Here is a 131750-nt window from a genome sequence, read left to right as displayed (position 1 = left end):
CACAGCTCCTCTCATCTGCATTTATGCAGCCATTTAAATGAAGAAGCCATTTTTCATTTCATTTCATTTCATTTCATTTCAATGAAAGAAGCCATTTAAATGTTTGAACACTTGCTTTTTTTGTACTAAAGCCTCCTGCAGAGTTGCTCATATTTGTGAGTTGTGAGCATTTTTACTTTAGTGCAAAAGCCTCTTCTGGCATAAGAGAGCACCTTTCTCTGAACTACAGCAAGAAGGAATGCATAAGCCGATGGGACAGGAAATCTTGGTTCCCTTGCATTGGCCATTATCATCTTTCTACCCTGTTAACTGAAATGTAAAAGCTAATGCAGGACGAAAATGTAACAGACCAAACACAAGTATTTTCCATCTGCTTTATTAGGCTGAGATAGTTTCACACTTTAAAAATCAGATACTGCAGGAAACCAGTGCAACATACTCTAAATGATAGGACACCCTCTGCTAAAACAGGTTTGAGGTAGATGGCATCTCTCAAATATAGCATTCCTGCTACCAGTGCCTCTTTAACCTGATACCATACACTCTTGTGCATTTCATCTTCCTTTTCATGACAGCTGGTGAAAACCCATGACAAATGATTATCTCTTGTCCCTGAGACATTTATCCAAAGAAACACATCATGCATTTCCGTAAGTACTTCTTTTTACATTACTATGTCCTAAGGAAGGTCTTTCTGCTTTGGAGATAAAGAATGTTCTGACCTTAAGGCTGGAAAAGGGCTTTGTGTTACCCTGACTGTGGGATGCTATCTGGGTCAGGGGCAATACTGGGAATCCTGGGATTCACAGCACAGGGAGGGAAGCGGAGGAGCATAATGCCCCTTGAATATCTCTGGAGAACCATCTATCTACTTTACCTTCAGTGTCTTTGGCCAAACAACAATGGGGAAAGTTCAGAAAAGAGAACTCAGAGATAGCTTAAAGCTTCAGAGAGCACAACTCTGCCACCTGGGAGATGATCACCCCACGGTCACAGACAGAAGGGGTCAGGGGGAGAACAACATAGCAGGGAGAGAGATGCAAGACGTAGAAGGTAAAGGGGGGAGGAGGGGGATAGTCCACCTCTTGTTGGATTGCTGCTTTCAGAGGTTGTACCACGTGTGACAAACACTCGCTAGCCAACAACACAGGCTCAGGAAAGGATCTTGGTGAAGTAATATTTTATTTGTGATTGCAATGGCGGGCATCTCGCAAACAGGAGAGCGCTTGTATATGCAATTTTCACACCTTCTATGCCCCGTTTCTCAATGCTCGCTCTCTTCCCTGGTTCCCCAGTGTCTGGGTACTGCACATTTGCACACCGTCTGATGCTGGTCACTAGTTTCATACAAATATTATCAACCTTTAATACTTCCCTTTGTTTTTCTTATCTTTTGCAACCTTCTTACAGTTTTTAATGGCTTTTCAGCCTTTTGGTCACATACACCCGGTTAGTGCTTTTCCTTTGAATATCAATCTAGTACTTGTTTCCCTCCGTACATTGTGCAATCCCAGGAAGCAGCATGTCTGGCACTTCCTGTGCTTATGTTACCAATCCTGATGCAAAAACATTTTTGTTCCTACAGAAGAGAGCTGAAAACAAGATTAATCCATTAGTGAAGACAAAAGATTAAAAACATCCACAGATGAGTACAATTTGTCTGTGCAGTGCTTCTTAATGTACCAAAAGACTAGGGAGATAGTACATTGAGTTCAAATTCATTACTTTGCTGTAGGGAAAAAAAATCATCCTGTGGTATGATATTATAATATTGCTCATTTTATACAATCATTTCATCCTTGCAAGGTGTAATGAAGAAATATCCTGACAGTATGAAGTCCACTTCAGTCAAAATACTGGGGGATCAATAGGAAATACATTACCCAGATCTCTCAGTCTTCTCTGTTTCCTTTTAAAAAGTTCAATGATTTCTTAAGGAAACAAGGTGGGATACCTGTCTCTGAGCCTCTTACCATCAGGATTTTTTTCTACTATTTTACTCATTGGCTAGTTTCATTCAGATTTGACAGAATGGTGAAGGTGTTGAAGATAATGCAGTTCCCATGAGCTTCATGGAAGCAGTCACCTGAGGGCAAATGAAATGGTTGCTATCACATGCCTGTTCTTAAAATGAGGTGAAGCACCTTCTGCACTATGAGACACGGAGAAGCCATGGAAGGGAGAATCAGAGACCTTATAAATACCTTATCAACACAAAGTCTCTCATTTTGTGTGTAAGACACAGAACTACAGAACATCTGACCTTATCAGTTCACAGAGCTCCATTTGCTTTCCTTGTTTGTCTGGCTGGCTTGTACAGTGACTAAAGTCTCTCCTGTAACAGCAGTCCTGAAAGTAATATATGGGGCAAGGGACACTGTGAAGCATCAGAGGCTATGGGTTTGAACACATGGGATGTCTGCTACAAGTTCCTGCCCAAATCTCAGGCTGGCGGCTGGGGCCGGCACCACCCCAGAGGTGCACCAGCCATGGGCAGGTAGCATGGGGAGGAGGATTGATAGTTATCCCAGGTGATTTGGCAGTGCTGGGAATAAAATCAGCCTCCCAACAGGAAGCAATGTAAGAACTCCTCAACAAGGGGAAAAAAAAAACAGCTTGCATATCATGCTCCATTGTAATGGGTAACTTTTGGCCCACCCCTCTGCTGGTGCTGTACCACATACATCTGAGATGTGGTATGAACGTGGGTGGGTGAACCCACAAAAGTGTGGGTGAACATACATGAACATGTGGGTTTTTAAAGTACCATCAAAGGCTATTGGTTGTCAGAGACCTTTATTTGCTTAACAGGTTTCTTCAGCTAAAGTAGATGGAGAAACATCCTATATGTTAGGAAGCATTCTCTAACTCTTTATTTAAAAGACCATGGGGATTATGTTATGAAGGAAATTTAACACTTGATTTCTCTTATTGAAGATATCTGAAATAAAAAAAAAGAAGAAAGATGACCTTTGTATCTGAATTGGATGGATGATGATATATTTGTAAAGTCATCCATTTTGGAAGGTTGCCTACTGGATTAATTGCCAGCCTTGTGATTAAAGTAGAGCCAAGCATATTTTGAGGGAGAAAAAAGATGAGCTCTCTCTCCCTAGTGATTAACTTCCATGGAAATGTATGGCTATCTGCCAGTCTCATTGGTTTTCTTATGGGTATCTAGTGGGAAAAGGATTAGACTCAATAGATGTTTATCGCAGCCTGAGGCTGATTGAATGTAGGAGGATCCTTGCAGCAAGTCTTCCCCCGCCAGTCACACAGTAATGGCTTCATGCGTTTGCATCATAAACCCTCACCAACTGAGTTTTTATTTTATTTTAAAGCCCAGCACCTCTTGCAGTGAGGAATGAATAATCTAGCTCACAGATTAGAAGCAGTCCTGTATGTTTTCAACAAACTCATTTTGACAACAGTGGCAGCACACCAAATTTAGCTCCAATAAACAGACTTCTATTTCCTATCTTGCCCTTGAAGAGCCTAAGAGAATTGCCAGATGCTTCCCCATGACTCTTCTAATTGCAGATTTGATGCCACGGGTACATCCCAGTGATGAAAGAAAGAGCACTGCTAACACTTAAAACCAGACATCCTCAACAAATGAAAATTACCACCACCTAAAACAACAAAATGCTCTCAGTAGTGCTCAGAAAGTTATTGCTAGACCCAACTAACCTCACAGACTGTATCTTAGTAGTTTACCATTCTTTATCTAGAAGCAAGCCCAATGAGATCTTTCTGAGGTACCCCTTACAGCCCTTACTACAATTACCCTGTAGAGATATTCATACTGCTAGGTCTATTTATGGTTTTCAGGAAATAAAAATGTCAGACTCTGTCCTGAATGACAAATACATTTGAGTCATTTGCAAACTGTACCAAACAGACCATGAAAGAAAAATAATTGTTGTCAACTATTGCTTCATTTTAAAATGCCTTTCCAGTGGAGGAATAAAGAGAAAAGGTTGTTATTGCAGGTCCTATTTGGTGCTGATAAGTTTCATGTGAAGACAACAGAGACTCAAATGACAGAATATTTGTATGACTTGGATGGAACTAAAATGTCTGTCAGGCTTTGCATCATCCATCATCCTTCTTGCTATCTGAAGAACAGCAGCAGCCAGAAGTCAGTCATATGATTGATGATAAATCTAGTGCAGGTAAACTTACAGGTGGTGCTAAGGTAAAGGCAAAAGCAAACGGTGAATATTTTGCTGCTTGGATTTAACCCTCCACTGGTCATTTATTTAGCCAGGAACAAAAACCATTACAGCCCCCATAACTTTTTTTATTAATCACATGAAATTTCGAGTTCCCATGTTTGTCCATTTCCTACAGTGACATTTCATGGTGTGGGAGCAACACCTGCAAAATCACAGCCTCAGAGCAACTCACTTCCCCTGGAGCTGTGCTAGGGGGATCACACAGATCACACCAATGTTTTTGGAAGGTCACATGGAGTGACTGAGCTGTTTGTGAGGTGCTCAGACGCAACAGCAGTTAGCAGCTATGATTAGCCCCCCTTCCCCCCCTTTTCCTCGCCACAAAGCTAAACAAAATGAACAATACCCACGCTTCCTATAGAGTCCATAAGGTGAGATGTGAGAAAAACAAATTTGTCTGCGTATCATGGTTGCTTTCACTAGGTGAGTGATGAGAAGCAACAAAACTATAACATTTCCATATTTAACGGGAGTGGAACATCTTCCAGTTCTGAAAAAAAACACAATCCTGTGCCATAAGAAACAAAGTATCTATGCTACATGATATACGCGCTGTTTCATCTTTTCTATCAGCTATCATGCATCCTTTGTACTGTGGTAAATCTAGAAAGCAATGTCTCATCCATTCATTTCTGCTTTGAACTTGTAAAACCTATTAGATCTTTCTGTTTTTAAAACAAGGTCAACCTTTTAAGAAGCCCATTTGTACCATGACAAATAATTCCATACATGCCTACGTTCACCACAGTTTTCTGCTGTGTGAGTCATCCTACTCCTATAACATTTGGAGTCAAAGAAGGGAGGAGCAATGGTAACAGAGTAAAACTTGCAGATTGTTTCAGATTTTTCAATTAAGATGTCAGTCCTTTCCAGATAATGTGGTTATTGCTAGGTACAGCTTAAGCATCAATCATGTATTCCATTATGCCACTTCTGCCTAAAATAAAAAGAACACAGAGACAGCTCTGCACAGGGAGAGCCTGATGCAGGCTCCCACTGAATACTTTACCTGGCACGGTGGTTAATTTCAGAGCAACTTCCACAGTCCAGGGATTTTTTCAGTATTATTTTTCACAGTATCATGATGGTATAACCCACCAATTCAAGGTAAATGATAACAAAAAGTGACAGTTCTTGTTGCATTTCTATCCCCTCCATTTTTTAATCCAGCTAAGGCACTAAATGGGCTGAAATTCCCAAGGTTGCAAATACTTCTGAAGCATGTGTGGGTCCAATAAATAACATAGCTAATGCAGCATGTGGGGCCTTTTCTGTGATACACACATTTGAACTGCCACAAATGCCAGTCAGAGATGCTAGGTGGAAGGGCTTCTGTGATCTTGCCCAGTCTGTCCTCCACTCTGTTACATTTGTCATTGCTGCCTATGCTATAGCTTAGATTACTGCAGTTACCAGTGAGTTACACAGACAATGAATTGCATTGCAAACACCATACCTAAGCTTAGAGAAAGAAATCAACAGATAGTACACATCTCTAGTGCTATATAAGCAAGAAACAAGCAGTGGTTAATTAAAATTGTAAGAATTATTTGTTTATCTAAATGCTCAGTTTTATTAGAAAAAAAGTAATTGAACACCATAGTAAAACCTAGTCCTTGCATCTAATTACTGACCAGCTAAAATATACATTTAAAAATTATGTTAATTACTCTCCTTTATTGTTGGTAATTATCAGCTATAAAGCAACATTTTATAGGGTCTGAGGACAGACAAATTTAGACTTATTACTGATTCCCTTCCCCCTTCCCCCCCCCCAGTATAAAAATCAAAAGATTTAGCACTCAAAAAAAAAGGGGGGTGGGGGGTGGGGAGCACCTTTCTCTTTCTGTTTAGGCCCAGGGTGATCATTCCTTGTTGAGAGGTTTTTACATTACAGCTTACAATATAATTTCTAGTGCTTTGTACACTCTGTGCAATGCTCAGGAATAGCCAGCGTGCGCCTCACCCTGCGCTGGGTCTCATTGCCCTGGGCTCTGCAGCACCTCTGTGCTTTACTGCTAATTGCAGTGCCCTGTCAGGCACAGCCCCAGCTCCACTGCAATCACAACTGGTTATTAGGCTATGTAGGTATTACCAGGCCTCTGAGCACTACAGCTAGGAACTGCCACCAGTAACAACAGGTTAGAAAGTATCATGTGTATCCTGTCTGTATTAGTTTTCAGTTCCACAGTCACTGTAAAGCAGCCACTGGACAGGCAGAGAATTGAAGACTGAATAGCTGCTGCCATAGATACTGCCTTAGAAGCCAGGCCATAGCCATTTTATTTGTGCAGAGAGAAAGAGAGATTGGAAAAGAGAAGTTCAAAGAAGTGTTGGATTGGACAACCACATATCAGGGTAACAAGCAAAACAGAATGGCAAGATTGGAGGAAAAATCACTGAAGAGTGAGTCCAAAGGACAAAGCTGCTGGGTCCCACAGCCTCTGTAAATCACAATGAACACTCTCACCAACATCAATTACAATGCTGTCTTCTTTTTAGCTTCCTGTATGTTTTCCTCTGTACTGCTTTTCTCCCTTTGTGCAGACAAGCTAAAAAACATAACCATTCTACTCTGGCGTGCTGGGCTCTTCCACTCCCCGGACTAATTATACCTTTCCCTCAGTGGAAATACATAGTGCTGTCCATCACAATTTGGGAAATGACATGAAATAAACACAGAGCGTGAAGTAAGCACTGAGCATTTGTTTGACAGATGTAAAAGATGTAGCTGCCCCTTTCCTGGGTGCCTTGCTTCATGCCCTGTAAGGCATCGTTCCCTGTCATTATCTCTGTTCCTCTCACTTGTGCCTGTGGAGACGACTGCTGCTTTCCCAGTCTGCTGCTCATGAACTCATCTGAGTAAAGACACCCTGTGGTGGAAACCTGGTGCAGGTTTCCTTATCTCTAAACCTCTGATGTATGCACCTCATTTTGAGAAGGGCACATTCCTGCAGCTCTAAAAGAAGCATACACTCTCTGGGAATTGATATCATGCTGTAATTTAGAACCAGGAGACAAGAGATGGAAAGGACTTAATTCTGAATAAGTGGAGGGACACTCAAACTCCCTGATGATCTGTCTGAGTTCTGTGCATGGATTGTGGGATCTGGATACATACAACTATCACATGAATATGATATACCAGTCCAGTTCCATTGGTAATTTGTTTTTCAAGGCACTGGAAGCCTCTGCTTCATGCCACCTTTCAAAAGTGGGACTGTACCTTAACATAGCCACACCAAAAAATAAAAATAAAAAAAAAAAAAATCAACAGCTCCATGAATGCCAGGAAAACCAAAAGTTATGGCATTTAGAGATGGAGAGCTCAGGATGCATTGTACTAGCATTGCAACTTACAAAGCTGAAGACTTCTGACAAAACTCAGAAGTATTAAAGAGCATATATTGAGGGGCAAGGAGTAGGCGAGTAGGCTAGGACAGATTATGGTCTTGTTCATGGGTTTAACATTTCGTTCTTCCAATGCCCCTGATGACTGCCAAGTGTTTACAGAAACCAAGATAAAACATCCTATTTTGTAAAACTGGAAAGGGCATGTTCCAGAAACAGATTGCTTCAGCCCAGGTGATGAAATAATCTATTGTTTGCATTGCTACCTCTTGCGTTGACTTTTTCCAAATACTATAATGAGACTTCAGAGATAGCTGCCATTGCATGCTCCCTTTTTCTGGGTCAGGTTTTATTTGGACAGAAGAAGTGGATTTAGTTAAACTCATGTTATCCCTGCAACTATTTGTTTTTACAGGATGATGTAATAGGCATCACATAATTTAGTGAGTACCTTTGGTGATGTTTTATTTCCTTTTTCTTTCCTCTATTATTATTTTTTATGGTTTAATTTAGAAGATAAACCTAAGCTGGAATCTTCGCAGACTTTGCCAGACTCATGCCTTTTACTATAGTTTGCACAGGTGGAAAATTAGCTGGCACATTAACCAGGGTGCTTCAGCACTCTTAAAGCTCTGACACAGCCAGAAACGTGAGTGCAGGACCAGCAGAGAGGCCTTCCCCCACTGCAACCTTCTTATTTCTACAATATAAACGTGCTGATAGTGAGACACTTGCAGCCTGCTTGTCCAGTGGTCCTTCTGTTCTGATTGGAACCAAGAGCAGATGTGGGTACTTGGAGCACAGCAAGTTTTGAAGAACAAGCTAGACAGGTGTTTTCCTGGGATACTTTGAAGGGCTGACTCTGCTTTTGAGCTGCTGGTGGTTTAGGTGACTTATGAAGAACCCTCCCGGACCTATTTTCCTATAACTTCTTGAAAGCAGACTTCATACATTGCTGTCTCAGTCAACCATGCTCATTTTAGCAAGCAAGATCAGCAAAGATTTAGCAAAGCAATTAGCAGAGATAGCCCAGGCACCCCAGTCAGCAAGAGAGACTACACCACTCCTCTGCGGAGACACTGTGCAGCTGGGACAGTTATCTGGTTATCTGTTTGCTCAGCACTCTGTGATCACTGCTCAGTGTGCTGCCAGGTAAGCCGACCACGTCCCTGTAGACAGACGCATAATGAGCACATCACTCCAACACACTCGTGTGGAGAATCACAGTGCAGTGCTGGATGGGTTTCTTCAATAAAATAGGTCATGTTCCTTCCCCACAGTCCTTACAATTCCCACTTCTCCTTTGAGTTTTTTCCTTTCACAGTCTGTCTCTAAGCAGCTGTCTGCTTACGACTTTTTCCCTTTTACCTACCAGTAAGGCTGCCATTCACGGCTTGCTTCCCATTTCTCTCATAAGCAACTTAGTTTCTTATTGTCAGTGGAACAATTCCCTGAGCTCACAGTCATTTCCTCCACAGCCCTCTCTTTTTATTAAAATAATAATAATAATTGAAACTGAAATGTATTTAAATAAATTTATATTTTTTAAAAAGTCACAGGGATGTCTTTCAGCTCCTTATGGGCTCTTTAAGGGCTAGGGAGGCTCCTTCTGGCACCCTGCAAAAGAGGCTGTGAAGTTTCTTCTTGCCTGGGCAGCATGCGGGAAGTCCTGAGACAGCCAGAGCTCACCCCACCACAGCTTATGCTACCAGCCATTTGGGACATCAGCATCTGGGAGCTTAGTGAAGAGGAAAACCAGCAGTTAACATGCAGAGTGTCTCCAAAGGCTCTCCCATAGAATAAGAAGACGTTGTGCCAGAACCCAGAACCCAGCTGCACTCAAGCTGGCTGCCCATGCCTCTGAGTCTCTCCTGCTTGTGTCCACTCCTCCTGCCCTTCAGACTGGTGCTTTTGTTTTCTGCACACAGTTTGTTCACAACTTGAACAAACCAGGTGGAAATGACCTTACCCTTGCTAGAAATAATGGAGATCTAGGATCACAGGGCAATTGCAGCATCTAGCAGAGGATGATACAGGACATGAAATTAAATAACAACTGGAGGCATAACAGAATGAGAATTCAATCGTTAGTTCAGGAAACCCATATAGGCAGGCCTTTTATTTTTTTTACAGTTCAGTAATAATCAGGCCAATCAGATACTGGGTAATGCCAGAGACACAAGGTAGGAAAGATAGGACAATGTCTGAAAAACCTGTGAGATGCTATGAGACTAAGCTTTAAACCTCATGTTTAATTACCTTATTGGGTATTACCCTATCCAATTGTCTTACACAGATCAAGATATCTTTATTAATAGTCATTGAAGTAATAAAACAGTTTTTGCACAGATGGCATTCCTCCAGCCTAGAACTTGTGCTTTCCAAATCTCTCAAGTCTGCTCTGTGAGGTTCATCTTTTTTTATAACCTATTCAGACAGAAAATACTGTCTCCCTATCTGCTTTTATCTTTTTATATCAGTCTATTTTTTTTTCACACATTTGTTTTCATTTTGTACTTAAAACATTTACTGATAATGTATCTTTTATCACAAGAATTTGCCATGCCCTGTCTGCATTGCATTGTTTTATTCTTGACCAAAATGTTTTATGTTTTATCCAGTCCTGTTCAAGTAATTCAAAAAGCACTTCTAGACTCTTTGGATTCCTTGAATTCTCCAGGTTTCCTGCTCATATGAAGGTTATACAGAACATGAGCACTAAAACAACATTTTTAGAATTTTATTCTTGCTCTTGTGAGTTGCAGATATGTTCCTTCCTTTTTTTTTTAGCGTGTATTAAGCTGGTTACTTTGTAAGCATAAGAATATGTATCATATAATTTATGTGATAAACAAATAATACATTTTGCAGGATTAACTGAATTAACAAAATCCATGAAAAAAAAAAAAATAATAAGGGGACTATACTTACTTTGGCATTGAGGGAGGAATCCTGACATAAACAAATATATTTGGGATAATGTGAAGAGAGACAGAACCATAGTACTTCTCAATATTTTGTGAGATGCTACAGAGAGGACTCAGAGTAACTCCTCTGGCAACTTTTCAAAGTTAATTGAGATTATTTAAGTAGACATTTTCAGACTCTGGTAGAAGTAGGCATAAAAATTAATGAACTCAAAGAATTCTAGTCAAACATATACACAAGAGACATGGTTAGCTACTAAGTTATGTAGGAAAATTGCAGATTTCAGATCTCATTTTAGAATTCTAAAGACAATGCAGAAAAGTAGGTTGTATACTTTAAAAAGGAGTCTGTTTTTTGACACTTTAAAAGCTGACACTGAGGACTTCAGAAAGACAAATGCTGTTGTGTCACAGACTGAACCAATTAACATATGTGATAATGTGACAGATACAATCTAGTTTCTAAGTTGGCAGTCAAGTGTGTCATGGTCAGCAAGAAGTTATGCCATACAGCATGTTTTCTCTCACTTAGTCACTTGGGGCACCCTCTTCCAAATTAAATTGTGATCCAGGGGGGAACACTTGAGACCCCTAAAATAATTACAATGATGAATGGAGGAGTGCATCAGGTCTCCTGCAGTATGGGAAAGTATGTGGACTAAGTTAGGAGAATTCACGCACACAGAGGTCTAGTAGCCATGGCTGTGCTTACGGGAAACGGGCAGAAGCACGGACAATTTACAAAGCCCAGTCTCTCTGGAGAACACATATGCTCTTATTTACAGTTAGTAAGTCTGATTGCCCTGGCAGAGACTAAGTCCTCATCTACATCTCTGTCCACAGCTCATTTTGTGTCCAGCCCGCGTGCATAAGCATAGAAATGAGTGGGAAAACATTTAGTTGTCTCATTCCCTGGGCTGCCACCAACCACCCCTGGGACACTTCTTGTCCCAGGGCAGGATCAGCAGCTATGCCTATGACCTACAAGACTGTTTCTCCAACTGCTCCTTAAACATCTATCTCCATCAAAAGAGAGAAGCTCTGAGCCTCCAGTCACTCTATCCCAATGCCTTCTTCACCTCATTTCTCCTCAGGCCCAGTCTGTACCTTTGCAAGCTCCCTTCTGCAGACTTACAACCCGTAAAGGCCCACCTCACACTGTCTTTTAAGGCTGACTGAGCCTATTTCTCCATATAGGCCAGGTTCCTCCAACTAATTCTCATTGCTATCCTTTTCCAGACACTCTTCAGCCATTTCCTGCTTCCTTTTGAAGTTTGGTGTCCGTGAGTAGTCCAGCTCCCCAGTCACATTGTAAAAAACTAACACCAGGCAGAGGGAAAGGATTTCTGACTGATTTACAGGTCTGATTTTCTCCCAGTGATGTTGTATTTTTTTCCTTTTTAATGCAGTGATGTCACATTGCATTATATTTGGCTTCTGATTTACTAATCCTTCAGTTTCTTGCAAGAACTGTTCCTTCCCTAGTTTTTCTGCAACCAGCATTGTTGATGATGCCTATATATAATCCTTCACTATTACTCAATTTTGATTTATTTTCTACAATCCAGCAAGCTGCATTTGGATTGCAGACCTATTTTTGATGGTGCTCATGGATCTTCCCAGACTTCAGTTTACCAATACCTTCCATGTGGCTATTACTGAACGACTAAAGGCAAGCTGACCAAAAGATCCTGCTGAATGTCACTTGACACCTTTTTCTGGCTTGATAATAGACCACTGAGAACAGCCCAGAAGCAGCTATCGAAACGATTTCACACTAATCCACAGAATTTTCATCAAACCCAGATTTTCTAGCACTTTTATAATAACATCCTGTCAAACAATGCTAGAAGTCTTATCAGTGTCAAAAATCTAACGTAATACCGTTTTCTTCCATAGTCACGGGGACTGCAAATACCCTTTTGCAGAAGAAAACTAAATTAGGCAGACACAATTTGCTCTTGACAAACTCCTACTCACCTCCTTGCTATATGCTGGGAGTTTGCAAACAACATTTTTTTTTTTTTCATTGTTCCTGAGTTTGCAGGCACAGAAGGCCTTTATATTTCTGTCTTGCTCAGCTGGCACTGTGTTTAACTGAAAGCCAGAAGGGTGTATGGTGATCTAAGACTTTCGATTGTCCCTTTTTGGGAAGCATCTGAAGATGCTTAAAGATCCTCTTAAGATTGGGGAAAACAGCAGGTTCCTGAATGTTACAAAGAAGTAGTTCTGCCATCTCTGGAACACAAGCCTGTGAAACTCCTTCCTACAGCTCTTTCCCATGTGTAACCAGTTAGGGATGCTGTAAACTGATATGAGCCGCAATTAAAGCCCATCCAGAACCTGAACATCAGTCTGGTTTCCTCCCTGGGTCGGTTTCTGGTTTTTAATAACAAGGTTCATGGGGCAGCTTGTCTCACAGGCCTGGCTTCTCTACCTATTTTTTTACACAGCCCAAAGGAAATTATCTCTACAGCTCTTCTCTCTGTCAGATTTGGTCAAAATATGACAGGAGCTCTGAATTTGTCAGAAAAATGCAGTGTTCCCCTTCTTTCCACAAGAAACAACATCAATAGTTTCCAGACAGAGCAGGCTGAGTGACAGAACAATGTATGAGCCAATCCACCAGGTGTTTGTGACACCTTGCCAACTACAAACATCAACCGAGTGTGTAATGTTCTGGAATTACAGCTACACTTTCACAACAGTTTCAAACTCAACAGTGGCTTATGGGGATCCACAAATGTTTCAGAGAAGGTTTTTCTGTGGAGCTGGATGAACTTTGGTAACAGGGAAGCAAGAAGGGAGAAGTAGGTAGAAAGAGAATTGTTTCCCTAAGTTGAGAGCACTATCTTCGGTAATGAATGCTGGAGATTTGCACTTTGTTCTCTCAGACGTACTCATTCAGGCACACTTTTCCAGATTTGTGTTAATACGGTCCACTCATTTTTAGATGTTTCTTGCTACTCATCCCAGTTGCAAGTGCTTGCAAGTGAATCAAGTACTTGTTCTACTCAGTGATTACTTTGCTTGGCAAACTGATTTTTTTTTTATTTTTTATTTTGCCATCTAATGCAGAGTTTCTCCTCCTCTAAACTGTTCTTACCTTTGTGAAAGAGAAGTTACCCTCACTATCGACCATCCTGCTTCGAAGTATTATATTGGCAGCTGCATTCCTCTCCACAAACATGATACATGAAAAGGCAAACAGCATTTGTTCTGAATACGATTTAATGTTGCAAAGTATTACATGCTTTCCACAAATATTCAGTATACAGACTTCAACTGAGATGGAAAACAAAACAAAATAAAACAACCCCTTATATACTATTTACTGTATTCTTAGTAACTGTGAATTGGGCAAGTGTTTGCCATTGCTTGAGAGCTAAACATCCTTTCTTAAATACTGTTAAAGCTTAATATTCAAGGAATGATGGATATCACACACCAATATACAGAACCTACATTATGCCCAACACATTACTGCATCCCACTAGTTAAACTAAAATACTAATTGAACCTTTCATCCAGGAACCCAATCGCTTCCCGCCAGCAATGGAAGAAAGAATTCCAGGATTTTAAAAGCTGAGGGTGCAGATACATCACTTCATACTCCAGTATAATATGGCTATTTGTGCGCTTCTCTATTCATCTGTATGATCAGGGCAGTGCACAAACCCTTAGTGTGCCAATCACATACTTCTTTGGGTACTGATGTTATCCTGAATTGGAGCCTTAGTCCAAAATATAATCTCTAAAGCTGAGAATCTGGTAAAAACTGCGTGTTTTTTTCTTTTTGGAAATAAAGGTGGCTTTTGCCAGAACATTTAAGTTAATATTAACTTAAGGTAAAGTGCAATAACTGTATCTAAAAATGCTGGACTGCTGTTACAAAAGAAAAACTCCTAATCAGTTCTACAGTGGAGTTCTGCACAACAGATAGAGATGTTTGTTAACAGAATCTCTCTGAACAATATGAAGGTTAGAGATCAGTCAGTAAATATGCAGGAGATGATTCTTGGCCTGTACCTGCATACATTCACTTCTGCAGGAGCTGAATGCACTGCTGCCATTTTTTAAGTTATAAAATCACTTATTTGTGAGCAGTAAGACTCTAAAGGGCAGAAAACAGCAGTTGTTAGGAGGTGGATTAGAACCCTTTAAGTCAGTTTTCCTTCAGATAAAATATTCAGTAGGAAGGCTCCAGTCATTTTGAACAGTACATACATCTGCAGTTACTAATTCCCCAAACAATACTGAAAATAACTTATTTATTGTAACATAATAATTTAATAAACAATATTGCAGAAATCTTACTCAAAGTAGGGCCATGTCAGGCAACCTTAACTGGGTTCCAGCCAGTAAGCCTATCTGTATAAGGTTCTCATCATAAGATTAATACCTGAGAAGTGTTTGAAACTGAGCATTTCATATTTATGGAGAGAGGAAGAAAAAAGGAAAAAAGCAGCTGTCTTTCAATGAGTAGCAACCATTACTGTGTGAATTGTTACAAAGTTTGTTTCATACAAAAAGTGTTCAAAAAACACATTTCTCCCAGACAAATCTACTAGCAAGTGGTATAAATTTTCATTGTTCCAGTGAAGTAAACAGATTTGACTGCTTTTGTGATCCATTAATCAATCTGAGAGTAGGCTACTTACCTGCTTTGAAGTTCTCAAGAAGTTATCTTTACTAACAACTTGGGTTTAAGTGTAATAGCATACACCTCAGAAAACATACACTTGTTTTCTGTGCATAAATTTGAATACAAAAGTTATCTGAAAGTTTTCACAATGCTTGAAAGGCTAATTAACCCCAAAGTTCTTGTTAAAAGCCATTTTCCTAAAGATGATACTGTATACAGTATGTTTTCACACTGAGGAAAAGTAAGTATAACATGAGACTTACTAGCAAAGCACAGAGGAAATATTATTTCCTGGTCTAGTACTCAAAAAAGAAATAGCACTTTACTAAAGATGTACATCCAAATCCTTAACCTGCTTACAGTTCTGGTATTTGGAGGAATGTAAGCAGACCCCATGTTCTCCAAGACTGCAGCTGTTACAGCTACAACTCCTAAAATTTGAAAAAAAAAAAAAAAACAAAACACACCTTCACTTTGCATCATTTTGTTATCAGACCTAGTGTTAATAGCTTGCAAGAACCATAGCAATTCCTGAACCTCAGTCTCAAAGTACAATATTAAAACTGGATCTAAACATCCCTTATCTTTACAAAACAAGCTGAAAACAAACAGAAAACCTGAATCTACTATTCCTTTGTAGGAATGCCAGACTGAATGTCGCATTTCATCGATTATTCAAATCTAATTTTTATCTTTGTTTTTAAGAAGTTATCTACATGTCCTGGTTTCAGGAAATTAACTCTGTCCTAACTGAAACCAGGATACTACGTTATCTACTTTTCCCTAAATATAACTAGCAGAGCACTGGACTATTGTTCATGTCACTTTGCAAAACTTTGGTGAGAAGTTAACTCTCAAATTAGACATAGAGCTAGGCACGTAGGAATCTTAATAATTTAACCACACTGTCTGTCAGTCCTTGCTGACCTGTGCTCTGATGGAAGTTAATCCTCACACTTCCGTGTGAGTTTCAATGACAAACTGAAGACCAAATGTGTCTGCAGAGGTAGAAAGGGATTTCCATAACATTCCTGTAAGAAGAAAATATGCAGTATACAAATGTCCACAGATCAGTGGAAATACAGAAACTTTAAAACCCCCTGAATTCCTGTTTAGTTTTAGGGACTGAATCTTCTGTCAGCTATTTTCAGTTTTACACTGCCTAACTGCACTGATCCAGATGCCCAGTGATAATCACTTTGCACAGGTCTCCTGCTGTACTTGGGGAAACAACCACATGCTCTGTGATTCAAGCTGATGCACACACACCCAGCCTCCCCATGTTACCCTCCTGGCTGGGAGGAACATGTGCTCTGAGCACACTCTTGTGGTCGTGTGCAAGTACATCCAAATGAGAGCTGAGAAGGACACAAAGATGGCATGTAGGCATCTTTGACAGACTTCTTTTACAAGGAAGGCCTCGAGCCAAGAGTTAACAAAAGTAAATCAAGCACCGGAAGTGACCTACTGCAGAAACATCATTTCTTGACCCTGATATTTGGAAATAACTTTCATCAAGTGAAATGCTACATTAAAAACAAAGTGCAAAATAGAGTCAACCAGAGAAGACCAGAAAGTTGTTACTTTAGTATTCAAGAGCCTCCACCTTCCTGCCGTCTCTCATCTCCAGAAAGAGGGGAAAGAACACACTTGCCATGTGTTTCTATGACACCTGGAAGTGCTGCATATCTGAAAAAGAGGATAAAATACAACCCTATTCACTTATCATTATTTAGATACTGTCTGTGCTGGAATGTAAGTTGAAAATCCATCCCATTCTGTGGCTAACTTCATGTGATTTTCACAGCTGACTTCTTGTGCGCGCAGAGGAGGGTGACGTAGGGAACGCCGATGAATGCCCATCTCTCACTGGGCCAGAACTTTATGACAGGGCCCTGCTCAGGGATCTCAGAGGCAGCGTCAAAGTAAGCGAAACAGACACAGCCGAGGTACGCCGCAAGGCAAATCAAAATGTGCCTGAAAATAGACACCCCCCCCAGAAAAAAAAGAAAAGTTCAGTAACATGAACAAAACTTCAGTAAAGCTATCAAACACATCATTATTCTTTAAAATCAGTCTGTCCTTCACCTTCTTCCCCAAATCCCCCATAGGGCTGTTGCATACCCTCTGCCTGCAGGCAAAGAATACAGAGAATAAGGAAAACTACAAAACCCTAGCTTATCCTCAGTCTAAACCGTCTGCAGCTTTTTGGTCTCTTTCCACCTTACAGAGTTGGCCACAAATGCTGAGATTCAGCACTTTGGATAAGAGACCACAATTTGCTGGATGATAAAAGAGAAAAGGCATCAAAGCCATTCACTGCTCCCACTTCATACCCAGCTGCTAACAGTGGATGTTTGAGCTTTTATAGTCTCTGCTCCAGCTGAGCAGTGCTGTAGGATTTTTAGCAACCCATACGGCAAGGAATTCAGTTGCAATTAATCAAGTTAGTGCCTGTAGAATCTGATCAGGCCGAAGAGCCTCCTAAATCTGCCACCCTGGATAGCGTGAGACTTGCTCCTGGCTTACAATTTTACCAGTAAATCTGTTTAGCGCTAACCAGAAATAGCCACCAGCAGCCTACGCACTCAGCACAGAATGGTGCAGTGGTGAGGACCTGTCACGTATGAATCAAACTGTGGAGTTTATGTGCAACGCTTACCATACACAATGTAAATAGGGGAAGTTAAACGAGGACCAGATCTCACAAAAAACTTTGTCACTGATCCAGCAGAAAAGTGCTAGCATCCACCAAAGACCTGAAAACAGACCCAGTTTGTACACACGCAGGTTTTCGCACCTGAGGAGAAAAATGCAAAGAAACTGTTGTAAAACAAAACAAAGTTTGCTTCATGCTGTTTGGCTGTATGCATTTCAGAAATGGGATTTATAAAGCCTCACACTCCTTTAAATGGCTCCACTAAAAATGTCCTGAAGAGAGTCACTATATTTGCAATAAATATGACTCTGATACAAGGCACTGGTGAGGTCACAAAAGAAACATTTTAATCAGTAGCTGTGTTTTGGGTGTTGTCTTAAATACTGGGCAAGTGGTGGGCAAACACTGAAGCATTCCCATACTAAGGAGATAACGTAAGAGAACAAGAGATTAGTTACACATTCTGTCTGGTAACAATCAGCCACTCAGCACAGTGCTCAGGTTTGTTCACATTCTGTTTCCCATTGAATTTTTACTATAAAAGATTGGCATTATAAAGGAACTGGATGAACTGTTGTTTTGTTTTGTTGTTGGTGTTTTTTTTTAATTGGTTTGTTGAATTTCCCCCCCCTACTATGCAGCAGTTCCAGAGAACTATGGAATAGGAACCTCTTCCCAGAGGACCCAAACAAGCATGCTTCATCAGGTGGTGCCAGCACCCACAACTCACACAGAATTCCTCACAGTGCCTAAGATGCAGTGCTCTCCTTCCACAAGAAACCACACCCGTTCACACAGAGGTACACTACAGAGACAAAGAGCACGGTCACTTGCTGTGGTCACACACAGCATGGCCTGCCGTTGATCATCACTAAATAAAACAGATGCAAGGCTACCTGCACAGCAGTATCTGTGTGGCAGGTCTACTCAAAAGCTCAGTTTTATTCCCCGATAAGATGCTTTGTTCTTTCCCATGTCTTGGAACTATCCTAAGAAATGCACAGCTTTGCTCAAAGAGTAAAATCAAAGCAGAAGAAAAAAGGTTATAAATATAATCCAGTTCCAGAATGCTATTGAAGTCAATAGTCTGATCTCTACCTACACTTGCTATTTTGAGGTTAGGCCTCTTGGTGCCACTAGATGCAGCTCTGCTGTTACTGAGATATATAATGCAAAGCTAGACTGGGATGTGATGAGCACTATGTGCTCAGCTTCCCTACCTTCTGCAAGAGCAAAGCTATGCTTTGGGTTTTTTTCCCATGCTTTTTGTTTGTTTGTTTGGTTGGTTTTAGTTAATTGTTAAACTCCCAGTGATTTTCCCAGGGATCTGTGATCCTTCCAGTGCTACTAGACAACTCATGCTTCAATGAACTCATGTCAGTGATGTATACAGTAAGCACTCCCAAACCTACTAATCGGATGACAGAGTAATTTGTCTAAAGTTACTTGTCTGAGCTATATATCAAGAGTCAAGCCAATCGGCCAGGCAGAATGATAAGGAAAATTCACTGGGGGTTAGAAGCCCCTGCCTTGTTCTACATCCTAACAGGAAAATAAGTCAATGCCAAGTGCCCCACAATCCCAACCTCTGTCCCAAGGTCCTCAGGAGGGGCTCCTCTAATCTGCACCTGTCTTCTTACACCTCTCCCAAAAAGTTATTGAGAATGTTTCCATGTTCTTCTCCCATGCTGATTTACCTCACATGGGAGATGAGCGAAGCCTGGCAAATTGATCCTATAAAGGAACACCTCACCTTGTGACACTCAGAAGCAATCAAAATGTGTACCTCTGGAGCAGTGGGTAGGAATATGCAAGCACTTCTTTATCCTGTGCAATGCCATGCTATTTATGGTCCCTGATCATCGTTATATGCAACTGTCCTTGACATATGAAAAATGCAGTCTTCTCATAGCACAGCACAGCACAAATCAAAATGCTCTTTGGTTCTTCTTTTTCCACACCAAATATTTGGCAGTCTGAAATCTGTTGTTCTAGTTTGATACATTCACAGAGTTTACAAGATTTTTCATTACATCCTTCCTCAGGTGTGAGATGCTCTCTTAATTACTTAGTATCAAGCAGCAACAAGGATACCGACAATGTCTCCTGCCTCTCTGTGGTGGAAAAGCAGAACTGCTGCCATGGCTTTGCTAACAGAGTCTAGCTAGGCATTCAGATAAATCAGAAACACACACAAAGTACTCTGTCCAGGAACACTTTGCAGCCAGTGCAGCAGTCTACATGGCTACGATGTATTGCAAGCTAAAAAAATTCTGCAGCTTCTCCCACAAATCTACTGGAAATTTTTCACTCTTGAAATGCTGTTTCAGTTGACATTTTAACAGGCATTAGGGATTAAGAAACTCCCAAGGGTGAGTGGGAGGCTCCTTTTTAGGTAGCGGATTAATAACAAAAAAGCTACCTGCTACTTAGTGATGTTGACAAACTAATTTTCTCCAGAGTCCTTTGCACAAGCTGGCTTTAAGGTCTGGCATTATTTATAGATGGCTTAAGAAGGTAATGACACATTCAAAATTATCGCAGCTCTTTATTTATTAGGATAAAAAAAAAAAAAAGCTTCAACTACTGTCTAAACTCTAATCTCCTCCAGAAATAGATATTACAATAGTTGTTTCCATGACAAAGACACCTACATGACTTCCACAAAAAAAAAAAAAAAAAAAAAAAAAGTATTTCACATAGCATATAAACCAAAGTGACTTCTTTCTTGGAACTGAATTTTGCTAACCATTTGACAAACAAAAAACACACCATTAGAGGAGACAGGGCTGGCCCACAATAGCTTCAAGATAGCTTGTGCTGTGTACTGTAAAAAAGGTATCTTTCTTCCTCCTCTGAAATAGTAGTTTTAATCTTTAAAGGCTATAAAGAGCAAGAAGAAAAGGATAAGGAGATTTTTGAGTTGCATATGAAGTTCCAGAGCACAGATACAAGAATTCTTCCTCTTATGAGGCAACCCAGTAAGAAATATACCCACAATCCGGCACAGTTTTATAAGTAAAATTATACTGGTTTACTAATCCTCCTGCCTTTCAAAAAGTAAAACTAGACTGCTACTCAGGGCAATTCTGCATTCTGACAGAGCAAAGGGTATGTGTACTGAGAAGCCTTTTGTGTGTATGTAGCCTTTCCTGGACTTGTCTGAAGGATATAAACAAACATATGCACTTGCATCCCATTTAAGATAAGAGGCTTGACCTCAAATAGACAGCTCCTTTAGTCAGTGACCATGCCTGCTAACATCTAAGTAGTTTGAATACCAAGAAGAGAGAACAAGTACCCTGCATGGTTCAAAGAGTTCAAGGTTGCAAAGAAAAAATGAAAGCTTATTGAAAGAAACTTTCCTATCACAAGATCAGGTATAGAACTGGTATAGACTGTAATGACAGGTCAGTACCACCATCAGGAATTGCAGTTTATTTTTACAGCTTTAAAACACCAGCAGGGTGTGCTGCAAAACACTATTCTGAGGGAAAAAAAAAAAAAAAAAAAGTCAATAACAATTAGCTGAGCACAGATTGTTAATCTGTGCAATACTGCTGGGTTTTCTGTGATCACCCATCATAGAGTCTTCAGCTCCTGCTGTAATCATACTTATGTGCTGAGGAAATGCATGTTAACAAGAAAACTGCAAAGCTACATACCTGCCACTGTTTTTACCACAGTGAAGAGAGGCATTGCAAACACTACCTGGACACTGGCAAGACACAAACCAGTCACTTCCTTTACTTCTATATAGACACTGACAGTGATCATTGAAAGAAGCACTGAAATGGAAACTGTCAGCTAGGGGTCTAAAAGTGCTGCTCATCCTGCTGTGCATAGATCTGTGACATGTTCCTACCCTAGCTCAGTCTAGAAGAAGCTAGACCACAAAAGCCTGCATTTTCGTTAGCCCCTTTCGCCTACGCAATGTGCGGTGTTCTCTGTTTTAACACAAACAGCTACTATTTAAATACCGGAGCCTCTTCAAACACTGGTGTACCCCAGGCATTTGCTATATGAGGGTCTGTGCTGGTGCACACTTCCAACAGCATTATCTTCCAAAGTCATGACATCCCCAACAAAACATACCAGCTCTTCTTCACACCAGTGCAGTTTCTGGATGTTAACAGCTTGATTTTGACACAGATATCTCCATTTACACCCTAATAAATGTTTTGAACTTTTAACTAATTTAACCTTCTAATTAAGGGAAAAAGATAACTTTGGGCAAGCTGTGACAATGAAGTAGGGTTCCTCCACACCTAGATATCTAGTAGGAGAATCAAATATGAGCAGACAGACTTCAAGGTAGGGTGAGCCTTCACTGCTCAAGATTCAGATGCCAGCTGAGCAACAACACCTTACTGTCTGCTCAGGGAGGTAGTTACACACCTGATGACGACCCACTAAATCACACTAATTTGATGATACTATGATCTCCGTTATTTGTTGGCTTGGACCTGCAAACAACAGGATCCACACCTGCTTTCTCCATGATCTCATCCCCTAAGAGAGCTCAATATTTTTCTATGAAACATATGAAGGGATTTTTTTTTGGACAGAAATAAGAATGAAGTGTTAGAATTTCCTTGGTTTTCAGGAGCAAGTGTGCATTTAACCACCTTTTGCTGTTTTGATCATCTCACATCCACAGTACTTTCAAGCAGGGTGTCAAACCTACTAGTTCTGCATTTAAGAGCACAATGCTCCATAGTTACAGCAGTCTCTCCTCACCAAGGATGAATGAGAGGCAGAAAATTCTCATTTGAAGACAAAGTGCTTTTGATTCACTGAAATTCTGTACCAGATTTACAACAGCCTAGAAAGATAACACCACAACAACATATTAGACCAAAACACCAACTTCAGCAATGAACAGAGGAAACTACTCTGAAGGTTCTTTTCCTTCTTTCCCAAAATAGCTTTCACAGACTAAGATCCACTGTAGTATGCCAGGATTCATATATGTAGCCCCCTACCATCTCTGGTAGTGGAGAATAGGAGAATCACAGGCATTTTACATAACTAATGTTATCTTTTTCTTCTGAGAAGGAGATGAGTCAATCCCTCTGGGTTTACAAGAATTTATCTCATTTAAATTTCTCAGAGAACAGCATGGCTGTTCTCAATCAAATGTATAATTATTTGCCTTTTACATTTAGAAATTCATCAAGAAACATCATAGGTATATTAAATCATCTCGATACACAATTGGCCATATGTCACTCTAGGTCCCTTTGGAATCATGAGTTCAGAAGGTTTCTTTGTGCCCATAATTCTCAAAAAAAAAACAGGTAAACTCCACACATTTTAATGACCTTCCACAAGTTCAGTGAGTTTCAACAACAGAGTCTCAAAAAGCAAGTACATGTAGCCATATGAATTCCCAGATATGATATGATCCAATAGCATTTAAATTATAATACACTAACCATTTCTCCTCTCAAGTTACTCAGGAGCTCACGCCTCAAAACCTGGACTGTAGCGAGGTCACATAGATTGCTCACTGACACAATCAGATCTTCTACTGCTCTGTCAGTGGTTTCCTGCTGCTTTCATCAAAATGAGATGCCTCCACTAGCATCTACTGACTTTCTTCTCCACAGCTAACTTCTGTGCTGTTTCCCAAGTTTCTCTGACAACAAAAATAGCTGCTGCTTAGCAAGCCATCTAACAAGAAAAGACTCAAGAACACTTCAAAAAACACATTACTAGCAGAGGCTTCCACTCTATGGGGAAGTAGTGGCAGCACAGGGAAAGGTGGGAAACAGGAAAAGTTCCCTGTTCTAACAAAAGCAGTTAGAATGTGGGCATTTTGTCCCACTCGTTTATTTCAATTAACATTTACAGATGCAGTGTGTAAGAGAATATCCCAAGTTGGAAGGGGCCTACAGGAATCATAAGGACCATCAAGTCCAACTCCTTGGTCCACACAGGACCACCCAAAAATCAGACCATATGTCTGAGCATCATCCAAATGCTTCATGAACTCCAACAGGCTCACCTGGAGACCTCCTCCGGGCCACCTTCCCGGAGAGCCTGACTAAGTGTCTGACCACCCTCTTTATGAGCAACCTTTTCCTAACACCCAGCCTGACCCTACCCTGTCCCAGCTCCATGACATGTCCTCAGGTCTTAAGACCAATTTCAGGTTCTTCTCAATTTGCATCCTGGTTTCATAATGACAGGTAGCTATCCTCTGCAACCTAGTGATTATGTTTATCTTTGTTGGTCTGACACTACCATATCATCTGTGTTAGAAAACAAAGTAGTGAAGACTCACAATAAGCTTTGAGAGCTGGCACATCTTCCATGCATGCTTGAGCCTCAAACCCTGTTCCCTCCACTACCCAGACTGTGATTATCGCACCCCTATGCAGACTTTATGGCAGAAAAGCTGTCACTGAAACAAAACTCTTGCCATGATTCCACAATAAATAAACAAATTCTGGTTAGAACAGGTCGCAGGAAGAGATATGCTGCAAGAAGACAGACAATATCTGACCCAGTATATTCACCTACGGAAAAAAAAAAAAAAAATCCTTGCCAAAAATGTCTGACCTGGCAGAGCAAGCTTATACCAGATCTCTGTGAGGGTGCTCTGCTCTCATAAGCACCGAAGCCAGATCTACTCTATAATCATGTGGTAGCCTAAGGACCTCTGAAGACAAAACTTTAGTCAGGAGAAAAATACTCACCTCTTCAGCTCAGCAATGAGCAAAGCTGTGCAGGGAACACCCAGAGTCATTAGTGAGATGTTGTTGATGGCAGGCTTAATGAAGGCAAGGCAGGTAGTAACTCCAGACAGGACACCCACAGCAGCTTTAAACCTGCTCCTGAAGAGTTTTGGTGTTTTTTTGGGGGGGAGGGTAGGGGTAGGGGAGAAAAAGTGTTTTTAATTCCAAGCTTTTAATTAGTAAAACTAGAAATCTTAGTATGACTCTAACAGTGTAACAAAACTTAAGTTTCTTTAGGTGTGTTCAGAAGGTGCAATGACTGTGCATACGGTGCACGTGGATCCTGCATTGGCTTGTGTACATACAGCGTTAATGATATAGATAAATCTTTTCCAGGCTAGTCTTCTGAAGCAGCCACGTACATGTATACACACACATGCACAAACAGAAACTCACATTAATCACTAGTTTCAAAACACTAAGGTCCCATTCCCATTTTCCTTCTCACGAAAGAAGACAAAAACAAGACAATTTCTGTACCAGCACTGTACTCAAAACAGTTTTGTGTTATCCTTCTTCATGCTTTCAACATTGATTTTTAGGATTGTTTTTTATTATTATTATTATTACTAATGTCCCAGCTTCTAGACCCAGGTTGCAGTCTGTTTGGTATATTCTTCGTATAAACAAAATCAGTTATGCCACGTATAGACAGCCTGACAACTTTGAAATTAAACATATATTAATTGTTTAAAATTCAAATTTGGAATTTAAACAACCCATTTCTAGACTGTGGCAGGACTATGGCAAGTAGAGGTTCATCATGCTGTCCCTGAACTACAGTCCCACAGCTGTATAAAACTAGTTGATGTTGAAGGATGGCTCTTCTCTTCTTAGGTCTAAGTTTCAAGTAGGGTCTCAGCATATTTGTGCAGCGCCATTCCCTGGTCACCAGTGTCATCACCCTCATGTTCACCAAGCTCATTACATGTACATTTGGCTTTAAAGATTTTATTTTTACTGGAAGGCAAAAAGTTACTTAAGTAGGAAGTTTTTATCTGGTGTAAGTGCCTTAATGACTGAGGACACCACAAATCAGTCATGGTAGATGGTAACACTTTCAACATTCAAAATCTGAGTGTGAAAAGGATGAAGAATGTAAAGACCACAACTGAGAACAAAGGGCAGGTGTAATTCTACAAGAATGTCAGGCAAAGCAAAACATATAAAAATACATATCACAGAATCACAGAATTGTCTAGATTGGAAGAGACTTCCAAGATCACCTAGTCCAACCCATGACCCAACACTAACCAGTCCTCCACTAAACCATATCCCTAAGCTCTACATCTAAATGTCTTTCAAAGACCTCCAGGGATGGTGACTCCACCACTTCCCTGGGCAGCCCATTCCAATGCTTAACAGCCCTCTTGGTAAAGAAGATCTTCTTAATATCCAACCTAAAACACCCCTGGCACAATTTTAACCCATTCCCCCTCGTCCTGTCACCAGGCACGTGGGAGAACAGACCAACCCCCACCTTGCTACAGCCTCCTTTAAGGTATCTGTAGAGTGTGATAAGGTCACCCTTGAGCCTCCTCCAGGCTGAACAATCCCAGCTCCCTCAGCCGCTCCTCGTAGGACTTGTTCTCCAGGCCCCTCACCAGCTTCGTCGCCCTTCTCTGGACTCGCTCGAGCACCTCCATGTCCTTCCTGTAGCGAGGGGCCCAAAACTGAACACAGTACTCCAGGTGCGGCCTCACCAGAGCCGACTACAGGGGGACGATCACCTCCCTAGCCCTGCTGGTCACACTGTTCCTGATACAAGCCAGGATGCCGTTGGCCTTCTTGGCCACCTGAGCACACTGCTGGCTCATATTCAGCCGACTATCCACCATCACTCCCAGGTCCTTCTCTGCCTGGCAGCTCTCCAACCACTCATCTCCCAGCCTGTAGCTCTGCTTGGGGTTGTTGCACCCCAGGTGTAGGACCCGGCACTTGGCCTTGTTGAACTTCATGCAGTTGACCTCAGCCCATCGGTGCAGCCTATCCAGATCCTCCTGCAGAGCTTTCCTACCCTCAAGCAGATCGACACACGCACCTAGCTTGGTGTCATCTGCAAACTTACTGAGGGTGCACTCGATGCCTTCGTCCAGATCATCGATGAAGATATTAAAGAGGACCGGCCCCAGTACCAAGCCCTGGGGGATGCCACCAGTGACCGGCCTCCAGCTGGGTTTGATTCCATTCACCACGACTCTTTGGGCCCGGCTATCCAGCCAGTTTTTAACCCAGCAAAGCGTACACCAGTCCAAGCCAAGAGCAGCCAGTTTCTTGAGGAGAACACTGTGGGGAACAGTGTCAAAGGCCTTACTGAACTCAAGGTAGACCACATCCACAGCCTTTCCCTCATCCACCCAGAGTATCACTTTGTCATAGAAGGGTCATTTTATCATAGAAGGAAATGCAGAGAAGGAAAATATATGTGCTTGTGTGTAAATCAGACCTGTTCTGGGTTAGGCTTTTTTGCCACCCAGTAAAATCCTTCCTCTGCACACTTCAGAAAGGAATCAAGACCTTAAAAAGTAACCTCCCCGACAGACTCTAGGGAGGAAGTATTCTGAGAAATTTAGGATGAGGGATATCCTTCACCTCATCTCAGTCTTTTTATGGATCTGTTATAACCTGGCAGATTATTATTTACAGTTTTACAACCAAGTTCAAAAGAAACAGGATTTCACCCTAGAAATGCTACTATTCCTTTTAAAAAGAATATAGCTTAACTTTGTGGGCAATTCTACAAATCTACTAAGTAAACTAGCAGAAGGTAGTGATAGATTACATACAAGAATTCCTTTAGGCTTTTGAGGAATAATTTACATGCAGTCTGAAAAAATATTCAAGAGACAGAACTGTCCTTTATTTGAAGTATTTGAAGTAAAAGATATTTTATCTATCTTATAACCCCAGTAAAACCCATTTACCTCTTAAGCTGCGGGGGTCCAGTAATAGCACTGTACACCATTAAAATAGCAATATGCAAAAGTGCTAAATTCACACTAACTTGACAAAAGCATTAGACCACAGTCTGTACACTGTAATTCAACATACACTTTTCTCAGTGCAAGTTATTTTAAAGAATAGTCAATACAGGCACCAACCTTCCCTACAGACCCCTGACCCCAGCAACTTCTAACTGGGTATATGTCAAGGAAAAAGAGAAGGGAAAGAAAAAAAAAAAAAAGAAAAAGACAACAATAGTATGAAAATGCTAGAGGTATAAGCCTTAGGCCTTAGCAGTTTTCAGAGAGCAAGAAATTGGTGATGTGATTCAAATGTCTCAGTTACCATTACCTCAATTACTTTATGCATAGAAAAGCAATAAATACAAAGGTTACAGCATACATTTTTGGGGGGAACAAATCTTAAGCAGATTCTTTAAACTGCCTATAAGGCTTTTTATTTTAACTCTGCAATAAAGAAAAATCCCCTTTGCAGCAACAAGAGACTTCTAAACAAACACCATGTGTAGCCTTTACTTAAAAACTACTTTTAATCACTGGCTTAAAACTTAAGATGAAAATTAAGCTGAATTCCATAGGTTTACTCATATGTACACTCTAGGCTAGATAAAAGGAAGAGAGAAAGCAGGTTTCTGTTACCTTATTTTAGCTGCAACAAACTAATAGTATAACAAACTAATCATATAAATGTGTCTTTCAAGAATTAACAAGAACAGGCACTTCCAGAGGCACTGAACTCCAGAATCTGAAGGTATATGGCATAAAATACACCACGAAGACTTGTAGACTCAGGACTTCCAAAGAATAAAATGCAATGTAAGCAACTGGAGGAAAGTTGCGTGAGAAAGATAGTGGCAGCAGTGGTAATGTTGGATGATCACTCACTGTCATTACACGCAGGTTTATGTGAAATGTTTCAAGAGATAGGAATGTGTACCACATCACATGATTACCTGTCATTCCGAAAAACTCTTGGTAGGTATCTCCTAGGGAACCACATGGCAAGAGCACACATCAGCACCCAGAGAATAGCCAGCTCATCCAGCATCTGGCCCAGGAAACTGAGGGTGGCATGAAAGTAAACAGACCCAATTCCTGAAAAAGTCAGGCAAAAATTACAATCAATAGTTAGTGTTTCATTACATAGAATGAAAGCTCACGATCAGGACTGCATAGCAAATGGTTGATACCATTTGGTCAAGAAAAGGAAAAGAAAAGTCACCAGCTTTCCTAGAAAAGCAATCCAAATCATGAGCATCTCATATTAATTAAAAAACAAACACATTACAGAAACAGAAGCTAAAGATGTCATATCCTGCTAGAAAAGTAAATGCAAAAAAAAAAAAAAAAAAAAGGTAGTAAAGTTAGATGCAAAAAAAAAAAAAAAAAAGAAAAATAATAAATTCAAATGCTTCTTCTGAATTTTCTCAATAGCACAAGAAAGGATAACACAAATGTGTAAAGCAGTATGTGATTATGTGATGACTTCTCTGTGATACAAGTTTACAGGTGGAAACTAGCTCACTTCCCCACAGGGCTTTGAGTATCCCTTTACAAGTTCCGAGTGTTTTTAGGATTGAAAAGGCCTAACAATTTCCCATCTACAAAATGGGTAAACCTTTGGGTCTACTATTAAAATCTCTTGATACACAGCAAAATCTCTTATCCTCTCCAGTTTTGCTGAGCACTCCCAGCAATCTTGTATTCAATAACATCAGAGGATGGAGGGTCAGTGCTGTTCTAGAGTAAGCCTGGATACAAGTAAAAGAAGTTGTTCAAAGGAAAGACCGGAAGGGAAAAGAACTAAGGTCAAAGAACCCTCCAACCTCAAACTGCAAGAAGTGTTTTCCTTTCAGAAACTACATGTGCTCTAACTTCAAGCAAGTACAAGCAAACTCCTCTGCAGACGTCAGTGCTTCTTTGTTTTGCAGCAACAATCATGCGCAAGCAGGAAAAACTAATTTCCTCTCAGTTCGTGCACACACAGACAAACAGAGACTAATCAACTTACCAACCACAACTAGCAGAGTCCATATTAAATATATTCCACTGTTGAAGCAGGTTGCATATTGACGGAATAAGCACATACATATGGGTGGTAAAACAAAAAACAACACGTTGCTTATCTGTGAAAATAAAAAGTACCACAAAGACAGAAAATTAGCAAACATTTAATATCTACAGACTAAGACATCCATAAAAATACCATCATCCAATGATGCCCCAACTCAACAAATTATGGCCCTCAGTTTCTGTCAAAGATTAAATGTTTTTTCAAAGCATCAATACACTTTGTTTAACTTTATTAAACTAATAATAGCATAAAAACCATAAGCAATGTCAAGTGTGGTTAGTCACATCTTTAAATCACCCTTCCAGTCTATTCCCTGAGCAATTTTAGTGAGAATATACACATACTTGGACTGTTGTAATTCATGAAGCCTACAACAGCAAACAGGGAAATCTAGCAAGTGAACTCTCCACTCAACAGTTGTCAAATTCAGCATGGAAAAAAGGGGGTAGTCAAGCTTTGTTGAAGTCAAGTCACTGAAAAATAGCTATGGTCTGGCAGGTCTGAAATACAAAGTTAAGCTAACAGAGTTAGAACCATTATTTTGTAGGGTGAAGAAAGCCTGAAGTTGTAAATGTTTTTACACTTCATTTTTTCCTCTTGGTTCTCTATTACATAAACAATCAAATACGACTGAAAAGAAGTTATAGGAAGGCAAAAAGGTAATTCAGACCACTGCTAAGTGTTTTTAAATTTAATACATAAGACTGGAACAAAGACATATTTCCTCTTGCTTACCAACAATATAAAGCACCATTCTTTAGCTAGAAAATGCTTTACCTGTGATTACCAGGAGCTGTCACTGCAGTATTATCTAGTTCTCTCAGTAAGGCACTGCCTGTGCTGAGGGCCAGCTATGGTCCGAGTTTAACCAAGCAGCCATAGAAGACTGCACTGCTGCTTCTCAATGGAACAAGGACAAGGGTGAGCTCCCGGACATTTTCCAATTTTTCCGGACATTTTCCCAGACATTTTCCAATTCAATTTTCCAGACATCTGTTGGGTAAGCAACTTGGCCAGGCACGCACAGTCCAAATGGTTCCTATAATGCACTGAAGATAATTTTCTGATGCAGGTGGTGGAGGAGCCAACGAGGAGGGGGGTGCTCCTGGACCTTGTCCTTACCAACAGGGATGGGCTTGTTAGGGATGTGAAGGTTGGGGGCAGCTTGGGATGCAGCGACCATGAGATGGTGGAGTTCAAGATAGAACTTGGTGGAAGAACTAAGGCTAAAAGCAGGATTGCTACCCTGGACTTCCGGAGAGCCAACTTCGACCTTTTCCAGGACCTGCTTGGGAGTATCTCATGGGATAGGTTGCTAGAAGGCAAGGGTGCTTGTGGGAGCTGGGCTACATTTAAACAGCATTTCTTCCAAGCTCAGGATCAGTGCATCCCTAAGAGTAGGAAATCGGGGAAGGGGGGCAGGAAACCTGCGTGGATGAGCAAGGAGCTCATCGATAAGATCAAAAGGAAGAGGAAGGTTTATCAAACGTGGAAAAAGGGCCTGTCCTCCCAAAAGGAGCATAGAAGTGTCAGGGCCTGCAGGGACACGACAAGGAAGGCTAAAGCCCACCTAGAGATGAGGCTTGCAAAAGAGATAAAAGATAGTAAGAAGGGTTTTTTTAAGTACGTAAACAGTAAAAGGAAGACTAGGGATAATGTGGGTCCCTTGCTGAATGAGGGGGGTGTCCTGGTAACAGGAGACGCTGAGAAGGCAGAGATACTGAACGCTTTCTTTGCTTCAGTCTTTGCTTCAAGGACTCCCCCCCAGGACTCCTTGACCCTGGAGGGAGGAGAAAGAGTCTGGGAAGTGGAGATCTCCCCCCTTGTTGACAAGAGAGTGGTCTGGGAGTGTCTGAGTGGGCTCAACGCACACAAATGCATGGGTCCTGATGGGATGCATCCACGTGTGCTAAGGGAGTTGGCAGAGGTGATTGTCAAACCACTCTCTATCATCTTTGAAAGGTCCTGGAGAAAAGGAGAGGTGCCTGAAGATTGTAAGATAGCCAATGTCACTCTGGTCTTCAAGAAGGGCAAGAAGGAGGATCCGGGAAACTACAGGCCAGTCAGTCTCACCTCTGTCCCTGGAAAGGTGTTGGAACTTGTTCTGGATGCCATCTCCAAGCAATTGGAAGAGAAGAAGGTTATGAGGAGCAGTCAGCATGGATTCACCAAGGGAAGCCGTGCTCAACCAACCTCGTTGCCTTCTATGATGGCATCACCAGCTGGGTAGATGAGGGGAGAGCAGTGGATGTCATCTACCTTGACTTTAGCAAGGCTTTCAATACTGTCTCTCATGACATCCTGATAGCAAAGCTGAGAAAGTGTGGGATAGAGGAGTGGACAGTAAGGTGGGTTGAGAACTGGCTGACTGGCCGAGCTCAGAGGGTGGTGATCGGCGGCGCAGAGTCCGGCTGGAGGCCTGTGACTAGCGGTGCTCCCCAGGGGTCAGTGCTGGGTCCAGTCTTGTTCAACATCTTCACTGATGACCTTGATGAGAGAATAGTGTGTGCCCTCAGCAAGTACGCCGATGACACAAAGCTGGGAGGAGTGGCTGACATGCCAGAAGGCTGTGCTGCCATTCAGCGAGACCTGGACCGGCTGGAGAGATGGGCAGGAAGAAACCAAATGAGGTTTAATAAGAGCAAGTGTAGAGTCCTGCACCTGGGAAGAAACAACCACATCTATCAGTACAGGCTGGGGGATGACCTGCTGGAGAGGAGCTCCAAGGAGAAGGACCTGGGGGTCCTGGTGGATGACAGGTTGACCATGAGCCAGCACTGTGCCCTCATGGCCAAGAGGGCGAATGGGATCCTGGCGTGCATTAAAAGGAGCGTGGCCAGCAGGTCAAGGGAGGTGATCCTCCCCCTCTACTCTGCCCTAGTCAGGCCTCATCTGAAGTACTGTGTCCAGTTCTGGGCTCCCCAGTACAAAAAAAAAAAAAAAAAAAAAGACAGGGATCTCCTGGAAAGAGTCCAGCAGAGGGCCACAAAGATGATACGGGCCCTGGAGCATCTTCCCTATGAGGAAAGGCTGAGAGACCTGGGTCTGTTCAGCCTGGAGAAGAGAAGACTGAGAGGGGATCTCATCAATGTGTATAAATACCTGAGGGGTGGGGGACAGAAGGATTTGGCCAACCTCTTTTCAGTGGTTTGCAGTGACAGGACAAGGAGTAATGGCCACAAAATGGAGCACAGGAAGTTCCACACCAACATGAGAAAGAACTTCTTCGCGGTGACAGTGACAGAGCACTGTAACAGGCTGCCCAGGGAGGTTGTGGAGTCTCCTTCTCTGGAGATATTTAAGGCCTGTCTGGATGTCTACCTAGGCAGCCTGCTCTGAGGAACCTGCTTTGGCAGGGGGGTTGGACCCAATGATCTTTCGAAGTCCTTTACAACCCCTTCAATTCTGTGATTCCCCAGCCTTGGTTTCCTCACAGTCGCCATGCCTATCCCAGGCACAAGACAATTATTGCCAGCAATATTCCCCTAAAATGGACACGTAAAACAACTCTGGGATAACGGCGCTCCTTTGGGACAGATCCCCTTTTCTCAAACACTTACAGACTTTTACTGACATTTACAAAAATCTAATGGAAAAGCATTCATGAATGGCATACAAAGAAGGCATTTGTTCATTCAGCTACTGTCCACCACTCAACACAGTCTCAGCCAGTGTGAGAGTAGAGGCTCCAATGATTAAGACCAACACGTCTCATTTAACATTTGTGAGACTCATCACATCATACTCCTAGCTGGCACTCAAAATGACAATAACTACAGGAGCAGTTTCTCAGCGCTGCCTACTTCATGCATCACACCTTCCCTCATACTAAAGACACCTCCTCACAGACAAGCTGCATTTCCTTCAAAATTCTTGGCTAGATTTCATTCAAGTGAAATATGAAATACTTAGAAACATCTATAGTGCTCAGTTTAGAGCTGAAATATCCTACATCTTCTCTATGTAAAATAAAGCTAGAGCAGCCGCTAGATAAACAGCAGGGAGAAATTTTCCTGTCAACAGAAACCACCATCTTGTTCTCTTGACATTTTAGCAAGATCACATCCACAGCAGCGTGTGTCCTAATGCTGCATGAAGTGCACAGGTAATTCCACTGCTACAAGCACCTGGTTGCCTGGCAGCTGGTTGCGAGGGCAAGAGAAGGGAGAGGATGGACAGAAAGAGGACAGAAAGATCGTGGCTGCTTTTGTAGACAGCAGGCATGAGGCCTGCCACAAAGAGGAGAAGCCACCATGCTCTCTCCAGGTGGGCCACCAGTCAGCCTGGGAAAACTCCAGCAACCACTGGGCTGCCCTTCTAAACCAGTGAAGGGAAAGGTGAAATCCTTCTGCCAGTTACCATCTCCTACAGCTTGTTTTGTCAGACAGGTCTCCTCACAGACCCACATATTTTCACAAGGGGCATTCACGCTGCTCAGCTTCGGACACCTGGCTTACTCTGCCTGCCTCTCCGACTTCTTTAGCCTGTGGTAAAAGCTGCCCACTGCTGCAGGGAAGGCCAGAGCCCTACCAATTTCTTTCAAGCCCTTTCACAAACTGTCCTCTGATGAATACTCTCTCCTTTTCCGACAGCTGAAGAAGCAGGAAACCAGCCTCACAAACCAGATGGGAAAAAGCCATCGGGGCACGGACTGATGAGCAGCGCCACAGACTGATGAGCACCTCCCCAGCAGCAATAAGAGGACTCCTCTGATGGAAATCCTTCAGCCACCAAGGTGGCAATTTCTGCCTGCATAGTTCATACATTAAAGTGAACAAATTGACAGGTGGGAGGCACCTGGCAATGCCAGAGTGCAGGACACAGAATATCCCTGAGGAGACAAGGTGAAGAGCAAAGAGTTATTTATAGAGAAATGTTCTAAGGCAGATTTTAAGAGGCAGATGAATCTGCTTAAGTCACATAAAACCTACATGTTCAACTGATCAGGCTTAGTCAAAGCACCTTCTATTCGCATAAAAACTACCCGTCTTTGTGCAGCAGAGACCTACAGCAACATCTGGAATACAGTCATAGACCACAATTGTAGTGTTTTACCTGCTTTTACAAGCACGAAGTGGGAGGGCTCTCCTTACCCCCTAAAAAGTAGGAAACACGTACAATGACTGGTAGTAGGGACGATGTAACACGAGCAAGTCCTCTGGGGACCTCAGAGTGCTCTATACATTTTCTGTTTTTAGCCACAGTTAAGTCAATGAGAGGTATCAATGGGGTGAAAAGAATAAAATAAATAAATAGATAGTTACAAACTAAGGAGTGTGGAAGAAACACTTTTCGTTTCTACAGCTCAAACTGACCGGTGAAATAAATCAGATTAGGTAATCACAACATATAAAAGTTAGGCTCGAAAGTCCTTATTCTGCCTAGAAACAAGATAAAGGAAATATGACTACTTGCCACACCTGTAACAACGCAGGTTTATATCACTGAGTAGATAACAAAGGAATGCTTCTGCCCTGCAGCAATGCTCTTCTGGCAATGAACTCCTCCTGTTCATGCTAAAGTAGTGCCTGCAAATCCAAGACCCCGACAACCTGGAATTTGGCCATGATTTATACTCTTTACAGAGGCCACCACAAATATTTCCTATCATTGTAAAAGCCGAAATAATTCTGGAACTGAAATTCTTTCCTATTAAGTTTACAAAAAAAAAAAAAAAAAAAAAAAAAAGAAAACACATGATACTCATGTCTCTCTTTCATCCAATAGCTTAGTTCTGTTTCTTATATTCTATACATAGTAACTTCCTCAAGTTATATTCAAATCAGAGCTCTGGAACACTTCCAAAATACATAGCTTAAGTTTTCTTAGATGCAAGTTCAGAACCAAATAGGTCAACATCAGAACTGACCTGCTGGTTTTCATTCCCTGGTATCAGCTCAGCTCCCTACAAGAACCACAATCCTAGATATAATACAACCATTAACACCATCCTTCCCAAGCAAGTGAGGCACTTATCTCTGGTTTCAGAAAGTATTTTGCATATGAAATTTCTGACCTAACACATGATTGGCCTGTATGATATGATAATCTAAAATAATTTGATTATTTGATAACCTAAGAACAGGAATACTCCAATTTCCTTTGGGATCTGCACAGGGCAGCAATTCAAAATTACAGTTCTGGAAAAAGGGCAAGTAGCCCATCAATAAAAGTCCATCCTCTGGCTTTACACAATTCTGGGCCTTTAGTTTTAATTTCCAGCTATCTACTTGTATGAAAGGAATATAGGACACAGGCCATAGACGGAACGCCAGAGCCCAGCTCAGATCTTGACCACATAACTTTGCTCACATCTGGCCACAGTCCTGACTCGTGATGTTTTCCGCAGTCCTACCAAAGATTAAGTATTATTTACTATTTGGTAAGACTCACAGCCAGCAGCCGCGTCATTCAGCCACTAAGGCAACGTGTAGCACGACCTCTCTGCGAGAAGGAAGCAAAAACAAAGCAACTCTGCAGTGAGATTAGAGGCTTTACATCTTCAGCTTCTCAAGAGCATGCCACTCACAAATGCTGGAAGGCTGCTGTAGTAAAAAAAATTCCTCCAGAACACAAGAATGCTCTTGCATTCCTAAGACAGTCCAGTATTTTTTTGAAAAAACATGTATCTCCTTTCTAGTAGGGAACAGAAGAGGAATAAAAACACTGGCAATTCTCTCTTAAAATGGAAATTTGGCAAGAAATGTGTATAAAATGCACAACTGAATGCAACAAACTGAACTGCAAAGTATGAGCTTCAGTGTTAACAGAATAATGTTACATTTTTCAGGTGTTTAAAAGTAAAACAATACCTTTTTTTTTTAATTTTTATTTTTTTGCAATACCCCCACAAGCAGTAAGTTCTTTTAAGCACATGGAGGCAGTTGTTCATGTTTTAGAGTAGGGTTACATTTCATCACGATTTTTTTTTTTCCTAAAATTAATAAAAAGAAAAAGCTGGTCTTCCTATAACAACTCTTTTGCATTATGAAATATCTCATGGTCTCTTCACTTAGAGTGTGTAACATAAAATCCCATCACACTAATGTATGTTTTCAAAAATTGGTATGATCAATTTGTACAAAACCTCCGAACAGCTATTCTCCCACTGATTTAATCCTGGTGAGCACTTTAATTTGCTTTTTAACTACATCATGTTAAATTTATGCAAAATGTTAAGACTGGGACACAGAAGAATAATTAAAATGATCTTTCTAAATACATTTCAGATAAGCTGTTCCAGTCCTGTGCTTACTTGTATACTGTGTGAGACCACAACTACAACTCTGACCTTAGCTGTGCCAATTTAAAATGCAGATTAGCAAGGTTTTAATCTACAGCTTGAAGACACAGATACCAGATTCAGGTCTGCGGTGGAGTCCATCCTGAAACTTAAAAAGGTTTTGAATCAGAACTGAGGCATCTCAGAAGGAATAACATTCAGCCTCCCTTTTTTGGTGCCTGTCAGAGCAGGAGAAATCTTCCCTACTGCCCTGTCAGCATCTGTCTTTTTAGGATGCTGTCACACAAGCCCATCAATACACTATGAATCCAACAGCCTTAATGTTCAGAATCTGCAAAGACAGAAGTCACATGATAACTTCACTACTGAAGAAAGGTGAAATACATCTACCCTCAACACAGCCTCTCTTCCACACCCCTTTGGTGTACAGCAAGCTGGTTTGTACATAGCTGCTTCAATACCAGGGGCAAACTTTTCAGTATGTGTCTCAGTGCTAATCTGTCTGGAAGCTCACTTATTCACCTGGACGTGCCTGCAGCTCCTAGCATTTTGCAAGCTTCTTTGCCACAGCTAATCAGCTCCGCACAGTCAGAAGGATATCCATCCCCCTGCATAGCCGGCTCCGAAATGCGTCACTTTCTTCAAGAAACTTCTTGTTTACCCTGACCTTTTTCCTCCCTTTGTTTTTGGTTCTTGCATGGTGACATCAAGAAACAAAGAAAGCAGGCAGTTTCCCCCCACACCCTCCAACCCCTCCAGCAGCACAGACCAGACGCCATCGGTGACGGTGGCACCGAAGTATGAGAAGCAACAACAGGTTAGCGCTGTGCACCGTGGGCAGGGCAGTCACTTGCTCTGAACACACACACACACACACACAGCACTCCCCATGAGCCGCACTCCAGGCATCTTTTTCTTTCCTTCGCTGTAGCGCAGCGCTACCATCTGATGCACGTGGCCAGGGAAACAGCTTGAAAGGGAAGGAGAGCTGAGACAAAGATGAGATTTGGAAAAAAAATAAAATAAAATAAAATAAATCAAAGGCTGTTGTGATATAAAACACGGACAAAGCAGCTGCTGCCCCAGCTCTCTGTTTGTGCGCCCACCCGCCACCACAGCACAGCAACCCCGGAGCAGCCGTGCCGGGAGGTCACTCGCAGGGCTCCCTCCTGTTGATCGGCCCTTCACGGGCAGACAGGCTGCCAGAAAGCCGGGTGCATGATCTCACTGCCTGGCGGAGCCGCCTGCCAAACTCCCGGGTACACAAACAAGGCGCACCCCCCTCCAGGATGCTGGCCGCCGGGCAGCCCGGCTCTGCTGCGGCTGGCAGCTCCCGGGCTGGCAGGAGGGGGCTCGGGGGTGCACGGCGGCTCGTTAGAAGCAGCGCTAATTACCCCACCGCCCCCGACCCGCCACTGCCCAGCGACCCACACCCGTGCAAAGGCCGGCACCCGGGGTGTGTGACCGGGGTGTGAGGCGGTCCCGCACGCTGCCCCCCGGCCCCCTCGCACCGTGTTGTAGAACTCGGCGATGGCGGGCACGATGGTGTAGTTGTCCTCGCACCAGTCCACCTCCGAGCTGCCGGCCCGCAGCTGGTCCCACCACAGCAGCGTGCCCATGGCTCCCCGCCGCGGCACGGCACGGCACGGCGAGGCGGCTGCTGCTGCTCTTCCTCCTCCTGCTGCTGCTGCTGCTTTATCGCCTCCTCCTGCTGCTCTATCGCCGCCCCCTCCTGCTTTATCGCCGCCTCCTCCTCCTTCTCCTCTCGCCCCGCGGCCTTTTGGGGCCGGCGGCGCCCCGGGCTTGCGTGAGGCTTGGCCGGGGCCGTGCTGCCTGCCCCCGCAGCCGGCTCCTCTGTGCAGCCCGCCCGGCCGCCTTCCTGCCTGCCCTCACCCCTCCTTCCTTCGTCTGCACTGAAAATGGGTTCCAAAGCAGCTGGCAGCTCCTCGTCTTCCCCTGTGCTGTGTTCACTCTGCACAGGTACTGACTTTTACACGGTCTACAGACAGGTGTACTGGAGAGGCAGCCAGCTGGGTGCGCATTTCATCCTCCGTGAAACATAAAGGCTTAGATATAAAAGCTCAGATTATATTTTTACTTCACTAATTGCCTTCTTGAGAAAGGTCACTTCCAGGTAACCTGCCTTCTTTCCTTACACAGGAGGTGAGACACCTCATACACACACACACACAGAGGTGGCTGATGGAGGCACGCTTCCAGCCAGCTGTCTGTCCGTCCCCCTGTTCACCCAGCAGTTTTGGACATAACAGCAGAAGAGATCAATCAAGCTTCTGCTACCAGCTGCTGCCATCGAAAGCCCGGAGTTTCACCATGCAAGAGCTCCCGGAACCAGGGCAACATTTACCAAGAGTTCTGCAAGGTTGTCATTCGAGGAAAGTTTACCTGATTGGAAGCTACTTGATTTGTAGAAACACAGAAACACCTGCTCTTCTCCTCCGGAGCTGTGAAACAACACAAGTGCAAACAGTAGTGCCACTTTGTGCTTCAACAATGTCAACTGTTGCCACGTTCAGTTCTAGCATGGATGTTGTGGTGGTTTAACCCGGCCGGCAGCTCAACACCACACAGCCGTTCACTCACCCTCCTTCTCTGGGATGGGGGAGAGAAATGGGAAAGTGAAGCCTGTGAGTTGAGATAAAGACAGTTTAATAAGACAGGAAAATAATAATAATAGTGATGATAGTACTAAGAATAATAATGCGTACAAACAAGTGATGCACAATGCAATTGCTCACCACCCATTGACTGATGCCCAGCCTATCCCTGAGCAGCTGGCCCTCCCACCCCGGCTAGCCACCCCTGTGTATTGTTCAGCATGACCCCAGATGGTATGGAATACCCCTTTGGCCAGTTTGGGTCAGCTGTGCTGGGTCTGTCCCCTCCCAGCTCGTGCTGCACTCCCAGCCTGCACACTGGCAGGACAGAGCAAGGAGCTGAAACATCCTTGGCTTGGTGTAACCACTGCTCTGCAACAATTAAAACATCGGGGTGTTATCAGCACTCTTCTCATCCTAATCCAAACGTAGCATCCTACTAGGAGGAAAATTAACTCTGTCCTAACTGAAACCAGGACAGTTGTTTAGCCTGGAGTCTCTACGACTCCATTGTTTGTCTTTAAGTGAAAGAGGCATTTTTCTTTCTTCAAGTAAAACTGGAGGGAACAGCCATACTAAAGAGTCAGCGCAGAGCTTTTGAGCAAGTTCGCGCAAAATTTAACCCCGAACCCCCCCCCACATAATCCTACGACACAGACACAGGCAGGGTTTTCCTCTGGCCATTTATTAGCACACTCGCACAGCGTGTGAGGGGAGCTGGGGGCCGGCCTCTCCTGGCAGGTAACTGGTGGTAAGGACTGGGGAATGGCCTCGGGCTGGGCCAGGGCAGGCTCAGGCTGGCAACGGGAGACTTTTCTGTCGCCCATATTGGCCCCGGCCCAGTACCACCGAGCGCGGGTCCGCCAAGAGGGACAGGCAGGGCCGGAAGCCGCCTCCTCCGCTGCCAGCTCCTCTTTGCCCCGCCCCCTTGCGGGCAAACCGCCGCTCGCCATTGGCTCCCCGCCACGGCGCGGGGCGCTCTCGCGAGGCTTGGCGGGTTATGTGCGGGCGGCGGGCGGAAGTGCGGCCTTTTCTGTCGGCGTCGCGGCGAGGGCAGGATGAAGGCAAGGCCGCGCGGCGGGGGCGGGCGGGCCCGCGCGGGGTCCGCGCCGCAAACGGGCCCTGCGCCTGCTGGCGGGGCGCGGGCACCCCCCGGGGGGGCGCGGGGCGCTGCGGGGGGCTGCGGGGGGCCGGATGGCGGCGGATCCCCGGCAGGGCCGCCATGGGGACGGCCGCCGCCATGGGGGCAGGCTGGCGGCTGGGCCTGCGGCTGGGGGCCGGCAGGGAGCCGGGGGGGGGGGGGAGCTTGTGTGAAGGGCTGAGCTTCTGTGCAACGCGCGTTGTGAGGGCTTGAAGCTGACCGGCGCTCGCTGTTTGTCCGGTTAGCTCAACATCTCCTTCCCAGCCACCGGCTGCCAGAAGCTGATCGAAGTGGACGATGAGCGCAAGCTGAGGACGTTCTATGAGAAGCGGATGGCCACCGAGGTCGCGGCTGATTCTCTTGGTGAGGAGTGGAAGGTAAGGATCCGAAGGGCGTGCCAGCCACAGCCAAGCTGCTTAAGGTACAAAGCCATTTCCAGGGTGTAGCTGTAGCATTTTAGGGTATTTGCATGGTGCTGGTTTGAAAGCTTCTCTTAAAGTACATACTGAATGCATTCTTCTTAATAAGTTAATTTCTGCTGGTGCTGTCTCCTCAGAAAAGAAAATAAAAGCTGTTTTTCTCATTTTACATGTGTATTAATAACCCAGACTTTTATGTTGAATGCATATTTCTGGTTCGTGATGTTATAGGCTTTGGTTAGGCTTAACGTTAAGGAGAAGAAAATACAAGGATGGATACCATTTAGTTTGATGGATCATGCACAAAATTTGTAATGGTTAAGAATTTTATTTTTGGGTACGCGTTTTTAAGAGAAGTAGAGTAAATGTAGATCATATCTTTGCGTGCTGTGTTTCATGTCTGTGTTAAACAAAAATCTTGAACTGTTGGCGTGGTGTTGCTTCAAGAAGCTCTTCATGTCTGCAGTAGTAGTGACTTCTGAACCACTGGCACAGCAGCTGTTCCAGACAGTGTGTTGTGATCTCTCCATGTCTGGGAGTAATAGAGATACGAGCAACTAAAATGTGTGTTTCTGTTTTCTCAGGGCTATGTTGTCCGAATCAGCGGTGGCAATGACAAGCAAGGCTTCCCCATGAAGCAAGGTGTCCTCACTCATGGACGTGTCCGCCTTCTGCTCAGCAAGGGCCACTCCTGCTACCGCCCCAGGAGAACTGGAGAAAGAAAACGCAAATCTGTCCGGGGCTGCATTGTTGATGCCAACTTGAGCGTTCTGAACTTGGTCATTGTGAAAAAGGGTAAGAGCCTGGGTGAAGCAGTCAAAATGTAGAAATAGGCACCAGGGAAGAGCCTGTTTGCCAGAGTTCTGCAGAATGGGAACCTCACAGTCTTAGAGTGAAAATGTATCTTGAAATCCCTCTTGAGTGTTATATTGTAACTTGAAAACTGGTCACTGGTTTCTGAAATGTTTTCATTGCTGCCAGTGGTACCATTGCATTAAATCATCAAAGCGTAGTCAGGGTTGTCGATACTGGCAGGTGTACCCCAAGGATTACCTAGTATTTGTTTTTTATGTATTTTAAATTCAGGACTGTTGATGAATTGAACAGGTGGTTAATAGATGCAGGATTTTTTACCATGTTTAAACTCATTCTCTCAAAGGTGAAAAGGATATTCCTGGGCTGACAGACACAACTGTGCCTCGTCGTCTTGGTCCCAAGAGGGCTAGCAGAATCCGCAAGCTGTTCAATCTCTCTAAGGAGGATGATGTCCGCCAGTATGTTGTGAGGAAACCTCTGAACAAGGAGGGTAAGAACTGAGACTTCCTAACTTTTGCCTTGCTTTCAGGTACTTTTCAGCAGAGAGGTGTCAAGTTTTCTGCATTTGTGGATGAGAAGTTGACATTAATGTGTTTTCCACTTTTCCATCCTCCATTTCACTCTCAATCTCTTGGCACGATTTATTTTTAAATATTTTATATACTCTGATGTTATTGGTGGTTCTAAGAAAATTTGAAAAATAATTTTAATAGAGTGAGGATAAATCAGGGATAGAATGATAGAATGTTTTTGAAATGTTTCGTAGATTCATAGGACCATCAAGGTTGGAAAAGACCTCCAAGATCACCTGGTCCAACTATCCCCCTACCACCAGTATCACCCGCTAAACCATGCCCCTAAGCTCCACGTCCAGCCTTTCCTTGAACACCCCCAGGGACAGTGATGCCACCACCTCTCTGGTCAACCTGTTCCAATGCCTAACAGCTCCTTCTGAGAAGAAATGTCTCCTCATTTCCAACCTGAACCTCCTCTGGCACAACTTGAGGCCATTCCCTCTAGTCCTATCACTAGTTACTTGTGCGAAGAAGCTGAACCCTTGACTTCCTTTCAGGTAGTTGTAGGGAGGAATGAGGTCTCCCCTGAGCCTCCTGTTCTCCAGACTGAAAGATTCATATCAGGTGGACATAGAAAACAAAATATAGAGCAGGTATTGGTAACACTTTTCCCCCATGCTTTTATGACAGCCTGCAAAACGAGCTGTTCTTGGGAGGTCAGTGTTCTGCTGTCTATCTGTCTCTTCTTGCAGTGTTTAATGTCTGGTGCTGTTGCATTTGATCAAAACATGAATGGTGAGGATTTTTAGAAAGAAAGACTGCGGTGAAGTGCAGGCACTAAGTGAAGTTACTGGGTAAAAGGCTGCGAAGCGAATTTTTTTCCATCATAGGAACCATACTGTCTGCTAAAGAACGCAGTCCTGGTCAACTGGTGCAGACAGTTGCTTGTCACTTGAGTAGTGAAATTATACAGATGTTTGCATTCCTGTTTGATTGTTACGGAGTTGTGGATTTGTTTTCTGGGGATGAAACTTGAAAGTCTACGTAGAACTCTGAAGAGCTTTTTAAATCTGAAAATGCAGTAGCTTGGTCTGAAAGCTAAGTGATGGCTTTCCACATTCATTAAATATTTTAGGACTATGGGAAATGATTTAAGACAGACTTGCTGAGAAGCAAGGAATTTTCACAGAACTGGAGGGAGTTAAAAATGCATTGCAGTTGTGTAGCATTAACAAAACACAGTTTTAATGTCTGACAGTAACTGAATCACTTCTTGAAAAACCTGTTCCTGCTGAACCCTGTTTAAGTATGTAGTATGCTAAGTTAAGTTCCGCTTGCTGTTATGGTGATGTTCTCTTTCAAAGTAGTTAGGGGAGGAGGCTTAAGGTCTCTTTGGAAGAAATTTTGTCATTTCTGCCTTTCTACTGAAAGACCTCAGTGTGGCCTTTCAATATTTAAAGGGGGAATATAAAAAGGATGAGTAAATACTATTTTTATTTTTTTTTCAGACATATGGGGTAATGGTTTTGAACTAAAAGAGAGGGGAGATGTAGGCTAGATGGTAGGAGTAAATTCTTCATTGTGAGGGTGGTGAGGCACTGGCACAGGCTGCCCAGAGCAGCTGTGGATGCCCCATTCCTGGAGGTGAGGTGCTCAAGGCCAGGCTGGATGGGGCTTTGGGCAGCCTGGTCTGGTGGGAGGTGTCCCTGCAGGGGGGTGGAACTGGGTGGGCTTTGGGGTTCCGTCCAACTGGATGATCTTTGGGTTCCAACCTGGGCCATTCTGTGATTCTACTGACTCATAAGTCTATTCTAGGCAAGAAACCCAGGACCAAGGCTCCTAAGATCCAGCGACTGGTGACTCCCCGAGTTCTGCAACATAAGCGCAGACGTATTGCGCTGAAGAAGCAGCGCACTCAGAAGAACAAGGAGGAAGCAGCAGAATACGCCAAGCTCTTGGCAAAGAGGATGAAGGTACGTGCACCCCTCGTAACATGGCTGTTCAGAGTATCTTGCACTCTAGAAACAAAGGGATTTGATAAACCTGACTGTACACCTAAAATGGTACTGTAGTTAGTTGATTCTGACTAGCAATACCTGAATGTGAGCGTTCATTTTTGCCAGTCCTGGAAGAGTTGAATTAATAGGTCTGGTCTGTTTGTGAGAGCTGATTTTGAAGAAAGTAATGGACAGTTACAGCCTGTGACAATGATAACATTTTTGTGGTAGCAATTTTAGTTTAATTCTAGGTTAACTAGGGTGTGCGAGCGTGTGAATGATGGTGTAGAGGAATTGCATCCAGTAGCTGGCCTGGATGGAAGGTAACTGGAAGGTAACTTGGCAAGAAGTTGTCTTGAACCTAAAGCAGCAGTGACTGCAGAAGCAATACTGTTACAATGTTCAGCATGGTACTCCAATGTTTTGAGACTCGTGGACTGTAATGGAATGTAGACAGAACTTCTGTATGTTCTGAGCTTGCATCAGTATTTTTTTCACTGCAGTTTTGGACACTGATGATCTGGATTGGTCAGAGATGTGTGTCTCTGTGGGTTTGGGTACTGGTAGCATTTCTTTGGTCTGGGAAGAAGGGAAGCTGGATTCTGCTTTAATGAGTGAAGGACTAAGAGCTTGATAGCATCTGACACAAGATTGCTCATTTCATGCTGTTTTGCTTTTCAGGAGGCCAAGGAAAAGCGCCAGGAGCAGATTGCTAAGAGGCGCCGGCTTTCTTCATTGAGAGCTTCTACATCTAAGTCTGAGTCAAGTCAGAAGTAAAGATGTATGTGAAAGTAAAATAAACCCTTTTTGTGGTTGAATTTAACTGAGAGTCATGTGCGTGTTGTTCCCAGCTTTATCTTAGAAGGAAGAGCAGCCCAGACTAACTGCATCACCCAGACCTAAATGGATCCACAATCCTTGGTCTTGAATCTGTTCTCTTGAGAACTTGCAATGCATGTTCATGCTTTTTGTGAGAAGTTCCAGTTTGTAGTAACTGTACATACATCCTGATTCTTAGAAGCAGAATTTACCTGCAACAGCAAAATCTTGTATTGTGGTTATGTAGTGGTTTAATATTTTTTCGGTCTTAAGTACAGGACAGTGTTTCCAGATGAGGAAGGAACACACTTGGCTTGGTACTGAGCATGTGATGGTAAAAATCTAAAGTCTTGGGGATTCATAGAGTTAAGTGCAAGTATTTTGCCATTGTGCTTTTGAAGTTAATACTGAATACAGAGAATGAGTAAGCGGTCTACTAAAATGTTTGCTGTAGCAGTTTCACTCAAGGATAAATGCTAATAACTTGCATGTATTTAGAACCCGTTTTGTGGAGATTTATTAGGCTGGTGGGAATTCTATGATTTAGGAATATATAAAGTATTGGCGATGGATTAAGCTGTGTCTAAATAGATTCTTAGGTGCTCTTAAAATAGTAATCAGGATCCACCCCAGTTCTTTGTTCAGATAAGTTTGTGCTTCTATTGCCAATACAGAAGTTAAGAAACTTTAATTTTCTTGTGTGCGTAGCGAGGATATTTAAGCTAGGACTTCACCTGACTGGAAACAATTTTTGAATATCTTGAATGTGGAATCTGAACTCTGTGAAATGGGAGTTGCTGATCTTGGATGAGGGTAAAATTTGCAATGAAACAGGTGCATGTGGCTGAAGTCTCAGACGAAGAAAATTGCACAAAGCAGTGAATCCCAGCTGCCAGTCAAACTTCTATGACAGCTTGACTGCTCAGGTGGAAGAATTGTATGGACTATAATTCATTTGTAATTGGAAAAATGTAAGTAGAAAGTGCAAAGTAAATTGGGTTAACAATAGTATTTAAAGCACAAGTTAAATAAGAATGTTGGCTAGTTTCATAAAGTGAAGTATCTAGATTTTAGCATTTTACATAAAAACCAAGCTCATAATTACAGTGTGTGTTTTTTTTTATGGAGGCCATGTTGGAAGGGTCACTTACTTCTTGGTCTTCCAAACCAGAGCAGCTGGTGCCAAAGTTGTGTTACTGGCTGAAAAAAGGTGGTGGGATGCTGGCTGTCTTTGTCAAACTGTCCTTGAGAACGCATAGCCCTGTCAGAGCCAGGAAATTCAATTCTTGTAATGCAGAAGCAGAGGCATTGTTATTTAGGCCATCAACAGCTCAGAGGTTAATGAGATACAGAACGCTGTCTGCGTGCACTTGACAGCTTTGCCACAGTAGGATCTGCACTAAAACTCTGCAAGGCCAGCTGCTGTGGGGGTCTTCTAACATCATAGTATGGAGGAGGGGATCCAGTGCACCCTCAGTAAGTTTGCAGACAACACCAAGCTAGGTGCGTGTGTCAATCTGCTCGAGGGTAGGAAAGCTCTGCAGGAGGATCTGGATAGGCTGCACCGATGGGCTGAGGTCAACTGCATGAAGTTCAACAAGGCCAAGTGCCGGGTCCTACACCTGGGGCGCAATGACCCCAAGCAGAGCTATAGGCTGGGAGAGGAATGGTTGGAGAGCTGCCAGGCAGAGAAGGACCTGGGAGTGATGGTGGACAGTCGGCTGAATATGAGCCAGCAGTGTGCTCAGGTGGCCAAGAAGGCCAACGGCATCCTGGCTTGTATCAGGAACAGTGTGACCAGCAGGGCTAGGGAGGTGATCGTCCCCCTGTAGTTGGCTCTGGTGAGGCCGCACCTCGAGTACTGTGTTCAGTTTTGGGCCCCTCGCTACAAGAAGGACATGGAGGTGCTTGAGCGGGTGCAGAGAAGGGCGACGAAGCTGGTGAGGGGCCTGGAGAACAAGTCCTAAGAGTGAGCGGCTGAGGGAGCTGGGCTTGTTCAGCCTGGAGAAGAGGAGGCTCAGGGGCGACCTTATTGCTTTCTGTAAGTACACTAAAGGAGGCTGTAGCAAGGTGGGGATTGGACTATTCTCCCACGTGCCTGGCAAAAGGATGAGGGGGAATGGGTTAAAGTTGTGCCAGGGGAGGTTTAGGTTGGATATTAAGAAGAGCTTCTTTACCAAGAGGGCTGTTAGGCATTGGAACAGGCTGCCCAGGGAAGTGGTGGAGTCACCATCCCTGGAGGTCTTCAAAAGACGTTTAGATGTAGAGCTTAGGGATATGGTTTAGTGGGGACTGTTAGTGTTAGGTCAGGGGTTGGACTAGGTGATCTTGGAAGTCTCTTCCAACCTAGAAATTCTGTGATTTCCACAAGCCACTTCTGTTATACAGCTATTTCTTCAAACAGAAAGGTCTTTAGGGGTCTAGTATTATTTTTACTAGGAGATTAGTGAAGTAATTGCCATAGAGGAGGGAGTCTGAAAGATCCTCAATTGTGAAAGAAGGCCTGAAGCACTTGGCCAGTCAACTGGCAATTTCTACTGCTTAAATTTCATTTCCACCTGAAATGTATTTACTTTCATTTTGAACCTAACCCCACAACTATGATTTGAGGCAGGAGGTGCACCAGCATCTCTTGCAATCTGCAAGAGTCCATCACTGTGAAAGCACAACTCTACTTCCTCTACTGCAAAGTCACTGAAACAAAAACAGAATTCCCAGCAGGTGTTAAGCGACATACAGCTGCACACTTGCTCCCACCCACCTGGTCAGGGATGGATGCTTCTCCTGGCCAGCAGAGAGCAGCAGCTCTATCAATAGGAAGCCAGGATCCTTGACTTCCCTTCAGACAAGGTTTCTGCCTGTGGTGGTTTTACTGTGCTAGGCAGTTAAACACAACTGGTCTCTCACTCCTCATCCTTAGATGAGGAGGGGAAGAAGTAAAAGTAAAGAATGACTCACTGGTTGAGATAAGGATAATTTAACTAAAGGGAAAATAATTACTGAAGAAAGATTATTATTAACTAAACAATTTAAAGGGGGAAAAAAAGGAAAGGGAAAAATAAACAAAACAAATGAAGGCTATGTGGAGGTGCAGAGGAAAGAAATTACTCTCTACTTCCCACAAATGAGCGATGATTGACCACATCCTTGAAGCAAGGCCTCAACGCACGTAGCCGGTGTTCGGGAGGAGGACTGACGTTTTCACAAGAAGAGCCCACCCCTCCCCTCTTCTTCCTGTTTCCACCTTTTATTGCTGAGTGTGACATCACATGGTACGGAATATCCCTTTGGTTGGTTTAGGTCAGCTGCCCTGGTGATGTTTCTCTTCTCACTTTTTGCCCACCCCCTAGGAGAGTTAAAGAGAGATGCTGTGCCAGCACCGCTCCGTGGCAGACACAACACTGGTGTGATAACACTGCTGTTCCAGCTACAAGTGCAGAGCACAGCACTGTGTGGACTGCTGCAGGGAATGTTAACATCCCAGCCAAACCCAGTACGCTGCTTCCAGCAGCCCGTTTTTCATTTTTTTCTGCCTTTATTGGTCTTGCTATGTGTGTATGGCTCACTTGTTGTGCCTTGGAGCCATCCTCTCTCATGAATGAAATCTGCCCAGGACCGTCCTGTTTTTTGTCTTCCCTCTGCCCCGCCTCGACTGCTCCAGCTCTTTCCCACCATTACAAATTTACTGAGATACTCTGCAAAACAATTCAATGAGGCAGTTGAAAGTCTCTGGTTTTGCCCAACTACAAGCTGAATTTGCATTTAAGATTAAATTCTATCAAGCAGGTACGGTCCAATGGTAAAAGAAGCTGAACAAGTGAAATTTCACAAAGGATTTGTACATACTTTATTTTGTGAAATACAATAAAAAATGTTTATTCCTCTAGAATATCTATACAAAATTCAGAATATGCAGAGTGCCCTTTTAATCTCAAGCAACATTTGTCACATGTACAAAACATTATAGAAACACTCATTAATCAAAGCACAGTAAATGGATGCCATTTTTCAACAACTCAAAACAGCCTCTAAACCAGTGCAAATTTTATTGCATTATAGAAAATTCCCCAACTCCATAAATTCATAATTTATTCACACCACATCCTCTCATCCTCATGACAGTTTATTTTAAACTCCTAGGAGGAGTTTAATGTGCTTCTATAAACATCAAACAATCCCTTTAATTTGCACCACTGATTGATGCAGACTGAAAAAAAGGTAAAACAATCCTTTTCTTTCACCATATGCACAATGATATACAGCAGAGTAGGAAACAGAACTACAGTCCAATTCAAAAGTTGAGTTTTAAGATTTAGAAGTTACAAGGGTGTTTCATTTATTTCTTTTAAAGGTCTATGAAGAAAAGCTGAAACATAGAAGGCACTGTGAAGTTTTTATTAGTTAAAAGAAGAAAAAAAAAGGTATAGTTCTGCAAGGTGTCCAGCTTACCATTTAATGAAATAAAGTTACCTGCACTGAAGTAACTTCGAAAAGAGAATGAGTGGATTCTTCAGTTACTTGTATTTAATAATTTGTTTAAAAAATATAATTTCTATGATCTAATTTAATATACACTTTGAAAATGTGCACCTATGTTGCAGTTATTCAAGGGAAGCAGTAAATTCAAAGGAAGGTGTATTATTCTAACTGCAGCAATACAAAAAGCCATTAATTCACAGTTACAGTGGAATAAAAGTACTCATTAACATAAGTGCAATGTAGCTTGAGCTTAACCGATGTGAAATTCCACTAGTACTAAGACAAAGTTGTTTGCAAAACAAACTGAGTTTAAAACACACATGCTGATTTCAATACTTTCTATCAAACTTCTGTTTTCTAAGCTTGAATTATATAGAATGTGAAGACAAGATATGACTATAAGTAACATACAGATGTTTCTATTAACATGTGAAAGCTGGTACCTTTTACTGTGCCAATACTGCAGCCATATCAGTCCTCTATGCACACCGGGGTTTCAAAGTTATTATAGGTTGGCAATGTGCCAGAATATATTCACAATAAAAAATCTTTCAGAATCCTGATTTTAAAACCTTAAAGACTCCTATTTCTTTGTTGTTTTAATTCTTAAAAAAAAAAAAAAAGGCAGTTTGACACGCAAGTTGTATCTAGCTTTCATAGCTAGGGGAAAGGTGCAAGATAATATCTTCTCAGCACGACTAACGAATCGAATGTTCTTAGGGCAACAATTCAAGGAAGCTTCTCTGTGATATTAGTTATTCCAATACAAACTTTCTGACTTCTTGGGCTTACTTGAAAGTTCATTAAGAGTTTGCTCCCACATATGTACACAGTTTGGTTTGTACCCTTATTTTGTGCAAACATCACAGGTTTTGAATGGAATATTGATCTATGACCATTTTCTTCAAGTTTATAAAACATGTTCAAAAACCCAGCTTCTCCTTGAGCGCTAGCTGCTAAGTATCTGTCAGACTATACAGAATATTTAGAGGCAAGGATGCTACTTTTTCTGCTTCAATTAAGAGGAAAACAGAATCAAGACCAAGTTTATCCACCTCCCTCCTCCCCAGTACCCTTGTCCAACTCATTTATGCATTATGGATTCAAATAACCAAGATTTGGATTACCAGGAACAGGAACATTTGTAGGCAACTAAATTATTCCTACAAAGCCCAAGTAGTTTATGCTGTTACTAACTGCAGATAACAATGTCTTAGGCCTTTACTGTCCCATGTTCAGAAAGACAGGTGTTTGAAATGAACTCATACGAAGCTTTTGGAGACTTTTCCCCTCTTTAGTTTTAAACAGATTCTAGAGTGTATGGGTATTGAGCCACGATAAGCACTTTTCTTCAGCACGACTGTAGTGCTTTTAGAATTTGAATTAGAGAAGTCTGCATCTCACAAATCTATCTAGGAACACCTGCAGCCTCCACCTGGTTGTAGGAGACCTAATAGTCAGACAGAGGAACAGGAACTGCCACCATGCACTTGCAAGGAGAGAAAGCAACTTAACAAGTAAACAGTTGATTCCCATTCCTTTCAAATTTTTGTGAACGTGTCTTGTTTGTGGTGTTTTGCTTTCTTAAAAAGAATCTCCTTATCATCTGAAAGATAACTAAATATTTTCAGAGTTCTCCTTTTTAATTTTAATTATGGATTTCACTTGAGAGCCAGCTGAGTAACAGGCTATTGAAAACTATGCATTAGCAATCAAAATTAAAAATATTAAGTGCTCACCTTTGCCTTTACGTCTATATTAAAAGAGTTAGTATCAGTAGGCATTTAATGATTTCAAATAATTCCATGCAGAACTTCTACCACTCTAAAACTGAGTTACATACAACAGGAATAGAAACTAATTTGTAGTGTTCAGAAACATCAATACACAGGAGCAAATCAAAGCAAGTTCAGCCATCTCCAAAGATGACCTGAAATCATGCAGGCATCCTTTTTCCTCAGGTAATATTGTTTTCTTTCCTAGTTTCCGTATGTATGTACTGTAAAGCCTGACATTTAGCACTAGATGTAGTAGACACACTCTACCCTGACTGTTTCTACTATACTATTTCCCAATTAATCAGTATTTTCATCACCAAGTAAGAAGGTTGTTTTAAAATTAAGCTTTATTACTATTATTTATTTCTGTATTACTTACCATGGTGTAAAAACAGTCTGAATATCACCAGTTATGTAGAACAGGACTTACTGGACATATTTTTCTTTTTAATGAGCTGGGAGAATTAAGGATCACTAAAACTTCATTCCTTGTAAGTTGAGTCACAATCATATGGTTGTTTATCCATTCAATACTCAAAATTATTCGTGTATGGCTGTACATTTAATGTCAGTATACAGTTTTAGAGTGAAATTTGCCCCTTTTTCTATGTAGAGGAATTAAATAGGAAGAATGCTTCAGAGAAACATTTTGTTTAAAAGGATGTAACTGTGCATGTAAATTATATAAAAGGAGAAAAAGATTAAGTATGAAGAATCAGGCTCAACTCTTCCATTGTGATATAGGTCTGATATCAGCAAGCAACTGTTCATAAACCCCAAAGAATAAAGAACAAAAAAAGAAGTCATTGTGTTCTTCACTTTTAATTGTTGAGACAGCACAATATTTTCATCAGGAAAGAATCTGTCCAGGCAATATCCCCAGTATTAACTTAGGATCAGCACTTTTAGACAAATGCAAGGAATCAGTCTATTATGCAAACATATTTTGTCACAAATAGTGCAAATCCTTTGTTTCATTGTTATAAAAAAATGCTTTTGATGTTTTAGCTGGAAGTGGTTTCAGACAGATTTTCATCCCTCATCATTTTCAAGAATAAAAATCTTTAAGAAAGGCTAGTATGAAGTAAATACATTCATACTCAGATGGGATTATAGTTTGAGCTATGCTCCTTTACCATGCTACCAATCTTTCTCTTCTTTCTCCAAGAATCATTCCATTAGAAAAGCCACTCAGTTAAATTTCAGCAAAAACAAAAAATGGAATAAATCTTGTCATATTTCTCAAGTAACAGAAACATTTAAACTGTAGACCCATGTCCAGGCTCTTCTTGCCAAGGATACGATTACTGTTGTACACTAAATATGTGAGGTGAGAAAGCATCTAGTTTACAAGATGCAAGCTAACGATGGATTTATCATCTCTTCAGATCATTCATTCAAGCACTTCATTTGTGTGAAGTCACACCTTGACGACCACAATTATAAATACGTTTTAATTGAAATATTAAATTTGGACTAATCAGTGCAAAACAATTAACCCACAGGCTAGCATGAAATCATGGGGGAGGGCAATAAAGAGATCAAGGAAAATACATTTTCAAAGCATACATGCATACAGTATAGAGCATAATGTTTTCAGACAGCATCTGTTTGACAAACTTTCTCTGAATACTAATGTCTAAGTTTCCTGTGTAACTTGTAGAAAGCCATTCATTTCCAAGCAGCTAATTGGAGAAACCTATAATTCTCTTGCAGAAAACATCAGTATGTTCACAGGATCTTCAATTTGTCAGGATAGAGTATATAGGAAATATGAATGCAAGTTTCTAGATTTTATGACTATAGACATACATTACGAAAAAGTGAAGTCAAAGATCATTTTGAATACTGAGTGGGACAAGGATCAGGACAATGGTAGAAATTTTAGGTGCTGTGATCTGAAAAAGGCAACTTCATTGCAATTTCCAAAACAAGGACTCAAATATTTACATTCATACATATATACTGCACAACAATGCAAAAGGTCATTTTAAAGAAGTACTGAAGTACCGAAAGAACCTAAGCATTATGCAGCAGGAAAGGTCTTTCACATTAAAATACACAAATATTGAAGGCCCTTAAGAAAGTCACCAACTATAGGCTCCTGTTTAATTATTGCCTTTCTGAACAGCTTGAGATTCTGGGGAAAGATTTGAGGAAAGAAAAGAACAAATACATGCAGGAAAGAAATTGCAGATAAATCACTGAAACCAACTCACCCTATTAATATATTTTAAAAACATTTTAAAATCCTTTACACTCTCTCATGAGATGAAAGACAAGGTTATATGCTGTAGATCAATGAAATCACTGACAAATTGCTCAGTTATCACCTTCTAGGATTCAAAAGTATATGTATATGTATATATATATATATCCCCATACTCCTGGTTTGTTCACCTACTTTTGTCTTGCAGAAGTTTAGTTCTGTGCTTCCCTCTTTTTTATATAAAAGGTGCTCCAAAGTACTTCCTACAATACTCAACTCTGCTGCTTGGTGGAGCATCTATTTTCTGCATCTTTTCAAGATCATCCTTTGGTAGATTTTTATGTGCAAGTCTGTATTCACTATCAAAGACCTCTGAAATAGAAAGAGCATTGTTGAAGTCATTTAAGAAACCATGTACAGAGAACAATACTGTTACTACTAAAATGCTTTTGGTCATTTTTATATAATAAAAAAATGATTATCTCAAGTTAACTGAACTAGGTACTCATTTGTTTTGCTTTTTTTCCCCCCAAAAATACCACCTCTCAGAAAACTCGAAAAGCATTTTCAGGCTGTAATGTCAAAAAGCATTGCAGTGGAGGCCCAAACTGCACTGTGTGGCTCCAGAATATTTCCTATCAGATGCCACAAGGGAAGGGAGTCTCCCTTGTTTGCATAGTGCTAAATAAATGCTAGAGTAGGGGTCAGCAGGAAACATTGGCAAGCAGGTGTCTAGAAGACACAGAACAACACTACAGGGTACGTGGGTCAGAGAAGATAGGCAAGAGTGGGAGCAAGTTTTCAGACATAAGGCAAAGCTTTAAGGTAATAACCTTTGTTTAAAATAATTACTTATTTTATTCAAAGTGGAAATTAACATCCCCATCTGGACTAGATTTTCAGAAAAGGAACACCTATGACAGCAAGGACCTTTTCTCTAAAAATGCAGTAATTGAACAGTTACTCATCGATCAAATGCTGAATTTCTTCACTAGTTTTCATACAAAGTGTACACATATTTTGTACACATACCACATTATTATTGTTATTATTATTACTACTACTACTACTTACCGATGTCAATGTTCTCTCTTCCAAGAGACACCAGAGAGAGGAAAAGGATTTCTCTGTAAAAACTCCTAGGAAATATTGTGAAGGATAAATCAGTGGAAAAATAACTATTCACAGTTTAGAAAGTCACTGTTCAAGAAGTTAATCTTCCATTATGCTCTTTCTGTAACTGTACTGTTATCTTGCTTGTGGAGAAAGCAATTGATCTACATGATCAGTAGCTTAAAGTTTTTTCATGCCTGAATATTTTCCGTAACATGGGAAGTTATATTAACCACAACTCCTAGCAGTTACAATGCCTATAAAATCTCCCTGCCAAATACACCACAGAAAGCCTCCAGAAAAACAAGAAACGTAAAATACAGCACTAGTTATTTATTAACTAATTCCTGTCTGAGGATTAAGGACAGAGAACAGGCTTATTTCAGAGATCAGCCATACTTTGTTATTTGTTTCAGAAAGCCATGATCTATCTCAGAACTGGTACTACTAAATAAATGGATATTAAACCTTTCCTTGTGGAACTGATAAAGATTCTTCTTTACGCAGATTAGTTCTTTTGTTTGTTTGTTTTTAGTACTTACAAACCACAGGAGCAAAGATTAACTTTACATGATTGACTCTTGAACAAACCTTGCATCTACAGTAATTTACTCCAGACTACATGCTTTTGCATGAAAACCTTTTTGAATTACCGTGCAGATTGCAAGATGTACAGCATTATTTACAAATCTCAACTTTGCTTGTGGATCCACTTTTATTAGCTAGTACTCCAGATTGGTATAATTTCCATAGCTGTATTTAGGTTGTTTGGAGAATATTCCAGGTACTGCAACAGGATGCTGTGCACTTGGACTTAATCTTCTAGGTGTGGAAACAACACCCAAGTCTATGTAATCAGTACCCATGGTTTGTTTGTTTATTTGTTTTCTTTTTCTCTTTTTAATTAATTTTAAAATGCTCACTTTGATTAAATAATCATATTTATCCATTTGATTTGGATGAATTTTGCATCTGGCAACAGAATACATTTTTTTTGTAAACATGGGGAGTAACAAATATTTACAAATAAACACAGCATTTGGTAGACGCAGAAGATACTGAATATTCCTCAGAAATCCTTATGGAATTATCATTTTGAAGTGATTATGGTCTGATCTTACTTAACTTTGAGTGGGAAGCAAGAAAAAAGATAGTCCCTTTACCTTTGTCGTTTCACATCTGGCTTAACATTCTGTAGAAGGAGGTGGATTGGTTTAACAACATTGTTGTGTTGAATGCTTAGTTTGATGTTCTCCAATAAAGTGTTCACTGCCTGCTGATCTTCTGCCACTGTGGACAGTCTCTTTTCAGAAGAATCTGGTAAACGTAGAATGGTAGATTTTCAAATTAGCAAGCACAAATTCACTTCAAAAATGAAATATATATAGAACCTCTATTCAATCTACAGAAATGTGTTACCTTTGTCCGCTTTCCTTCACTACAGAAGAGACAGAACGCATCAAGTATTCCCATATAACAGAGAAGTACAAGAGACTGAAGAGACTCTAGCTTTGGATGTTACCTGTCATAGTTATTAGCTCAAATAAAAAAAAACTGTACTTAGCCTTCTTAGAATGAACTTTTTATTTATTTATATGCAAAGTAGAAAAGAAAAAGCAAACACTTGCTTTTCAAACATTTCTTATCAAAGCCTTTCCTGAAAGACACTTGCAAATTCATTGATGATAACTTTGGGTTACACATTGAAATAAAGTACAGTTGCACCAAATGAGAAAGAAAGTGATCAAGTCATTTACCATCATGATTTGTTGTTCGCATTCCTAGTTCTAGAATAATACTATTATTTTTTAGAAAATGGCTCATGAAGATATAAATTCCATTTACTGGCAAAAAAAAAAGCTACAGATTAGGCAGTAAGCACATGATGCGTAAATGAAATGTAGACTTAGCCAGGAGCCTAACCATGTTGACTTGAGAGTTTCATAAAATTGTCATTCATTATGGTTTTCCAAATACTTTCTGTAGAGCTGCTCTGCAATACTACTGCAGTTTTTTTTTCCCCCAGCACAACATTTAAAACAGGCCTATGTATATAAATGCATGTATTTATGCATTTTCAAGTCTAAGTGCTTTGGGTCAGCTTTTCATATATTATACTCAAATTAATATGCTTCTATAGAAGTTGAGGAAAATACATCTTATTCTGTGCTCTTGAGTAATTTTCTGATCGGCCTGCTTAGTTTTAGGACACTTTGGACAACCCGTTTTTAATTCCTTAGAGCAAGAGCTAACTTTTAGCCTGGACTTTAAAAGTCAAAATGCAGACAGAGAAATTAGGTCAAAGGTTGTTTTGTTTTGTTTTGTTTTTTTCCCATTCGTGTGTTTTGTTTTTGTTTTTGTTTTTTTTTTTAACCGATAGAAGTAAAGGTATCTTAAAGTTCTCAGGAGTTCTCAGAACCAGTCTGCCACATGATGCTTTTTCATCCTTCCAAACCAAACTACACTAGGCAAAGGCTTTCTTGGATATTATTTTATGACAGCCAAGTAGGCTGTCAAATGTACTTATTAATTGGACTTGCAACCTTTCATTCATTTATAAAAGTACAAGGTACTCTTCTGTAGTACAGTCTTTTTCTTTCTGTCTGTACAGATACATTCAGGTATTGCAGTGAACAATCAAACTGAGTGAAGATTTTTTTTTAAACAACGAATCTAGAACAAATGCTTCCATCCTGTTTGTAAGCATATGGCATATAAAGAACAGGTTACGTATCTTTTCACACAGTTCGGGAAAATATCATAACAAATAATTGGACGTTGAAACAATGTTAAGTACCTAAGAGACTGTAGATGCTTCACACACTAAAAAGCTTTCCAGCTAGGTGGGTGGTATACCTTCAGACACTACAAAAAAGCAGTTTCTTTCTATAAGCTCTTTACTCTGTTTACTCATATCATTTATTTTACTTACTGAGATTTCTCCAAGATATATACAGAGGCTCCCCAGGCTCTTGGTGGAGGTTGATGTTGTCCCACAGAAGTTGTATGTATACTAGCTTGCTATCTTGAGCGAGAGATGTCAAAGGAAGCTAAAAACATGAGGAAAGACAAAAAGTTTTAAGAACATACGTGCACACTTATTGCTCAAAAAACTGTTCTTATGCTCATTTTGCAAACAAAAAAATAGATTTACTTCACTTATATGGAATAAAACAAATAAGAACAACTGATGTCTGCATTTTCAGGAGCAGAGTCACATACATTGCAACATTTAACAGCCTCTTCCAGTCTAGCTTGACATATGAAGATTGCTCAGTTTTCTATGTGTATCTGCAAAAAGTATTTGGTTATGTATCCTGAACTACTTTTTGTGAACTAAACATATTTCTCATTTTGTACTACTTATTACAGTCTTAGATTTGAGTGAGTCTTGATATGCGTAAATATGTGCTCATCTGTCCAGCAGTTAAAACAGAAACTGTATTTTCATACTAATATGAACCATTATTTCCATCATAAAACATCTGTCACTCAAAACAATAGCTCAATTTTTACAAAATATTTAAAAAAATATAAAATTAAGTGCCACTGGAATCACTAATACAATAAGAATCAGTGGACAAGTATAATAAGCCAGTAGTGTATGAATTTAAAGTAGTAATCACAATTTCATGTCCCATCTTGTGATTTTCTCTGCTAATGCATTTTATATTTCCATATGCTTTAGATTTTATCAGTATTAGTGTTCAGCCACATTTCTTAGAAAATTCTATGGCACACTCCACAGTAGGTTTTTTTTTTTAATACGTATTAGTTTTGTAAGTTTATAAGCAGACAGCAAATTATTTATCACGTGAGACAAATACAAATAGTCAAGGAATTTGGCATTTACATACACAATTCGTATAGGTATATGAAAAACATCTGTTCCTTAAAATAGGGAAGACAAAATATTGAAAAGATAGCATTAATTATTTTATTCTATTTATATAGCAGTGAAACTCACTGAAGTGTGAATAGCAGAAAAGAACAAAGAATCTTGCCCAAGAACTTGAAAATTTTATGTACCAAATTATGGCAGTCCACAACATGTATTACAATACGTTGTAATCTGTTAAATCTCCACAAACATATCTTGTTTCCTTCAATGAATCTACTCTGGCTTTTTTTTTTTTCTTTTTAAAAAAAAATTAAATATTTTAAATTTAAAATTTAAAATATTTTAAATATTTTAAATATAAAATTTTAAATAAATTTTAAATAAATTACTAGCAGATAAGCTTGTTTTCCAAAAAGAATCTTGAAAGATAGAGAGTGAAAACATCACTCATTCTAGTCAAGCTATTCTTTTTTTTTTCTTTTTAAAAGAAATTTCTTTTTAAAAGAAAAAAAAAAAAGAATAGCTTGACTAGAATGAGTGATGTTTTCACTCTCTATCTTTCAAGATTCTTTTTGGAAAACAAGCTTATCTGCTAGTAATATATTAAAAAAGACAGTAACACATAATTTATTTAATCCCAGCTACTCAGAAGGCACTTACCTATTTATTTATTTATTTTTAACTAAACCCTCAAATTTAGAAGTGAACATATTACAGTAAACTAACAAAAAATGTCACTAACCTGCACTCCATCATTACAATGTTCAGATGTTAGAATGAGTCCAGGTAAGTTGCTAGGTAGGTCCAACCGTCGGAAATACCAAACTAGGTTCCAGAAAATTATGGGATGCTGATTAATGAATTTGGATGTATGGATTACTTGCTCTCCCTCATTTTCCAATAGTGATTCAAGCTCCTTACGCAGTACCAAAGGGCTCAAGTAGGGTACAGATACAGGGAGAGGGTTAGGTCTTTTTATTAAAGGATCCTAAAAAAAAAATACATTGAATATTATATAGTATTAATATATGATATATAATATATATAATATAAAATATAACATTAATCTATGGTATATGGTATTAATATATAATATTGAATAATTTCCAAAATCAAATAATTTTTCTTGAAAATGCCCCATTGCACTATCTGTTTGAAATTTGGAAGAAGCCTCTGGAAATACTGAATACACATTAATTTTAACAGCATCAGTAGCTTTGACTGCTGAGGTGTTTCTTAACTTTACAGAACAATCACTTAAGCTCACCTAACACTGTCTTAGGTGAAAAAGAGAAAAAGAAAATGCAACTTGTCCCTGACTACACAGTTTGAAGCTACCTAACCCTGTACTAAGCCAGTGGCAATAGATACAGCAAAAAAGCATCCAATTACATTATCTATGAACTGAATCACACATACATGATATTTTGAGAGAGTCTCTTGCGAATAAAAAGCTCTACGAAAAACGAGGACCTCCGTTTTACTTGCACGAATAACACAATATTCTCAATATGTCCTCTTACTTTCTCCCATCCAACCCAGCAGGTAAACCTTTTAGAATATAGATGAGAACTAGAAGTAAACATGTGAAAAAGGAACAACCTTTCACTCATTGGACCAGTCTGTTGTCTGCACTATTTGGTGTTTAGCCTGCTGTAGAACTTGCGTTATTTTTAAAACAAACTTCCAATTTAGAAAAAGACAAAGAATAGCTCAGTTCTGCCACAGAGAATGCTTAAGATTAAGCAGCTATGTTTGTACCACGTACTAAAGAAGCAGACCTTGGAACTCTTTTAGACAAAAGTAAGCCAGAAGACACCAAGATATCTTTGTTATAAGTATCTGAAAATTAGGCTTGACCATTTCTGTCCCCAGAATATTGGACAAAGCCAGTAGAAGAACTTTATTCATTGTAAGTTCATTGTATTCAATATTTTGCTGTCAACTGAGTGTACAAACTTACCACAACTTCTTGCAAACTATTTGGAAGACTAACTGTTGAAATGCCATGAGATGGTCTCTGGGAAAGATCAATGTTCTGCAGTGGACCTCCAACACTGTGGCTCCGAGTTAAAGACACTCCCCTTTTTGGTGGATTACTGGTAGATGTCTTCATTGTTCTGGGATCTTTGCTCTGTTCTTCAGCCACATCACTATTTGGATTTTAGAAAAGAATATGCTAATATGAAACTATTCAGCATTCCTTCAGCAACAGGAAGGAAGCAGACAACAGCTGCCAAATAACAACACCAAAGCAGATTTCTCTATCAACAATGAATAGTATTTGCTCAGTTAGCTCCACAGTTTAGGGAAAACAAAACGCCTTTCAGATCAACATGGCCCTCACACCAAAAAAAGCAGCTTAGTGTACTAAGGTTACTAAGACTTCCGTCTGAAAAATCTGCAGGAATATATATAGGCACCATTTCTCTGCTACAGCCTGTGCTTAGAAAAATACCTATGTAGATTTTGTTAACAGACAAATATCATCCTGTTTTGACTGTGTTTACTTCATTCTTTCCTTCATGTTTATTTTCTCTGAATGTTACTAACAGAGCAAAGATGCTATAGGGTCTCCTGGATTGCTTGAAGTTAGTCTGTTTTTTTTGTTTAAAAATAAATAAATAGATAGATAGATATACAATATATATCTATATAAATATATCTATATATGACACCAGAGTTAAGATGTTAACATATGGCAAGTTTACCTTTCACTTAAGAGCATTAAAATTTAGAGCATTAAAATTAATTGAAGTTTTAATAGCCTAACAAAGGCCTTACCTAGAGATACTCAAGACTTCCACACTGAACAACGATGAAAAGAACCTATTCCAAGAAAATGTCAGCAAGTCCCAGCAAAAGCTTCACAATTCACGGCAGCAATATTTCAGTTCCTTTCCAACAAAACACCTTCTCCTCAATGCTTCTTTCCTTAAACTGTTCCAAAATACATGCTGTTTTTCTGAATTTTAGTTCTTTATCAATATTATTTGCCATAGAACTTGCACAATTCAAGTGTTGATCGCTCCAAAGGCTGTCTCTCAGAGACAAGTGTTGCAACAAATGTACTTATTTTCCCTATTATGCAGTGTCTTGTGTTAGATTCTAAACACAAAAGGAGGAGGAGTAATGCTGGAATTTCTGCATGTCTTTTAAAGGTGAAGGTGTTCTAACAGCACCGAGTAGAAGTTTTACCTATTAATAGCAGGCTGATACGAAAATTCAAGATCTTTATTTCTGCAGATAGTTCTATCCTTAAAATGTACTCACAGGAAATGTACTCAACTTACATGAAATTGATAATAGCATGATTACATGGGAAAAAAAATAAGCAAGGAAACAGACAATCATCAAGTTACAATTGGATTTCTCCAACATATTTAGTGCTTAAGCCAACCATCACTCTAGACTAGAGCAGAAGTATTAAAACTGTTGATACATTTCTGACAGAATTAACAATCCTGTTTTACCTACCTCTGCTCAGCTGCAGGGCTGGTTTCTTCAGCTATGGCATGGCTGGACTCTGGGTGATCAGAAAAACTGATCAAGTCAGCAACAGCTGGACTGGACAACAATTTCTGTTCCAGAGGATCCGTGGTTAATGGAGTATTACCACTCTGTAAACTATCTCCTGAGGTACTTTGCTTCAGGAAAAAGCTAAGTTACAACATGAATGGGAGAGGAGGGGAAATAGGTTAAGATGTAAGCATAGATCCAATTAAGTTAGTATTTTCCACAGTTACTTTCAAAAAGCAGAAAAAAAATAAAGAAACACAGCATTTAAAAGATTGAAAACAGAACACAAACTTCATCATATTCTCTCCATGACAACCTACGTAGGGACAGTAAATGAACACATACAGAGATTGGTTCCACAAAATAAGAATGCCTGCTTTGGAGGTATGTAGTTACAAGGGAACTTAGATTGTAATAGCTCCCATCAGTAACAATATATCAATATTAATATTGTAACATAGAGACTAAAAACTATTACTGACACAAAAACCAGGAACATAACTTGTTTTGCAAGTTTTTTGTTTGTTTGTTTTTACTTAAGTACACACACTACTGATGTTCTGTTTCAGCATTAAAGAAACAAAGAGAAAACAGACTTAATACCTTCTGTGCAGTAATGCTTAAAGAAAATACAAAAAGAGTGGTAAGAAAATGCAACCACTGTTGTCTTTTGGCTCTTTTATTATGAAACTCAACAGTTTACCTAATTTATAATTTCCTTCAGTGCAATCACAAGTGTTGCACAGTTACAATTTTAAGAACATCCAGACAAAAATACTGTGAGATATAGCTAAGAATACAGAAAAGACTGTACTGCTGTGAAATTGTTGAAAGAATACAACCATGTACAAATGCAAAGGTTGAGAAAGAAGATCTGTAAAACACACTAACCTTGCAGAGCCACGTAGGTCTTTAAATTCAACATTAAGTAAAGGTAGGAAGGTACTTTTACAAAAAGGACAGGTAGTGTTCAAGTTTGAATCATCTGGTGTCCATCCAGCCATGATTTCTTCATCATAAACCAAAGCACCACAAGCTCTACATTGAGAGCAGCTTGACATCAATACCTAAAAACAGCAAACAATGAATGCTATCAGTCTTGTTTTAGGATTCCTTTAAAACTGGCTTTATCGGCTTAATATCTACAGGAGTTTAAAAGGTTAAGTATCAGAATGCCAGTCTGGTGATGTGAATTTATCACTGCTTACTCATCATACTCAAGAGTTACCTTTTGCTCATAACCTTCACTGTGAAAGGCTAACACTAATCTTTTTTGGTTAGATGTTCTGAAAGCTGAAAGAAGTGTTACAGAAATTGTTTGAGTAAATAACTGTCTACTTTTCTGCAAAAGAAGTTAAAAAGAAAGCTTTATAGTGGAAAAGAGGGAAAGATAGTTCTTACCTAGTAAAAGTCTCATTACTAAACTAGCTTAAGAACTAGAGAAATGGCACTCTGAAAAAATACTGTAGTAGCTGAGAAATGGTTTATTATCTATCTTTCAACTTTCTTTTACTTTATTGTTTCATTTTCATAGGAAAAAATAAAAAGCACCACAAAAACCACAATGACAATGTTTTAGACCAACAGCAACATTGCTTTTACAATCCAGTATCCCTTATGTAAGGTAGTGCAGAAGTTCGGGGTGTTATCAGCACTCTTCTCATCCTAAGCCAAAACACAGCATTCCACCAGCTACTAGGAAGAAAATTAATTCTGTTCTAACTGAAACCAGGACACAAGTCTAAATCTGACAATCAAACATAAAATAAAATGACATGGGACATAACAAAAATAACACTACTGAAAGTGATTAAAGCAAATTAAGTAACCATCCCCTATGTTTTGTTTGTTATTGTTTTTTTTTGTTTTTTTTTTTTTTTTCAAAGTTTGAAAGCATTTGCAAGCAACAACTGAAATAGAGTCATTATTCTAACACCGAGTACTGTGCTTGACTGCTTTTTCATAGCAGCCTTTATGGTACTGTTTTAGATTGGTGAGCAACACAATGTTTTTAATGCAACAACATTTTAGCTGTTGCTGACCAGTGCTCACACAACACCAAGGCCTTCCCCCCACCTTAACTCTGCCACCCCAGCAAGCAGGCTGGAGACGGGGAAGAGGTTGGGAGGGGACAGAGCAGAAGACTTTCCATCCTGTATAATGTCATGCTCACCAAAGAAAACTGGGCGGGATGGGGTGGGTAGTTTTTCCAGGCAGCTGTAGCCTAGCAAGTGCTGGTCTGCTGGTGGTGAGTAACTGAGTTTGTATCACTTGCTTTTTGTTTTATTTTTCTTTTTTCCTCTCCTCTATTCATTTAAGAAATAATATTACTTATTAAATTATCTTCATCTTGACCCTCAAGCTTTTTTTCTTGCCTCTGCCCTTCCATTTCTCCCCTCTAGCCTGGTAAGGTGGAATGAGTGAATGACAGGGTGGGGAACTTATCTAGTATGTGGGGGTCAATCTACCAAGTTATCTAGTAACAATATATGATTTTCCAAAGGGGGAAAAAAAAACTTGAAAGGAGAAAAAACTTGTTTTCTCCTCAGCTTCTACTGCACTTTAAGTTTTAAGTTTTTCCTGAATTGGCTCATCTCTCTGAGACACATAAAAACATTTGAAATGCTCTTTTTCTTTACAGCTACTGTCACACCTTCAGATAAAAGTATCAAGCCTCTCTACAGCAGAAAAATGCAAAAGTTTTATTATGGAAAATCAAACTACAGCCCAACTAAACATAGTTACTCCATGCAGACAAATCAAGTAATTATATCTTTCACTTATGAATTTATTAATCTTACCTCCATTGCATAGTTCTGGAAAATGCTGGATAAACTAGTATTATGAGAAGAGCTGAGCTCTGACTTCTCAGAATCTGGAACTTTCGTACTTCTTGGGAATGAAGCTTCACCTGTACAGAAAAGAGTAGTTTGAGTCTTCATTCAAGGAAAGAACATTCCAAAAGAAAAGCAAAATAGCAGATTTTTTAATTTTTTTTTTTAAATCAAGACAAAGCAGTAACAGATCTCAAGAGACATATGTAGCTATTTAAATTCATTGATATTACATAATGTAAAGATATCATTTTTGTGATTAATATTCTAAATCTATTTTTGTCTAAAGAATGCAACAGACCGGTAAAAGTGAATAAAATCTGAAAACACAAAGAAAGAACAAAGAACAGCAAAGAGCAGTAAGATTGCTCAATATATATACACTCAAGAAAAGCTGTTCAATATTTCTTAAGTTATGTATCCATATGTACATAACAAACAAAAATAACACTGACAGAGACACACAGTACCACATATACCATTACTGTGATTAAGTATTCTCTGGCTTATGTTGACATAAAATAAACAACCTATCTTTGGTAAGTCTGGTATTAACGGTTACGAGTTTCACACAGGAGAAGGGGAAAAACAGTTTGAATACCAGAAGGAAATGGTTGGATTCTGTTTCAGGAAGCAAAACTATCAACATTACTTCTTCTGACAATCACAGTTAAACTTTCATTTTCAAACTCACTGACAGAGTCCTCCTGTCATGAAGAAAGTTCTTTTGCTTCTTCATGATAGTTCTATCATTAGAGTGCTACAAAGACAGTTAAACCAAACCGCAAGCTGTCCTGCAACACATTTTCCTCAAATTACGGATCAAATTTGACTGGAAATGATAGATCTGCTTCAACCAGTTTTAGTGCTGGGAACATAGATGGCGGTTTGGCATATATTCAGCATTTGTTTACCTTTATCAATTCAAATCAAGTATGCATCCAGTAACTCCTATTCCACATTAATGTGGATGTGCTGTTTTTGGAGTTTTGGTTCTACCTCCATTACTAGGCAACTATTTGCAGTTCTTGAACACAGAGGAAGTATTTTACAGTTCAATGCCTGTAGTTTTTATCAACTTTTTATACATTGAAAGAATAGATGCATTAGCTATTTGCTACTGCAAGAGAAAAAAGTACTTATAAAATACAAATAAAAATAAAGTAATTTCACATTATCACGCCTTCCACTGTATTAAATATATTTTTCAGACATAACAATTTTACCTGTTTGTTACATTATAAACTAAAAACAAAGGTAAAAAAATCTCACCTGCACTGTAATGCTGTCTTCCTGCATCTCCACTGCTGCTGCTGCTGCCAAGACTAGTAGTGCTTTGTGCAAGCTCATTCGCAATTAGTCCTGGGACTCCAGATCTTGATGACAGATTATCCCCTAAAATATTATCTTCAAAACCAGCAGGGAAGTTAAAGTCTGGTCGACTGTTTTCTTCCTTTAACACAAGAAGAAAAATAGCATTTTTTTTTGTTTAGTACTTCTAGATCTATTGTTTTACTTCCATCTTTACTCTAAAAATTAAATAATTAAAGTAGCAGATTAAGACAAAATCTTGATGTAAAGATTTTTTTTTTTTTTTTATTATTATTTTTTTTTACATATAAGATACATTTAGGCAATCCCCCCTGAAAGAGCAGATATTGGACAAAACAGAAGGATATTGGAAAAATATCCTTGACAGTTAGAATACTCAGCTGATGATCAAATTCAGAGACAAATATATTTTCTTCATAACAGGAGAAACAAGGGAATTATGCATAAATTGTGATATGGAAGACTGGCACTTCACAAAAGAAGAGGAATTATCAGGAAAAGAAAAAAGGTCTGAGTTCAATTCTGAGGAAAGATCTTAAGATAGAAATGAAATATACCAGTAGATCCAACAGTGACACAGTCACTAAGACACACAGGAAGCTATAAAATAAAACAATAAAGATATTAAAAAAAAACAGGAAGTTGTGGATATGGGTAAGAAAGAAAAAATAAATAAATAAAAGTTAAAAATAAATTAAGGGGATTATGATGTGCCCTTAACAAAAATTCTAAGGAACAGATCAATATAACAAAGATACTCAGGAAAACCTAGCTCATGGGAAAAAAAAAAAAAGTACACCAGTTGAGTTTTCATTGTCATAGGCCAAAAAAGTAAAGAAAAATCTTTTCTACATTTAATAGAAAAGATAGTAACATCAGTTACATCTGTTTAAAGTAGAAATAAAGCTGAACAGCTGTTTCCTCTCTTCTCATCTCTTATGGAGATAGGGAAAAGAGGAAGAATTTGAAAAAGGAAACAAGAAGCTGTCTAAACAGCCTGAAGAGAGAAGACAAATGCTTAGAGAGCAAAACACCAGATAAAGGGGTTTATCAGATCAAAACAGACACATCAGATTTAATCAGATTAAAACACACACACGCACACACCAAGCGCGCTTACATAGGAACTGCAACATTTTCTTTCCAAATACCTGAAGACCAGATCCAGAACTCATGCTGTCCTTTACTTCTTTCAGCTTTAATACTATTTAGGAAGTAGCACTCTAACTTTGTCTACCTTAATTTTTCATACTGAAAAATACTTGCCTCATCATCTGAGTAGTTATACACCGAAGTTACAACTCCCCACATCTTACTGGCCACATTAGCAGCCTGTTTCATGCCTGATTTCAGAACATCCATTTTTGGTCCAGACAGTATATTGTCTAACTTCAGATTGGATAAAGTCGTTACAACTGATCCTAAGGAGCCATGTGGAGAAGAACGACCCAGTCCTGTCAAAGATGAAGAGCGCTCCTTTTGAACCCGTGGATGCATTTGTTGTTTTGGTCGCCCAGTAAATGTCTTGGATCTGGAGACAGAAGGACTTCTGCGATTTTCATAGGACTCAGACGATGGTGGTATGGAATCCAAAGGCAGGCTTGACCTCCGCTCCTGGGAGTGACCAGGTGTACCAGGAGCTTCTACTTCCCTAGCTGGCTTGTGCAGTTCCATGCTGGGAAACTTACTGCCTAGCGGGTTCTTGAGATTCATATAGCTTTCTATTTCATCTGCCAAATTGCGTGCTGCAACTGGTGACACCAGCTTTTCCTCTGGTTCAGGGAGTCTTGGTTGGATGCTGTCAGTAGCCAGCAAAGATAAAGGATCCAAGCCTACTTCAACATCTTCCCTTTCGACAGGCTTAACCACTCCATAAAAGCTATTCCTTTTAGGAGTTGCATCTTTGGATTCTGTTTTCTGTTTTTTGGACTCAGCTAACTGTTCAGTGTTCACTTCTTCCACACTGGATGCATTTTCATCTCTTCCGTTCTCAAAATGCTCCTGCCCTTCCCCAGGTTCTTCCAGCACTGGTGAAGTTCTGTGCTCTAATTCCCAATCACTATCAGTCACACGACTCCAAGAGCCACCTTTGCCAGACACCTGCTGGTCAACAGCACTATCAAAACTGTGGGATTTATTCATATGACAAGGTGAAGTTTTGGCTCCAGACAAAGCTGCTGTTAAAATCTTGGCATCTGCTCCCATCATTATCGCTATTTCTCTCGAATGCAAGTCCAAGCTCCCTTTTTTCAGCAGCATTCCTGCCCTGCTTTCACTGCTGAAACTGCAGCTTCTCTCTGAAAACAGCTTCTGCCTCTTCTGTCCTTTTTCACTTATTTTCTTTGTAGAAACATCACCAAAGACTACATCTTCAATTGAATCCTGAGTTATGAATAGCGGGCTTGAAGCAGTTTCTAGAAGAGAAAAGGCATTACATATGGTATACGTAGCCATCAAGACTGTTTCTTTCCTGAAGTTATGTGGCCTCCTTATCACTGAGAAGACTGGGGGTGCCACAAATCTCAAAGTATCAATTAAAAAGTTTAACACTGATACTATTAAGTTATTTTACTGGCTGCAAAGGCATTCAGCAGATGAAAAATCCTCTACTCTTTTTGACTCTCTGAATGAAAAGTTTTCTGGCTTCTACCTCCCTTCCACATGCCACCTCAGAGCAGAAAGTAGGTACTACATCCATGAATGAAGAGAAATTATAATTAAAGATATACTTTATTTTTTTCTCTCTCCCAGAACTACGTTCACAGATGTATACATCAAACTTCATAGTTCATTCAGGTTCTGAATATAAGTATCCTGTGTGTGCACGACACAGAAGCATACTTTTGCTTATGACATATACATATGTGAAAGAACATAATATCTTACATATACTGAATTTAACTAATCCAGTAAATGTTCCCATTTACCCAGGGCAATATATGCCTAGAAAGCTGTGTTACCCAGGCAAAAAGGCTGACCTTAATTATCTCTGTAAGGAGGGTATTTCTATGAGGATGCCAACAGAGGACCAGATGCACCATATCCACTGCTTGAGAATGCTTGAATCTGATATTGATGCTGCTTCTTGACAACTCATTAGTTTTCATAATGGTCAGAAAGGTTCTGAGTAAGTTCTTGTCTGAGACTTACTGCTCTGCTATCAAACTACATGCCAACTGCCCTCTTAAAAGTCTCTGCTGTTTTGTCACTAATCACTGAAGCTGAACTACATTACCTTAGTTAAGGACAGGCACAAAGGTAGGGAAAAAAAAAATGTGCCCCAATATTTGGATCTCATATATCCTTGTCTTCCTCATCATAAAGATCCAGAGATGTAAATAAATTTTATATGTCACAAAGAAGATGTGTACTGTTCCCAGATTATACATTGGCAGCAAGCGCCACTGGATATATAATAGAATCATAGCCATACATGACTTGTCCAAGATCAGTGAGGTTTAGGTGACCAAAAGTCAAGAGTAGAGACCCTAATTCTCCTGTTTTTCTGGTATATTACCAAAATACACTCAGTATGGTACAAGAAAAATCTTGATTTCAATCTACTCAACCGTAATAATTTTCAACCTTAGAGTCCACAGGTACTTTTTAAGGCACCTAAAAACAATAATAGTGGGAAAAAAAGATAATGGTGGAAAGCAAATGTTTTGTAAGACATTTGCACCTCTTTTTTTTCCCATTAAATAGAATCTAAGAGGTTAAAAACATTAAGCTCAAGACTTCAAGAAGATCTTCTTCACCCAGTGACTCACCACCACTGTTTTTCCTTCCACTGCTATCAAAAATGCCAGATGGAACTTTGACGATGCTGTTACCCCAGGAAGGTGTGTCTGTTGGACTATGAGTCTCTATATTCAGCTGTTTATTTTCATCAGATTCCTGAATGCAAACCTCTAAAATTAAGAAAATGTGAACTTCAGTTAATTTAACTAAATAACTATATTTACACTGTTATTGAAAACAAATAATCAAGCACTGTTCCCTTACACAGTTACAATCTAAAGAATCAATCCTACCAGGTACCTCCAGCATTTCCTGGAAGTAGTATCTCGTGAGATGACAATAGGTGGTATTACAGAGAAAGCGTGTAGCTATTCACAAGGTTATGGCATGTGCCAGCTTCATCCTTTGGTATATTTTTAGCTAACCGAAGTAGAGCAGTGACAGCAGTTCTCAGTTTTGTTTTGTTTTGTGCAGGGCTATTTGTTTAATGATAATATCAGAGGCCCTAATAACAACGATATGAAATAGACTCAGTAATGAAAAACAAAATACAGAAGAACTAAGGACAAAATCTGAAAAGAAGACAGGAGATGATCATATTTCCTACAGTGGGGATGAGCTTGTAGGAGTAAGTAGTGCCTCTTATTAGGCTAACTGGTAGAGCTTTAAAAATGTTCATGTGTTTAAATATAAAAATTAGACAAATGGAATATAAAATACTGTATGTCCTAGCGCATCTCCAATTTTTTGATCTATATGAAGTTGGTCAAACAAAATACTATTTTTATGTAGATATATTCCACTGTTATTATCTAGTATACAGTAGAAGTCCAGCAGATTCTATCATGCTGAATTTTGACCTTGACAACATTATGAATTCAATGCATTAGTTATTTATGGTAGTCTAATGGATGAAGTAAATTTATTTTACAAGTCTTCGTCAATATAAACATGAATACTTAACCTTCTATTAGCTCTTCAGCTTTAGAAGAAATGTCTGTCTCCATTTGTGTTTCAGTTGCAAGAAGACTATCTCCGTCATCCTTTAAAAGTTCATCCTTGGATCCATAGCCCTGGTCTGACTGACCACCTGTTCAAAAGGAATGCAAACACTTGCCTCCAACTTCCTTTCTAAATTTGTTGTTTTTCAGTAAGAAAGTAAGTTATTTGCACTGAAATTCATTCTTTCATTCTGTTTTGCCACAAAAGTTCAGGGTAAGAATCACCAAAATGTCTCATCTGTGTACAGATCTACTTGGTGATGTTGACAGCAGAGACAAATAGAGTTTTCAATGCATATTTTCTTTTAAAATTTACATTATATTATTGTGATATTACAAGTGTTATCCCCCCCGAATAGTACAGTGACTAACTAATTTTCCTGCAGTGTGTCTCCCTTCATTCCTTTCCCCTTTCAGTAACATCAAATATTTCATTGCTGTGCAAGGTAAATTCTAAAATGATCTACAAAAGTTACACATGTACAACAGTAATTAAGTCAGCTTCTAACAATGAATACATCCATGAAAACTATTCTGCTATAAATTGTGCTATGTCTTTGTGCCAAAGTACAAACTATAGAATGTAACAGAAAAAAAGCAAAAACATGTATTTTAAAAGAGGTGTTCCTCCATGACAGCATTTACACTTGATATCTATAACTCATTCTTTGAAAAAGTAAATTTTTTTTTCAAAAAAATCTACTAAAGAAACAATCAAAAACCACTCTTTTTTGTTAACTTTTATCATAAGTGATGCTGTACATGCAAAAATACACAAATACTATAAGGGACATATCCCACAGCAGCATGTTAAAACATGCCTCAGCTTACCTATTACAACACCTGACAGTATTTAAAAAGATCGAAGTATATGTTACTGAGTATTATATGAAAGGTATTAGAAGGCTCCATAAAACTTGAAAGACAGACGTTATTTATCTAAAGTACATATTATCACTTATTTTTTTTTTTTTTTTTTTTTTTACCAATGCAGAGCAAACAGACTTTTTAATTTAATTTTTCTAAGTGGTCATCAATAAACAAATTTGTCTACTGTGTAAGATAACCTTTCATACACATAATTCACTCTGACATTCTTTGGTCCTTATTTTCTCCCTATCATCAATTCAGTGATGTTAGTCTCTGTGGTTTGCACTGAAGTGAAAATATCCTATCAATAAATGGGCAAATTACCTGCAGAAGTAATATTCAAGGGTAGAATTAAATCACACGTGCATCCAAGGCTTCACACCATATAAAGTCTGCACCCCACACCATGATAGTCAAGGACAAAGTGCAGCACCCGAGAGACAGCAAAGAACAAAAAGCAGAGCAACAAAGAGCAGAAAGAAGGAAAGTTCAGTAATCTAGGCAGGCATATCAGATGAAGAACAGGAATCAGACTCAAAGTTATCTTTAAAGGAGGACTTGAGATATTAAATATCATGAAGAATGTGCAAGAACCATTTGTACAGTAAGTATTGAGGTAAACAGAAAGGAAGCTTAGTTGAGACTGTGCATAGGTAATATGTAATCAGTACTAAGGCAGACACTAAGAACGATGAGTTTTGTATTGCCATCTCAAGTAGTTAACTTTCTGTGCACTCATTTCACTCCAGTTTGGCCTAGAAGAGTGCATGCCACATTCAGTTTTTCCCCAGCTTATCAACTGTCTTTCCATATGTACAGGGTGTCTTATGTGTGGTTCTGATCATTTTTGTATTCATTCTCAAATCAGGAAAACACTGGTGAGAAGCCTGAATATGGCTTTTAGAAGCACGGTTTACTATGACCAAACGTAACATACTAATTCTAGAAATGCAAATTAGACCATCCTGGATCAAAAGATGATCAACAAAGAGCAACATTTCAAAACATTACCTTCTAATCACCTCAGCAACTTTCACTCTTTTCCTTTAACACTGATGAAGATTTTACTCAGACTATTCATTTATACGAATAAATAATAATACGCAGAAATCAAAGACTTATGTCAGAGGCTTTATACCTTTTATAACAACTAGCACAAAAAGTAAAGTTCATGAGACCACAGCAAGACATTTAGCTTAAGAGTACTTCTGCTACTGTTCACTCTAAATTATAGAAGCCGCATGAACTGTGGTAAAGCAGAGACTGTATTTCTTCACATAGATCAACTCCATGCTTCATTCTCTACAGCCTCAGGAGGGGAACATGGTGGCAGTGGAGGGGAAATCAACAGGAAAACAGAAAATTTTTGCCTTTTGGGGGATTGTTAGTAGTGAAACCCAGCAGAATCTAGTACCTGTGCTAGAGTGATTATCATTGGAATCAAGCCTGACTAAGTCACTGACGAAGAGAGTGTGCTCCCCACTGTTAGCATCATTAGAACTATCCACGCTACCATGGCTCACCATGTCCCCATCACTTCCACCCGTGGTATTCCGCAGAGCTAAAGACATGAATGAGAGCTGGTTAGTAAGAGAGGATTTAAAATTTCAGGTTTTCAAATACATCTAGCCTCTTCAGACAACAGTAAATACTTTTGCTTGCACATATAAAATGAGAATATGGAATTATAGCAACAGAACTTAGACAACTCATTCTTCAGCGTAGGAAAAGACATTGTAAGACAAACAGTCTCAGCATCAAGCATCAAGTTGACTATTATCAATTTATATACATTTAAGAAGGGTTTTCTACTTGTAAAAGCCAGAATGTTAGGTGCAGTCCTTCAGAAAGCAAATCATGCTCTTGTTCAGCAGAAAAATTCATTTCACCTAACTTATTACCTGATATCACAGGTACTCGTGGGCTCTGCGTTGCTTTCTTTAGGCACTGCCTAAATTGTGCTGTGCCGCGAACTACATTTCGTACCTTTGTCCACAGAAATATGCCACTGCGGTTACTGCTAGGCCAAGGAGACTCTAAGACTGCCTACAGAGAGAGACATTGCAATAACAACAACACAGTAACAAATTTACACTAAGAAACACAGTACAGTGAGAAGCTTCTCTTTCCATACTCAAAGGACATTTCCTGCCAACACTGTGAAGAAGGACAAGTATTAGAGTTTTAGCTGTTCCCTTTTATCCTACAGCTGTGGATACACTGGCTGAGTGGCAACTGACTATGCATCAAGTTTTCCTTAATTAAACAAGATGGATCTTATTCATCTGATTAGTGTATGGTAGGAACAAAAGACCATAGTAGAGACTCTTCTCCAATTACTTTTCATACTTTACTATGAATTTCCATTAGAAAATTACAGAAACATGGAAGCAAGGAAAGCATGAGGCAGCTACTTCAACTAACCTAATCCCAACCTTCATCACTCATGGATGCTGCTACCTTAAAGGATACAACTAGGAAGAGATGGCTGTGACATGAAAGTAACTAGACAGGTTCCAAACCTTGGAAAGGAAACACTATAAATGTATTTCAACAGAATTGTCGGTTAGACAAACAGCACAGGAATGTAAAAGTAAAAAATGTAAAACCATACACTGTAGATCAAGTCAAGTGTAAACTTGTCTTAACTGCTGGCTTGCCCAACAGAAACAGCAAATTCAACTGAAGAGCTGTAACGAACAGTCTTCAAATCATGCTATAGAATAAAGGGAATAAAAAGGCAAGTGAGACATTGGTTCAGTATCTTTTGCCAAAATTTCTTTTACCTTATTGTAATAGCCGTAAGTGATAGCATTTGGCTGTATTCCAGCATTTTTCATTTCAAAGAGGACTCTCACGGCCTGAACAGGCTGACCCCACAGTCCACAGAGTTGCATCACAACTCTGTAGCACACCTGACAAGATACAAAAGTCCATAGATTAACAGATGACAAGGATTTTGAAACTGTTTAAGCTCTTCCCAAACTTCACACAAAAGGGAAAGCCATATGAAAGCAGCTACTCAACCAACAGCCAGAAGAGGGAGCAAAAATTCAACAGGAAACTACACAAGCTGAAATAACACCAGGAGTCACACACAAGTGCTTATTTTTTTTCCCCACTTGGCTTTTCTGTTTGCGAAATAAAGGAGGGAAGGAAACACCCACGCAAAAAAGTGGGATAACTTGCTTCTTTGTGTTTGCGTATACTACTGCAAGAATGGAATGCTGCACACAAATCCATTATCCCTTCACTTCAGTATGACTGCAGAGCATTAATTCAAAGCACATTTTAAAAACAGAGATATTCAAGAACTGCCTTCTGGAAGAAGTCTGGGAGAAGATGAGCAACACTAAGCTGGATTACATGAGTAAGCTGATACTATGTCAATGATAAGAAAAAAAAAAAAAAAGAAATATTTCTAGTTTTCTTAGTTGGGCAGACTTTTGTAAGACCATTTTGATGTAGCTTTAAAACAGGTCAGACTGTGAGAATGCTTAACCTGCTGTTGGTGGTGAAACACACTATATTTGCACTTTGTCTTCTGCTCTGTGTTCACAGTAATGATATTTTATTCAGACTTGCCTCATCTAGTGGTTCCACGTCAGTTTTCCTCATTTTAATTAGAACATCATATGCCTGCTGCAGTGCTTTGACCTTGGGATGTGCAACTCTGATGTAGGCTGGCAGACAAATAAACCATAAGCTGTAACTGTGACTGTAGAGACATTTAGCCCACTGTGGGGGGCTTACATAATACTTCTTGGCTAACTTATGGGCTGTTTTTATTTCCTGTAAGGGTGAAAAAAAAACAAAGATGACAAAGGTGAACAACCAGAGCCTAGAAAACATTACTAACTCAGATACTAAGCTATTAAAAGTAGGCATTTAATAACAATGAACAAACACTAAACTGCCATTCTATTCTTAGCACCCTCTTTTGAAGGTTCTCCACAAACAAAAAATAGCACCTGAATTATGCCTTCCCCCCCATTTTAAGCATTCATTTTAATTTCATTTTGTTTTATACCATGGCCTGAAGTTTAATGACTAGTTTGACGGTAAACTTTTATCTCAGATGCTAATCTTTTGCTTTCCATTTCTTTTCCTGGCAAGTTTTGCTTCTCAATAGTTACACATAGACTTAGTTTCCAACAAAGTAATTTGTAGTATAAATATGCAGCAGTAATTTTTATCAAAGCAGCTTAATATCTTTCAGTATTCACATGGTGATTATGGTAAGACTTATCTGACCTGTTTTGTCCTCTTTGCCATGAGTGCTGGACTATTTGAAATGCTGCTTCCAGCTGGGTGTCTGCTGAAGGAGAGCTTCAGTTCCTGAGGCCTGTCAAAGAGCTTGAAATCTAGTCGTGGAAAGTTTTTGTAGCTACATAGATATATATATATAAAAAAAAAAAAAGTAGGGAAAAGCTTTTTATGTATCTGCTGAAAGCCTTACAAAGACAACTTGCATGCAAATAACTGATAAACAGGAAAATAAAGGAACCAGGGGATTTATATGTATGTTTATAACATGATCCTTTTAGTCCTGTTCACAAAGATATCACAAAAAAGAAGCAGCCTTGGACATTAAATCCCAGTAGACCATGGATATAAGAACCAGACCACTATCCACACCACATAGGTCTGGGAAGCACTGATGATAATTACTAACAACAACAGCTGGAAACAGACTTCTTTGCCTCCAAGAAAGAGCAAGAAAAACATAACCACAGTGTGTGCAACTCCACACTTCCTGCATAGGGCTGAAAAACACTGAATGGAAGAAGTCTGAAAAGTGGAAAGGGTGTTTTTCTCTTTTGGTTCATGAGTTGCAGATCAATAGTACTGGGCAAATCCATTACCCACCCCCTGTCATTCCTACCCTGGAACAAAGACAGTTCCTACAAAATCCACATAAATGGCTCAAGGAAAGATAGACATTAAATACACGTAGCAAAGCATTACTACAAAGTTGGCAAGTAGTTACTAAAAACTACAACCAAAAGCTACTTGCCCTCAAACATGCCCACACAAAATACTTCCAGGCCTTCAGAAACTTACCGGAGTCCAGGCAGATCACATCTTTTTAAAGATGTCCTTACCATTTATTAAGGTGAGTCTTGTGCCAAGCTGAAATATCTGCCCCGCTCAACATCATAAGAGTTCTAATACTCCAGTTTCTCTACGTTAGTTGATTGAACTGTACCTGTATTTTGGTGCTCGGTCTTGTCCATCATCAGGGGGAGGTTCTGGTGGCATTATAAACACTGTGTGTTCACTTTTTTGTGACTCATCAAGCTCAATCAACCGTGCATCTTCAAAAGAATCTGCGTCAACCTGAAAGGAGAGTTTGTAATCTGAGTCCTGAGTTTAGCTTTGGGATAAAATGTACATTTTAATATTAATTATATTAAAGTATATGTAAAAATACACTGTTTCTGTTCTTGATTTTATACATTATGTGTAAGCACAATATATAAAATGTATCATATTTGTTATCAATGCTCAAATATCAGTTCTACAGCCCTGTCTCTTCACTTTTATTACACAGTAAATTATCTCTGAACATACTGAGGGTCAAAATACCTTGTCTCCTTTTTCTGTTCCTTTATCTGGAAAGAGCTAGGAAAAGAGAAAAAAAATCAGAGTTTATTCTCAATGGAAAAAGATCCTAAATAATTCTATTACAGCCATGTGTTTTACTGAAATATTAAATGAGTAATACCAAGTATTCACACTACTCTGGAAGCACTTTCATTTTCAAATACCTTGCTGAAAGCAAGAAGTTATCAGAATGCTTTCAATCTGTTGACACTATGGACTAAATACAAAACCTTAAATCTATTAAAGAAGCTTTAACTTAGCTTAATTGAAATAAACTGTTTTTTGCATATATTTTCACTATGACAATTTAAGTATGCAACACATTAATAACTTGCAATTACTGTAAGTTATCAACATTACTAAACAGAGCATAGTCTAGACACATACTGTAGATGCACACCCCCTACTTGGCATAGAGAAAAATAAAGGCAAGGATACTTTGAAACTTTTTTTTTTTTTGCCATCTGCTTTAAGTGGTATTTTGATTGGAAACAATACTGAATCAACAAGTTATTTGCACAGCTTAGTGCAAAAATCAATGTTCTGTCCAGAAGGGATCATATATATGCACATAAAAAGTATATAAAAACCGCTAGCTCTGAAATTTTATCTTGTGAACCTGTCATTTTTAAGATGAAGTCATAAACCTAATAACCTATGTAGCCTAGAAACATGCTGAAGACTTGGCTTCAAAAAAACCATGAATGGGTTACAGCAATCTTTCTCATATAAAATACATGCAATGAAATGAAGTCTTATCTTTGTAAATCAGTTTTGACCACAAGTCTGAGCACTAGGCATATTTTTATGTTTAAAGTTTATCATGTGAAGTTTGTCATGTGAAAAAGAACACCACAGATGGCAGTGGTAGATAAGTCTAAATTAGAGTGAGGCAGATTACTGTTTAAAAAGGAAGATATAAACGACATTGTGTTAAAGTGTCATGAACTGGTACTTTTCACATTCTCTTACAGCTTGACATCCTGCAGGGCTTTAATTACAGACTCCTGTATTAACACAGAAAACTATGACCATGCAAGAAGACAAAGGAAGAAAATAATTCAGCAATAATAACCAAAAATTCCAGTCTCTCACACTTGTTACAGAGGGTAGCTGCCTTTACAAGTAAAAGGCAGGACAATAAAAAAAAAAAAAGAAGCATATAATTTAATTTAGTATGTTTTTCACCTTTTCTATGCAGTCATCAAAAAATGCCAAGCCAGTATCCTTGTCACTCACAAAACTGCACTCTTCAATAAAGCTGCTGAATATCTGCGTTTTGGTGAGATGCGTGTAGAACTTCGTATAGGCACGGTCTCTACTTTTTAAAAATCCTGGTTAGAAAAAGAAACACAGAAGTAAATAGTTAAAAGTTCCATAAGAAACTATACTGTAAAAGTGTTAACATAAAACATTTACAGTGCTAATATATAAAACATTGGCTTTATTAGTAAAAACAACTACTTATCACTTGCATTCAGAAGATTAAAATAAACTTGTTTATGTAAGATTTCTTCCACATAGTTAACAATACATGGCATGCAATCATCCCCATGTTATCACAATCTGTTTGCTGATTTGTTGACTTATTATGGACAAAAAAGGAGAATGTGACCTCATTCATTAAATGCAGAAGCATTTACATTTTAGACAATAATAAAAAAAATCCCCTTCCACTATTCTAGAAGTAAACATTTATGATTTTTCAAGTGTTTAAATAAGAATCCCATCTCAAATCTCTCTTCTAGATAATTTAAAACAAAACAAGAAAAAAAACACAAAATACCCTCCCACACACACATATGCACAAAAAAAAAAAAGAAAGAAAAAAGCAAACAAACAATCAAACAGACAAGACAAGCCACCAGTGACATTCTATCTGGCATTCAACTGATGAACAGATATGAAAAAGTCAAAGTGATATGGTAAGTGATAAAGTGAAAAAAAATAAGATGACCTTTACCAACTACTGTTTTGTTATGTTTCTGAACTCTGCCCAGTACTCTTTTATTTTCCCATTTATATCAAAAACATTATTTTGCTCTTCATCAATGGGCTTCTGCCATTTTTGCTCCATACAAATTGAGAAATATTCTTTAATTCCCAAGAAGTGCCCTTACAGAATGTGCCACGAGAAGAAGGCATCCCCCTACTGAAAGACAATTTTTCTAATATCAGAGTTGTTACAAAATGGGATTCTATTCGTGTGTATCAATATTCTAATCAACTTCAAACAGCTTGATTTTATATAACTGCAATTCCAAATATTGCCAAGAGTTGCACCAAAGGAAAATTTGGGTTAACTCCAATACGATCAGCAATTTATTTCTCTCAACCTCACCTTGATGATCAAACAACGAATCAGCAGCAGTTGCTTTATTTGAAGGTGCCTGAGTGATTGGTTTGAGGAACGTTCTGTAACCCTTTAAAATAGATGCCATGAAACGTAGAAAAGCTTCCTGGATCTCCATCTCAAGTTCTGTCATCTTCTTCTGCCAGGAGAAATCTGCCTCGATAGGAGTCATCTCCACTGCTGAGCCTTCTGGTGCTTTCTTGTGAACTAGCAAACAGCAATATACACAATCCTGTATTAAAATGCAGCATAGTTGAATAGACAACATTTGCAAGATATTGAATATGATTTTTTTTTCTTTTTTATTTCCCGTATTTAGAAATTACCAACACTGTAAATAAGTTCTCTTCTTGTCCTGTTATTACTTTCCAATTGATCTGGCCCATATAAAAAGTAGTTATTTCAGGAGTTGCTTATGTGTTTTTCTAACTTATCAAGGCTTCTGTGACCTGAGAAAACGAGCATTACCTTAATTTAGATTTTGCTATCACATTCCCAGCTAAACTCTGTCTTTCAGTAACAAGTCAACACAAAGGATTCTGTTTTCCCTGTTCTGCTGATTACTTAAGATTGCACATCGAGGAAAAAAATGTGCTTTAAATTATTTTTCCAGTGACAATTTTAACATTTTTGTATACCAAAGGATGGAAAGAAGCAGATCACATAGTTTATTCTTGGACTTAGAAAACAACAACAACAAAAAAACTAGCAGGTACTGCTTCACCTTTGAACACAGTTACAGATTTTTATTATAATATAAATGTAAATAGTAATATAAAATAATACTGTTGAAATGGGAATTCAGTCTGCAGCATTTACACATTAAGTAGAGTATCATGCCCTGCTGATAAAACCAAAAACAAAACAAAAGTTGAGGTTTTCTAACAGTAAAGGCAATCTGGAAAAAAAAAAAAAAAAAAAAAAAAAAAAAAAGAGGAAAGAAAGAAAGGAAATTAAGGCAAGAAAGCCCAACTCCTAATTAATACATTTTCTGTTTTCATAGTTTACCAACGTTTTTTTTTTTAATATCTGTTGTATACCCATGAAGCTATCATTGTCTCCTTTATAAATACACAACTGAACATACTCTGAACAAGATTGTCTTAAAGATCCTGTCTACAGATAGATAGAAGATATACCTGCAGAATAATTTAGTTACAACTCTGTTCTTACCTTTCCAAGCCATTAGTATGATGGTCAGTTTTTCCTCTTCCTTTTGAAAAAAATACTTTCAACATTTTGCTACTGGATTTTTTTTTGTAGGAAAGTCAGTACCTGAGATATTCAACTATATCTGCACAATACCTGGAGTATTGTGCAGTATCTTACTCAAACACTTATTTCCTTTATTATTTTTGATCAGAACAGTGAACATTGTTTATGCTGAGACCCAAATGTGTTTCTGTTGAATCTTTGTTTAAATATAACTTAATCATTACTAAAGGCTGAAAATTCCCCACTTTGAGGAAGTGACAACAAAGAAAAAAAGTCTAAAAAGATTTACACCACGTTACCAAGAAGTCCTTACATTTATACACTACTTATAAATTATAAGACCTGTAGATGTGTATCAGAAAATTTAGTAGTTTTCTTCTAATATTTACTTTCCCTGCTTTAGGCAGTTTCTGTTCTTATCCCTTCCCATTTATTTTAGATATTTCACCTGCTGCCAGCTGTGGGTGCAGTTTCTTTAAGGTGCTGAGCAGACTTTTACATGGCTTCTTAGGAAACTGCTTCCAGTTTGTGCTCTTCTTATCATCTGATCTAAAACACAGGGGAGGATAAAAGGATATATAAAATACAGACCATATAGAAAAGAATAGCTTCCATTGGCCTAAGTTAATTCATTTTCAGAAAAAGGAAATCATTTTGAAAAGAAACCTTGTCACTGTCCCTATTTGTCAGAAATAATAAATATAATAAAATGGAGTGACATTAACTCAGCACTTCATTCCCTCAGAAAAGAGCAGTATAAATTGACTTATGGGTAGTTTTCTCCATTCTGGAAGGAGGATCTATATTGAGATCTGATTTAGAGTTTTTGGTTGAAGTTTCACATTGCTGAGTTTCTTCTCAGAATCTATACCAGTCTCACTAATATAATCTGAACACATTAATCTGTATATGGTTATTAGTTTAGACTATTGTAAACTTGCTGTTCTGCTACTGACACAAATAAAGGCTGTTTGCCACTACCACATGAAGTTAAATTCCTGTAAAATGCTGGAAGACCAGTCAAGTAGCTCTATGCTCATAAGCTTTATAGTCACTGTCACATGTCTATGACAATTAAGTTCCCAATTTCAGCTTCAATCAAAGGCTGCCAGGAATTAGGAAGATTGGAAATTCAGTTTACAATTTGGAAATTATGTGGTTGATTAAATAATGGGATAAATTGGTCTGAAGGTATGCTCATCTTTGTCAGAGGAACAAGGGATACAATGCCAGACCCCATTTAACAGATGAATATAGAGACAGAAGGGAGAGTCACAAGAACTCCTAAGCTCGTCGTGGGAGAAAGAAAGTGGAACAGAATTTCCCTAATAAGGTGTAGAGCAAACTTTGATGCCACAAGACCTAACCAGTTATTACTATTTCCGCTGATGCTGTCACTGTGACATTGCACTTAGCATCAGTAGAACTGTTTGCTCAGTTGGCACAGACACATAGCTTCCTTAAGGAGGAAGTATACATTAAATGTATTAAAAATAAAATTAATTAATGAATTAAAAAATAAAAATAAAAATGCATGGTTGCAGATATCATCTCCTTTTTTTCCCACCACAAAAGCATGCCTACAAACAATATAAGCAGTACTGTTCCAAAAATGCAAGAAAAAAAAAAACTATTATATATAAGAAAAAAAAAAAAAAAACACCTCTCAAATTTGCACCCAAAAAGGCTACTTTCCTTAATGAGCTTTTGATGTTAGTTTCACAGAGATGGTTGAAAACATCCAAGAAAAGACTTTAAGGAAGATGCTGAATGAATAAAAGACATTCAGTAGTTTTCGCAGTAAATGAAGTTTTAGTCTATCATAAGGAAGATACCAGCAAATTTGGCCTAGAAAGATGCCAGTCAGGCAGATTGATGTACTAGAAAACACTGATTTTTTCAGATGTTATTCTTCTACTATGCAGAAATATTTTACCTACATGCAGTTTACCTACATATCTCCAAAATGGAGAAATATCCTCATTTCCAGGTTAAAAAAAAAAATACCTCCAAGTTTTATAATGCAGGTACCAACATCTCTCATTTACTTGAAGTCAAATGTTGAAGATGTTCAATTCCTCTTAAAGTCAAGTAAATAGCATAGATTAAATATGTCCAAAATGGACAGCAAAAGACAAAAAGATCAGTTAGCCACTGAAACAGAAAAGGACTTAAAAGACACTAAAGGAAAAGGTGCCAGAATCTTTTCAGTTGTAGACAGATAAGACATCAGCCACTGGTAGATTTTTAGTTCAGTAACTAGTAGCCAACTTTATCTTTCTATGACTCATTCCAACAGAATCTTTACTGTCTCCTTTCTCCGCTAAATCTACTGCCTTACTCCAATTCTTTTTTTTTTTTTTTTTTTTCCAACCCAGACATCAATTTCCATTCTTCTTATGAAAAAAAAAGACATTTTTCATTGCAAAAGGTATCTTCACATAAAGTTATCTTCCTTACATTTCTTTCACACATAATTATTCGTTTGATGGCACAACACTTTACATACAATGATGAAAATGTTTTTTGCGATGTTTTTATTGGGGACCCAGGAGAAGAAAAAAGGCAAATAAAAAATATGAATACAATCTACTCTGTTGTTTACTCTTTTCTTTGATGCTACTAATCACACAATACATTTCAATAACTTAAAGGAAGCATTTGATTCAGTAAGGCATCATAGGAAGGGTCCTTTTTACGCAATGAAAAGCATGAAAGCTTTCAAGTGACCCATAGATCAAATGACTAATTTTGATTCGAGTTAGTGAAAATGAAATCAAGAGTTAAAGTGACACGAGATGATTTAAGACTATATTTTCACACAGAAGAGACACGCATTATTCAGTGATGTTCACCCTCAGATAGCTTACATCCCTCTTTCTACTTTTGATCTAATTACTCTAAATGGAAAAGAATTTATAAATTTAATAAATCATTTTAAAATCAGGTATTTACAATCCCATTTAGATTTATCACAGAAGAAATTCATTCTAGATTAGCCTCTCCTATAGAAGTTGTAAAGAAACTCTTCATGCAACACTTTATTTAAGACAAGCATTCAAAACATAATTAAATGAAAATATTTTAAAACAAATATAGGCAATACAAAAAGTTTTGCTTGACTGATCTCACTGAGAAGTCAGCTCCTGTAACTTAATAAATTATTTTTATTTCATTACACTAACAAAAATGTCCTGAATTCAAGACAGCTTCAAAAGCTTCATGAAGGGTCCTGAAACTCTCATGTTCAAACCCAATATTCAATGAACACAGGCAAATCAAATCCTCAAGTGGTGAAGCAAGGTGAAAATGCATAAAATGGTGGCACAATAAAAATAAACTGTTCTTCCTCTATTCTAGCTTGTGTCCCATTTCCTAAATAAGCAGTATGAGAAGTGAAGGAAAAAGAAAACAAACACACATTATCATTTCAAGCAACATCTGCAGCACATTATTTATTTTTTAATTTTATTGGCAACCCCCAAATGCTGACCCTTGACTTAGTGATTTTCAAGTCTCTATAAAGCATTAGAAGCGAGATAAAGAACAGAGGACAGGCAGAAACAAAACCATATTTGACAAAACAGTTTTTAAATAAAGTTTGCTCTCTCTCACGTAGTTCAGCAATTTCTCCATCTACAGATAGATATAAAAACCCCATAGAACTTACATGTACACCATGTTTGTGTCTAAGTCAATGCACACAATGTCCTGTGGTGGATCATACAGATCAAAATACCGTGAATCAACTCCAACAATAAATGGAACAGGTGCACTGAGTACGGTGGCCAGAGACAAAGGACATAGGGGGATATATGGACATTGCCACTGAAATGGAAATATCATCTGAAGGAAAAATGAAATGAAACCAATTCATTAAAACAGGACAACAGACCTTGTACAGCATAAAACAGGTAAGTTTGTTACATGCAGCAAGTTGAAATTAAATTGCTAGAAACCCTGTTACACTGTCAAAAAAGAGTCTTCAACTTTGATCACTTGTTTACAGGACATTTCTTACTTATCTATGCAAAAGCATTGATCACTTCAACAATTATAGTAATTAGACATGCTAGAGCGATTTAACTAAACGCAATTGCTAGGAAAAAAATGATCATTTAATGCAATCATTTTAACTTATAAAAGCCTCATAGTAATTATGGAGTTTCCAACATTTTCCCTTGCTGCTGTACAGAACACCTTGTACTTACAGCTACTACAGCTTCAGCAACTCCTGTCAATACAGCTGGTCTAAGAGAATGAAGGAGGATCTTGCCTTCTAACAATACAAAGAGTAGCAGGGTGGCACAGTTTTCTGGTCCAAGATTCATGAGTAGAGTACTGAAGTCTGCTCCACTAAGGGGTAAATGGAAAGGAGAGAGGGGGAAAGAATGTTACAGGATTTAAACATTAAAAGCGAGAGCGAGGCACTACTAAATTTCTAAGAGCTGTTTGGACCTACAAGTTGAATAATTTTTAGATATTTTATGTGTGGTAATAGTAGTATTTAATAGCTAGCACTTCAGTGTGAGACTTGTACTGCAACACAAAAATGTAAATTCAAAAGTACTGTTACAGAAACATATGCCTTAAAATGCTACTGTGTGGTTTATGGCTCTCTCACTTACGCACAAGCAGCTTGTCTTCCTAACAGTAACACAGACCTAACTAGTTATCACCTAATCCAAGCACAAAAAAACACTACTAGTTTCATAGGATGTTACCTCAAGCAAGAATAATGAATTACAGTATCTATTTTATCTTAGTATCACTATTTTAAATTCTAGTACTAGTCAAGTAGAAAATAAATAAATAAATTCAGCATTCTCATAGCAACATGCATTTAGTTTCTACAGTTTAATCTCCATTTCATTTCTTTGGAAACCATACAGATATTTAGGAATTTTAATGACGTCTGTAAAAGTAGAAGAGGGGTGTAAAATCTGTCCTTATAATGCTAATTACATGTTACTTTGCAGTTTGATGGCTAGCTGCAATTTTTCCCTTAAGTGGCTGAGCAACAGCTGAGATTTAAACATTGGATCCTTTTGCATATACAATATTATATATGATAACATTTAAGGGAAAACAATGTAAAGAAGGGTGTTTTTTTTTTTTTAATTAAAAGCAAAACCAAAGCAAACAAACAAAAAGTCATGTCATATTCATAAGGAACTCTAGCCTTGTAGGTGTTATCCAAAGAGACTGCATCAAGCCTCATTCACAAATATTTTAAGTTACAATTTTGGATTTTCAAAGTGTTTGTGCACTTGGGCATTTATTGATTTCACATAACTGCTTAACATAAATGTCTCCCTTGGAACCAAAAAGGGAGAAACAGCTCAAGATAACAAGAAATCTATCTATGGTATTTTTAAAAAAGTCTTTACTGTTTATATTCTAAAGATGGAAGATACTTAAATACATGTATTATTTTCCTTACAGCCTCCTTTCTTCAGGATAATCAATAATACCATTCTTTTATAAGGGACAAGTCTATGTCATAAAAACAACACTGTCTAATATTTCAAATACATATTGTGCTGTTTATAAAATCTAATAATATTGAAATAGCGTTTGGCTTTCTTCTATGCTTCATTTCTATTTGTTTTGGGATGTCTCAATTACAATGCGTTTAAAACATTGATAATGATACCTTAGTGGTAGTGGTGTAGAAACTGGCTGAGACAATATTAACGCATCATGGGCAGAAAGCTGAAACACAAAATAATTCATGATTGGCAAGAACAATTCCAAAGTTAGTGAAGTAAAATATTCCAGTGTAACTACATATCCATAATATAATAAAATGCCTGGCAGACAGAGTCACAATGTCATGAAAGAAATGTGAATCAAAAAGGTTTGGAGCTTTTGTTCACTAAGTCAACAGAGCTTGTATTAGTCACCAAAATAATTCTCAGAAGTTACAAGAAACTGTTTATGACTCATTGTTGAACATGTAGCTACTGCTAGGTGATTAAGCAGAGATCACAAGAGACTGCCCCAGGGGACTAACATATGAACCACAGTAGTGGACAAGTGAAAGAACGGTAGAAAACAAACAACCCCCAGTGGCACAGAGCAAATGACGTCCATAAAATGAAAGACCAATATAAGGCAGAAATTTCAAAAATGCAAGTAGGATGCTGCTGCAGTCTGTACCACACAAAATCTGAAATAGCTTCCTTTGCTAGGTTAACCCGGGTTTATATCCATGTAAGAGAAGGCTCATCTCCTCCCATCTCCCTTCCAGCAGCTGGATATTCAAAGCTGAGTAAAAAAACTAATAGAAGAATCCAGGCTTTCAAAGGCAAAAAGGAGTATTATGATAACTAAAAACGAAAGTACATGTTTTGCCTACCTGCACAAGAATTCTTGGCCTTTGTGGTGAAGGGAAAGGTATATTGTGCATAAAATGGGATATGTGCCTGAACAGAAGATAAGATGTTAGAAAACCAGCACTGAGAACAAACAAGGACTGAAAACAAAGTCACATTTTGGGATTTGTACATCCCATATGTTACAGAAGTACAGTTACAATTTATTTACTGTTTTGATAAGTTTAGGAGCCTGTTTACACAAGCTGAAAGAAAGAAGCCTCACTCGCTCACATTTCATGAGTGAAAATTAATAGTGGCAGCTTCATATATGCATGGAAAAGGTAAGAACACACTGGCCATGTAGGCAAATCATGTAAAAATCTCTGGTAGACAATCTTCATGTTACACGATTTCTCATCAGGCTTAGCTAGGAGAAAGTATACTTAGCTACCAGAAGTCCAATGCAATTTTGAAGATAACAAGTTTTCAGTGAATGTTTATGTTTTTTTTTTGAATCCCTTACAATGAAAAGTATCCTCTATAAAGTTCATATTTTTATACATACATATATATGGGGCAGGGAAGCCAGGAAGGGAAAGGAATGAGGAAGCAGAAGGTAGAAGAAGGTAGAGGGAGTGAAACAGAATTCATCTGCAGTTGTTGCAGTGCTTCAATATGGACACATATGCACTGCTAATGAAAAGAGTCCTTGTGCTTACATTTAATAATCTAAAACACAGGACTGCAAGCACTGGCATGTCTCTTACAGCTCAACCATTTTCTGTGTCTAACAAGTTTAAAAGGAAGTTACACAGGCTTGAAAAATTTTAACAGAAGAGCAATGGTAAAAATCTGCAAAAGCTACTCTTATTAAACAGAAGAAACTACAACTTCTCTCAGTGCAATCAGTAACGATATAAGCTGCACAGGGCAACCAAGATAATGGTGGAAATACAGTACTTATGGAAGTGTGACATATATATATCAGATGACCACTTGAGCTGATATAACCATCTTTACACATTAGCTTGAAAGATGTTTTACGTACTTTTCAATGGGAAGAGGATGAGGTCCAGAGACAGACAGTTTGTAGATGAACATCAGGAATTTTCGAAATGCTTCAAAGAAAGGCCAATGTGAGAGAAGGCAGATACATTTATTAGAATTGATGGACTTGGAAGTAACCACTTTCCTCTCTACAGCTGTCAAGAGACCCAGCTGCAATTGTTGCTTTTCTGTTAGCAGCTCCTGGGGATAAGGCTCATAAAACTGAATAGCAGCACCATAAACCTAAAAAATGAAGAAACACAACTGAGCAGACTTGGTATTTAACAGAAGTTTGGGTTACAGTTTTTGAACTATCCATAAGTCATTGGTGTTTGCACACATAGTACAGTGGTTTTCTTAGTAGCTTGTGAAAACTATTTTTCATTTATCTAACATACACTAAGCACCCTTATAAAGGAAATATTAAATATTTTGGACTCTTGTGCCTCTCTTCCTTTTTGTAATGGCACATTACTCAAAGTATTTGTACTCAGTAAAATGAAAGGGAACGAACCAAACTGCATTCCATAACAAAACCCTACCTATTAACTGTTACTGGTCAAAAAATCACCTCACAAGATGACTGTATGCCGTAACATTCTCTTATCTTTACCACATTAAACAATGAAAAATATTTTAGCTTTGACTCTATTTTAATCAAACTAAACAGGGACCAATCATTTCTAATATTCTTTTATTATTTGCACAAGTTTCCTAACTGACTGAATTATTCTAGCAAGTTCAGCAAAAGGTGAGCAGGGAGAGGTGGGTACCAGTGCATATGTTATTTCTGTGCAAAATACTGGCAGCTACTGTATTCACCCTTGTAAATGAAGTATTAGTACCTTGGAACAACACTTTTTCTTGTTTGGCCATAGAGAAGTATATAAACTTCTCTGATGGGGGACTGAGCCTGAGCAAAAGTTAAGCTGTCATCGTTAACGGGGCCAAACTATTGTTTATTAGTCACAGACAGCTAACCACATATTACAGTCACTTACTCCCTTTTGTAGTTCACATACTGTGCACAGTTGGCAAGTTGAATCAACAGCTGAGAGACCAACCTCCGAAAAGCACTCCCTTCTTTTACCAGGTAGTGCTAATCCCGTAGTCTTTGTCTGCATATAGCAGACACTAACTTCTTACACGTGGGCCGAGTCATGCAGCACATTTTTGTTGCCTGTGGGTGCTGCTGGGCTCTGTACAGATTCCACAGACTTTTGGTGTTTTAAGTTTGTAAGTTTATGTGAATTCAGACAGCATCACTAGTTGCAGGAGATCACCAGTTCTTGACCACCTTTCACATACTGCCTCTCAGCTAGTAGTTTTCTGTTCTTCTGTTGTTTTCTGGTACCATCTTCCTGCTCATACACACAGATACCTGCATAGCCCATTCAAACAAATTCACATGGAACCAGCTTTTGATGTAATCATGGGAAAAGCACAACTACTACAACATTTCTAACACATGGTAAGTGAACATCACCTTCACATGTAGGCTACATTTCTGTTGCTGGGAAGTTTTCTTGAAAGAACAGAGGAAATCCATCCCTTGTGATTTTAGGTTTCCTAAGCATATAGTTCTGCATATATGGTTCTAAACAGCACAAACTCTTCCATCTATTTCCTGTTTTGGTTTACCTCTGTCTCATAAGAACGCTTAAGACATACAAATTTAGAAGTGAAATATTTAACAATTTCTTTAGTACTATTTGTCAAATACAGAAGAGATGTTGCCTATTTTATCTCCTTATCAGACATCTAAAGTAAAAGCAAAAAACAGTCACAATGTGCAGCCATACCTTTTCTGCAGAAGAACAGGTCAGTACAAATGTTGAGAACACTGGTAGTGGATATTTGGTTTGAGGGTCCCAGCATTCAATAGTAGCTCCCATAGGAAGGCAGAAGAGAGGTACAGATTCTGACAATGGGAATGACTCATAGTTCTCTTGAGGGTATCTGAAAATTAAGCCTTTGTTATGGGAGAAGGAAAAGTTAGTGAATTTGCTTCAGAAGCCCTAAATAATGTAAGCTATATATTTTCCACAATATAGAGATATATCTGTTGCTTATCTGGACTTAATAACTTAAGATTGCATCCACAGAAGAAGAAAGTCTCTCACTTAACAGTGAGACTAAATCATCCACATAACAATAATTTAGAAATTGTACGTGAATACTGAATACTGCCTTTCAATAACAGGTCAATTACAAGTACATAGTAAAAGCTTATTACTGAAGATTTTGACTTTAAATCAGTCAGGAATTACTTGTGGTATTTTAAATGTGCATTGAAACAGATTTTATTACAAAGAAATTCCTATGAAGAAAGAGCTAATTATCTATTGGGATAGTGGTACAAGTATCTCCACTGAAAATAGGATGAATTAGATCTGTATTTTCTGCTGAGTTAATGTGTTCAGTCTTAACAAATTGTTACTCCATTTTCAGAAGTATATCTAAGTCTTGCTTGTAGAAAATGAGTCCACAAGCATCAGTTTACTTCTACTGTTCATCCAACTTTTTAAATGGTACACTGACTGTTATTCTATGTGTTTCACTTCTACTTAATAGCTTACTCTGTTGTGTTTAATGCTCAGCAGAAACTCTTTTGGAAGTTTTTCTTTATTTCCAGAGGAAAAAAAATCTGTGGCAATGCATTAAAAATGTTTAAAACTACAGAAAATCTTTATTTTCCTTTAAGTCTCTCTCATTTATTGTTCAGAGTATTTTCACTCTCCCTTAGTAAGAAAGGAGTGAATAGGTTTGGAGCTGAACAAATTGAAATTTCCAATTAAAGATATTGCATTAACTGTGAGGCATGAAAGGAAATATGAATAACGTTGATGGGAATTTTCAATTACTCTTCCTTCTTCACCACCAACACAAGACACAAACTATGAAATCATTTGTTACATCTGAAACACTTGCTAGACTTTTCATTTAAACTCCTAAGCCACCTATCCTGTCATGATACACACTGAGTTAATACAATGCAATGCTGTTTCTATTAAGCTTTTTTTTTTTTTCCTGGAAAAAAGCGATGAGAGCAAATGAATTAGAGGAGTTGATTTCAATTGACATGGTCTAGGAAAAGAATTTTGACAGACTATGCTCAGCTTTTAAAATTTTTATTTTAATTCAAGGAGGTATCCGAATCTTTACGTTAACATACTTAGACGGTTTGCTTCTAAAATTACTTACCAGCTTTATACGCTATGGAGTTAGAAGCTGGCACAGACTTCTTATAACAAAGGTATACACTGGAACCCCACTGAAAGACACAAATTTCATCTTGGAGCAAACAAAGACAACAGCAGGCACCACAGAAACCAAGTATAAGTATTTAAATATACTCCCACTTACAAATGGAGCAGAAATTTAAATAAAAAGTGTTACAGAATAAAATTACTGTTTGGCTGCTGAGTGTGTTTAACTCAAGGAATGTAGAAGTCACCCTTTCCACATTCTTAGAGATTATAGATTTACATAAAATAATCATACCACCACACTATTCTTTGATTTATTTCCACGTAAGTATAGAGAAAAGTGAAGCAGATTGTTTGCAGCTTTCACATGCCACATTTTCTCGGTTATATAAAATCAGACACTTACAGGAACCTCATCATTGGTAGTGAAATTCTAAACACCTCCAGTGTTCAATTAATTAATTCATTCATTCACTGGAAGCCTTTAATATACTTTCATAAACTATTTGCATAGTTTTTGTGCAGTTTGCCTACCGTTTGAAAAAATCATATACTTCAGCCTGAGAAAACCAAACACAAACCAGACTAAATACAAGCAAACATTTTAAAAAAAAAAGATAAGCAGTAATTATCATTCTTACAAATCTTTGTAACATGGTCTTAATAATAACAAAGAAAAATAAATTTTGTTTCATCCTATGAGTATTAGCATCACCAAACAAACAAAAATCCTAGAGAGTACCCAGACATGAATATGCAAACTGAAGTATTAATCTCTCCTTAAGAAAATTCCTAGTACAACAGGAAAAAAAAAATCAGTGTAACACATAATACAAAACTGAAGTCACAAGGTATATAGAATGAAACAATTATGATGCAGCCAGAGAACACCATCTTAACAGTGCTAGGAAAAGTTCAAAGTGCTCCTCCTGTTTGTTTTCTTTTGTTGTTGTTTGTTTGTAATTTTTAAAAAAGGTAAAAATATTTAACATTTAAATACTCACCATGCCACAATTTAAATTCTTATCAACTTTGCAGAATGTATGAGGAGGGGTTTCTCCTTTGCTGGTAACAATAACACAGATATCTGTCACTGCCAATGAATTTTGAGGTCGTATTGGAGGAGCCCTTCGATATGTGATAAAGATCCTCTGAGAAGACGTTGAACTATTGTTAACATTAGCACAGCGACCATAAGGAGTAGCCTGAATCACCTCACAGCCTGAAATGATACGTTCCTTGCCTTCATACAGAACTCTGCAGACAGGAAGGAAGCAAAATATTACACACATTCAAGTACATATGAAATTAATTAAGCAAATGTACAGAAATAGTCCACTCAGTGGCAATTACCTAGCACAACAGATCTGAGTATTTCTTATAAATTATTTCCATCACTTCAAAAAAAATTAAAAAGGCAATAACAATAATAATAAAATTAAAAATTACAACAATATATGCAAGTCTGCTTCCCACATCAGTTTCTGGAGGGAAAAGGAAAACCAGTAAGGATTTATGTTCATAGTTTGGCTAACATTTCTTAGTCTACAACAAAAAATAAATAAATAAAAAACAGACACACAAAAATAACTTTTTGGACTACAGAAAAGGAAGAAATAACAACTACAGTTATTCCTGTATTCCTAGAAACCAGAATACATGATACATGCCCATACTGCAACATTTACATGTTATCTGGATTGTTTTGGCCAGAGCACTAGCTTAGATCTCTGTATTTGAGGGATGGGGCATCCACAGGTTCTCTGGGCAACCTGTGCTCACCACCCTCACAGTGAAGAATTTTTTCCTAACATCTAATTTAAATCTCCCCTCTTTTACTTTAAAGCCATTACCCCTTGTCCTATCATGTTTAAAAAAAACTTTTTTAGCTTATACAGATCCAGCAATTCCAGAATTTTCAAAGTAATATACCACAAAGCTTTTTGAAACCCCTTGAAGATTACTGACCATCTTTAAACTAGAATATAAATACATGATTCCACAGAACAAACATGTATCTTGATAAACAAAACAAAGAAAAAGAAACAAAGCCATGTGCAGCTGTCAGGCCTCCTTCATTCAGGTGTCTACTATGTAATCTCTTCACATCACTGCCTCACACTAATGACAAGTGGAGACTGATCTGTTAATACCCCATGTCAGATTCAGTTAAAACACATTAAATCTAAATAAAACTGAATTACAACCTCAATAATTTAAAGCTATTCCAGAACCATTTGTAAGCTGACAGCTTTTAAGAAGGAACATCATATTAATTAGACAATTCCAGCAGTTGAGTTTAAAAGGTTTACAAGTACTCTCAGAGAGATGTTTAAAGACTGTAGAGTTTCATTTGCGCAAATACTTCTAAAAGCTAAAGGGCTGACCGGTTTTAAAGGCTGCAACAGTTCAATCACCTCCTCTCAAAAGCAAGAAAAAAAAAAAAAAGCAGCCCTCATCGCTACACATACACCAACACAAGTATTAAAAATGTACCATTTCCTGACCTCACACATAGTAGGGAGTTTAAAAAAAAAAAAAAACAAACCCAATACCCATGGATCATTCAAAATAACCAATGTTTTTAATGATTCAGATCAAAACATTCAGACTGACACATGAAATACTTAACATGACACCCTATACATACAAATCCTCAGTATGAGAATAAGTTTGCTTCTACTTGTTTCAGCTTCCCAGTGTCTGCCTTCAGATTAATTAGTACTGATCAGGATAAGGTTTGTTTCCTGCTTCAGCTTTTGTCCTCATCTTCAGTGCACCTTACTTACTACTTCTTTCTATCAACTTCTATTCTACAACATATTCTATCAGTAAAGTTCCAGTCCAAGCAAAATATCACCTACAGTTTCCTCTAGACGTTACGTCTTTAGGTCCTAAGCTGTCCCAAGTACCCTACTGCAGTTGCCATACTAGTGGGTTCTAAGGAGCAATGGAAGACGATGGCCATTGAGAACATCCTCCTTTTGCTCGTATGGTCTCTGAACCTCAAGTTCACTTTTTTTTCCTAAAATATATCTCTAGTGAAAAAAAGCATTTGCTCAATCAATATTCCCATAAACACTTTCAGAAAGCAGTTACACAGAATGAGCTGCATCCATGGCACAGAACCACTAACTACCTAATAAAGAAATTTAGTATTTCTTAATTTGCACAGTGGAAGTAACCTAACTTTAAACTTACTCATTAAGGGAAGAACCTCTGCATTAGACAACAAATCTAAGACTCTCTCTTTAGTCTCTTCTATAGTGTTACAAATAGCAAAATTACTTAGACTTTTAAAGCATTTTTCTGTCAAATTTAAGAAACAAGTTCTGTAACTCCTTCCTATTCCTATCAACTGATACTCAATGCGGAGAGATCTTGTTGCAAAGTCCCACTGCACCTAAACCTGAAGCAAATCTCAAATCGCATTTTTCCTGACATTCCAGAAGAGGCAACAACTATTTGAAAAGAAAGTAACAGAATGACTAGTAGCTGAATTATTTACAGGCATATAAGCTTAAAGTACTGAATTTTAGAGCTATACATATGAAAAGGATCTTAGGGATCATTATCCTAGGATCAAACCTTTATTCTCCCAACTAAAAAACAACCACAGCAAATGCAACATTCAGAGGAATGGCACACAGTTTAACTGTGTGCACGTGAGCAGCTGCAACAGGAATTCACTACCAGCTTACAGGTCCTTCAGCTTAAGAACCAGCAGAAGAATAGGAAGGTCTGGGGATAGGAGTGAAAGAGGGTAGAAGGCACAGAAACACAGAACACAAGAAAAATGACAGAATCAGTGGAGCACACTCTCATCTCCCCCCTTCCTCCAAACAGCATTTGTTTAACCTGTTTCCCTAAAAATAGCCCTGAAAAAAATATATATACATACATTTATCAATAATTATTTGAATACTTAAACTGCAAGATAACTCTGCTGTAAAGATACATATTAACCTATAAACACATTTATTTACAACTATGACTTGTATATTTTCTATGTAATACCATAAGTGTAGATTTAATGTAAGCACTTACATTTATATTCATATGTTATTTTATAAGTAGTTGTATTAAAGCAGTATATGTAACATTTACATAAAATTTGTTTGTATATATACATATATAGGCCAGTCAGTCTCACCTCTGTGCCTGGCAAGACAATGGAGCAGATCCTCCTGGAAACTCTGCAAAGGCACATGGAAAATAAGGAGGATTGATGACAGCCAACATGGCTACACTAAGGTCCCTTCGAATCCAAACCATTCTATGATATATGTATACATATAAACAGCATCTAACTATGGATTTGACCCTTTTAAGGGATATAATCTTCCTCTACTTACTATATCCATTCAGCATGTCAGCTGACTTAATGGATACTTAAGGTTCAATGTTAAAACATCATTTCACACATTTTTTTTTAAATTAAAAAACAAGTATTAGAGAACAGAAGAAATTAGCTTTCAGACTGTACATTTGCCTTGCTTATACTAACTCTCTTGCCCAAACTCCACATTTATTTGAACATACTGAAGTTTACAAAAAAGTTCGCTCCAACTATCTCTTGAATGTAGTTGCAAAACAGCAGGAGCAGCATGGGAAAAACATTCATACGCATCATTGCTCAGAGAGAAAAGCCTGCCATTATTTGTTAGGTATAACACCCTAACTAGATCTGTGTAAAACAAAATATAGAATAAATGCTACTTGCCAAACACAACAGTTTTCCACCCATCATTTAAAACAGTGTATCTGCCCAGGAAGCTCATAGTCAGTCAACTATTTCCCTGTTTCGCTTATCAGATATTCCCTGTGAAACCAATTCCAGCATCCATTGTAAAGTTCAGGGGGACATGAAAACACACATGCACTAGCAGAGTCCCTTCCATAAAGGCATATGCTGGAGACTACTGGTTTAAGTATCACTTTTAGGAATTACCCCTCTACTAATTTTTCCTCATGTTAAAACCTTGAATTACATGACAAAGTTCATAATAGCTTGCTGAAACTACACGTTCAAATCTCATTATAACTGTTATCTTGCAGTTTCAGTCACACGCATGGAAAACAACTACTTTAAAATCACTGTTTCACCAAAGAGTATTAGAACACAGCTTAGACAGCCCAGATGAAATGAAATTGGAATATATGAGGTTAATTATACAACTCGAACCATGATCCTCAGATCACAGATCTCATCACATAACTTATTTCATCACTATGATTTCACTACTAGTTTTTTCCAGACTTGACTCTACTTGTCAGCTGGCATTCATATACTGGAGGTCAAAAGTAGAGCATGTAGGCGTTGTGCTTGACATGCTTAAACTTACAAATGAAATTAAGTAAACTTACAGGTTTGGTACAGGCATATTCTTTACTTTACTTTTCAGTGCTTATTTAATAAGGAAAACCACACACCTTTCATAGTTTACCATGATTGTAGAAGTCATGATCCCTCCCTCCCCCATCTTCTGGTTTCTTTTTATCCAGCAATTCTACATCATCCTCATCCAATCCAGAGAAGTAACGGTTCTATATAAGCAGGTCAAACAACACTGCAGTGCTTCATGAGTTGTTACAGATGGAGAATTACCTCAAGATGCTAGTATCACAAAGTATAATCTTCAGTGCCTCAAGATTTTGGGGGATTTTTTTGATCTTGCTCCTGAATACTTATATTTAACCCACTATTCTGTAAGTAATAAAATTAGTTCAGAGCTTCAAGGTCCTCCGTCATTTATTAGGCACTAAACTTCCAGTACTCTTAATGACCAACCACACCACTCAGTCACATCCGCTCTGCTTTTTTTAATTATTATTATTTTCTACAGCTTACCAGTCTAAATTCTCATTTTTCAATAAAGAAACTATACAGATATATTAATTTGATAAAGCCTCAGGTATATTCATCTGACTTCAACAAATGTCCAAGTTTATTAAGCTATATACCTCCAAAACTATTTACAGAGACACAGATGTTCCCAAAATTACTTTGCCAAAAGCAATTGCAGCAGCAACTTGCAGCCAAGCACACATGTAAGATAATATGGAAAATTGTTGACATCTCAAGAAAACAAGAGACAGAAAATTTATATTCAGATCAGCTCTACTGCTAGTACTGATTTCAGAGCTAAGAGTTACCAAATTCTATAGGAAAAAAAAATATAGCTTTATAATGGAAAGACTAAATTTTTTTTTTTTTTTTTTTTTTTTTTTTTAAAAAAAAAGAGAGGAAAAAGTCTTCAGCTTTTGCAAGTTGCAAAAAGCAGTCTCAGACACTCTAGAAATGGGCATAAAAGACTGCAATTTCAGAATTAAAGAAGTTTTGGAGATAAGTAACAAACAGATTTCTCCATTCTGAAAGTCCACACTGAAAGTTTACCAAATTAAACCACAAGTTCTGCTTTAGACTTCATGGAAAAAAATGGTCACATTTCTGGAGAAGGACAAAAAGGTTTTGATTTATTGGTTATGAGAGTATAATCATTAATAATTATTGCAGGTAATCACAAGAAAATGTTAAGTAATTTCATGGAATTTATAAATACCATGGACATGTTGTTGCAATACAGTAAAATATATTTCAGGTTTTCAAATACAGTATTAGTAACTCTTCAGAAACTTACGCATCAGACAAAAAAATGTGGTTTCTGGAATACACATCTGATTAGAGTTGTCAAGAGACTACATAATCAATCAAGCGTTTGCAGACAATCATGTCAGAACTTGTAAGCAACCTCAAAAATACTGCGATCTGATAGTAATGCAGGCTACAAGATCCTTGGTAAATGGATAATTTCTAGATCTTTATTTCAGTGTTCTACAATTTTTAAGTGGCATCTATCAATCACCTTGAAGTGAATTTCACATGACAGCGTTTTAGTTGCCTTCTCAAGTCATCGTTTCCAGATGAAACATTACAGTTTGGGGTTTGAACTATACGATTTCTATACATCAATTTTGTACTATTTTCTTACCTTTCATAAAACTGCAGCAGAGAACTTGATTTCTCATATTTGATTTTCTCCATAATATCTTTTTAAGCTAAAACAATACTGTATAATTTTAATCTAAAACACTAATTCCTTCTAAAAAGCAAGTTCACCAGAAGACTAACATGTTTTTTGAACTTATTTCAAAATGAAAATGCTACATGGACATAAACACAATAAACAGTATATATTCAAAATGCATATGCTTTCAGAAGCTTTCTGACATCTGTTTTCAGCATCATCTGTGAAGAATAAGATTTGATCATTCATTACTGAAGGAGTAGTTACGTTATTGAAGTATAGTTACAAAAGTCTCACCCAATGTCAGTAAGAGGTGGTTTGTCACGGCCTCTCTTGTAGCAGAGAAAAAGTTCAGGACTCTTAAGACTTCCATAGTTTAGGTTGGCTTGAAGGGCTGTAGGGGTAGCTTCGACACAGGTATATCCCTCTGGGACAGTTTCACCAGCTGATTTAATGATCACAGCAATGTCAGTAATTGGAGCCTTTGGACCAGTTGACTTTGTTTCCTGGCGGCTTATTTCTTGGTCCAGGAGAGTTGCAGTATCTGTATCAGTGAGCCCTGCCACTACAAAATAGTCAGCCACTCGTGGACCTTTGTCTTCTATCATGGTTATGCCAGTACTTCCTGGAGAAAACAAAGAGAAAGAGATCAAATAGTCTGCTTTCAAGGTAAATCCCTTCCCTAAACAAGTATCAGAATTTGAAACATTTAAAGAAGGTTCAGCAAATCAAAAAATTCCATATAGGCTTTAGAGATTTCAAGAAAACTGTAGGGAAATCCAAAAAAAAACTTTACTTTATGCTGCTCAAAAAGATAACTTTGTAATTTATTAGATTCCAGTTGAAGTGCCATAACAGACACGTTTTGGCAAGAATAACATTAAGTTCCTAAGTTTCTTCCTTCGAAGTTCCTAACACAGCAGCTACACAGAAAATTGCTTGGCATTACCTATTAGACCATTCAAGCTCTTCACAGGCCTTAAATTAATTCACATACCCCCAACTAAAAGCATCTCTATTTTTCTGGCATTACTTTGCGAGTAATTTGACTACAGAATCTTGCCTTTTTTTCCCCTCCCCTTCAGAAGACAGAACAATTCAAAGTATATGCTTACTAGTTTATCATCTGCACATTTCATCCATTTTGTTTCATAATTTAGACCTAACAGCACAGTCTTGAGACATTCAGCTGTCAAGTATAACATCTGGAAATCATTTACAGAAATCACACATCCAAACCCACATTTCATCAGCAGATCAAGCTGTACACATCATTGCTCAGCTGCACATTCCAGATCTGGAAAGAGTTCTCCCAACACCCAGGGATGTTCACTAAGCATCTGATTTTAAAATAGGCAATAGAATTTTCTCTTAACAGCAGAAGTGGCTGACAGACTATATTTAAATTTCACAAATACAATTACAAGTATTGGATTTCATGAAATAAATATCCTTTTAAAAGCCGACTGAGAATTATTTAAATAACAGCTGCCAAGCAAAAACCTGAATAATGCCATACCCCTTCGGTGAGGCGGGGGACACCTTCTTTTAGATGCCCCAATTTCTGTCACCAGATTTCTGGGGATCCCATCTATACAGGTAAACAAGACCAGAAGTCTTGGCTTTCTTCTTTGAAAACAAGTCTGCCACAACTCCAAGGTCCTAGCTGCCAAGGAGTTGTGGTCCATGAATATTACTCATTAAGTGCATCAAAAATGAGAACTGTCTCATATTTAAAATATCCTTACTGCTCTGATAACTGCAGAAACACTAGCCTCCATTAGCAGAAAGGTGGTTTGAGGAAGAGAGTATAAACCTATTCTTTGCAACGTGCCTTCTCCTCCAGTTCCTACTCTGTTCTTGCTGAAGTCATATAGGAAAGGTATCTTTCCTCTTTGCAATTTACAAGATTTCTAGAGCTTGTTATCAAAAGCATTGATTGGACAGCTGTAGAAAAAAAAATTAAAAAAAAATGAGTTATTCATCCTGCATGTTTCCTAAGAAATGTTAGCATAAGAATACACATATAAGGCACCAACCACTATATTGCAAGGTGCTGTAGAACAAGATGAAGGGGGGGATAAGACATTCATATTCATGCAAATTTAAAGTACATCTATACTGTGAGTAACTCAATTTTTGGCTAACGTTGAAATTACAACTTTTCAAATCCATCTAAAAGAATGAAGCCTACACACCTTATAAGACTTCTCTTCTGTAATATTTTCCCACAGTAATTCTCACATTGACTCAGTATTCTCTAAACACTTTGGTTAACAGCTTTTACAGGATAATCCATAAACACACATCCTGGGAAGAGACACAAAAGTGTTTGACCACCCTGAAAACGGGAAAGCCATGGTACAGCACTAACATGACTGAGTTCTCTGGTCAATAAATAAATAAATATATAGACACTTATCCATATAAATACATGGATGTGTAATCAACAGGAACAATGTGGTGTGTTCAATCTCACCAACTGTTCTCTGCCTGGGTCTCCTGAAGAACAATAAGATGACTCAAAAGCCGTAACTCCTTGTTAAGCCTCTGAATGACTTTCAACTGCACAACTCAGAACAGTTTATCCTTCTTACCAACATAAACAACGTTAAATCAATGAAAAAGCTCTTTACAGGTAAGTAAATCATCATGAAATAGGGGGATTAATGGCTTCAGTTTAATCTCACGTAAATTAGTGCTTCCATTAAAAAAATCTCTCCTCATATTGCTACTGCTCACTCCCACCTTTACTTTCAACCAGAACCAGAGTTTGTGCAACCAAAAATGAACTGGAACAAGAACTACTCTGGCTGAACACTAACGAGGCAAAGACTGCTTAGGGTACAACCAGAGCAGCTCTCCAGTGACTCACCATGTCAGCACAAACAGCAGCGTAATGCCCCTTTCAGCAACAGCACGGACTTGCACTGGATTAATCATAAAACTGTGCAGTCTAAGATATTTCAGTTTACCTCTCAGATGCTTGGACTTGTTCATAGATTTATAAAAATAAATAAAGAAATAAACCAACCTCTCCCTGCTCCCCTTAAAAGAAGGGCAAGTCCCGTGCCAGAACATCTCATACTGTGGAAAGTACTGGTTGCACTTGACATAAGTGATACCAAATTACTGGAACATGATGCTAAAAATAGCAAAATGGTTGGCATCATCTAAAGGGTTTTACTAAAAACAAAATTGTTGTTAAAGTGATCCAGTCTTTTACTACCCACTCCAAGTTCACACACCTCAGTACGAATTTGTATTTTTCTCTTAGCCATAGTTATGTTTTAGTTCACAGAAACTCTCTGTAACATGTGGCAGGTAGACGTCAGTCACCAGACAATTCAGCTGAGAAAGAGAAGCCTCTTGTGTCAGCACAACACTGGGGGAGTTTTCCAAAATGTTCTGAGACGCTCACAGCAGTTCCTTTCCTTTTCCACGAGGATAAGTAAAGTTTCAAATAAGCACTACAACACAGCTCTTCCAGAACATATTATCCTATTTCAGAGAGATTTAAAGCAACAGGATCTCTCAAATGAGACCTTCAATATATAGCTCTTAATTAAGCCATGGCCATCTTCTTAAATGCAAGATTGTATAAATGTAAATACATGCTAAGCTACAAACTACCAGACAGCCACCAAAACAAACAGGAACAGATCTTCAGCAGGCTTCAGTTAGTCTGAGAATATTTTGCTTTCTGAACTGCAGGGAAAAAAAGTATGACTTGTATGGCAGCAAGATGAATTCACTGCTATTTTCCAGTATTTTTGTAATACTTCACACAAGAATTGGCAGGAACACTACTCTCAATTGACAAGGAAACAAACATACTTGCAAAGGACCTTTTATCATAAATATTGTAGAATCGTGACAACTTTTCCCCACTGAAATTTCAAAAGATGCTGTCCACTATCAGTACTGTGATGTACAGAAACTTACTCACGCAAGGCCAACAGGAAAACTTGTAACCCTAAATATCTAGCCATTTTTATTGACATCCCATTCCTCTGCAAAACAATACATAAATAAATAAATAAAAGATACCTTGGTAATATCTTGGTGTTGGATGGAAAACAATGGCAAAAACATGGAAAAACAAAGTGGTGTTAAAAGCCCCTTATTTACTCTTTTCTGAGAACACTATTACCTCCCTAGAAAAATTACTATGTATAATAAACACAAACTGAATTTTAAATTTTCTTCCAAAGTTTATTTTGTACTCAGTAAAAAGCCTATGAAATTAAGTTGAACTCTGTTTTATAAAACTCTGTTTCAAAATTCAAAGCAGTTGTCCCCTAGGAATAAATGAAATCAGATTAGTAAGAGCCTAACATCTGAGAGAAAAGAGTTTTAGAGAAAAGGCACATGCAAATCTTCCAGCAACCGAAAAACTCAATTCACTGCTTACTAATGCATTGTACTTCTGTTAATTAACACATCTTTGAAAAAGCTGAAGACTTGTAAGATAGACCAAATCTTTCCCCAAACCTACCACCTTTCCCTTCATCACCCACATGAAGAGCCGTAACTGCGATATTCTTGACCCTAAACAGCATGAAGCTGCATCAGGGGACATTCAGACGGGTGTTAGGGAAAGGTCCTTCACTGAGAGGGTGGTCGGGCCCTGGGACAGGCTCCCCAGGGCAGTGGTCAAGGCACTGAGCCTGCTGGGCTTCCAGAAGCGTTTGGACACTGCTCTGACACATGGTCTGATTTTTGGGTGGTCCTGTGTGAAGCCAGGAATTGGGCTCGAGGATCCCTGTGGATCCCTTCTGACTCAGCATATTCTACGATTCTAAATCACAAAAACAAAATGACAGCTTTTCAGCCTATTTTCAATATAATCAAAGTCCAGAAATGTCATTAAATGAAAATACTGATGAACCGATGGTCAAAGAATTGAAAGTTTAAAGATATTTCTGCAAGTGATAAATGACTAACGCAACTTTGCAATCTATTTACTTCTATCTTCTTTCAGACGCTACCAGTCTCCAAGAACCACAATGAGTGGAAACTGCTTACTATTTACAATTTACTCAATTGTAAATGACTGAAGAACTTATAAAAGATGGCATAGTTTCCTCAAAACAGAAAATATTTTTGTAACAAGACTGCAAAGGAAATAAGTTTCATTCCAGACTCTAGAATAACTTCAGCATTTTTTGTGGACTGTGGTTGAAAGACAGATTTTGAAGGCAATCAGCCTACACAATTAAGAGTTTTAAGCATAGATGTTAAACACAGCTCAGGACTTCTACACAAATGCTCTGTCGTGTAAACGAATTATACTTGGCTATTGGCAGTAAACAAGTTAGAAGAAAAATGCACGCACATTCTATCCTCTGGATTTGTTCCTAAAATGAGCTGGCTTAAAGATCAAGAAAGATCAGGATACTGAATTCACTAAACTAATTTAAAAGACATAGACTCTAGTGGTTGGATACAAGGCAGCGTGTCAGGAGGTCATCTGCAACACTTGGAAAATTTGCTGGCTACAATCCAAGTACGAGAGAAAATTTAGTATGCTTTTTCAACCACTGCACTAGGCAAATCTTCATAGACCACACAAAGACTACCATAAACAACCAATTACCCGGTATAGAGCTTAAGCTATGTAACCAAGTCTTTATTCTTGTAACTTCTCCATTATTTCCAGTGTACTAATCAGTAGGGAGAAAAGATATGGGCAGTTTATTTACCTTTATGAACATTCAAAAAGAAATGCTCCTTGCTGTAGTACAGAAGGGGGAGAGATCTGGTTATTCTTCTTTACTCATACAGCGATTTCTTTTATCTTATGCTGAGAGTAATTGCTACGGAACAGGAAGAACTATTTGTTTCCCATTTGTATAAAAGAATCTTCACTGATGCTTCTTAAATTTCAGCTTTATACCACAGCAACTAGTCCAGAATTTCTTTTAAAGAGTCACTTTGGTAATGTTCCTGATTCACATTAAAAGCCTTACACAGCAAACACACACATTAGGGAGTTTAAATATGTAATCAGCAAGACAACCACTCTTCTTGAAGTAAAGTGGCAACAGCTACTCTAGAACTGAAAATGGAAAAGAGGTACAGCTAGGATGCACTAACCCTTCAGCTTTCCCCTGCTCCTCCATTTCAAATGCCAAAATCTTTAAGTAATATTTCACAGCAGCTGTAAAGATAAAGGGTTGGCAATATTTGTGTGAAGAAGTTACTTTGGACAGGAGAAGTTAGAACCTTAGGGCCTGAACTTAGCAAGTTTGACCGCCAGCAAGGATTTGGACACCTAGGAGTTTTATCTCTACGGCCATTTATTAAAAAATAAAATTAAAAAAAAAAAATAGCAATACAGTTGTGAAAGGACTGAAACTACCATTGCTTATAAAGTGTGTACTAATACTATAAATACAATTTTTTTTTTTTTTAGAACTTCACAGAGGTGTAATTGCATCAACAATATTGCATTGACAACACAATATTGCACCAACAGTACTGCTTTCTTCTGTTTTTTAAACTATTCCCTAGTTGTATTTCATAACCCCAGAAAGCATACAGTGAAGGCAGTTCTTATTGTTAACTGTATTCAAGAAAAGAGAATGATTGCTTTTGTTTTATGTGCCTCAGATTTAGTCTTTCTTTAACTGGATTTTAAGAGGCAGGAGCTAATAATCAAAGTCACTTGGAAAAGCAAACAGGAATGCAATCATGGACTATACTTGGCAATCAAAACTTGTTTGGATTTTTATTTTTTTTTTTAACACAAAATACAGATGTGATTTTAGCACACGGATGTACCCATGTAAGCCTTAAGTGTAAGCAACATATGCAAAGAGTCACCAATGCTGCAGTGTAAGACCCAGAACGTACTGGAGTATACACAAGTTCCGAAGAGCTTGCATTCCTGCTGTTTGTCCATCCCAACATATCTTCACTAATATCACTCACATCAGCATGCTAGTCCATACTTCGCCACTTCCAAGCAAGCCCATTTCACAGAATCACAGAATTTTCTAGGTTGGAAGAGACCTGAAGGTCATCGAGTCCAACCTCTGACCTAACGCTAACAGTCCCCACTAAACCATTTCCCTATACAACTCCAGCCCATACATCCAAGTTTGGTACAAGTTTGACAACATAAATCAGGCCTTACACGTGCATCACAGATGATGGTTTAATACTACTACAAAGCAAAACTGGAATATTAAACAATGTTGAACTAGTTCATCCTGAATGATGCAGTGTTATCAAACACTTAAATGTCATTAGCAACACATAGGGAAATCGTACAGACATGTCTCTATCAGTTCTTTGAAGCACACTTTACTATACGTTAAGGACACACCACGTCTATTAACAACAAAAGGTAAAGTAACACAGCATACCATTAATACCGACCAGGACTAAAACAGAAAAAAAAAATGTAGTCCACTGCTTATTAGCTGCATACAATCTGCAACAGAAGAAAAATACTTCCTAGATGTGCATTTAAAGACTCTTTTTTTGGAATGCATAACACATTGTCATAAATCATGAAATGTAACAGCAGTTGCAGTCTCTTGATTAAATCGCAAGATCATTTAAAAATCTAGAGTTGCAAAAATAACTCTGTAGACATGCAATGCCCCACTTCTACCTGTCTTAACAGAACCAGCTGTGGAACAAGAATGGTTGCATGTCACCCGAGACTGGGTCTGAACATGCACATATGCAAATAGCGGGCCATTCCTTCATAACAGTTTTCAAGTAAACATTTGAGAATGTAATGGTTGCACAACTGAAGGACCTTACAAGCTACAAGCTGATTATCTCATAGAAGTCTATGTTAAAATGAAAAGCAAATTTAAGGACAAGGTGAAAGACAAAAGGCATGTCCATTTAATGAATTATTCTTATGGCATGGCCTTTTATCAGGTAATTGAACTTCACCCAGAAAACAAGTTGGGTCCAGGTCTGGTACTGCAAGTAATAAACAATGGCTTTTTATGCTAGATTGCTGGAAGTTTGAACATATTCAAAGGAGAACAAAAGTTAACTTCATACTAGCTGTTTGTGTACCTGATTGTTTTCCATGCATAAAATTCAGGCATAAAACAAATGCAATCAACTTGACAGGAAAGTCTTCTAATGCCTTCAAAGTAGATTAGGGCATTACACTATGAAGGTAACAGAAAAATCACATCAAACCACCTCTTGTAAAAAAAAAATCCTATGGAAACAAAGGCACCAAGCCTAGAAACAATTAGATCAAACCTGTCTTCTCTCCCCACCCTCACTTCTAGAAATAAGTTAAGCAACATAGTTCTGCAAACTGGATGTTTGAGAACAAAACCCCTTTTGTGTTAAGCTTCTGAAATACTAGAAAATAAACTGCACTTTACAACTTGATGAAACACAAAAACCCAGCACCAAATTAGCAGACATTCTTAAAACCCAAAGACCAAAGGTTAAAACACCACAGGTGGGGAAAATAATATATATATTTTTTTCCACACTTTTAGTTTTCATAACATTTAAGATGGCTATAGACATCAAAAATTCTTTAAAACTTCACTGGGGCAGGCATTTGGTATCTCTGGCTATTACTGACATTTTCATGAGCACCACTAGCAGAAAATACTCCACGTGTATAATGGGAAACAGGTGCCTCTACTCTTCCAATGTAGTTTTTCTTTTTCAGTTTCAAGCTTGGCTTGAAATGAGAGAACAGCGTGCTTCATATGAAGAAGGGATGGTGAGGAAATGAACTTAGTTTTGTAAATCCACTAGTGTAATAAGTGATAATTACCTAACTCGCTAGTTTTGTGAGGCATATATATTCTGCCACTGAAGCATCAATTTTATTATTGAGAAGTCTAACAGCTTTTCTGGCCTGTTTTAGGACTAAATAGAAACCATTTAAAATAATTTTACCCTTGAACAAAATATATTACTGTTCTTAATTACCTTGAATTTTCCTTGGATTTTTATTTTCCTGTCCTACGTGCAATTCCTTGGATTGCTTTAACAAAAATAATCAAGAGAGGGAGCTAGTCACAAATTTTCAACTTTAATAAATTGGAATTACTCTGTCGAGACAAAAATAAACTACTGAAAACATTATATTTGAAATAAAAACATCACATTTTTTTTAACTGTGTTTTTAGTCAGATTTTTTTTTTTTGAGATTGCCAGCAAAACCAGTTACTGTTGCTGCAAAACTGTGAGCCAATGATATTATGATATATAAGCTTGTGTCAAACACAGCAATGCTTTCAAAGTGAAGTTGTGCAGTAACAGCTTGAACAGCTATTTATGAATTACAACTGACTGAAAATGACACTCAGTTAACAGATCCTGTGACCCAGGACGGTCACAAGCGTGAAAATGCCACTCAGAAACATCTTACTTTGACGGGGAGGATTGGGGCAGTAAGAAACAAAACCTACACCAGTCTCTCTCTGCCATACTCTATAGTTCATTTTTTCTATTGCACAGTAATTCCAAGTTGTCCAGTGGTATAAAAATTGGAGTGGTTACAGACTGCGAGGCCAAAACACAAATTCTGAAGTGACCTACAGGGACTGGAAGAGAAACAGCTGGAATCAATGAAAGCAAGTTTGGTACCAGTAAATGAAGATCTATTGCCAAGGACAGAAAGCAGAAATGGAAAAGATGTGAGAAGGGAAGAATGATAATCAGCAAGCAGTTCAGCTATACTCATTTAATAAACCAGTCTCATCTTGTTTTATCAGTGTTGTATCCAAACTGTTCTTTAATGTAGCAGAAAATAACTACTCCAGACACTGGGCAGAAAGAGTCCAAAAGAAAAAATTATTAATAAAAATATTATAAGAAGATTAATAAGAAAGATAACAATGCTAGTTCTCAGAGCAAGAAAAGTACATTATAAAATGTACTTACTGCCCAGTTGCAAGCTTTAAAGGTTAGCCATGCTCAGTTTTATGTAATGACTGAAACATCTGCAGCCCTGGAAACATTCTTTGTTAGAGAAGGCTTTCTGTAATTGGAAACTCTGCTGGAGCAAAGCCAAATATAGTAGCCTGAAACAAAAATAAAACAGTAAAGAAAAAGTCAAGAGACAATAGTCCAGTGGTTAAGTGCCCTCTGGGAGCCCAAAATCTCCTAGACTGTTTTTCTGGTAGCTTCTTGGGCCTTTTTTTTTTTTTTTTTTTCCTCTGAGCGGGCAGGGCTGGACTGCATTTTGTTTTTGAGAAATCGAAAGGAGAGAGGAAAAGATGTTCTGTTTCAAAAGCATCTCAGAGGTCACCCACAAGTTCTGTTTACCAGGCACTTGAAAGTTAAGTATTAGCATTGGAACTATTTTGCCAGAATCATCCTTCAATTTCATTTCTGCTAATGGTCCACAACACAATCAACCAAATGCTTCTTGAAATCTCCATAAACAGGGCTCCACAGACCTAGCGTGTCTCTTTCACTGGCTTTGAAGGAACACTGGTTTCCTCGTTTTTATCTTTTGGGGAAAAAATGCTGCAGGAGGCTGTAGACTGTCATTCTTCTCTCTCGATCTCTCCTCTGACATCTTTATCGCGTCAAACACAAGCTCCTTCGTCCACACTTTCAGAGCTTCAGAGCCTATCCCCACCCCACTAAACACCCCCAGTTATCAAGAGGATGACTCACATTTCTATTTGGCCTTTGACGGCAGCCTCAAATCACTCAGTTTCACGTCAGCATTTTCATTCTTTCTCTGCTGCTTTTCAAGCTTGGCAGGAGTTTATTAACACTTCAGAAAGTCTGTCTTTTAATCCTCTTGCCAATTCCTCATTAAGAAACACTCTTTTGCCAAGATGGCTTGAAAAGGCCCAAACCACATGCTTGATAGAAGTTAGAATATTCATGTCTTTTGTTTTATGCTTCAGCAGTAAGGAGCCCAGTGGAGGAAGTGTCTTTCTGTTCTTCATGCAGCACCAGCCATATCATAATCTTGATCTGCAGCATGGTTTTGCAGTGAGGGTTTGCACTAGCACATCTGCAGCAAGCGCGGAAGGAGTATGAGCTAGGCCTCAGAGCGACTCCTCTGCAAGGTGACCTGTGAAGTGGCTGAGGTAATGAACTTACTACAAACACACAGCGTGAAAAGCTTAGGCAGGCGTGTAATGCCTGAAATCGTATGCCTTCAGTTTTCAGAGCTGCTTCCTGCATTGTCAAACGTTGTAGCAAAACCTCCTGAAGATAAGCCCTTCGTTTAATATTTAACATATTCCTAGATAAATGATAGTAAAAAAAACGGATCACGGCAACCTCAGGAAGTACAGTAACAGGCAACAGTTGCCTCTCATGCTTTTTCTAACTTATTTTGAAGGATATTCACGAGAAGATCCATGCAGCCGCACTCCAAAACTCCAAAGGCCAGATGAAAGGGACCAAAGCCACCCAGCAGATATGAAAGGGATCTCAATATTAAAAGTATGGAAATGGAAAAACGTTTACAAATAAAAGTCATCAAGTAAAATGCGTACCTTCAAAGCATACATTAGAAGTGACTCAAACTCTTCATTACGACTGTAACTCATTCTCCAGAATAAACATGAAAATATTACCAAAGTTCATTCTGACAAAAGTAATTTTTATTCACAGGCAAGAAAGTTATTCTATGGAAAATCCGATGCATATTTTCTCATTTCTTTTATGCTAAAATGATCAGTCACTTGTGAGGCAACAAAAACATCTAATTTCTACCACAAAACCAAAAAAATCTTTTCCCCCTTTCTGAATTCTGCAATATATTTTAATAAATGTAGACTTCCATCTCTTGAAAGCCCTTAGTTACTAATCCTTGTTTCTTGTTGTGCTCAGTTATATTCCTGAGCATATACTCAAGAAAACAGAGTATTTGAATCCTTTAAAGCCTGAGCATGTCGCAAATGCAAGATTATTAGAGTTTTGAAATGATGCTGTTTATTATACAAACTCCTGAAGAAAACAGTTGTGAAAGATTATGTATTAGAAAGATGCTACTACTTGCACAGATGAATGTATCAGTAAATATTTTCCTCAAGCAATTAAAAAAAAAAAAAAGCTGTTGAAGAACAGCAAACTGAGATTCTTTCTGTCATTAAATCCTATCATTCAACAAACGGCAAGTAAATGTGTAGGTTGATTACACATATTTTGACTTTCCTTGTAATATTATTATCTAACAATCAAAATACCTATGCTGTATTACTCAGTGGTAGAGTTCTCAGGCAAGACATCTACAGGAAAGTGATTTTATACAGACTTTAAAAAAGTAAGATTGCTTAAGTCGGATCTTACAAAGAATATACCAACACACACAAAGATCAGGGAAGAAAAGATAACTTTAAAATAAATCAGCCAACATTACAAGCAGTATCCAACGTATCTGTCTAAAAGTCTGGAAAATATCCATTCAGAGAACCTAGAAGTTACATATGATAGGATTCTGAAAGCAAAGTTGGTTATTAAGTCATACTCTATTGTGCACAGCGTGGATTTACTGTTTAATCCTGTTGTGCCCCTCATACTATTGTTATTACCCTATTTGAAATAGCTATTTCTGTCAAAGTTTAAATTATGAACTTGTCTTTAAAGTGCTTATGTTAACATATGCACTCCTATTTAGAATGCTGTTCGTGCATGTTTTTATGTAGTAAGTGGTTTAGTAACACATTAAGAAGAAAGGAAGCATGTCCCCTTAGAAAGAAAAAAATCTGTTTTGTTTCCTAAAGAAGGCTACGGCAATTGTGGATGTATTTTACTATTGCCAGCATTTATATTTCTAATTAAATCATCTTGGAAAGGTCAAATTCAATTTAGAGAACCAATCTCTTTCTTGTTTTTCTCAAGGCTGATAAAAAATTCAAACAGACAACCTTTCCCAAGATTTATTTCCCCGCACAACTCACACAACAGCACAGACCCATCACTAAAGCCAATGCCTGGTTACAGTGGCATACACACAGGCATGAGGCTACATTCAGGGTGGACTGAAATTCAGAATTTCTCACTTTGCAAAATCCACCATGCAGTTATTTAACGTATTACTGTCTGCAGTAAGACACAGGTTGGCCAACAGTTACATAGTGAGAGCATTTCAGTCCCCGCTCAAAAGAAAGGAAATCACACAGACCTCAGTAACACTGTTTTAATGCTTTCAATTCTGAGATTTATTTTTTTTTTTTCTTCTCGCTCTGTCATTTTTTGACAGGGTGCAGGCAGCACCAACACTGAGCACTGACAAAAAAGGAACACAGATAGAGTCATCTGCAGTAACTTTGAACTTAACAACCTGGACAACTCAAAAGCAAAGTATTTTAATGCAGATGTTCAATCCAGTCGTCTTCCCTTAGAGGAAAGTCAACACATAGAACAGAGGTGTGAAAACTCCTCAAGGATTAAAAAAAGCTGGGTAGGATGACTAAATGTTCACAGCAAAACCTGAAAAATGTTTTCTTCTGCAACTCAGAGATTTCTGTTCAAGACAAAGTCAATAACCACTGAACAAAATACACTGCTGAATAACACCATAGTTTTTTGTTTGTTTGTTTGTTTTTTAAGTGAAGGGGAAAATAAATAAATATACAGATAGATAGATCACCAGCAGTATGATCCATCAAGTTTGTCGCAAGTATTGTAGGCCACTTTTCAAGCTTTGGGGCCTTTACAGCACAGGTAAAATACCTCCAATGCCAACAAAGAATTTTCACTTCTGTCAAGCAAGCATACCAGTTCAGGATGAGATTTTTTAAAAGGTTCAAGAGACAAAAGGCATTTGAGGCTCAAAGTATAATTTTCTTTCTCAGATTTGTTCATCATCTGGTTCTACAGCTAGAAAAGCAGTCTAAAGTTAGAGGAACAACTTATTTATAGATTTTTTTTTTCCCTCCAAACAGAATCACTTAGTTCAGAGAGATTAAGAAGCAAAGGTTTTGAGGTTAACAGTGCAAACAACATACGTGTACTGTGAATCTCACAGAAGAAAGGATAAAAACTATAAAAATGACTATGCGCAGCATTTCTTCTGTTTTCTTTAAATTAAACTGAAATGTCACATTAGTCATTACATTCATGGTGAATGAGTCATCATAATCCAAAGGAACTTAAGGCCTTCACATGTAATTATCTTACAAGATGACATCTACAGCAAAAGTATATATACCACGGTTTGAAAAAGACACTGCCTTTTTAAAGAAAGCATGAGGCACACACTAGGTGTTTTTTGAAAACAGAAACTCTTTGGATTACCTATTCCTGCACAACTTTCTCCTTCGTTTATTAAGCCTAATGCTAATGGCTTAGTTTTTCCCTAGAAGAGTTGTACCAGCGTAGCCAGAAGTGAAAAAAAAAAAAAAAAAAAAAAGAATTATTTTCAGAGACATACAGGTATTATAGTATAAGCCCCAGAGCAGGTACACCACCGTCAGCAAAACCAATTTTTTGTTTGCAAAGCTTGTTTCTACTTATGACTTGTGATTTTCTTGTACCAGTAAGGCTTCGAGTTTGCTTATGTAGTTTATTAGTATAGAAGACATTAATGATGCTCTTCTCCTATTTTATCCAGAGAACAAACAAACAACAACAACAAAAAAAGATAGTGAGAATGACTACTTCAAGCCTAAGGTAAAACCAAGAGAAATAAAAAAATAAAAATAAAAAGTTCAGTAAGAATGCATCCCCAAGATTATGCATAATTTTAAGGTCAGAAAAAAGTCTAGTCTTTCACTGATGAGTCTAACTGCGAGGATCAACTTCAAGAGTCAAATTAACGTTGTATGGGTGACTGGTAGACTTGCTTTATCTGGTTTAATCAGAACTCTGAGAAAACAGTCACATACTTATGCAGTTAGGAAGTTCTCCCTTTTATGTCCTGCTTACCCTCTAATATTCAGAACTGCAAACAAACCTGGATGAGGCATAATGCGCCAGTAAAACATTTTAAAATTCTACTCAGTTCATTAACAAACCACATCTATACATCACAGTGGATCATGATTTAGAAAGCTTACAAGCAAGTGACTTTATTCTTCCTCCTCCTGCTATATCCAAATTTTAATTTGTAGATGTTTCTGGGACCTGTTCAGAAAAGAAAACCTGACCTCAAATGGTTAGCTTTCATAAGTTCCTTCTACAGGACCTGGAAAGAGAAGCTTCAAAGGATAATTCAGAGCAGCTACAGTGAAGCTTATACTAGAAATTGTTCCCTAAGAAGTAAGCTGTGAACAGCAGAGGAAGAAAGGAGACAAGAAAGATGGGTCTCCCTAACCTAAAATATACTTCTTTAAATATTCCTCTCTTTAGTCACATCCTCAGTGTCTTCAAAAACTTAACAGTTGTAAGATACATCCTTTACGTGCATGAAACATTTCTCAGGCTACCCATACCCTTGTAGGGATTTCATCTGGTAAACATACAGCATACTTTCAATCACTTTAGGAATCTTGGAAAAGATATCATCTGTGCTTTCAAAAAGAAAACAAAACACACACACAAAACTCAGTATAGCTGGGTTCACACTACCTTCAAGCACAACAATTTTCTGCCACTTACATCCAGATATCCGTCAGTTTATATTCTCATTAGGGTCATTCACTACTCAAATTCATTACGGCCAGTTACACTCAAAATGTAATTGGAAGAACTCAAAACGTAAAGAAAACGAAGACATTGGTCTAAATTTTTCCCTGATCTAGTCAAGCTGCTGCAGTTACTTCCAAGGATGGCTGGTCGATCAACTATCGAAAAAACTGGCCACACCTGTTTGCAGATTTTGCAATAGCCCCATTCAATGATTAGAGTAACTGACTGAACTACCTGTTGCCGTGACTCAGCAGTTTGCCTTATGTTTCCTTTCTATAAGTCTCTATGAGATGAAGACAGACATCCTGCAGAAATTTCAAGGCTTAAACATCTAGATATAGTTTGCCTCGATTTCTTGATTTTCCTGAAACATTAAGTGCTTGAATGTCTTTTTCATCACATGCTGCTCCTAACTAACTGCTCTCTAGTTGTTGTACTCTTCCCTACATTCAACCACATTTTCACATCTTCTTATAGCAGAAAGAGTTTCCACATTATAGAAACAAGACAGGAAGACACCTTACTTGCAAGATTGAAACCTACATCAGGTTTCTTATCTGGGTGAGAATCTAGTTTCTTCCCAAAGAACAACAAAGAAGGCTAGAGCCATGCTATGTGACACCAGGAATAGCACCGCTGGGTTAGGAGGGAAGTTTTGCTTTCACCAGTAACACAATGCCCCAACGAGAAGGACTCGCAAAGGGGAAGAGGAGCACTGAAGAATGCATCAGTGACTGGACTACAGCTTAAGCGTTACTGATCAAAGACTGTAATTAATTAGAAAGGCAAAAGCTATCACTGAAATGAGTAAGTCTGGGGAGACAGAAAAAAACATGGGGTTCTTTGCCTTGCTAGTGAAAAATAGCTATTTTTTGTAGTAGAGCTGCAATTCGTTCAGAACTGGAAAACACTTTCATTTCAAGAGGAAGAAAGCTTCAACTACTTTGGAGACTTGTAATTGTAAACTCAGCTTTTGCTGCCAGAGTTGAACACCTTAATTTGCAAGTCAATCCCTGATTTACACTATTTGTAACATCTTTTAAACAGAAAAGCACAGGCTTTTGGTTGATGTTTGAAAAGCATCAAGTCTCTTTAGAGACGTTTTTGAGAGCAAAGGAAAGGAACTGTAATGTCGCAAAATGAAGACAGGCCAAAGAAGAGTCCGGCAGAATTGCCTCAATGTATTTAACTGAAACAAAGTAAAAGGAATGTTTCATGAGATGCAAGCCAACCTTATTCATCAAACTGTAGGTATATTTTTCTTGTTCTCTGTACCAACAACCCTGAGATTGTTACTCTTTACTATTCAAAAAAGAGTCACATGCATAAGCAGAGAATAGCATTATAATCTTTGGTACTCTAAAAAACATCTTTAAGTTTCCTGTATGCCAAAGCCGACGGTAAACATCAGGACCCCAGATACACCCTTGAAGAACATTTAAGAGAAACACAGGAGTACAGCAAGATATTAACCAAGCCTCAGCCTTCTGCTCTATCCCACTTTGGAACGTATGCCCCAGTGTATTCCTAAAACCTGAGAATATGTTCACATGCACATATTTTATGACAGAGGTAGTCACAAGAATAACTAAACAACAAGCAGTCCCACTCCACCAGAACCTATTTCACAGCCCAGAAACTGTCTTGAACTCACCTTTTCAGGCTCTAACAACTGTTTGCACAGAAGCCAATGTCAGCCTTCAGCTCCACGACTTTGCAAAAACAAAGCATGGTCATTCTCATCACACAAATGGATTTTTTCCAGCAACAGTAATTCTTTACCACACAGGAAAAAAAGCAGCATCACATTTTTATATAACCAAGGACAAGAATTTTGCATATCAGAGTTTGTGAGGGGGATGATTTCTGTAGCAAGACGGAAGCTAAGAAGTAGATCAAAGTCCAAAGACTTCAGTTTGCAGTCTCACATAAGCACTATATGAGGAAAGCAGGTCTTGTGCTGCAGTGTAGCAAAGTGATTCTCATTTTACAAATATGATTAAGCAGTAATGGACAACTACGTGGCAATTCGCATAGGAGGCAACTTAATAACATGACTGTGAACCCCATTTTTAGAGCTTGTCCACACCAAGATGTTGAGTATCTTGAATATCATTCAAGACAGTGACATGCTTCAGGTTGACAAGCAAACACAAGAAAAAAAAAAAGTTCCACCAGCCAAATTTCTACAGCACAAATTACCTCTGAACAAAAAAGAAGCCAAGTTAGAGGTTACAGATGCTTTTTGCTGCCTTTTTCCACTCAGAACTGACTGCAACAGGAAAGGAGGCCCTGCAATGTGAGAACAATATATAGACTACCAAAGACATTAAAGTTTACACACATACTGAATGCTCTATGCTTGTAGCTGCCACTGAAATTTATCTGTAAACTCTACGAATAAGAGAGGCTATCTTTTACATGACAGTCAAAAGACTACCTTAACTTCCTCTTGAATGTTTGGCAATTATACCTTTCCCACCTCATTCTGCTAAGACTTTATTCCTTCTTTATATTTAAACAAACACAGATCTGCACATCAAAGCTACCTTTGGAACTTATTTGTCCTTAAAGCATACCAAGGCTGAACTCCAAACACACTTCTCCAGTGGTCAAAGACAGACCAAAGAAAGACCACATTTATACAGATTCTGTTCCAAGCACTGTATTTCAACAATACGTGCCACTGCTACTCGCTATGAAAATTCATACATGTTGAATCAGAGGGATGCTATCCATATTGTTACTTGTATATCCTTCTGTGCTAACTATCTAACTTGATCAAAATTGGGAAACATCTTCACTCGTAAGAGATTACAAGAGTTAATCAGAACGAAATCCAATACACAACCTTTGATTATTCAAACACTCAAGCAAGAAAACAAATGTGCATGGCCCAAGATCTCATTACAGTTACTTTAACCAACCTTAACCTAAGAAGAAACAGTCGAATGTAATGTTATCCTTATCCATTTATATTTAAGAAAATGTCCATCTTAATTTAGAAGCCAATTAAAAGAAAATGCAATTCTTGTTATTTTTACAGCTATTACTGCTATGCATGCTAGTAACCATTTTAACATAGATATCTGAAGTATCGTATATTGGTTTCCCTCCTGGATTCTTCCATTGTACTACTGTCCTGGTTTCAGTTAGGATACAGTTAATTTTCCTCCTACTAGCTGCTAGGGTGCTATGTTTTGGCTTAGGATGAGAAGAGTGCTGATAACACCCCGATGTTTTAATTGTTGCAGAGCAGTGGTTACACCAAGCCAAGGATGTTTCAGCTTCTTGCTCTGTCCTGCCAGTGTGCAGGCTGGGGGTGCAGCACGAGCTGGGAGGGGACAGACCCAGCACAGCTGACCCAAACTGGCCAAAGGGGTATTGCATACCATCTGGGGTCATGCTGAACAATACACAGGGGTGGCTAGCCGGGGTGGGAGAGCCAGCTGCTCAGGGATAGGCTGGGCATCAGTCAATGGGTGGTGAGCAATTGCATTGTGCATCACTTGTTTCGTACACATTATTATTCTTAGTACTATCATCACTATTATTATTGTTATTATTATTTTCCTGTCTTATTAAACTGTCTTTATCTCAACTCACAGGCTTCACTTTCCCATTTCTCTCCCCCATCCCAGAGAAGGAGGGTGAGTGAACGGCTGTGTGGTGTTGAGCTGCCGGCCGGGTTAAACCACTACAACTACTCAAGACAGAATGCATTACCAGCATATCAGATTTTTACCACTGGAATGGTAAAAAGCAGCCAGCCAGCCCATTATTGAAGAACTTATTAAAAAGACTTACAGTCATCATACATAATAAAAGTATATGCTATCTAACAGGATTTTGTGTGTGCGCGTGTGTGTGTGTTTTGTGTTCTTTGAGACAAGCATTTGAAATATATGCGCTAGTCTCGTTAGTCACTTAAGTTTGGTTATAATGGCCTTCAGAAAAAGTACAAATTGTCATTTTCCAAACACATATGAGGTAATTTGCATTCCATCATTATTTTTTCCCCTAAAGCACAGAGAATGTTTACTCCCTTAACTTCTGGCATACTACATTTAAAAGAGGGATGCAGAAACTTTCACTAACCTTGAATTTGGTAAACACAAGAAAAGAGCTATCAGAGGTAATTAAAAGCAAATAGCTTCCTTTTTAGCAACATCTGCAGGCTCAAATTTAGCTTGGTGAGCTATAAGTCACAATAAGCCCAGAAAATACTACAAATAGAGGGGAATACTAGTCCCTCAGAAGTCACACGGATGCAGCTGAGAGGGGAAAAAAGCAGAGAGGCGGTCAAATCGAACACGCTGTTTGTTTACAAGCTAAGCCCTGGTGTGGCAGGGCCAAAAGCTTAGCCACGGGCGTTAAGTTTGGAGCCAGCGCAACGGCCCGCGTTGGGATACGCTTGACCACAGCGGATCCCCGGAGCAGCAGATCCCCGCAGCCCAGGCATTTGATCTCGGAGCGGCCTGGCTTGGCAGGGCCCTCGAAGATCGCCTCGCGCCAACGCCCGGTGTGCGCTCCCCTACTTCTGCCCGGGTTCTGAGCCCCTTCTGCGGCAGACGCATCAACGACACGTGAAGCGGTGCTTGAACCTTTGGGAAGGGGACGCTTGGCGCTGACAGGCGCCTGGCTCAGGCTGCGAGCCGCGGACAGCCCCGCGGGCGGCCTGCCCCCGCTGCCCCCGGCCGGCGCTGAGGCAGCGCCAAGCCGCGGGGCCCCCCCGGCCGCGCCGCTCCCGCCATGACGCGGTGCCCGCCTGCCAGCCATGGCGCCGCCCGCCTCCATGTCGGCGCAGGGCAGCGGGCAGCCCCCACGCCGCTGCGCTGCCGTCCTTACAGCTCGGCCCCGCGCACAGAGCCGGGGGGTGCCCGGGGAAGGGGGAAAAAAAAAAAAAAAAAATGGGGAAAAGGAAGGGCGGGAGGTGCCCGCGGGGCGCTCACCTGCGCCGCCGGCCACCTGCGCCCTCCCCGCGGCGCCACCGCCCCGCCGGGGCGAGGGCCGGGCACGGTCCCGAGGGACGGGCGGCCGGCCGAGGGGGAGCACGGGAATCGGGGATAAGAGCGAGGGTTTTAACAGGAGAAAAAAAAATAATAATAATAAAAAATAATAATAATTAAAAAAAAAAAAAAAAAAAAAAAAAAAGAGCCGAGAACACGCCCCCGCCCTCCCCGCCCTGCGCGGTGCAATGTCTCGCCGCGGCGCAGAAGCGCTGCCGGGGCAGGAGGAGGGAGCCGAGCCCTCGCCGGGGCTGGGGGAAGGCTCCGCGCCTCCTGCCCTGCCCTGCCCTGCCCGGCCCTTCCCTTCCCTTCCCCTCCGCCGAGGAGGAAAACCCCGGAAGCGAGGGGCGAGGGAAGGGGCTGCGGGGCCGGGCCGGGCAGGGCGCTCCCCGCTGCGCGGCCGGTGCAAGGCGGGCACGGCGCCGGCTCCGCTCCGCTTCGCTCCGTCCCGCCGCCTGTCAGGCCCCCTGCCCCCCGCCTGCCCTCCTCCTGCCCCGCTGCCCGGCCCCCCCGGCCCGGCCCTGCCTCGCCTCGCCTCGCCTCCCCTCCCCTCTCGTCCCGCGGCCGCTCACCTGCCCGCAGCCGCCCCGAGGGTCGCGGAGCCTCGCCCCGCTCCTGCCGCCTCAGGAGCAGCCGGAGCCGCCGCCGCCGCTCCCGCCCGCGGAGGAAGCGGCCACCATCTTCCCTTCTCCCCCGCAAACGCCTACAGGCGGCTCCAGGGCCCGCCCCGAAAGGAGGCGGTGGCGGCGGCGGCGGCGGCCGGGACGGGGGAGCGGGCACGGGGCTCGCCCGGAGCCGCTGCTGCGGACAGGGGGCGCCCGAGCCCGGAGCCCCGAGCCCCGTGCCCCTGGGCCCGGCCGCCGGCCGCACGGGCCCCGCAGGGCGAGGGGCGCGGGGCCCCCTCGCAGCCGGCGGCCAGGTCAACCGGCCGGGCGCGGGGAGCTTGCGAGGGGGGTGTACACGCCAGGGTCTCCCAGCCCGCAGCCGGCTTTCCTGACAGGATAAATCAGAATTGTCCCCCCTCAGATAGCAAGCCAAGGGCTGTGCTGTACGTAAAAGACGAGTCTTGTAAAAGCAGACTCCAGAGCATACCTGTGTTGGAAGTGTTTGGGCTATTTTTGAGCAAAGATGCAGCCTGCTAACTCTGATTTAAAGATGCAGAATAAAGATTTATATTCACATCCACCACAAAGGAGGGTAAATCACACAAGCTACAAAATCATGAATATTTCAGTAAGTTTTCTTGATTTCCTATTTACGAAACCTTGCAGGGTAGGAAGGCTCTTGAAGATTAGGACAAGTCTTAAAGTATGCAACAACATACCTGAACAGGCTTTGCATTCATTATACTGTTATCCATGCTGTTATTTCCCAATAGATACTAAAAATCTAAGAAAATACACAAACTAGAGCATTGTTGCTTGAATATTGGTGCCGAATACCGCAGATGTGCACTGACTACTTACACGCAGTGCACTTTTCTAGCTTAAACAGTTTTTTTGTGCTGACATTTCAATTATATTCTAAATAGTCCAAGAGGAGTAGTACTAGAGTTTAAAAGCATTCATTTCAGTTTTCTGTCTAAGGTTGTGTCTTTTGAGTTAAGGGCTAAGCCTTGTCTTGTAATGATTACTTTGCAACATTGCAGTGCCAGATTTACTGCAAAATCCACTATGCTGAAGGAGGAGCAGGGATGTAATACTGTAAGACTTGCTCATCCATACAGTCTTGAAGAGACTTCAATCACTCTAAATGTGGAGTAATTTCACATCAGTAGTGTGGAAATAGAAATGTTGTTTTTGTAGAGTTACATTGTTTAGAGGAAAGGAATGTGGTATTGAGATACGCTTACAGTGATAAGAAAGCTCAGCAGGCGACCTTGTAAAATGCAGGCAACCAGATTTCTTAGAGCAGTTAGGTGAAAATCAAGGTGTTAAACCAAGTCAGATGAGTGAAGAAACATTACCACTTCAAGCAGTGAAAATGTCAAAATAAATTTGAAATTTAACAGGCCGGCAACTGAAGGCCATGCATTGTTTGTGAAGCATCAGATAGATTGTGAACCTGGGTTACCCACTCAGTGGGGAAACAGGGGAGGGTCCTGTCATCAAAAGGTATATAAACTGTGTTTTGGAACTAGTAGGTGCGCTCTCCTGCTTGTGGGGCGCCTGCCATTGAAATTGTAAATAAATTACTGCTTCACTGAGATCTTCACCTGAGCCTAAGGTATTGGCTATGGAGTGTTTCTCACAATTTGGGGGCTCATCCGGGAGCCAGTCACCTACCGGGGAGCCCCACCCGCAGCAGCAGGAAGGCATGCCATGCTGATTTCAGCAGTCCTGTGCATCGACGGTGGCGGTTCTGTGGAGAGCTGACGGAGGGCCCGAGACTGGTTAAAGAGGCAGGATCTGTGAAGTAGTAGGAAAAGGAAGAAGGTAGGCACTCTGGGTTTTGAAAATTGATCCGGTAACTCTGTGCACAGACCAAGGTAAGAAATATTAAGTATTGCCTTGGAGGGTTGGGTGAGACTCTGTGTGATGTGTGATTGAGATGCACTTTTGTACGAAGCGAGTGTGGAGCCCTGATCTGTGGTTCTGTAGCTGCGCGAGGGGCACGGGTGGAGACGGACAAAGTGTGAGATAAGGGAGAGAAAAGAAGAGTCTCAGGAAATTTGGTGTACGGTAAGCCCTTGCATGGGGAAGTGCTTGGCAGTACACCCCCATTTTCCATAATTGGAACATTAGTTCCCTTCCTGCAGGAGGGAAATTTCTGTAGCAGCACACTGACAAGGGCTAGGAAAAATGGGACATACGAGTTCCAGGGGACAGGGAGATATCCCTGGGGGAGTGCCTACCGACAGTCCCTCCTGAAGAATGATAAGAAATGGGAAAAATAATCTCAAAATTAGAGGAGATGATAAAATAAAAATAAAAATAAAAAATAAAAAAAAAAAAAAAGTTAAATATTGTGTATCAGTCCAGACAAAAGAACCAATTAAGAAAACAGCAGCATTTTGGCCAAAATACTTCCCCCCCCTCCCTACCACCAGAGAGGTTAGGAGTTTTAAGGAGATGAAGTCTTTAACTGAGGACCCCATCAGGCTAGCTGAACTATCCTAGGGCCTAACTTATACTCTTGGGGGGAAATGATGTCTATACTAAGCATGTTGTTTACAGGGAAAGAAATGGGAATGATCAGGAGGAGAGCTGCTGTACAAAAATGGGAAAGAGCTCATCCTCCAGGGTCATACCAGCAGGGCAGAAATACCCACTTGCTGATCCTGGCTGGAATAATAATAGTCTGCAACACAGAAATCATATGAGAGACTTGGGGTCAGAATGAGAAAATAGTCGGGGATGAATCCTAAGGACCCAGTATCCCAAGGGCTCTTGAAAGTTCATTTTGTGATTAAAGCCTGGCAAGATACACAGAAAATGCTCCAGAAGGTGGGGGGATGTAGTGAACAGTCACTGGGAGCCCTCCTGCAGGAGGCCCTGAAGCTGTGTGTCAGGAGGGGAGATGAGAAATAAAAACAGAGAGCGAAACTAATGGTATTGACAATGTAGCAGGTAGTGAGACAGAGAGTTGGAGAAAAATCTTCAGGGGGAATCAGAGCCAGGATGGAAAGCAGAGGAAGAGAGATGAAGGAATGGCAGGCAAGGAAGGCTGCCTGCGTTGCGGCCTGAATCCTAGCAGGGACAGGCTTTGAGAAGATGTTTTAAGTGTGGCCAGGCTGGCCACTTAAATAGGACTATCTGGAGTGGAAGAAGGAGGAAAGAAGGAAAATGGGATGAAATATGGTATAGTGATATGTTGTTTCAGCATCCTGGAGAGAGAAAGGTGTGGAATTAAGTTGGCCAATGACTGAGCCTTTGGTGAAAGTACAGGCTGGAGAAAGACAGAAAGAAGTGTTAAAAAGGGTTACTGAAGGTGTTAAAGGTGTGGTATGTAGTGTTTGAAGTTGAATGAGCAGGGAAAGAGAATGTAGGCATTATCTAAGTAACAGTCTAGAAGTTTTGCTATATTTGCTGTGGTGTTTGGTCTGTTTCCCAAGTATCGGGAAGGTGGGGGGGGACAGCCTGCTCCACCGGGGGCCTCTCCACAGGCCACAGGGGGGCTTCAGCTCCAGCGTATGGAGCGCCTCCTCCCCTTCCTTCTGCGCTGACCTTGGGGTCTGCGGGGAGGTTTCTCTCCGAGCTGCTGTTGAGCAGCAGGTTTATGTTTGTTTGTTTGTGTGTCTTCGTGGATGTGCTCTCACAGAGGCCTCACAGAGGCTCAGACTGTGTTGCTCTGGGCAGCAGTGGACCCCTTTGGGACTGGATGAAATTGTCCCTTACCTGCCACGGGGAGGCTTCTGGATTTTTCTCGTGGGGGATGCCACTGCAGCCACCCCAGAACCTTGCCACCGAACCCAATACACTGGGGCAGCTAGGTCATTACTGGCCTGTAAAGTATCAGGGATTAAATTAACTGATGAAACCCTAAAAGTGATGGGGGTTTAAGGGGCTGGGATAACAGTGCCACTTTTGGGGGATACCAAGATGAGGCTAGGGGATAAAATGATCACTGGGCAATTATTGTATGTACCCAAGGCAGGGACTAACTTGTTGGGAAGGGATTTGATGATGAAATTGGGCATTCAAATAGTAAATTGTTAGACTGGAATAACGCTATTATTACTGGGGTGTTCTTGAGCCCTGAGAGCAAACATTTATTCACCTCTGACTGTAAAGACCCTGAAATGGGGGTGGAAGCAACAATACAGATGGACAGTTTTACCTCAGGGGTTTACAGGGCCACGGATTTATTTGGGCAAGTTCTAGAACAGATTTTGGAGCAATCCCAACCTCCCAAGGAGGCGTTATTGTTACAAATACGTAGAAGATCTTTTATTGTCAGGACAGGAGAAAAGAGTTGTGAAGGAAGCTACTAACAAGCTATTCAACCTTCTGGGAAAGCAGGGCTTGGGAGTATTGAAAAATAAATTACAATATGTAGAAAGAGAAGTCAGGTATTTAAGGCATCTAATGTTTGAGGGAAAATGAAGAATAAATCCAGAGAGGATTCAGGGAATTGCTGACAACTAAGAAAGAACTAAAAAGTTTTAAGAGAAATATTTTTTTAAGGAATCAGGAGTCACAAAGTCTGAAGGAAAATGGATACTCCCTGATGGGGAGTATAAACTGTGGGAGAGAAACTGTATTTTGGAACTAGTAGGTGTGCTCTCCTGCTTGTGGGGCACCTGCCATTGCACTTGTGAATAAATTACTAGTTTACATCTCAGTGAATAACCTTGCCTGAGCACAAGTTATTAGCTACAGAGTGTTTCTCACAGTAGCATTACTTGTCTCTGAAAAAATAGGTGGGAACTGGTTGAAGTACACAGCTCACACTGCTGAGTTTCCCTTAAAAAACTATCCACCTTTGATGAGTGTCTCAACATTTGAGAGTTTGTGGGAATTACGAGAGACATAAGGATCCCTTTATCCCTTCTGGCTGCACATTTCCACGACCTCACACCAGCTCTGACAGTCACCAGAACTTGCAGTAAGCCAGTTCAATTCACTGACAGAATAGGAAACTCAAAAGGCTTTTTTGCTGGGTTAATGGGTTGAATGTGGTCCCCAAACAAGTCACTGATCAGCAGAACCAGCATGAAAAATAAGATGAGCATCCTTTTGGTAGCAGTGAGCCACTGTATTGTTCGAGTCATTGTTAAATTCCACCCACTCAAAGGAGAGAATGAGGCCAAGACAGAGGTAGCTAATTTATGTCTTTTTATGCCTCTTTGGCCCAGACAGGTAAGCTCTGCTCCTTGTAGCTAAAAGATTTTTTCCAGAATATTATGAGTTTCTTGATTCATCATTACTATCCTTTAGCAGGATTTAGCACATAATCTAAGAATCAATGGTCTTTTTGTTCAAGAAATAATACCTAGTAGCATGCATGTGCCAGACAGCTGCTGACTTATGCTGAAAGCCTGTAATTTAAGAATCTTCCTTTATTGCAAATGATTCATATTCATTTTCAAGTAGCACAAAATTCCCAGTTCAATGAAGGTCTAGATAATTTTCAAGTCATTTCAATGAAATTACTTTAATCTGCCACCAATTGTCAAATCTACATCTCCAGAAAGACCTGATTTTTTAGACTTATTGGAGCAAATAATACAGTTACTCTATCTGCCTCTGACATGCATAGATAGGGGTTTAAGCAGATTGAGACTATGATATGCTTACTCAGAGACCTTGGAAATAAAAATACCTTCTCTTTACATATTCCTGACTAAGCACTTGATAATTTCTTCATTTCATACCTGGTGGATGTTTTCATTCTTTAATCCTGTAGTTGCCTCTACAGTCTTATGAACTATGTCAATGACATCAGTGAACACTTGATCTCTGGCCTTTGCAACTGTCCTATGGAGTAGAAGTTTTGTCCAGAAAATGGATAAGGAAAATGAAACAAATGTCCCAAGCAGTTGTGCTAGCTGAGATCTGTTCAAAGAATGCTTGAAGCAATGCTGTCACTGTAGTATGTGGAAGATACTAATCATTGTTTAATTTTTGAAGAGCTGTTTAAAACAGAAAACTATGAGTCCAAGTGTTTCATCTTATTGTACAGCTGGTTATGGTTTCACAATATATTGCTAAGATTGTGTGGTAGGGGGTAGAAGCTGAAGATTCACATGCTCTTTCTGGCTTTAATCATTTAATCAGTGACATACAGAGACAGGACGAACATACAAATATTATCACACATAGCTCCAGCTTAAAACATGTATCTGATTCACGGCAGTTAAAAATGTAACTGTAATTGAGAATTCCATTTCAGCAACTCCATCTGTCTGAAAGCCACCATGTTGTAGGAAAATGTCAGAATTTTTCTAGTTGTCACTCTGTTGCAAGGTCAAAAACCTAGTTAGACAGGATTGTCTTGTTAGAGAGGTCTTCATAAATACCAGCAGTGGAGCTGACAGATCCCTTTCTTTATATGGTCTTCTTTGAAGAAATAACAGATGCCGCTTAAAATACTAGTCTAAATTCAGGAATACTTTAAAACTGTACATTTACAAAATCAAGTTATCTTGATCTTTTCTGCATAAAATGTAGCAGGATTTCTTGATTTTATTTTATTTTTTTTTTTTTGTCTACCTAAGTCTTTCTATGTTTATTTATTTATTTATTTATTTATTTATTTTGAAATACATGGAATTTTGAAATTCCTTTCAAAGCTTTCGGTTACTGTGTCTCTTCGTCCAGCCTAGAAGATAATGGGTCTTAAACTTGTGTTCAAAATGCACGTGATTCCATTTTATTATTTCTAATAATGGGTACTCAGTAACTGAAAAATAGAGATTAGTCCTGCTAAGAAGTATTGAGGATAGAACCTCTTGGTTTTGGCAACCCATGGGAAAGAGGGTTTAAAATAAGCATGAGATTCTTCTCATGTCTGTTTCTAGGAATCTCCATTATCTGGTCTTCACTGTTACCTTTTTTTTTTTTTTTTTTTTTTTTTTTTAGCATACTCCTGGATAAGCTGTTACACTGCAGTCACTTCTCTCTACTCAGCTGAATGATCCATCTGGTGCTCAATGCTGAGCCTAACCATTCAGACTCAGGTAGTGAAAATGCACTGTTTTTGTAAGTACACTTAGATTTATGATTACATTACTTTTAATCTATCATTAGTTGCTCAGATAATCAATCCTATACTACTAGAAATATCTTTGGACATAAATTTTGTTTTAAATATTGGGTTGGTTTATGCTAATTTATCATGTCTCTTGCCTATTTAACCTCTAGGTGCTTACTGAGGTCCTATTGGCCATGGTTAGTAACATAACCTCATTTTGAATTTCATTTCCAATAAAACACTTTTCCTGGAATCAGTTGAGTACTGTAGACCCTGAAATTCTCATAACCTAAGTCTTCATTGTGTTTGCCAGAATAGTCGTCAAGGATAACTATTCCTGTTCTATTTGGATGTTTGCTATAAAATGAGGACAGCAAAGACGGTTGAACTAGGAGACCATGAACTTGATTTGATTCTCTTGCATTCACAATCACATTATATACTGTGTGATACAGGTACAAAAAATAATAGTCAAAGTAAGGAGAGTATTCTAGTGATTCATATTAAACAGGGAATGTTGATGATCTGTGGCAGAAAAGGTTTTCAATCATTGGGGGATACTGTTTTGTGAAGATATCTATTGGTAGTTTGTACTGAAAAGGGCAGTGTTAAAGAAAATGGGGGTACAGGATAGTTTAGAGATGTTATAATTTCAGCAGAGTTTATAGAAAATATCTGCAGATGTCAAACATCCAGACTAAATGATCTTAACTTGCACAGTTTATCTGGGTTGACTTGATTAGAATAAATAAGTACCTTCACAAAGACTAAATAGGGTTTTATTTAAATTTATATTGTTTTAAATATATTTTTAAAATTCATAAATTTATATATTTTTTATAAATTTAATTTTAATAACAAGAAATAATGGCATATAATGGCATACAAATTCAGCTGACAAGTAAGACATACTTGATAAATCTGGCATATTTCCTTGCTGTATAATAATAACAACCAATAGAACCAACTGAAATGATAGATGTTTCCTTTCTGGATGCTTCTCTGGAAAGCACTGTTTACTTCTGTAGTCTAAGGAAAGCAAAATGAGCTAATGATTTTTTTGGCTTTGGCTTTTTAATGATTTTTTTTTATCATTAGCTACCAACATTCAGCTCAATTATTTTGAAATAGAGCCTGCCCGACTAGCCTTTTGTTGGTCTGGTGATGACTGATTGGAATTGCATAACACAAAGCAATATCCATTTGTTATTTTATTTATCTTTAACAGAAGGATGAAGGGTATGAGTGGAAGGCTTTGTAAATATTAATATCTTGTTCCTTGTTAAGTCTCATGGATACTGTTGGAAATGGGCACACTCCTAGAAAACTGAACAAAACAGAAGATGACATGGGAGCAAGTAAGCAAAAGCATCACCATTTATACTGCTGTGTGGTAGTTAAACACTGATGGGCAGCTAAGCACCACACAGCTGCTCTCTCCGCCTTCTCAGCAGAACAGGAGGAGAAAAAAACAGTAAAAAAGCTCATGGATTTAGATAAAGACAGGGAGATTGCTTTCCAGTTGCCATCACTGGCAAAACAGACTCAGCATAGGGAAGATTAATCTATTTTATTGCCAACTAGTAACAAACTAGAGCAGTAAGATCTAAAAGCAAACTATAAAAACCTTCCCTCTATCCCTCTTCTTCCAGCTCCTCCTCCCAAGCAGATCAGCCGTTCTTGTCATCACCATTCTTCAGTCTCACTTTCTTCCCTTGTTCAAAGTGGGGTCTCCCATGGGATGCATGAACTAATCCAATGTGGGCTTCCCACAGGCTGCAGTTCTTCAAGACCAGCAGAGGTTCCTTCCAACCTAAACCATTTTGTGAGTCTGTAATCGCTCCAGCATGGGTCTGTACCATGGTGTCCATCTTTCAAGAATGGACTGCTCCAGCATGGGTCTCCACAGGTAGCAGCTCCCACCAGACCTTCTGCTCGAGCATGGGCTCCTTTTTGGGAGTGAGAGAGAAATGGGGTGCATTTTCTGCCAGGAACCTACTCGTTAGTGAGTTCTTCATGGGCTGCAGCTTCCTTCTGGTCATATCCACCTACTGCAGCGAGGGGTCCTCCATGGACTGCAGCATGGAGATTTGCTCTGATGTGGTCCACAGAGTTCAGGGGGACAATCTTCTTCACCATGGTCTTCTCCACGGGCTGCAGGGGAAGTCCTGCACTGGCACCTGGAGCACCTCCAACCCTCCTTCTTCCCTGACTTTGGTGTCTGCAAGGCTGTTTCTCTCACATTTTCTCACCCCTCTCTCCCAGCTGCTGTTGCACAGCAGTTTTTCTTTTATTTTCCCTTCTTAAATCTGCTTTCCCAGAGCCCCAACCAGTCTTTCTCATTGTCTTGGCTCTGGCCAGCAGTGGGTCCCTTTTGGAGCAGCTGGAGCTGGCTCTGGTTTGACACGGGGCAGCTGCTGGGCTCTGCTGACAGAGGCCACCTCTACAGACCACCTGCTACCAAAACCTTGCCAAGTAAAACCAATAATTGCTGTTTTCATTTAAGAATTAGAGGATTAACAATTCTTATACATGTACTAAGAAAGTGCAGATTGCATTATGAGAAGGGAGCATGGAGGTGGCTGGGGACTGGAGCTGTTTTGAGGGTGTTGTGTTGTGAACCCAGGCATCTGGGAGCTGGTGCTGCGCTGGTTATTCCTTACAGGGAGTGGGAGATTTTCTCCCTGAGAGTTAAACACAAATCTCTGCTGCTTGACTGTAGATTTCTCACAGCTTTCCTATTGTCTGACTCCACATTTCCTCTAGCCACTTCTTGCCTGATATATCTCCTTACATAATTTCAATCACAGCCAGGTGGCCTCAGCCTTCCCAATCTGTGAGGATATTTATGTGGGGGAAAGCTTCCTAGAAAGCCGTTCCCACACTAGTATGGTTGGCTACTTACAATTAGAGACTAGATTTAACATATCTGCAGAGACAGATGTCTTAATGCAGTCTGAGATGCATTAATTCTGTGATTCAAAAAAACTTTAAGCCAAAGGAGGGGGGACTCCATCACATCCCAATTGCATTTCACAGTTTTCTTATTGCCTCATTTGTGCTGGCAAAACAGCTCACATACTTGTGCAGGGAATAAAGCCAGACAACTAACATATATATATGTATGTACATACATATATACATATATATATATATATATTATTTTTTTTAAAGAGACCAAGTTCAGTTTTCTTGTGGCTTCAGAAATGCTTTTGCTAGCAAAAGAAAAGCATCGGCAAGGGCAGAGGCATTCCTTTCCCAAGTTAGTCGGTCAGCTTAAGGAGTTCTTCAAAAACAGCCTCTGAAAAGTGTCTACATACTCATAGCAGGTGTAGTTACTGTGGAAGCAGAAAAGCACTGTTCAAAGTGTGGGATGTGAGGTAGATCTGCCTCATCCACACAGTTCAGCCGTCTGTAAAAAAATTCACAACTTACCTTTGCAGTATGTTGTATAAATGAACTAGTCCACCATTGCAATTTTAATCCAGAAGTACCTACCTGAGACCTTTCCCTCAAGGGAAGAAATAATCAGTCAGTGAAAATAATGGAGTTTGGCCTTATGTTCCAGAGCATATGTAAATACATCAAATGGGTGTGTATACAGTTTTATTTTCCCCTTCATAGTTCCTTTTCAATTTACTAAGGTGATTTACAGGAAAAAGGGTGGGGGGTCAGATGTGAAAGGAATAGGCTGAGTACAGAGGCTGGTTTGTATGTAGACATAAAATATTTGACCCTGTAGGAGACCATTCAACTACAGAAGTGCTTCTCTTTCAGGGCTCCACAGGTAAACAGCTAGTTGAATACTGCCCAGCTGTTTTGTTTTCTCAGGTTAATGGTGTTTTCATCTGAACACAAAAGACTGCAGCCTTCCCAGACACCTCTGTGTTCAAGTTTTATATCTCCTGCTTGAGAAAGCTAGGGGAAGTGACCTTGTAACATATTTCTGGCACCAGATGAGTGAGGAATGAGGTAGAATATCTCCTTACCCAAGGTTTATGTCACTGACTCAGGAGTGACTCAGCCTTTCATCTTTCCAAAGTAAATAAACAGAGTTCTTTGCAATTTACCATGGGTGGTGGTTTCAGTCATGACCTTAGAAGTTTGTGTTCTCTTTTCTCCATGTATCTCTCTCTCTTCCTCTCTCTCCCCTCTCCCCCCCTTCCCCCCCCCCCCCACACACACACTCATTCTGTTTTTTTTGCTTAGCCTTTGTTAAAGGTTTCCACTTATCTCCGGATTTCATTACAAATCACATGACATAGAGACAGCATGGACATATGATAATTTCAGTATTATTTGGCTATGAAATGTTCAGATATGCTTGATATGCATATTGGTCATGCGTATCTCTTCAGGAAATAGACATTGTATTTCTACCTCTCCCCATCTGTTTCAAACTAGCTTGTACAAAGGGAGCGGAGGGGCAGGCGCTGAGCTCTGCTCTCTGGGGACAGCGACAGGACCCGAGGGAAAGGCATGGAGCTGGGACAGGGGAGGGTCAGGCTGGGGGTTAGGGAAAGGGTCTGCACCCAGAGGGTGGTCGGACACTGGGACAGGCTGCCCAGGGCAGTGGTGACAGCTCAATGCTGCTGGAGTTCAAGAAGCATTTGGACAATGCTTTGAGACAAATGGTTTGATTTCTGAGTGGTCCTGTGTGGAGTCAGGGCTCAATGATCCTTGTGGGTCCCTTTCAACTTGGTATATTCTATGATTCTGTTTCTATGAACCCCTTAATCTCTCTATGCTGATAATAATATCGTATAAATAATATTTTCTATAACATACAGGGAGATTTCAGGATGAAAAAACAACAAAGTACTGTAATTGTTCATTATTATTGACTAACCAGAAAGCTTAGGACTCAAGCAGGAAAACTTTTCTGCTATAACAATG

The 131750-nt window shown here is 39.3% G+C and overlaps 3 protein-coding genes across 4 annotated transcripts; 1 reads left to right on the top strand and 2 right to left on the bottom strand.

The window, feature by feature from the left end:
- Positions 1-15631: 15631 nt before the first annotated feature.
- ACER2 (alkaline ceramidase 2) lies at positions 15632-38487 on the bottom strand. Its single transcript, XM_032205492.1, has 6 exons — positions 38355-38487; positions 29538-29652; positions 28480-28621; positions 24525-24662; positions 17824-17961; positions 15632-17138 (listed from the first exon to the last, which is right to left on the bottom strand). The coding sequence occupies exons 1-6, from the start codon at positions 38460-38462 to the stop codon at positions 16952-16954; spliced, it is 828 nt and encodes a 275-aa protein (XP_032061383.1). The 5' UTR covers positions 38463-38487; the 3' UTR covers positions 15632-16951.
- A 1991-nt stretch (positions 38488-40478) lies between these two features.
- RPS6 (ribosomal protein S6) lies at positions 40479-45169 on the top strand. The gene is made up of 6 exons (XM_032206381.1): positions 40479-40522; positions 40845-40976; positions 41603-41813; positions 42178-42324; positions 44165-44322; positions 45028-45169. The coding sequence occupies exons 1-6, from the start codon at positions 40517-40519 to the stop codon at positions 45121-45123; spliced, it is 750 nt and encodes a 249-aa protein (XP_032062272.1). The 5' UTR covers positions 40479-40516; the 3' UTR covers positions 45124-45169.
- A 7693-nt stretch (positions 45170-52862) lies between these two features.
- Positions 52863-119908, bottom strand: DENND4C (DENN domain containing 4C). Of its 2 annotated transcripts, XM_032205320.1 has the most exons (33): positions 119792-119908; positions 98959-99286; positions 92638-92890; positions 91629-91698; positions 90227-90396; positions 88426-88667; positions 87419-87485; positions 86714-86772; positions 85269-85413; positions 84728-84903; positions 81506-81606; positions 79831-80049; positions 78678-78823; positions 77472-77507; positions 77092-77222; positions 76137-76269; positions 75468-75674; positions 74669-74797; positions 73784-73928; positions 73297-73443; positions 70976-71101; positions 70041-70181; positions 67537-68684; positions 66211-66391; positions 64906-65015; positions 62996-63171; positions 62063-62245; positions 60549-60738; positions 59328-59573; positions 57677-57794; positions 55908-56061; positions 54706-54770; positions 52863-54003 (listed from the first exon to the last, which is right to left on the bottom strand). In XM_032205320.1, the coding sequence occupies exons 2-33, from the start codon at positions 99267-99269 to the stop codon at positions 53867-53869; spliced, it is 5862 nt and encodes a 1953-aa protein (XP_032061211.1). In that variant the 5' UTR covers positions 99270-99286; positions 119792-119908; the 3' UTR covers positions 52863-53866. The 2 variants fall into 2 exon arrangements, with proteins under 2 accessions (XP_032061211.1, XP_032061210.1); XM_032205319.1 differs by lacking the exon at positions 73297-73443 and having other exon boundaries at positions 119792-119844.
- Positions 119909-131750: the final 11842 nt, after the last annotated feature.

Source organism: Aythya fuligula, chromosome Z (assembly GCF_009819795.1).
Source record: "Aythya fuligula isolate bAytFul2 chromosome Z, bAytFul2.pri, whole genome shotgun sequence".
NCBI classification, from domain to species: Eukaryota; Metazoa; Chordata; class Aves; order Anseriformes; family Anatidae; genus Aythya; species Aythya fuligula.
Note: the sequence above shows the minus strand (reverse complement) of the source record. Positions and strands in the feature narration are given on the sequence as shown.

What these genes read in the sequence shown, in the direction of transcription:
- ACER2 (XM_032205492.1), bottom strand. Translation starts at nt 38,462, where the DNA reads ATGGGCACGCTGCTGTGGTGGGACCAGCTGCGGGCCGGCAGCTCGGAG. An exon ending in TCGCCGAGTTCTACAACACG is followed by an intron (nt 29,653 to 38,354) that starts GTGCGAGGGGGC and finishes TTATTTTCACAG; the next exon opens with ATAAGCAACGTGTTGTTTTT. An exon ending in AGAGTTTTTCGGAATGACAG is followed by an intron (nt 24,663 to 28,479) that starts GTAATCATGTGA and finishes AAAACTCTTCAG; the next exon opens with GAGCAGGTTTAAAGCTGCTG.
- RPS6 (XM_032206381.1), top strand. An exon ending in CTTGGTCATTGTGAAAAAGG is followed by an intron (nt 41,814 to 42,177) that starts GTAAGAGCCTGG and finishes ATTCTCTCAAAG; the next exon opens with GTGAAAAGGATATTCCTGGG. An exon ending in GAAACCTCTGAACAAGGAGG is followed by an intron (nt 42,325 to 44,164) that starts GTAAGAACTGAG and finishes AGTCTATTCTAG; the next exon opens with GCAAGAAACCCAGGACCAAG.
- DENND4C (XM_032205320.1), bottom strand. Translation starts at nt 99,269, where the DNA reads ATGATAGAAGACAAAGGTCCACGAGTGGCTGACTATTTTGTAGTGGCA. An exon ending in TTCGTTGTTTGATCATCAAG is followed by an intron (nt 78,824 to 79,830) that starts GTGAGGTTGAGA and finishes TTTTCTAACCAG; the next exon opens with GATTTTTAAAAAGTAGAGAC. An exon ending in AAGAGAGAACATTGACATCG is followed by an intron (nt 54,004 to 54,705) that starts GTAAGTAGTAGT and finishes TTTCTATTTCAG; the next exon opens with AGGTCTTTGATAGTGAATAC.